The sequence below is a fragment of the Poecile atricapillus genome, chromosome 6 (genome assembly GCF_030490865.1).
Source record: "Poecile atricapillus isolate bPoeAtr1 chromosome 6, bPoeAtr1.hap1, whole genome shotgun sequence".
NCBI classification, from domain to species: domain Eukaryota; kingdom Metazoa; phylum Chordata; class Aves; order Passeriformes; family Paridae; genus Poecile; species Poecile atricapillus.
The window spans coordinates 19,552,974-19,674,869 of record NC_081254.1 but is presented as its reverse complement, the minus strand read 5'-3'; the positions used below and the strand labels follow the sequence as shown (position 1 = coordinate 19,674,869).

Genomic DNA, 121,896 nt, shown 5'->3' with positions numbered 1-121,896 from the left:
GACCTGGCATTTTAATGAGTGCAAATACCATCAGTCTTGCTGTAGTAGGACACAGCTGGGGGCACAGCTAGCCCTGGGATAAATTGCTGCCACCTGTATTTTCTTCTCCTCTAGGTGCCCACAAACTGCCCAGCCATGCTTGGGGTGAAGGGGTGCCCTGGCTGGACAGGCAGCCCTCTGGGCAAAGGTAGTGTTTTGCCAGTAGTGTCCTATGTGCCATACCTGGCCAGGGCTCCCTGACTTAAGCATAGCTGGGCTCAGTGTGAGACGACCAAAATCCATCAGAAAGCAAGTCTCTGCTGGGCAGTGTTCCTTTCCTAAGACTGTGCAACTCAGGAGAGACTTTTGTCCACCTGAAGTGTCCCCAAGCAAAGCTCAACCTCTGGCCAGCCCTGCCTGATGGCTCAGCCACACGATTTCAGTCCTCCTCAAATCCTGCCTCAGTCCAGCATGGTAGCTGTGCCCTGGATGAAATGAGTTTGACTGGTCTCAGCCCATGTTTTGGGTGATCATATCCACAGCACAAAATTCAATTGTATAGTGTGGAAAAGATCTTCCTATGGCTTTGGGACATGGTGATATGACCGGTCATATTGATTTAGGGCCAGTCAGGGTATCTGTGGTGGATGCTGTGACAGTAACTGGGGTGTCTCATGTGGCCAGCTGCCACAGGCTGGATGCTGCAGCTCCAGCAGCTGTTGGCCTGGGATAAGCCCTCAGTGAGAGACTGCTAACCCTTCCAAACCAAAGACACCCTCCCATGGACTTTATAGAAAATGCCAAAAGCAAAAAATTAAGGGGGAATAAGAAAGTTTAGTCAGAGGCTTTTCTCCTGGGGTGAGGATGACCTGATGTAAATAGGAGGTGGGAAAAAAGAGCAGGTCACCATGATGAAAGAGAAGCAGATGGAGGTAGGAACTGGCCTTGATCCCCTTAAACTTCTGGGGGATACTGAGGCAGAGACAATGATCACATATCTCTGTGACCCAAGCAGCAGATGCAGACAGTCTGAACCCAAACCCCTCACCCCAAAGCACCCAGTGCACCCCATCTCAGCAGCGTCTCCAAAGCAGGAGGAGGAGAGGACACTTCAAAAGCAGCCCTTCCAGTTGCCTTTGCCGGGAATGGAGAGCCAGGGTAGTGCTGATGGAGATTGAATCTAGTGATTATTTTAAGGGATTTGCTGTCTCTTTCTTTATCCCTCTCTCTCTTTTTTTCCTCTCTTTTTTTTCTTTCCCCCCCTTTTCCCTCCCTCTTATCCCTTTCGTGGTGCATTTGTCTTCGAGGAACCTGGGGTGTTCTTTTCATCAGTTCAATCTCTCTCTGGCACTTGAGTCCTGATTGGCTGAAGGACTTAGGGGAAAAAAAATCTTTAATTAAGTAGATAATCTCTTCTTAGGAAGTTCTGCGGCTCCATTTCACCAGCCCCCTTTAGCTCTTACTTTAGGATTGGTTATCCTTTGCAGAAGGTGGGATTCAGGAGGCATCCGCCTCTTCATCACACCAGGACTCCCGGGTGGAAAATAACTCCATCCCTTCCCTAAATTAGTTGTGCTTCTTTTTATTTTTCCTTTTCTTTGGTGGTGGTGGTATCCAAGTTTGGGTTTTTTTTTTAGGATCTCCTTTCTCCCTCTTTATTTGGATTTTATATTTCACATGGACCCTTATCTGGGCATCTTCTTCCTCATTCCCTTCTTCCAGTCCTGCTATGCCTGGTGAGTATCAAGAGCATCTCAGTCTGTGTCACAGGCAGGTGTTCTTCCCAGATACCCTAAGGAAATTCCTCTTTACTTTCCTAAACGTCTCCTCTTTCTCACTTATCTCAGTTCTGTCTTTAATGGCAACAGATATTTAACCAAGTCCCTACACACTAATTGGCAGAGAGGTTAGATCTATGAAACTCCCCTTTTTCCCTGCACCTCCCAAAAATAACTAACAGCCAGATTGTAAGCTGGGGTAAAATAGAGGAGAGTGGATGCTGAGACCTAGCCCCTCACTTTCAACTGGGAAGATAACCCAATGGAAGAGTTAGAGACTTCTGTTTTTCCAAAGGCTCCCAGTCAGCTTGTCTCCTGTCTTAATTAAATCAAGTGGGGCTTCTCTCACGCTCCCCAAAGAGGACAGTCTGTGATTAAGAGCTCAGAGCCCGCAGGGGTGAGTTAGATCCACAGAAGTGTCACTCTGGATGAGCAGCCTGAGAGCCAAGCTCCTTGGCACACACAGGGTCAGAAATACATGTCTGAAATTAATGTATTAGGAATTCCCGGAGAGAAGCTTTTGCTACGGTGATTGCTAGAGCTCAGTTTCCAACCACCTGAGTCCCATCAGACCAGTTCTGCTGTGCACAAATCTGTGGCCATCTCCTGTGGACCTCTTGCTTTGTCCTGAGAGCAGTGTTATATTTATTTCCCAAAAAGTTCTTTAAGGGTGAGCAGAAAGAGATTATGCTTGTAACAAATCTCGTATCATTCCTTGTGGGATATATCAGTCCCATTCCCAAAGGGAAATGGTCTCTGCAGGTACTTTTCCTATGTGATTTTTACTGAGTACCCAAACGTTTTTCTCAGTTGCTGTGATGCCCTGGGGAATCTGCTCAGCAGGTTACTTATCTCTAACGGCAAGGAAAGTCTTTTACCGTTCAATTACTAAAATCCCCTGCCTTCCCTATAGCAGATCTCTAGGGTTATTACCACAGATAGAGAATTCAAAATTACAAAAGGACAAACTAAAGAGTAAGTAAATGGGAACTCATTCCTGTTAGTCTGGAAGTGAAATTTATGTTCTTTCAGAGATTTTTTATTCCCTTCATTAAAGGAATATGAAGATATAAACAACTTGTTTATGTCTAAATACTCTAAAGCAGCAAACTCAAGATAAACCTCCCTTCTGGAACAAGAGGAATATGTATGTTCTACAGAAAGGCTAAGCAAGAGCTCATGCTGATTTTATTGTTATTTTTCTGCTCTTCCTGTGTATGTGTCTTGCTTTACTCAATAAAAAGAGTTTTAGAATATGTTAAAAGAAAAAAACCCAACATTTTAAAGAAACAGTTCAATGGAGAGAAATTTCAGTGCACGAAGTAGAGCTAAATGTGGAAATCCAAGACTTTTTCAGTCCAAAGTTGGATGTTTAAATTCCCTGTCTCCCAGCAGTTTTTATCTATGAGAAAAGTTTATAGAGCAAGACAACCCCGCTTCTCTCTGCACATTGCTCACAGGTCATGAGCTCCATAGAGAAAGGAAAATTACAAACTTTATTTGAAATTATCATTTTGCAGACACTGACCCTTAACTCTTAAGCAGAAAAAAGATGAATTTGTGGGAATCATCAAATAATTCTGCTTGAAATTTGTACTGGTTTTCTGTATCTGATCCAACAGTTTAAAACACAACATGTCATTTTTTTCCTGTATAGTACTGGGAATGGGAGCATGGCGGGGAGCAATATAGAACAACAACAACAAGTGTTTATATATACATATATGTATATGTGGCCATTTCCCTTCTTTGAGTGTGGATTAGATATTACCATTTAATGGACCATTCAACCAGTGCATTATTTCTAGATGATCAAAGTGTCAGGTTGCATTTAGGAACAAAATCCTCAAAATAAATATAACAAAATAGAGAAAAATTAAGAAAAAAGAAGTAAAGTTCTAAATGTTATTGAGCTGTTGCCCAGTCTCCTCTCTCATGAGAATAATACAAAGATCTCTAACTCAGTAGTTTGCTTCTAAATGTAGTTTTTACACTTCAGTTGTGGACTGCCTTTGGTTTCCAGCCTCCCTGATTTTCTAATAACCTCATATGGAGAACAAAACTCAGATCCAAAGGGAAATTCTATCCATTTTCTCTATTTACAATAATGACAGTGAAGATGTAAATCCAGCTTTATAATTTTCTAAACAGCAGAACCAGCAGCATAGGAGCCTGAGTGGGTGGTAAGGTATCAGACAAATATTGTAATGAGAGATTAGATAAGGCTCTTAGGACATAATAAACTGAGGAGTGTGGTGCTAAACTGGGGAGTGTGATGTTATTGGTTAAAGTTGTAACTGAGACAGAATTATCAGAGGCTTATTAGTATTTGATATGAGTAAAATATAATGGGACAGCTGCTCGGCAGTGTTCTTTGCTTTCAGATTCAATGAAACTATGATAGAAAACTCCCACTGAAGATATTCACTAGCTTTGAGATATTTTGCTAATATTGGAGCTAATGCAAATCTCTTGCCCTAGATTTACTTTTTACCTGGAGACTCAGAGTTGTACTGAGGGAAGCAGCATGCCCTGGCCAGGGCCCTGCACAGCCTGGGGAGGGGGAGAGGAACTCAGGGGTTTCCTCCCTCTACCTGCTTAGCTATGAGCCTGCTCCACTTCAGTCTGTGTAGTGCTGTCCTGGAGTTTGCAGATGGAGGGAAAGGGGTTTACACAGCTAGAAACCCCCTAAGCTTTCTAAAAGAAGAGAAATTACTTTAAATGTCTCTTTTCATGTGTGTGATACAAAAAATCACCCCAAAAAAAAATAAAAAATTGGGCTGGTTAACATCAGCTATGAATGCTACTGCTTAGTTAGTTTAGTATTACATTCTGCTTTCCTTTCCAATGAAATGAAAATTTAGTATAAATACATAATATCTTTTTAAAAATCACACTACAAAGAAAATAATGAAGAGAGATGTTGGTAGTAATTCCTATTTGCAGCACAGAGATGATTCTAGAGACACTGTCACTATTGTACTACATCTGTGTAAGTAGTGGCTTAATTGGTCTCTGCCTTTACAGGAGACTATATACAGAAGGGAGATAAACTTTTCTTAGCTAAATTATAAGAACAAAGACAAAGCACACAGATTTTGTCTCCATTATTATCTTTCCTTTGCACCCAACACAAGTAAGAAAAATTTCAACCAGCCTCCAGCCATATGACAGCCCCATCTCCCCTTCTCCTGAACCCACCTGAAGTTACAAGAGTTAAATGCTGGGGAGTCAAGTGCACCAAACACTTGAAACTTTGTGAATCCTTTACTTGTCTTAGTCCTACAAACCCAGCCAGCAGCATGCCTGCCGGTTGATCTGAGAGCTCAAGGAAAGTGCCTTCTGTCTCTCTGACTTTACAAACTGTTTAGAATATCCTGCTGGGAAATTGCTACTGTATCATTTGCTCAGCTGCAGAGAGAGAATTGGCATATCCTGAACTTGGCCTTTTTGTGAACCTTGAAGTTTATTCTGGAAGGAAGGGATCCTCTGCTTCAATGCAGTCATGTCAATTGACTCCTGCTAACAGGCTGGTTTGCTGTAAACTCTAATGTTGTGGATCCTCCTCCTAAAGCCATCCTTTCTACTTCTCAGATGTTCCTAATCCAAGGGGTTGGGCAAAATCCCTCCTATACACTGTGAATTTGGGTATTCCTACCCACATGGGAAACAATGCAGATGGGATATATCTCTTGTTTTGGTGACAAAAGCAAAATAAGAGAGGACTTGCAATTTTCTAGCTCTTGCTTATGCAGGAGCATTTTACCAGAGTTTTCTCACAGCTGCTACCAGGGGCTCAGATTCACACTGACACCATCCTGAGTGTGGTCCCCATAGCAAAGCACTTAAGGTCAAGGCAATGGACAGAAGGGAAACCAGATGGAAAAATGACTTGTTCATGCTGCTAGCCGGTTGCGTTAGGATGGGGACCCATGGAGCTTACACAGTCTGATTAGCACCAGGTTCATGGCCCTGTGTGATTCAGGTCACCCGATGCTCTAATCACTCGGCTACAGATGCCGTCTCTCCAAGTCCCAGGAAATATTTAATTAGCTGTACAATGCAGAAGCAGCTCCCAAAGGAAAATTCCTCTGCAAAACAACCATCGACTTGATGCTAAAGTAGCCATGGGGGCTGGAGCACAGCCGGGTCTGAATCCCAAGCCTGGAACAAAGGGAAAGAATCTCCTGTTCTTGCAGTGCCTGGCACAGCCCACTCCTGTTTTGACCCAGGGGAATTTTTCCCAAAACAAGCTTCATCAATATAAACACATTTTCACCAAAAAACCCACAAAAAAACAAACCAAAACAAAAGAAAGCTAGACTTGCCAAAATGAAATGTTGCAAACTCATTCTCCTAACTCTTTCTAAACTCTAACAGCAAAGATTAAGTTTCTTGTGATTTTGACCAAGCTAAAATAATGAGACCTCCTTTTGTGCTGTACTTTAGAAAGGATCTCTTTGGTGCAGTTTTAGTGGAGGTGTAGTGTGCTTGCTAACTGCACAAGTGGTTTTCCAAGGCAGGACAGCATCCTCTCTCAATCTCTCACATGTCTGATGTCTGGGCACCAGCCCTGCCACCCTGTCTGTCCCTGTGTCTATGGCAGGGCTGCACTTTGACCCTCAGCTTTGGACGGCAGTGCCTGCTTCTGTCTGTGCTTGAGCCCACCCTGGGATCCCCCCACAGTGTCTGTGTTGGATTTGTAGCACAAAAAGACAGCATCTTTCTCTCCCTTACAAGGGAATACTTGTGGCTTATTTGAAGCGGAACATAATCTCGAGAAGAAGTGAAGAGCCAAGTTTCTATTAGTGCATGCTCTTGTCATTTTCCCAATCACTCACTCACTGCAAAGTCTCAGTCCACTCATTCCACATCTCTGGCCTCAGTGTCCTCTCTGGGTGATAACAGCACTCATCCATTTCTCTGACATGATGGGTTCCAGAAGGGAAAAGGCTCCACAGACACACCAGAGATAGTGATGAGTGTTATTTTACAAATCTGGAGAGAGTAGAATTAAGTATTTTTAGGAGACTCTCTTTTTTCTTACTTCATTTCTGACTTGGGATATTTGGAGTTGGCTCTTGGGCTCTTTCAAAGTGTCAGTCCTTTCTGCCATGACACAGCTAAGCAGGATTCACCCAGCCATTCTCCAAATCCTGCAGGTGGTCACTGCATCATATGGAATCCTAATGCTGACTGACCATTTGCACAGAAACAGTCTTACTGGGGAAAGACTCAGACCAGACAGCATCAGTCCTGCAAGGCCAAAGAGATAGTACTGGAGACAAGCCACATTGCCTGACCTTTGGAGGTGATCCCTCCACACCTTCAGTGGGAACACCAGAAAGCTTAATTTTGTCTAGGACCTTCCACCCACACCAAATCCCCAGGGTCCCCTACACAGTGTCCAGGAGGATGGGAAGGACATGTATATTTGTGTTCAGTCATCGCCATAACCTGACCAAGAGGAGGGCAATCAGACATAGCACTACAGAAAAACAAGGGACGGTGATGTGGAGAGATGCATCTGGACACATACTGCAAAGGAGCAGTGGTGTGATGCCCTCCTTCCCTCAGCATGGTCCCACTCCTGGGGCTGAGAAAAATACTACCCTGGGTTTAGTCAAGTGAGATAAAAAGCAAGGCATGGGGAACAGGAAAGCTAAATAATGGGTGGATTGGTACAAAGGGAGCTGAGCAGAGGAAAGCAAAAGGAGAGAGCAATGAAGGAATTGCAGCCCAGTACAGCCTGACTGAGGGGAGCAGGGTGGGGAGAAGGGGACAGCACTGTCCTGTCTCTTAGGGAGCAGCAAGAGGACATGAAGGACAGACCAGAGGTGCCTGCAGCCAGGAGACAGGCAGACTGTAGGGGAGTGAGAGGAGAGCCCTGGGATGCCTGGCATTCCCCAGGCCCCTCCGCCATCACCCCCTCCCTGCTGACACTGTCTCTATCTTCCAGGTCAGTGAATAATTTCCTGATGACGGGCCCCAAGGTAAGAGAAATCCCTTTGATCTCTGTTCCTGATTCCACTAAACCCAGGGAGGGAAGGAGGGAAGGAGAGAGGGAGGGAGGGAGGGAGGGAGGGAGGGAGGGAGGGAGGGAGGGAGGGAGGGAGGGAGGGAGGGAGGGAGGGAGGGAGGGAGGGAGGGAGGGAGGGAGGGAGGGAGGGAGGGAGGGAGGGAGGGAGGGAGGGAGGGAGGGAGGGAGGGAGGGAGGGAGGGAGGGAGAGAGAGGGGTCTCCTCCTTCCCAGTCCTCTACACCCAGCCTTGGCCAGAGCTCTCCTCACCCCCAGATTTCCAGCAATAAGGCAGAGAAAGGCCAGGAAAGATTTGCTGTGAACTGTAACTTGTGAGCTCTTTGGGCTGCATGAGCCCTGAGCAATGCTGACCTGGGGTTCTTTTAAGCTAGTTGGGGCCAGATACTGGAGATTTGTCTATTGACATCAGCCAAGGCTCTCACCTAATACATATTGCTTCCTGAGGATCAGGTTGGCATCAGGGCCCACACTGATCCAGCCAGAAAGTATTTTCTGTAGGCCCTGTAAAACACACTTCCTCAAGGAGCACAACTAGAATTGCCAGGACTTTTTTCCATATTGACCCCTCACATCCTTGTGCTCCTCTTTCAGAGGCTTTTTTTCTTAGCCAGGACCAGTTGTAAAATTTATCCAGATTTTGTTCTGGCTATTCCCTAGGAAAAGCTCCAGGCCCATCCAGCTCCCAATACACTGGTAGAGCAGCCTTCTCCCAAAGCACTAGCTCTCCCCCATGGGCTGTGATGAAGAAGGCAGGTTGAGGCATCTGCCAGCCTGGAGCTCCCTAATCTGAGCAGAAAGCTGTTTCCTCTCATGGTGGAGAGATAAGGGGTTACCCATGGCAGAGGCTGGCCGGCACATTTCCTAATGTGGCTAGCAGCCAAGAGCTCAGCTTTCTCCCTCAGGAGGCTCAGGCTCTGACCCAGCACAGCAGAAAATGGGTTTGCTGCTACTAGTGGGGAGCTTCCCAGGCAAGCCAAACTTGTCAGACCTTCTGAGCTCAGTACATCTTGTCTTTGTAAGGTGGCACACAGGTTACTTTCAGTTGAAAACACGCACTGTCCCCGTGCTGACTCTCAGCTCTGCTCCTAGGCCTATCTCATCTACTCCAGCAGTGTGGCAGCTGGGGCACAGAGCGGCATCGAGGAGTGCAAGTTCCAGTTCGCCTGGGACCGCTGGAACTGCCCGGAGAGGGCACTGCAGCTCTCCAGCCACGGTGGGCTGCGCAGTGGTAAGGAAAGCATTGGATACCACTACTGGGACCCCCCTGCCACAGGTTAGAGCCCATGGCCCCCTCCCTTCCCAAGTGCCTCCTTTTCTTCCCCATTCTCACCGGGGAAGTGCCTCTCCCAGGAATTCCCCAGAGGGATCTCACCGGGGGACTCCTTCACCCATCATCTCCCAGATACACTGGGATCTAGCTCCAAGGCCTCCCTGCAATGCCAGCCTTACCCATGGACCTGCTGAACCCCAGCTGGTGCAGGACCAACCCTCACACAACTGCCTCCCCACAAGGATGCACCCCCCTGACCTGCACATGGCCTGCTGGACACACTATGCCTAGATGGTGTCCCAGAGCATCGCAGGGAGGCTGAGAACCAGTGCAGGCTGGCTGGACAGCAAGCCGAGGGATAAGGCTAAAGGGAGCAGAAAAGAGTTCATCAGTGATTGTGCTCTGGCAAAGAGGCAGGAGAAAAGTCTTCCTACATCTTCCAGATGCCAGAATCACCCTAGGCAAAAATCCAGCATCCATGACCTGGGCCACTGTAGGTCATGGGTCAGTGGTCATTGTCACTGTACCCTATTCCTTACCTATTTGCCTATTAATACCAGGAAATACTTTGGTGCATATCTGGCCCTCTAGACTTATGTTTGATGCTGGGCTGGGATCATACCTGTTCTGTAAAAGCAGGACCTGTGTGTGGAGGAGAGCCTCAGGCCTCTAGTGGGACTGGCAGCAGACAAGAGACCAGAGCCCCAGGCAGAGGTGGACAAAGGTTTCAAAGTGGGGCCTTGAGAAGAATTTGCAGCACAAGGCCCGTTCTGAGACCACAAGAAGGTCCTCAAATCATTCCTGTCAATGTTATGTGCTCAGATCCACACCTTGCTGATATTAAATGAAAGCCAAAGGCTCAGTGAAGCCAGCTGATGATTCCCAGACTGATCCTGGTGGATAGGTATGGTCACTGCTCAAAGCCCTTTCAGCAGAAGGTAAGGCTTGAGGGGACTGTGGGGAAGGACCCCTTCCTGTTGGGGGTGTGTTAGTGAGAGGTGGGGAACATTGGCTGTCTGTGCTATTTCACCACTGTTGAGCTCCCACAAAGACAGCCAGGTGCTATCTCATCCATACTCTTTCAAATGGCATGAGTCAGTCTGGGTCATATTTGCAGCTTCTATCTTCATGCGGTTCAGGCCCAAACTAAGCTAATCTGGCATGTAGGGCCTCTTCTTCACTCCAGTCTTCCCCACTGCAGATGTCCTGTGCAGATTCCTGCATGGTAGGAACTATTTCGAACACTGCCCTTGCCATGAAATCTTTTGCACATCTGCTCTCTTTGTATTCCCCCTTGACAGCAAACCGAGAAACAGCCTTTGTCCATGCCATCAGCTCTGCGGGCGTCATGTACACGCTGACCCGGAACTGCAGCCTGGGGGATTTTGACAACTGTGGCTGTGATGACTCCCGCAATGGACAACTGGGTAAGGAGAGATGAGCTACTGCCCCTCACTTGTCCTGGGTGGCAGGAGAAGCTCTTCTCTCCTCCACTGAGGCTTGCAGAAACACTTCCCCTTCCTGGTCCACACAACCAGGAATAATGCTCAGAGCAGAGCCTTCTGTGGTTCAAACCAAAGTAGCTCTGTGGAGGCTAATGGAGCCACCTCCAGTTTACACCAGCCAAGCTCTTTTATGCTTTCCATTAGCTTCTAAATGAGCAGGAAAGTAGAAGGGGTTGCAGTACCCCTGGTTCAAATCAGGAACTCTATTTAAGCTGATGGAGAGAATGACTTTATCATACAGGCAGAGGAGTGGATCTGTTGCCATGCACCTGAATGATCTTGGTATAGCAGCACAGGTCAGGGACTTCAGGGTTCCCAGGGTCTGCAGGACCAGGTTGGCCCCACAGCACAATGACCATGAGGAAAAGCAGGGTGGCATTCATAAACCTCTCTCTCACTTGTCAGCATGGCAGGCACACAAGAGTTCAACCAGGAGAATCACTGTGGCAGCACACAGCCATCACATGACAGAGTATCCAGGCCCTCAGCTACTGGTAGGGAGCTCCAGACTGCACCACTCCAGCTCTCTGCTCAGCTTTCACAGAAAACATTGACATTTAGGGGTTTTGTTTTGAATAGAAAGAGGTCAAATTTCAAATTATCAAAATATTTTAAAAGCCATGCCCTTCCCAGCCACACTAGGTAGTCAGTATGTGTCACTTTATGACAAACTCCTCTGGAGTGTCCAGTATTTAGTAATTTACTTTACTGGCTGATAGTTTTGAAAACAGCCACTACTGCTTAGGTGCCCAAAGTTTGGAAATGCCTGTCTCTAGCAGGGCAAGACTTTTGGGCAACAACTCATCAAATTCTATCTTCTCTGGAAAACCAAGTTAGTCATGCCACATTTCTTTTCCCCCAAATAGATTTGTTTGTAATAAAAACTTTCCATTGTGGACTTAAAACCTTGTAAGGCACAGGAAACTTGTGGGCTTGACCAAAACAGCATGATTCAATTCAGCCATTGGACTGAATCCAAGTTGGTGAAAGGTTTTCCTACTTCAGTCTCAGTTCCTGATTGGGACTGCATCATCCACTGGAATTACCCACCTCCCATGAAACACTAGTGTCTTTCCCTGGGAGGGGGAATCATGATGCCCTGGGAAGGTCCAGGCAAGGGCTTGGCCTTTCCAGAGGGGCACAAGGCCTTTAAACCATGACTCCCAAGATGTACCGATGTGGCATGTCAGGGTCAGAATGTTACAGATTTCAAATCTTCATTAATAATTTGGCATCTTTCTCTAGGAGGAAAAAACTGCATGGTGTTTTTCCAGTCCCACTCAGCTCCCACTCAGTTAGGAAAAGTACCTTCCACATATTTTTGTGTAATTTCACAGTTCTGTACTGACTCTGTTGTTTCTTGACGGTAATTAGAAAATCAGACCCTTCTAAGATGCCAAATATCATTTCAGAATTCTGGGTGTGCCAAAACCAGGGCCTCCTGGATGCACGTGTTCCAGGCCTGGGCTGTTCTAGGCAGAGGGGAATCTGTTGCCTCTGACCAGGATGTCTCCACCAGTTTATTAATCCAAGTTAGCAAGATGCTGTCCCTGCAAGTCACACTGAACCAGCTGAAGTCAGGGTTTGAGAGGTGATTCTTTAATCACCTCCCAAAGGCCAGACCCAAAGGCTTTTCTGCATGTCTGCCTAATGCATGATAACTGACAGCTTCTAAATCCTGCTCTATAGAAAGCCTGGAAAGCCCTGCATTTGTTTTGTACACAACTAACCCCTTTGCTGCCTGCCTGAGCCACTTGATATCCAGGCCTCAGAAGAAATGTCATGAACTCAACAGGAGGGAATCTAGGAGAACTGTGCAGTGAAAAGCTGGATTTTCCCCACAGCCTCCATTCCCTCCCATCACTTCTGAAGGTTTTTTGACAGCACACATCTCATCTCCTTTCTTAGGGGGACAAGGCTGGCTGTGGGGAGGCTGCAGCGATAATGTGGGCTTTGGGGAAGCTATTTCCAAGCAGTTTGTGGATGCCCTGGAGACTGGACAAGATGCCAGAGCTGCTATGAACCTGCATAACAACGAGGCAGGTAGAAAGGTGAGCCCCTTTCTCCCTCCAGAGCTGATAGCGCGTACCAAATTGGCTCTAAATATTCACTGTGGAGAGTCACAATTAAAGGTGGCTAAAAGCATATGTCCAGAAGGAACAGCTTCTTGGGGGTATGGCAGCAGTACAATGATGTCTGCTCTAAGGCAGCAAAGCTTCTGTGTGTTACAGTGTTGACTTTCTGCAGTCCTCTTTCTCCCAGTTCAAGGAGGGGAGTACTGTTGAAAAGCATATCTGTGAAGGGAGAATTGATGCCAAGCTGCTCCACGAGCCTGGAGCCATGTTTCTGCATATATTGCAGTAGAGAAACAGCCTCTCTGGGTTTTCTTTCTTGAACCCCTCTCTCTGCTCACCCTGTAGGCAGTGAAAGGGACCATGAAGCGGACTTGCAAATGCCATGGTGTGTCGGGGAGCTGCACCACCCAGACCTGCTGGCTGCAGTTGCCCGAGTTTCGGGAGGTGGGTACTTACCTCAAGGAGAGATACCACAAAGCCCTGAAGGTGGACTTGCTGCAGGGAGCAGGGAACAGCGCTGCCAGCCGGGGTGCCATTGCTGAGACCTTCAGTTCCATCTCCAAGAAGGAACTGGTCCATTTGGAAGACTCTCCTGACTACTGCCTGGAGAACAAGACACTGGGGCTGCTGGGCACAGAGGGCAGGGAGTGCCTTAAGCGGGGCAAGGCTCTCAGCAAGTGGGAGAAGCGGAGCTGCCGGCGGCTGTGCGGGGACTGCGGGCTGGCTGTGGAGGAGAGGCGAGCTGAGATGGTGTCCAGCTGCAACTGCAAGTTCCACTGGTGCTGTGCTGTGCGCTGTGAGCAGTGCCGCAAACGGGTCACCAAGTACTTCTGTGTCCGCAAGGAGAAGAGGGAGCGGAGTGGAGGTGGTGGAGCCAGCCGCAAGCTCAAGAGAAAGCTCTAACTTGCTTCTGCTCCTCCACAGTCCTGTCTGTCCCTCTCCTCTCCTGCCTTTCCCATCAGCTCCTGGCACCATTTCTGTTTGGCATAGTTTTGTCTCATTCCCGCTGCTCCATCACTGGGGCTTGGGCAAGGCAAAAGAGCCTTGTATGAGTGCTCAAGCCTTGCCCATACAGGGCACTAGTGCAGTGGGTAATGTCTTCTGGGGAGACCTTCAAGTCTTGACAAAACAAGGTGAGACTTGGTTCCTTCACCTCAGTATTACTCTATCCAGTGGCTGTGGCATTATCTCTGAAAACATAGGAGGTCTTGGTGGCTCTCCCGTAGTTTTGAGCTTATCTGTTCCCCAAACAAGCACCTACTCTGGGCTTTTGAGTACGTGAGATAAAAAGTAAACTGAGATGGCACCAATTGGGCAACTCAGACCAGTAATCCATAAATGAGAAGAGGCTTTTAAAATATAGAAGTACTAAAAGAGTTGTTACCCCAGGCCACACTACGAGGAAATAGAAAAGGCATGCAACTCCTTTCTCAGCAAGCCAGCCTCCAGGAACCCCACAGCTTTGCTTCCCACCAGTTGACAGCTTTACTAAGCTCTCCAGTGCTTTACTTTGCATTTGAAATGGCACCAGCAAGATCAAAACTGCTGCTTGACCTGCCCATTACCCGGCTGTCCAAAAAAAGGGTTCCATCATTTGGTTTTTACATCCTTTCTCTGTGTCTTCCAAGCTGCCAGGTCTGGTCTCTCTTTTTAGGCCAGCACTCCTATCAAAACCCCTGACTGATGCTATAAAGACACCCTCACACTTCTCCACTACCTCCTTCCTCCCAGTCTCTCCCAGAGAGGAGTTGCCAAGCTGAGCCTACTCCCCCATGTCCTGGTGTACTTGCCAAACACTCTTATCCTGTCAGCTAACTAACTAACTACTTCTTCCTAGTCTGAGAAAATAATGTCAGTTACTATTTAATGGTGGTGTAAATAGGAAAGTGAAGCACTTTGAAGTTTAATTTATTGCACAGTTACTGTGATGTATACATAACAGTTTTTCCTCTACCACTTATTGTATATATTCTATAGGCTAAGCAAGCAGCTGGAAGATTTAGTTGATGCATCTCTGTTCCCTTACTGAGGCTAGGGGAGGGAAGTAAGAAGCTGTGAGCTGCAGGACTTGAAGAAGTTCACTGCACCACCACAGCAATCTTCCCCTGTGCTGCGATAATATAATCTACTTTGCTGTTTGAAGTGTCCTTTAGCCAGATGAGAAGCCAGCAGAGCTGTTACTAGCAATTAGATCCATCTTGTAGCCACTATTTGTAAACCAATAGCCAATGCAATAAATCAGTAGCCAAGTGCTTGCAAAATGCTGTGTCTAAGTGGCTGGGTGTTCCTTCATCCCATTTTGTATGTGTATGTATAAATTTAAGAGTCCTGGAGATTAAAACACACTGCTTACCCATCTGAGCGCAGGAAGACCTATCCAGCCAGCACAACCTCAGCCCCTACCAAGAGGGGAAAGGATGCTCTCTCTCCTGAGCTTGCTTGAGGATGCATCCACCTGCAATGCAACTGCCAGGAGGAAATGGGGTGGGAGGGGGGCAGGCAGGGTCCAGCTCCCCACAACACAGCTGATATATTAAAGACACTCAGCAGCCTGTATTTGTCTCTTCATTATCATTTAGTCCCTTGATTCTGGGCTGCCTCACAGGGAGCAGGAATTTGGACCTAGGGTCTCACCAGAGCAAGAGCATTCCTGTCAAGCAAGAATCTAGCCTTTCAAAAATTGCAAGAAATTTTGGCCCGTGCTCGGGGAAAAACTGAAACACTTCAGCTTCACACACAAACCACCAATGTTTGCACAGAGATTCTTACTAGCACAGTGACCCTGCCGAGGGTCTGTCTTGCATCCCCATCAGCAGTTCTTCTATGTCCCTGTGGTTGGCCAGGAAAGAGGAAGCAAGAGCCTCTGGACCACCAGGGAAAGCTCCAGCATGGGCCTCCCTTTTCCTTCTGGCTCTCCCCGTTCCACAGTCAGCTGGAAAAGCTGCAGAAGCCGTTTCCCTCGCACTCCGTCGCTGCCCTGCTGCCACCGGTGCCCCGCGAAGGCCGTGGCGCAGGCCGGGCCGGCGCTGAAGGGGACGTGAGCCGCACCGCCACACGCTGCTTCCGCTGGGGAAACGGCGGCACCGCAGCTGCAGAATGTGCTGACCTCAGCAGCGGGGCCCCCCTCCCGGCGCACCGAGCCCTCAGCGGTAAAGGCCCTGCTGCCATTGTGGGCAGGATTGGATGCTTCCATGTATTCATTTCGGTTTAATGAAGGCGCATTCCTCAGAGGAGAAATATTTACATTCAGCTTCCCAGGTGGTCACCTTCGCCCAGATGACACACAAACAGGCAGCCCCCCGCTCCCTTTTCCAATCCAAGCCTCTTCAGAGGGCTCGGGAGGAGGGGAGACAGCGGAGGGGGGGGGGGCTGCTGGGGGAACAGAATAGAGAAGGGAACAAAATGCTAATAAATCAGCCAGCCAGCCCTTTTCCCCTCCCCTCAGTGGAGTCAATGGAAAGTGTCATTTCACATGCTAATCCCCCTCCGATCTCTTTACAACACCTTTTCCGAAAAGTGTTTGGGAAAAGTCCTTGTGGCCCGTTTACAGCTCCCCGCCGCTTCAGATTCCTTCTTGTCTAAGGCCGCGGCCCCGGTGTGGGTCTCTCCCTCCAGCAGGGCTCCTTACAAAAAACATCTCAACAAAGACTTTGGAGTTCATCAGCCTCCCACTGAAATTCACAGCTGCTGAACAAACTAATCCCCTCTCTTGGCCTTTCTTCCTTTCAATGGGCTCTTGGCTTCAAAGACACTTTGGGAAAGGACTTTGTGGGGACTCACACTGCTCCCTCAATAGAAGTTAGTGCAAGCATTATCTTCAGAGCAAGTGGCTTTACAAACAAATACTGCCTAACAATCTCTGCCCCTCCAGCTCCCCCAAACACACACAAGCCTAGCCTGCAGACATGATGTTATCTGCCACAGGATTAGAGCTCTGTTCTCTGTGCCCAGGGATCCTTTCCTGCTGCCCCCTTCCCCCCCAAATTCTTTGTCAACCCAAAGGCCTTCTCACCCAACTGAAAATGCTTTCTCGGGTGCCCGGGTGCTGTGAAGCCCACATGGGAGGGGGCAGTGCTCTCTGCCTGTAGACTGAGACAATGCCAGCCAGCAGAGATGGTGCTATAAATGGAGGAGCACTTTCCAGCAGGGTTTGAAGGATAATATACCATACCAGGGCTGCTGCCTCTCAAGACTTTCAAGCGAGTCACCTCACTTTCCCCCTCTGCCTGCTTTCACTGCTTACAGGGATAAATGTGAAGCAAAACAGAGCAACAGAGGGGCAGGTGGGAAGGATTCACATCAAAGGCAGGATAAACAGCCAGTCTCTGCAACAAGTACCAGGTAGCAGTAGCTATGCCTGCTGGAGGGAACTTATATCATATGCATCTGAGAAATATGTGGAAAATCTGTGCTTATTTCTCAGCGGTAGAAGTGGCCTGAGTTAAAGAGAGCAAAGGGCTGGACTGCAGAGGGTACTATAACTGAATCCCAAAAATCAGCATCTAAGAAATGCCAGGCTTGTTAAGTGATCTCAGAAAGCTGGGACTTCCCTCATTAAGCAAATATATGCCACCTGGGCTACCTGCATTATAATCCCCATTCTGATGCCGCACAAGCATTACTTTTGAAAATCAGCTTTGCTTGTCCCTGCTGAGGGACAGCTGATAGGCCGGGCTATTTGCTAACTGCTCCAGACCAAAAGCTCCTCAAGATTCCTTCACACTGGGTATTTACCTCTGCCAGCAGTAGAACTACAAAAGGCTTGTTTTCCTTGAATGCATGTGGTGCATCCCCAAAACCCTTGCCAGCAACAGCCCTTCAAATCTGCTTTATCGAAACAATCTTTCCAAGCCTTTGCTTCCTCCCAAGTCCTCTAACCTTGGGCTGTGTAATACAGTCCTTCGTATTTCAGTGTTTCATGTATGCTGACTGGCTTACACATACACACTAGCTAGCTGACAATATATATATATATATCAGTATTTCTTTCTTTTGTAAGAAGGAAGTTTGGATTCCCCCACTTTTATCTCAGTACTATGTTTAAATTCAGCCCTTCTTACCCCCCTAAAAGATTAAATTAAATCAGCCAACAGATTCCTAAGTTATTAACTAATGATAAGAACTGACAATTCAAGGGTATAAATTTCCACACAGGTCTAATCATTATCCTAGTTCAAGGTGCATGGCTTCAGTGGTGTAACATTTATTTCCCATGGGAGACAATGTCATCAAGGGCTCTCTGTTTACTTACTGACATGCTTCCAACTCCTGATGTCAAGTACAAAATCCCCAATGCTGCTGAGATTCCCCAAGAGAACCTGAGTCTGGGGGCCTTCTTGTGTCTGATACAGATGAACAGTCACAACTGACGCAGGTGATCTGGAGATCAGTGCTCTGACCCTGCAGCCTTATGGACTGAATAAGACCTGAGGTTTCACCACACCAGGATGGATGCCGCCTATAGCAGCATAGCCCAAAATCTGGTTTGCCCCACAGTCCTCAACTACCCCCTCAGTGGGTGGTCATGCAAACTGAGTAAGTCCCATGCAGCCAGAGGTGATAAGCCTATGAAAAAAAGCATCACAAAACACAGCTTTTATTTCACTGTTCTGTAATTTCTCAGTGCATCAAACCACAGCGATAGAAACAACACAGCAGCAAACAAGGAGGCACTTTGACCTGGAAAGGAGAGAATGAGACGCGTCCTCTTCCTCCCTTCTCTGATTCTTCTTCCTCCTAAGTCTCATGGTAGACTAGGTTGATTTCGTGTACGTCACTGAACCGCAGGCACACGATAACATTATCACTCAAGCAGCAAGCAGAGCAAATAGGGACTGGCTGCATCCAAATCTTGGGAATAAGCCTTGCTCTCAGCTATGGATCAGTGATTATGCTGCCTGGTTAGTAAGTAGGATGTTGAGAGAGAAGGCAAGGAGGGAGGAAGAGAGGGAAATAAACACACACAAAGATGTGCCCTGAAATCCCATCTGCCTTCCCAAATTTCCTCAGAACAGATATGCTTCAGTCATCTACTCCCAGAGGAATTGCCACAGTGATGAGAAGTCTCAGCACAATCCATATCTTCAAGTCCTGACAGCATCATCTCCTGCAGCATATTCCTACCACCATAGTGCCAAAGGGCCTTTGAGAACCACCTTTGCATATCTATCTAATGGTAGGCAGTATGAATGCATCATACCTGTAGCAATGAGCTGTCTCTCCCTGCTCAAGTCTGGGCTGTTCAGGGTAGCTCAAAGGAAATCTTTATGGGACTTAAACAATCTCTGCTGCTCTTAAAGTCCCTAGACCATCTGAAAAACCTGAAGTAGGAAGCCTTTAGATAACACCAGTGGGTAAAAGTCCAGCTGTGCTAAAATAAAAGAAGTGAAAAAGGCCAGGAGGCCGAAAGGGCAGCTTTTAGCCACAAGACAGGATGTGACTGGCTCTGGGGGGAAGCGCAGAGAGCACAACCTGCCAACATTCCTGAATGGGAGAGTCCCAGGAACTGGAAAGGGAAATCATTCCTGGACCTGAAACATTATGGGCTTGAGCCTGCAGCTGATGGGGGAAAAGATATAAAGGAAAGTGGATGGAGGGTAAACAGGAAACTTGACTTTTAAAAACAAGAGAGCTGGGTGAAGAAAGAGAACCAAAGCTGACCCAGAGTAGACTAATAGTGAGCCCCAGCTGTAGCAGGATAGGGGTGCAGAGGGGTGAAAGAATGAGTCAAGGATGAGAATGAAGAGAAAGAAGGAGCCAGGAGAGATCCTTGCTGCAGCCCAACAGAGTGAGGACACACCAGCCTACGTTCCCAAGGCAGCCCAGCTACCACTCAGGAAGTTTACTCTGCAGCAGGGAATAGAGCCTGAGGCTCTTCTGTAGTGGTGCTGCAGGTACCAGCCCTGTTTGTTTCCTGAAAAAGCAGTGTCAGCCTAGAAGGGAAGGAGTTTCTCCTTTGTGCTGTGGATATAGGGAAGAAGAAGGACCTCTGTGCAACCTGGACAGCCTGAAATTGAGATCCCTGGGATGAAAAGTGGCCTCAGACTAGTAAGAAAGAAGAAAGAACAGTCTCCAGGAGCTGCAGGCACCAGTGGGCTTCTGGAAAGTGGATGGGGCTAGGCATACAGGCCTAGCACAGCTCCAGGTACTGGCACAGACCTACTTCTCCAGAGTCAGAAGGAGAGTCCACAACCTGCAGCACATTAACAGGTGGGGTGGTCCACCAGCTCTTGGTGTGTACTGTTCCAGCTGCTCCACACTTTACACATTCAGCTTGCCTGCTATAGTCATGAGGACTTTCAGGATGGGCATGAAACCAGACACCTCACTGAAACTGCTGCTGCTCACAACTTGGGTGTGAACGAGGAGACCTTGTGGGTAGTTCTTAGCCTCAATGCATCGGGCAATTTCATGGAGACCCATGAGGATGGTTGGAGAGAGCTGTGGAGAGGGAGAAACCAGTCAGCATGTTCAGCAATATAACACAAATCTCTCTCCTTCCACACCCTTCCTTACTATTCTCCACTTCATCTTTACCAAACAGCACCTATACAGTCAAGCACCGGCAGGAAGGATAGCTGCTTCTTCCCTTGCTTTCCCAGACTACAACTGCCAGTTGGCATCAGCAACTGGCATCACCAACTTCTGATTTTTCTTGGGAGAAAAAGTGGTTCACACTTAACCACTCCCAAACTGCCCCATCCCATCTAGGATCTATGTTCCAGTATACTTCTCAAAGGGTAAAAGCACCTTGCAGATACCTCCTCAGCTTTTCCTAACACTATGTCTGGGCCAAAGTTAAGAAAGAAGATACAAGGCTGGCTGAATTCATGATCATTACAAGCTTTGGCACTCCCCTTGTCTTCCAAGTGAACATGTGCTGGTTATACTGGTACAGACACCCAAACCCACAACCCAGTGCCAAGGTGGGCTCAGGGACCCAGCTGGACCACAAGGAATGTGGCATCTACTTACCGCCTGCTCACGGAGCTTCTCATACAAACACTCCAGCCGCTGCACCGCATCTTCCAGCTTCCTTCGCGTTTTCTGAAGCAAAACAGGTATTGCTTGTCTGCCAGAGCTTCAAAGCCACCCCTCCAGAGCCAAAGTGCTCTCATTCAGTCCCTCCCTTCCTCTGTCTTTCCAAAGCACCTTACAATTCAGCTGCATCTTAGCCTCTGACAGCCAGGGTCTGTGACACAAGCCAGCCATGCCCTCACTCTGCACGTATATACACACTGTCTCCCCCACATGGAAAGATGGACTGCCCCTTTTCCCATCTCCCAGCACAGGAGCTGCTCCCAACCCTTCCTTCTGCCAGTACTTGCAGACCACAGGATAGAGTGACTACTTCCAAAGTGTGAGAAACATCCACTAGTGGACCCATGGAGTGTTCAGACAGCTGGTCTCCTTAGGGAAAAGAGGGAATATCTTTCCCATTCTAGGTAACCACCGCAGAAGATGACTGAGTACTGAAGCTCTGATGAGACTGACCTCATTAACCCCATCCTGAATAACCCACTCACACAACTTATTCCATGAACACAAATGCCTGGCTCTGGGCACTGCTGGAACAGGCATGGAAGCCACAGGAGTTCAGGTGCCCTGCACTGCTGTACAGGGTGCTATTCAACCACCGTCTGAGTCAAGCGCTTAAGGCTAAACTAGCAGGCCTTTCTGTCCATAGAGGAAGCCTTTAGATTATCTCCCAGAAATTGCTATGCTGCACTCTCAGAAAGCACAGAGGAAACACACTCAAGATACTGCTCTAATTGTCTGACTCTGAGATAGTCTGGGCTCAGTGTTCATCCTAGCACGTATCAAGCAGAGGTATTCTGGAAGGCTTCTTAGTCGCACCAAGCCCTGGGAAGACTTATCAACCTAACACAATATGCAAATACTGCTTTTCTGCTTCCAGACAGTCTGACCTGACACATTCACCCAATGTGACATATGCCAATAGCCTTTCAGGAACCAGGGTAGAGAAATTACAGTTACTTGGATTGTTTGGCTTTCTTTTCCACCTGGAATATCTCAGCCTCTTCCTCTAAGCTCCAAAGATAGTTCATGCAGAGCTGGTAATACCAGCTATCTGCAGATCAAACCAGTGAAACTGAATTAACTGAGTAAATTCTTCTATTTTTCTTAAAAGAAAGAGCCAGGAGGACAGAATCATTGCTCCAAGAAAGCAATGAGAAACAGTGGATAAAAGCTAGAGAATGCATTTCAGTTCCCAAGGATGAGCAAGCCTGCAGCCTAAAGGAAGGAGGTAAACAGAGATTAACTTGGTTATAGGGACAAGACTTTTCCTCTCTTTACCAAACCAAAAGAAGGAAGCACCAGTGAAACATCTATAAGGGAAGAAAGTCAAAGATCAGAGAAGGGAGGACTTACTGGATCAGTGGCAACAGCCGAGCAGCGTTGCACCAACCCTTCAAATGTAGTCTTCAAAGCCTGGTGCTCAGGGGGCAGCTCCTTCCTCTCAATGCTTTCCCGAGGTAGCTGGTGATACTGACAGGAAAAAAAGCAGCTGAATTAATGAAACAGGAGCATGAAAGTCTGGAGCAGGTAGATTCTCCTGTTGAAACTACAGAACAGAAAGAATTTCACCCCTTCAAAAACCCATAGAATATCTGGAAGCGGAGAGTTAGGTTCTCATCTTTAGACTGTGATACAGCCCCAGGCCTCCTTGGATTGACAGGCTGACAGCCTGCCTGGTCTCCTTGGCTCTCTCCCACCCATACCCATGTGTCATTTTTCCAACCTGGCAACTCTTCTAATACTCAGGCAGAGATACCTTGTAGGGGTTAGGGATCAGCATATGCCCTCTGCAGCTGCCAAGTAGCAAGAACCTCAAAAGCTGAGTTGTTTTTCTACTTGACAAGATGCTGGTGGCTGGGGAATGCCCTACTTTCCCTGGTACCTGTAGGCTGCCTTCCTTGGGTGCTCCTGGGGGTGACTGGCCAGATTCTTGCAACCTGGATAGCTGAGGATGGATCCCTTGGGGTTCAGCAGGCAGGCCCATTACTGGAGCTGTGATAGGGGCCAGCGGAGTAAATTTCTCAGGCAGCTGTCAGCAAAGAAAGGAAAGGAAAAAAAAAATCAAGTAAACCAAGTCCAAGGAAGAAGGGTCGGTTGCTTCTCCACAGAAAAATTAAACATCCTTTCTAACTTGAAGAATTTCCAGTTCTCAAGATGATGAAAGAAAACATCCCTGTTCTTTCAGCCCCCTGACTCAGAGAATGGGGCCCTTCCTCTTCCATCCTAGATGAACAGTCAAAGCAACAGCAAGAAAACCCCTCTGGAATTGTTCAATCAAACAGATCTGTTACCCCTGAGAGCACCGGTCCTCAGAAAGCCGCTTGGTCTCTGCAACGGCACGAGTCCTGAATGTAGAGATTAGCAGCAGTAAAGTGTCCAACTGAGCAAGTATTGGGGAAAATCCCACGACATGGGGGGAGATTCCTCTTGCAAACACTTCATCGTGCCCCTGCTAAGCCAGAGAGTCATGACAGATTCTCTCCAACAGGGCTAGATCAAAAGGAGATGGCTTTAACAAGAGGCTAATCCTGTTGTAGTGAGCACAGCCTGAAGCAGGTTCCCAGCTATGCTGCCAGAAAAAAGGGCGAGAAGTCTGTTCCAAACTAAAGAAGAGGAGTGGGGGGTGGGAAGGATGCCAAAGAAGCTTCTCATCACACCTGCCAGCAGGCAGCAGTGATAGAAATGGGGTATTGAGAGCATTTTCTTCAGAAGAGCTCAGCTCACAGGCCCTCCAGTGCAGTCACAACAAGGCAAAGAGCTACAGGACCAACACGGCAGGTAGCTCATAGCTACACCTGTTCCAACTTCTCTCAGCACAAGTGCCTTATCATTTGTATCAGCCTGAGGAAAATCACTGTTGGTCCCACTGTGCTGAGGAAAAATGTTGCCCCTAGCTGTCAGGCATGAAGAGAATGGGATCTCCTCAGCTGCTATCAAAAAAATTATGTTGGCAAGGGCATAAGATTAAATCTGTATTTTTAACAACAAATTACTGTAGGCAGCCTGACAGAAGATGCAACATTAGAGCTGATAACCATGTTACAAAACAGCCACCCTGCAGAGCAGCATGTGACTTTGGATGGCAAAGAGTCAAGATTACTTAGACTCAAGTCCTAGCCATGCATGCAGTGCAGGCCTAGACAGAGCAACAGGGATAGAGACCAGCAGAGTTTGACAGTGACCATTTATAGGAATGTATCTGTTACATGGAACTCCCTGGCTAAAAGACAATCAACACATTGTAGCTGAAAACTTACCTTTTTCTTTTGAAGGCCTCCTCTTCCAGTAGAGGGATCACTCCAAGATTCCTGAGCTGCCAGGACAGAGGACAAGACACAAACTTCAGACTGTGAGAAGCTGGCTGCAGCAACAATTCATGGCTGCTTGCATGGTTTAGAACTTCCTTCAGGAGAAGGCCCTTTGGCTTCAAATCCCTTGTCATTGCACCTTTAGACTGTTTCAGCTGAAGAAGTTCAAACCCAGCTCACAGGTCCATGAGATGCTCTTGCTTCCCCTTCCCTAATTTCATTTTTAGTATCCAAGAGTGTGCACAGCCTTGGTGATGCCTGAGGTGATATCTGATCAGACTGAACTGGCACATATCCACTCCCACACAGGACATTTTTTTTTTAACTACCTGAAGTTTTCTGGATCCTGTATAAACTGCAGAAGTCAGCCTCAGAGTTGGGCCTGAACCTTGGTGGGGACCTGCATAAGTGTGCACCTCACATTTCAGGAAGTTCTTGGGATTCCTCAGCAAATCTGGCACTGAGGTAGCATAGCAAGAGCTACGCTACCAGTGAGAGGGCTCCTCACCATCACTCACAGGAATGCTCATGGTGGCAGTCCAAAGCAATACAGGCTGCTCAGATTAAGGCAGAAAGAATTAGGGGTGGGTTCCCTTCCACGATCATGTTCAGAACCAAAACTTAGCAAAATTTGCTGACTGCCAAAGAGAAGGGAATAGACTTAACCAGTAAATGCTTTGGGAGTAGAGGGGTGTCTCAGCAGATGCTTTGGTGGCACTCTAACCTCACTCCAGGTAATTTAAAATCCATCATGACAACATGACATCAAAACACTTGTGTCCACTCTTCATTCTGCAAAGGTCAAATTGCAAGTACCTTGCCTGCTGCTGTCCTGTAAAGGTACCTGCATCTTTAGACAAAACCCCAGGATTAATAACCTCAAGCCCATGAGACAGGAATAATCTGTGAGAAAACAGAATAATTCTAAGGAGCCAATATCAGAATTGGTGGAGCTCAGAGCCACACTTAATGAGCTACTGATCCTGAACTGAGCTTTAAAAATCACAGGGGAAAGATGCAAAAGGTGCTTCATTACTTTAATTACCTTTATTATTAAAATTCTGGCAGCCTCTTTTTGCCCTCCTTTTTCCCATGATTTCAAGACTAGCTCTCTGATGAGTTTGGATCAGAAGTTTAATTAAGTTGGCACCTATTTCTAGCTTGGGGATTCTGTGCCCTAGAACTCTGCTGGCCCCCACTGAGTCTGTGGCCTAGCAGTCCTTGGCACTATTCCAATCCAGTGGCACTCTGTATCCTCACTGGAAACAGCTATTTAAATTATACTCTTCAAGCCAGGCACTTAATCATCAGACAGGAGAGACAGAACCTGGTGCATTTTGCTGGGGTGAAATGCTATCTTCCCTATGCTACTTGTGAAATAGGATTTCTCACCATCCCTGAAACAAGGCCCCATGACAGCAGTCTCCAGCAATGCCTGTCCTAGAAAAAACAAGACCATCAGAGGCTGGAATCAGGGATTATCCTGGCCAGAAAGGAGATGAGCCAACATGTTGCTGTCCTTCACCCTGTCCCTGACACTCTCAGGAATCTACAAGTGGAGGTGTCTGCTCATTGTGTTGGTAATAATATTCATGAGCTGTAGATACTTTGTTCAGGAATTTCCAAAGCAAGCAAATTTGATTGAGTCAGATTGAGTGATTTTACAGTCCCTTTTCGGATTAAGAAAAATACACATCAAAAACAGAACAATAACAGCAGGCAAGAAAACACGCTCAAGGAAGCCAGTTTGCAGTGCTGAACCAAGCATGCCATATATTGCCATTAAAACTGGGGGAAAATGCTGCCAAGGAGAAGGAAATTTCTCAGTAGTGAATTCCTGAAGGGCATCTTCAGCCTAAGGAACTGCTTGAAATCCTTGCCATGGAATCATCTTCCCTTAACAGGGAGAAACTGAGGGATTTTGTTTTTCTGCTTAAGGGACAATTCCCTCTCTGGAGTCCCACTCCACACAGCCAGATTGCTTAGGGGTATAAGTGCCAATAAGTATTTGGATTTCCAAAATAAAGCTGTGAGATTTGTGCCTGGTAGATGGTCCCACTAAAGAGCAGCAATCACTGCAGTGACAGAGGACAAAGACATTGAGCCTTACCCCACTGACAATGTAGATTAGAAAATTACTACCTCACAACACCAATGAATCCCAAGCAGAGAAATCAGTATAAAGTATCAGCCAGAAAACCCCTCCGGTCTAAACTTTCCCCAACAATGGAACTATGATTCAGAGGCAAACCTCACCCTTTAACTAAAGCCAAAAGGAATTTCCAGTTCCCCTTAGAAGAGAGTCCCCAAAATCTGCTTGGGAAGCTCTACTCCATCACTGCTGGGACTCCACCTCTTCCAAATCACAGGGGGAAAGCACAAACAAAACCATGTACAAGGCTGGAGAGATGCGTTACAACCACTGGCCTGTTCCTTGCCTAGAGAACAAAGACAGGAAAAATGTCTGCTTCCCTGTTCTGCTGGCCCAGCAATTGCCTGAAAAGACATAGACTGAAAATGGTCTAAGACCTCCAGAACGAGAGGAAAATAGAGAAGGAAGAAGCAGGAGACCCTATTTTCTGTACCCAAACTCATGAGTAATATCATAGTACTTTTATTTCACTTTCAATATCCCCAGCTATTACTTATTAGTCCTCCGGACAGGTATGTTCCCTACCCCACCTGTACAGCTCCCCAGGCACGCAAGGAAACCATAAACAGCAGCTAGCATGCATGCATGCACACACATCAAAACATGCATTTCACTGGAGGCAGCAACATTTCCTGCCCCACAGGTCTGGAGGTTTCTCTGGGTACTACCTGCATGATCCGTGTGGGGATCTAGCCAAGGGAAGAAACCTGAAAATCAAGGCAGGGTGGAAAAGGCATGATCACCAACAGCTTTCATCTAGTGAGTAATTTCATTGGACTACTATGCCAAAAAGCTTTTCCAGAAGGAATATGTCCAGTTGTAGCTTAGAACCTTTGGTGTGTAATCCCCATAGACTTCACACAGTGGGATCTGCTATCCTTGGTTAAACCCAGGTCAGCAAAGGATTTCAGGTGAAGGCAAACATCATAGCCTCAGTTCCTTCACTCAGCATATGTGTGGCTTAGAGAAGCACCTGCTCAAAAATCGACAGCTTTGTTGTTAGGGATCTCCACAGCCTGGCTAAGCCTGTCCCTTGAGACAGCAAACAGAATTAAACACCAGATATTCTAGGAAATAGAATAGAAGGAATGCCCATCCATGGGGAACTAGGTCCAACAACAGTCTTTCTATTCATCATGCTAGCAAGGACTTCACATGATAGACTGGATTCAAACTATAGACCCAGAGAAGTCTAAAACACTGCAGAGAGGAACCCAGAAGAGATTCCCAGAGAAGCCCTTTATGACAACAGAAAGAAAATGGGAGCACTAGAGCACAGCAGACAGAGGAATTTAATCCTGAAGCTAAGTAAGGCATATCTCATGGTCAGGGAAGCTCTCCCACCATTTCAAATACACTTCTTGTATCAGTTGCATGACCAAGGGTGAGATGAGCAAGCCTTCTACCAGGAGTTCCATGGGAACCACCACCCTTTTCAATCAGAGCAGATGCCTTTGGAGTAGATGACTATTCAGGGTGCACTGAGGACCTGAAGATACATAATCTTGCAACCACATCCTGGGAGACTGAACAACTGAGCAGGCTGAATGAAACTGTCACCATTGTTGTGTTTCACCACCACAGCAAGACTCAGCACTCTGTGCCTGTAAGGTTTGCCTCAGCACCACATCCAGCTTTTAGAGACCAGACCTCAGAAAATCCATCTCCATTACGTACTGCAAACCCCACCTGGGCTCATCCTGGGCACACAAGTCACACAAGCAGTACTTACCTGTGGGGGGAGGAGGAATGGCTGCTGGCAGTGGTTTAGTAGATGGAGCTCCAGGACCTCCCTGAGGATAACCCATGTTCATGGGACAGTTGAAAGGTGCTGAAGAGAAGTCTAGAGGAGACTGGCTTGCCACAGGGAGAGGGCAAGCTGCAGGAAGCTGCGATGATGGGACTGAGGCTGGAGTGAAGACGGCAGGTCTGGGTGGTGGAACACCAGGAGATGTCATGGGCATGGACTGTCCTGGCAGAGAGGGCTGGCTGGAGAAGGGAGCAGGACCAACAGGTCTGACTCCCACTGGTCCAAATGGCTGAGACTGTGACACAGCTACAGACAACAAAGAGAGTGTATCAGCATCCCTTGTTCCATGTGCCAACTACTCATGACACTATGCTTCTTGGTAATAAGCCTTCCCTTCTTCAAGCCATACCCTTTAATATCCATGTCCCCCCTAGCCCAGGCTACATCAGTCAAACTGCCACCAAGCCAGCTGTGGCTTTTCCACCCCTATATATGCTTAGTGTCAGCACACATGCAGCAACAGTTACTACAGCTAGACATGTCAGAAGCACTGAGAAGCCTCTTAGACAGTTGACTTAGTACTTTGTCAGTACAATAGGCCTGCAAGGAAAAAACTAGAACAGCCACCCACATTGAAGGCTTTAGTCTCAGAAAACCGAGAAATGGACACAACTATCAGACAATGCTTACCTGGCCCTGAGACAGTTGCTGGATTCAAACTCAAGTTGTACTGTGGATATGGGTGCCCTCTGGAATAGACACTTGTTTGTGAACCCGTGCTGGCCTGGGGAGGGGCAATGTGGTGAGGTGTCACAGACATCGCTGGCACTGGCTGAGGTGTGAAGAGGGAAGGCACTGAAGGCTGAGATGGTGCTGAAGGGGAAAACGATGACTGATAGTTGGGCTGCAATTAAAAAACAAAGAACTTGCAAATGGCTGACAGAGTTGTATGTATACACATACTAGTTGATGCAATTTCTATCCCTGTCACTTCTCAGGCAACAGAAGCTGCTGTTGGTGCCCTGGATACACTCGATCAAAGGCCTTTCCCACCACGTTACTTGCTCAACAAGATGAGCACCACACTCTTCTGGGTATTCTCCAGCTCCCGAAAGAATTAGTCTTCAGCAGCAAGTTCCCATATAATGACTTTCTGGAAGCACAACCAGAGGAAATAACAAAGGAACAATAATGGAATAATAGAGGTTGGAAGCAAAAATTTGCAGACAGCCTTCTTGTGCAAAAACTGAGATGAAGCCATACTACACTCATTTTACTAAGGTATCAGGGTAAGATGAGCATGGGAAAATGACCACAGCCCCTTTCACCCCAAGATTTGAGATGTCAATGGATCACTACCCTTGTAACATTCTCCTCCAGGGACTGCATGTCAGGACATGTCAGGACAGGGCTTTGTGAAAAGATGCCAGACAGCTTACTTTTGGACTGTCACAGAGCTTGCATTTGCTCCAGTGAAGGACATCACTGAGGAGTTCCTCAGTGTCTGAAGTTTATGTCATCTCATTTCATATGCCTTCCACAAGCCAGTAGCCTTCCTCCCTCTTCCCAAACCATGAGCACCTGAGTTTAGGGCCTACCTTCTCTGGATGTCTGGGACCTGCTTTGTGGGCTGCTCCTTCAAGGGTGGAACCACCCTTTGCTGCTGCAGGTTTAATGACCCCTACATTGACACGAGTGTAGGGAAAAGGGGGTGGCTGCTGATCACCCACATTCTCTCCTTGAGCATGAAAGAGCCGGTCTCGGAGCTGTTCAATCAGGAGCTGAAACAAACTGTACTTTAGAAGAAAAACTTTGAGAGCCCCAGATGGAAAATGCTGGGGAGGCATTTAAAGTAGATCCTGACCTAAAGCACTACGAATCATCATCAAACTAACCATGTCCCCAAGAGCCACCAAGAATAAAACCTCAAAAAATGGTAAATCTGGGACATCACCTGCCATATTCCCAGGCCAATGAAGTCTCACTGATCCTTCCCTCAATCTTTAGAGTATTCCCTCCCCAACCTCGACCCAGATTTAGGCATTAGATGGATTTATTTCAGACTGCCAGGTGACCTCCCTATTCCCTTCCTCTACCAGCTGGTTTCAAGAAGAGAAGCAGCTTCCCTGGAGAGCTGCTTCCCAATGCTGTTCTCCATCAACCATTTTACAGTTCTACAGCTCCTTTCCTTTTCCTCGAATCAAAGGCACTACAAAGAAAATGCAAATGAAGACAAAACCCATATCCTGGAACACCTTCCCCCCTCTCCCTCTATTCTCAAGTTAGCATAAATAAGGTGAAACTTTAAGTCCTGATGCCTGTCAAAACCCCAGCTCTCTCTCATACAAAGTACCATTTCCCCCCCCTATACTACTGTTTCCCACAACAGCTTGGTTCTCACTCACCTCTTTAGAGCTGCTGGGTAGGTAATTCATGGCAGCTGCCAAGCATCCCTGTGATGCCAGGAGACTGGCATACTGGGTGATGCGTTCTGCCAAGACAGGGCCTGGTGCTGGTCCTGCTGTGCCTCGGAGGATCTCAATGGACCTGCTCAGCACCATCACCTTCTCTATAAGGTCCTGAATAATCCAGGGGGAAGAAATAAGACTATTCAGAATCTGACTAGCTTTACTGGTCCATCTCATGCTGAGACAATTCCAGATGGCTCTCCCCACTTTCAGATGATATCAGGGCCAATGTGGACAGAAGTTACTCCCCTCTGCACCAGATACTGTCACTGAGGACCATTTCCTCAGATGCACTTGGAGAAAAACAGGAACCAGGAAGCAGACCCTGACATTGCTACTTTAACAGTAAGGGAAAAAAAGAAAATCAGAAGCCACAAGATTGTTCCAATCAACTGTGAGAATTTTACTAGGATGCTACTACTGTTACAAGCGATCAGCTTGGAAGAGGACAGGCTTAAAACCATACAAGAGAAATTCACTAGAAAAAACTACTACTGCTGGTGAAAGGACAAGAAGGTTTTTAGTTACTCAAAACTCCTTCAACTCCTAGAAATGAAAGTAGTGTTTAGAGGTGTAGAATGATACATGCTGATATCTGGCAGCCGGGAGGAAGTCAGTTTTAAAAACAGCCAGAGGAGCTGAAGATGCCTTTTTGTTGCTTTTACTCAGTAGTGGGATTACAAAATCAGGGAACTCTGTAGCAGAGAGCATTATCTGCAGATCTCCAAGTGGAAGACTTGTCTAGCTCATTCTAGCAAGTGACAGACACAACAGGGCTTAGTGACTTAAACCAGGACTGGTTTAAGAGTAACAGATTATTGAGATGAACTCAGCTGGTCAGAGCATGGAGCTGGTAATACCGAGGTTGTGGGTTCAATACCCATATGGGCCATTCACTTTAGAGTTGGACCGGATCCTTGTGGGTCCCTTTCAACCCGGATTATTCTGTGATTCTGTCAAATAATCAATAGGAATGAAGAGAGATAGGTAACAACATTGACTTAGAAGTCCTGATTTATCTGCAAGATGTGACTTCCCATATGTGATCATGCCACTTGCAGTGGGAATATCATGATCCAGACTTCATTTTATTTTTCTAAGGGTGTCCTAAAGGTACACCCAGATAACTGCAACATTGAGTTATACATAACAAGCGCAGCAGCAAACATATCCTAGGCTACTACAGTAAAAAAAAAGGTATAGCTCAAGCTTCCCTGACTAAAAGGAAGCTCAGAGATTACATCAGTATGTAAGAGAGGCAGGTAAGCTGTAACTCCTGTCCACAGCTAGATTTACATGCAATGTAAACACATAAACCCTGAATGATTAAGAGTGCAAGCCTCCTTTCAAAGTAGGCCCATAATCCAGGCTGGGAGGAGATACCTGGGTGAGTACAAAAAGGTCTCCACAGCAGATACCCTGATGGGAAAATGCAAACAGTTCACAGCTACCAGACTGGCCTAAAGAGGAGTCAAACCAACATCATTGTGCCTGTACCTGCAGGGCAAGAGGTGACGAAGTCTCATGGTTTTTTACCCAGCATTCCACCAGCTTCTCCACATTGCCTGATGAGATATAGCAGAGGCAGGCGTCACTGGACAGGGCCGCATCTCCCTCTGACTCCAGGCGGGCACCCAGCATGTCTAGAGAAGAAGAGATGCAGCTAATATTTAACACACTCCCCTTTGGAAGAGCTCAATAACCCAAATGCTTTGAATCTGCACCTAATTAGAATCATAGAATCATTTAGATCAGGAAAGAACATTAAGATTGAGTCTAACTAGAAACCTAGCACTGCCAAGTCCCATTAAACCAAGACTCTAAGTGCCACGTGTACTTCTTTTTTAAATAACTCCAGGGATGGTGACTCTACCACTTCCCTGGACAGCCTGTTCCAATGCTTGACAACCTGTTAAGTGTAGGCGGTTTTTCTAATGCCCAATTTAAATTTCCCCTGGTGAACTTGAGGCTGTTTCTTCTTCTCCTATCACTTGCTATTTTGGAGAAGTACAACCTCCCTTTTGGGTAGTTGTAGAGAGAAGTAAGTTCACTCCAAACCTCCTTTTCTCCACGCTAAACAACTCCAGCTCCCTCAGCTGCTCCTCATAAGACTTGGGATCTAGACCCTTCCCCAGCTCCATTGCACGTTGGATAACAGGGAAATGGGAAGGAAACCCAAAGCCAACCTGCTTGAAAAAAAAAACAACCTTTTTCTACATCTGCCAATTTTTATATGTCTGCCCAAACAGATAAAAGAAAGAAATGACAGATGAATTCAGTGAAAAAAATCCAACACTTTTTTTTTAATTTCCAAAAGAGGTGTGGGAATCTCCAGGCAATAGTAGAGTGCTGAAACCTGTTTAAGATGGAATGAAGCCCACTGGACCTTTTACTGTAAATGAAATACCTTTCTCTATGGAATAAAAATCATCCCCTTCATGTCTCAGCCTATATAGCATCTATCCTGGCTTTTTTTTCCATGCTACTTTTAGAGGTCACAGGAAATATCCACATTTACAACTTTACACCATGATTCTCAGCTACAGTGTGCACCTATCATTCTCCTAACTCAACAGTCCACACTTAAGTTCCAGGTAGCTGTAATGAGTAAGAAGTGCTTTATTAACTCTATCCACTTCTTTCTGTAAGCAGTCCAGAGGTAACCTGTGCAAGGGAAATTGTTTCAAAGCATAGTGCACTGCATACCACAGAGCTGAGTGTAGTCTTCATGCTTTGAGTATGTTAACAAGATGGCCAGTGCCTCCTTCCAGCTCTGTAGATCACATGTGCAAACAATATCTTGCCAGTTCTGCTGCACAATGGAGGAAAGCAGCTGTAAGGGAAGCAGAAGGCCTGTCAGTTACTGAAGACAAAGATAAGCTGACAGTCTAAGCAACAGCTCACTTTCAAACATGCTTTCCACCATGCAGTGGCTACCTCACTGTACATTAAGGTCCAAAAAGCTCAGCATCCCTATGTTAACAGTAATTGGAACCTGATGCCTCTAAGGAAAGTAAAAAGGCTCAACAAAGCACTTAAAAGAATTTGGAAAGCCACACTAGACAAGACTAAAGATCTATGTATCTTGTTTCAGAGCAGCTGTGATCAATGACTGAGAACACAGTGTTAGGATATCCCAACCTCCATGATACTTCCCCACTGGAAATTAATAAGCTAGGAACTTCTGAGTTGAGCTGTAAAGGGGTAGTATGCACCACAGGTCACAAGCATGAGAGGCCAAGACTCATGAAACCATTAAAAAAAAATAGAGAATACAGACATACTATGTAGACAACAAAAAATTGTCATAAAACTACCAAGGTATTAGAGTAGATGCTGACATTCTACTTCCTTCATTGAAGAAAAAGCATTTCCACATATATTCAGAGAAACATTTGGCAAGACAGTGCACACCTTCCCCTGCTCAGTTTGTACACAAAACCATCACTTACCACGGAGAGATTTGTTTTCTGCTTGGCAAAGTAGCGCTTCTGGGTTTTCTTTAGGAGGTTATCCCCACCAGCTATAGCTAAGATGATGGCATCAGCAAAGCGCTCTGCTCGCATGCACAGCTCCACTGCACCCTCAAAATTCCCCAACAAAAGGGCTTGGCTGATGAGTCCATCTGTATCTACAGAGGTGAGAAGCAGAGTCAAACCAAAGAGTCATCACTCAGATTCATTGATCATGCTTATTTTAAAGAGCAGGTAGTAAAAAGCAGTAACAGCTCAAAGCCAAGCTAAAAGAAAATTTGGAAACTGAAAAATCCCCACAGACTTGACTCTAAGTCTTGCATCATCTAGAAGATTCTTCTATATTTTTAATGGGTCTCTTATTCGGGAAAGTATTTCTATGCTCAGTGAGACATGCTGCATGACACTTGAAGGGGTCATATGTTTTAAAAGAATCCATCTGCTAGAGTGAACTAGATTCCTCCGGGTCTCTCTTAATTTTCTGTTTTTCCCTCCTCTCCCCTTTTTCTAAGAGGACAGAAACACTCTATATAACATACCTTCTGTAACAGGAATCTCCAAAGTGCTCATATTCTGTGGGATGAGGTTATCAAAAAAGGCTGAAGAGGAAGAAACAGCAGCTACATCATCGCTGGAATTCATCAAAAGCTGTGCAAAAAGTGCAAGAGCTTATTTAATTCACTGTATACACATACCCAAAACAATTTAGTAGATTACAGGGTGGGATGGTATTTCTCTCCATTTGGTTGTGCATGCTCATATAAATCTAATTTCAATCTGGAAACTCCTGTCACTGTGCAATCAATCTGCACAGTTTCATGAGGGAAGCAACAAAAGCAGTGCTGCAATTGACAAAGCTTAGAGATTGATGGTGCAAGACATGCAATGCCAACAGCACTGCTGGGCAGCATTCATCAACTCAACTGTCAGCCCTTGAGCAAGCTGAACTGTTTTGGATGGAACAGAGACAAGACCAACAAGTAAAATCTGTAAACAACAGCTTGGATTACAGCCATGCGTGGTGCTTTATTGAAATGCAGACACAATTGCTACTCCTAGAATATCTCAGCCAGTGTTTGAGGCTTGTGAAGATGGTTACTAATCAGAGGACATAAGTTTTAGATACCTCAGAGGAGAAAAATTTACAGTGAACCAGGCCTTGGAAGGCATCTGAAGATGGACATCCCAAAATTATGTGAAAATACATTTCAGAGGATAGAGATGAAAAAGAAAGAAACACCACAGCAGAAGCTTCACAGAAGAAATCCAGAACAGTAGCATCATATTAAGTTGGAGTGAGGCTAATTCTACCACTGAAGAAATCAACACAGATAAAGCAAGACTTCTTGCAGGAATAACAGCCAGGAGTCCTTCATTGTTCAAATGAAATGTTCACATTGTTTTAAAGACAGAAGGGAAACTTATTATCATTTAGTCTGACCCTGTGAGGGTCTGACAGGCCTGTGAACTGCCCTCTGCAATGCTGGCATTGAGCCCAACAAGTTGTGGTTGGAATTAGACCTTCCAGTTCATTCTGCCCTCTGCTCTCCCAAGCTGGTAAGATGTACAGGACATACCTGATCTGATGCAGCATTTGTATCACCTGCCTCAGAAAGGGGCTGTTTATCTGGGATACCATTACTCAAACATGAGGCAATCTAGAAAAGTAACAGACACAGTAGCACAGATTCTACTTATCAAAGTAAGCATCTGAACAGCAAAACTACCAAGAGACTGGCAAGTCCCAGACACAATTCCCCCAACTCTTTAACTTGTTTGAAAACTTCCACCTCACCCTATTCATGGCTGGCTGCCTATCAGTGGCTATTTATCCTTTTCAGAGCATTATCCATGAGTGCTATGCCAGACTGTCTCCACCTGTCACCTTCTTCCCAGCTGAAGAATCCCTTGAGATGCAGCTGAATGCTAAAAGAAGTTCTCACAACTGCACTGCTGTTAAACACTTCCCAGTGCACCAACAACTGAAAGTAAGATAATTGGGCTCAAGACTCCTTTGGCTTGATTCAGTACAGCTACAGTTACACCCTTACAAGTGCTTGCATTTGTTTCTTAGTGAGGTATACTTCACATGACTCCCATCTGAAATTGCAGTTTTGTCTTTTGTGTGCTATGAGATCACTTGCTCAGTTCCAGTAGGAACCTACAACTCCCCTGCAGCAGCTTTAATCCTGTAAAGGTTTCTATCTATTGGAAATACCCCTTACCTTTCTTTGCAGCTCCTCTTTACTGTAGCCCAGCAACTTGAGAAGTTTAGTCCTGGATTCCTGCTCCAAATTCACCTGAGTCCCAATGGATATTAAAAAGACAAAAAATATGTAAAATCCTAGACATCTACACACTGACAATAGCTAGCTGCCTCTGGCAGCAGCAAAGTTTAGAGCTCAGCTTATAGATAAAGAATTTAACTATGAAAAGTCCACTTAATAAACTGTTGTGTAATGATGTATGGAATTTAAGTTATAATCATGATAAAATGGCAAAACTCAACTTTGCCACAGTTACAACTGAAGTACAAATGTGTATCAAGACCACAACTGTATACATACCTAGTGTACTTAGTAATTAATTCTCTGAATAGTCTAGGAATTGCCAAGCTAATCTCTTCATAGACAGAATTGATTGATTGGAGTCTGGATGAAACTGAGACAAGGTGGTTGCCTGAATTGCTAGCTGGCTTCACAAGAATTAGTTAACTGCTACAGAAACTCCTTGGATGAGGATTTCAGACACTCCCAAAAATTCCCACAGGCCACACACAGCCTAATTGATAGGCACTATTTATATGCTTTAATGCACGATTAACATTCTACAAGGAGAATCTGTCTGTCTCAGTTAAGTCCCATGCTGCTCCTTCTACACAAATGATTAAACTGTACATGGGTAAGATACTTGTAAACAGTCCATTTTAGAAACTGCTCCTGCAGAAGCAGGAATGGTGCTACAGGACACTTTTGTACAGAAGCCTAGTTTGCAGTTTAAGACAATCAATTGTAATAGGTCCTTTATGTGCTGCAGTGGTCTCCCAGGACAACAGACCAGATGGATTATAAAAAGTGACTAAAAATTACAATTTGATGTGTCTCATTTAATTAACTGAAGACATTTTTGCAATGGAGATCATTGTCACCACCCAGATTAACAGCTGACCATCCTATTCAAGATTCTCCAAGCAAATATAATACTATGGCAAAGATCCAAATATTTTGCCCTCCACACAGTCTGCTACAAGTGTCTGTAAAACACTGCCAAGACTAAGTCCTGCCTCTTCAGAAGGATGACCACTTCTTATTAACAAACTTTCATGTTACCAAATTGTCCATGAAGGTTTGTCAGTCCTCATGCCACCACAGCTCTCTCCCTTGTTCTGGGGTATCTCATTGTCCATTTGGACTTCACTTTGAAAAATAACAATGTACAGCTCCACACATAGCAGGCAGATATAGCTTGGCAGTGTGCTGAGATGAAAAACTCCTGTTTCAGGAAGCCCAAACAAGTCCAGTGAAAAGATCATTCCTAATGAAAACTGAGACAGCCTCCAAGACCTCAACTTGCTTTAGGAACGTAATGAATTTATTAATTCAAGTCCATTTTATATTTTAAAGAACAGGAATATAAAGGGCTAGAGAGGACCATATTCCAACCCAGGACCATAGAAGAACCAACCTCTGCATTTCACCACAGCCATCTTACCTTCAAGAAGTTCCAAAGGTTCTCCTCAAACGGCAACTTGGCTGTCTGTATCTTCCCCTGGCAGTAATCAAGGAGGTTCCCTGACTGCAAGGCCATCTGCAGTTCTTTGGATCGGAGTAGGAATTCAGTTTCAGTAGTGACTTGACTGATGAATACCTGATGTGGGTAAATCTGCTGCATTTGCTGTCCAGGAGCTTTGGTAAGACCAAAGGTAATCAGTTTTCCTCCAAACTGTGAATGACAGAGGGAAACACAGTAAGTATTCCTATAAACAAAGGGAAAAGCTACTCACTTAGTTCTTTATTTAGCAAGGCAGACCCAAGCTCCAGCAGTGATCACAAGAAACCCAAGAGTTTATGGATGGTACCAACATTGAGGGAGTTCACATTCAAGCTGAACTGAACACTGATAAACTTGACACTTGTGCATATCCGATCAGGCCTAGCCAACTGCAAGTGCCAGAGAGGCACAGAAGAAAAGGTACCATTTGGAACTGTTAGTTCTTTTGTTACATGGAGAGGCAGACTGCAGAGATAAAAACTATGAGGTAAAGAGCAGGCACTAAACAGAGAACAAGTCAAGCAACAGGCTAAAAGAACAATTCAGACATCCAATTTAGGAGCAAAGATGTGATGAAAATTAAATGCCTGGATAGGAAAGAGACAGAGAGAGAATGTAAGGCCAGCTTTTATGAATTTTTCTTAAATTTCCTTTAACTCCTACTTATAATCCCCCATTCTCTGCGACAGGACTCTTTCTTGTTGGAAATATACTGGAATGTAGAGAGTAAACTTCACTTCATGGGACACCACAATCCATTAAAACAACTAGCAACAGGAAGATACAGGTTTTTCCAGTGAAACAAAAGGATTGTATCACAAGACAACACATCTCTTGCATTTTCAGCTAAGGATGCTCCATTCACTTACTGCAAATGAAACCCCCACAGGTCTGCGAATCCACTTGGGTGGCTTTTTTAATGGTGGAATCAAGGTGGTCTGAGTTACTTGCTCAGGCACCTGCAGAGGAGGAAGGCTCTGTCCTGTGCCAAAGGGATCCAGGTTGTTGAAGGAGGAAGAGATCTAGAATCAGATGGAAATAGGAAGAAAATATAATTCAATTCCTCTCTGTATGGAGTAAGCACAAAAAACTATTGTTTAGGAAATAGTTACTTTCCACACTAATGAAGAATGAGGCTAGTACAGCACCTCTTTCTGGAATACTACTGAGCCCCCATGCAAGAGAAATGGCATTTCAAAATAGTTCCAGCAATCATTTCTCAAGAAAAGTTTTACCCCAAGAGATTTTCAAGTAATTTTTCCTTAGCAAGATGCAAATTTCCTAAAAGACACTGCTAGGCCTAGCACCCAGCTCAGACATAGGGGTTGCAAAATTACTTGTTTTATGCAAGATAACGACAACATATGGTCAAAAGTTGTCCAACTCATTTCTGGGTTTTCTCACAAAGGATTTCTGACTCTCTGTTGCTGTCTTTCAAATGGGTTAGTTTCAAGGACTGTCTCAAGTTTTTTTGGCTTAGATGAGACTGATGAAATAAAGCTTTCTTGTGTAGACAAGAGAGCGTCAGTGGCTCCTGAGCCAGACTTCTGACATTTAGGGAGTCAGGGAACATACATACAATGCTGTTCACAAAGCACTTTTCATTTTTAACATTGTTTGCATAGATTTGTTGTTTTCTAAAGATAATCCTGTTCAAGTTTGACTGGACCATAGGGAATAGCTTTAAAATTCAGCTACCCAGCATACCCAAAAGGAAGCAACATCAGGCTGATCAAGCTAACGCTGCCAAATCTTACAATCACAGGCAATGTTTTGTCTTTCTTTAGAGGAAACCAGTTCCAAAGAAAGAATATTTCTTGAGGAACAGCTTTTATCAAACAGATCAAATGCCCTAAACCTTAAAGAAAAATATACACAATCAGGTCTGCAACAGAGTTTCTGTCCTGAGACTGCTGAATTCATAAGAGAGAGACCTCTTGGTCACAAACTCCCTGTCACCATAACTGCCATTACCTCCTTCTGCTTGTGTTCTTGTTATTCAATTTATTCAATAATTATTCAATACTACTGCTCCCCAATTTTGAGCAGTGGAAGTGTGGCGCATGCACATGAAGAATGCAGAGAAAGAAAATTCTCCATGGGTTAAATAAATCCTTAATCTCCCACAGCTGTTGCTTGATAAAGTATTTTCTGTCTCTTGCAAATCCTATGAAACTGAACTCAGTCAGCTGTAAATGACTATATAAATAACACTTAAGCCAGCTCATATGTATTCTCTTAAAACCTGTATTGTAAAGCATTTGTTGGCTGGGACAGAGGGAGGGAATTAAAAGACTAGACACCAGATTAAAACTAAAATTTTAGACAGTAGTGACATTTAATCTGTTCAGAGTTTGCTCATCTATTCATTGGCTACGTAACGGTTTTCAGTATCAAAAATATTAACAAGCTCAAAGTTGTAGTCAAAAGACTTGAGGAAAATTGCTAATAGTGATTTATAAGCCACTTAATAAACTTACCTTCTAAACTAATGAAGAATAACATATCCTATTAATTAGTATCAATGTATTTTATGTTAACCTAATGACAAGAAAAGTTTGTGTGCTGCTTTATTTTTAGTCTAATAGCAATAACAATAAAATGTATCTTAACATCACAACTGCACTTGCTCTTGGTTCTCTATACACACCTTGTCAGAGGCAATGGGGTTTCCCTTTGGGATCTGGTGGGATTATTAAACCTTCACACAAGTAGCTTCTGGTTCCCACACCATACAGCCATGGGTCTTGGTGCATGGGACAGGCTGCATAGCTTAAAAGTGACTCTGTTACACACATGTGCTTCCACCACTCTGAGCAGACACGAGAGAAACTGCCAGTCTGTCAAGGTCTAAAATGGTCACAGGACTTTACCTTGTCAGCCTGTGTCTTCTGCTGAGCTTCTAAGTTCCCACCCATAACAGAAAAAATGTTGATCCACCCATCAAAAGTGGCAGCAGAGAAGACTGAAGGATTCCTAGGACACCACTGGACATCAAAGCACCACTGACTCCGAATGGGCAACTCATACACCACCTATCACAGAAAGAGAGAAAACAGAAGCACGACACAAATAGCCTCCTGCTTTCCCCAAATTACTTGCCCACAGCAAGTATTTACATGTCACCATTGCATACAAATCTCTTATTTTTGCTTCTTGAAGGGTACATTTGCAACCAAATTGTAGCACCTTGAGTCCAAACAGCTGAAAGTCACAGAAAGCTCATGTTAAACTGCATTCTGACTGTAGAACTAAATCCAAAAGTGAGAAGTCACTTTTGCTCTGCTTTCTAAATATTACTGTATCAGAGTACTACAGCATTGTCACATTTGCTGTTATCCAAGGGAGAGACACCAGAAAACAACACAATAAAACCATAAGTCAAGAGGTGAGAATGTGTCATGAGCAAGAACACATAAGCAGAAAGAATAGTGTGGAGTAACAAATGTGACAAGGAAAATAAAGAGCCTGAAGAAAAAATATAGAACAAGAAGAGAGGAATGTAATAGCTGCACATGAACTATGAAGGACATTGCAGCCAACAAGTTAATGGTTCAGCAGTCAAAAAGCCAAAGTTCAATTCATGGCCCAGTCACAGACTTCCTCCCTGATGTTGGGCAACTCACTAACACAGCCTTGAGTTTAAACCTCCCATTCGTAAAACGAATATATTTCCTTTACGGAACAAAGCATAGACAATCACAGCTTCATTTTCTGTGGAAATGTGATCTGTGTTTTCTCTTCCAGGTAAAAGCAAATTAATATAATTTGCTTATATTAAAATCTAGACTGCCAAATAGAAAAACTAACAAACAAATCCCAAGAAAACAAACGTCCCCCAAACCCAAATAAACCAATAATTCCCTCAAGCTTACGAGATCAGCCATTCTGTATAACTGTATTAATCCTTAATACTGCAAAGCTTCACAACTTTTTCACCTGAAAATTTGCTGTGCATTGGTACCAAGTCAAAAGGAGCCCCTTAACAGTAGTTTATACATGAAAATCTAATTTGAATTTGGACTCTGCAAATCTACAGCAGCATGCACAAAGATAAGTCAGCCATGCTAATTTTTTAAGTTTTCCACTAAAAGGCAGTGAAAATATTTTAATTAAAATTAGACAAGCAGCATTTCATGCATTTCAGGAAAATGGATTCATTTTTTTCCTTGCCTCCAGGCAAAAGTGGGCAGCTGAGTAATATTGTCCCATGAAATTAATCTAGCCTGGGGCTCCCATCTGGACTTTGTTCAGTATTGTTAGAACACTTGCCCCATGCTATCATCAAGATCAACTGCATTGTCCAAAGTTCAGTCTTATCCAGGAACTCAGCACTGAATGAATGGGTGTGCATAAAAAAAATTTAAACAGCCTCACTTTAATTCAGGTGATACCTAAATATACCAAAGTATGGTAATTCTGAGATACATGACTAGATAAGCACATACATGTGAAAGCATTTTAGTATAAATAAAGTTCATACACATTGTTTAAGTTTGTTCCCTTCTCAGTGACCCTCTCTAACAAATGCTCCTTGGTCTCCTTCAAATTTCCTCTTGAAAGAACTTACTACTCTAGGAGAAGGAAAAAGAAGAAATACATGGAAAAGAAAATACTAAAGTGTGAGCATAGCAAGAGTAATAATCATAAATAGTTAAAACTAAATTTTAATTATTCTTCCCTCTCTGATCTCTGGACAAAGATGTATCAGCAAAAACCTATTTCATCTGGACATGGACCACACTCATTCACTTTGGACAGAAAGAGTGCATAAGACACATTTGAGGGAGTCAAATTGGCACTCCACAAGGATACAGGGAAGGACACACACACAGCAAAGCACACAAAATAAAGCAGACCATGTGTTCTGATAGCTGTGGTTACGTACCTCCCCCACACTTGGGTTCCAGCACAAGATACGGTTGTCTTTGGCACTACTTAACAGCAGATCAGGGTCAGCCTGGCACCAAGAAACAGAGAGAACTCCCCTAAAATAGATCAGAAAGAAAGCAATTGTATTTCCTGTACAGTCTGTTCTGCCACCCAGTCACTAAGAAAGCACCATGCACCAGCACCTTGGCTCAGAAATGCTAGTTCTCATCTCTACCTTCCATCAGATTCATCTGGGAAAGAAAGCAGGCCCAGGAGAAAATTGTAATTCCCCAAAATCCACTCTCCCAGATGTCTGCCTTGAAAAGATACAACACAACATGCAAGTCCTCACCTCGTGTGTCCTTCCAGCTGGCTAAGAGGAGAGGTAGCAAAGCGTAAGTCCCATATTTGGATCACTGGCAAACGATCATCCTCAGAGGAAAGGACTAGCTGGGTTGCAACTTCTGGATGCCAGGCCATTCCTGAGCAATGCATCTAGGGACAAAAATAGCACAGGCTGAAAATTCAGCCAAGCAAGCTGGCAACAGCACAAATGGGCCAAAGCCATGTCATTCTGTACTGAACTCACCTAGAATGCTTCACATAAAAGAAGTCTAGTAATGTCTTGCTTCAGGCAGCAAGTATTTCTACATTCTCTTCACAGCAAAAAAAACCAAAAAAACCCACTAACCATACAGAGATCAAAATCCAAAGTCGACCTCAGAAGAAAGCTGGGAGGCTTCTCATAAATGAGTTCTGAGCACAGAAACTGAATGCAAGAGGGCATGAATTTTAAGAACAGGAAGGGGTCTTGTTTTCCCATTTAATTCAGGGAAGAATAAGAAGAGGTGCTTTGATGCTACATCTCCAAGAGAACTAGTTCCAACAGCTTCTAGAATAAAAGCACTTGTCTCAAGAGTCTGTGCCACTGCTTTGTAGTCACATGTGGCATGCTGTAAGCTAGTTAGAAACACAGCCTTTTCTCTACTCACTCTGTTGCTGTGGTCACTGACTTTGATGATGGGCTCATTCTTCCTGAGGTCCCAAACCACAGCCTTGCCGCTGGGGTGAGCAGAGGACAGGATATGTTGTACCTGCCTATTCCAGGACACCACACTGATGTCTTCATGAGGCTGCCAAAACAGGAAAGGCCACACATCCATTATTCCCAAGCTGAGGGAACACCAATCATGGGAGTCTGTCAATAGTTTAACTGAGGGATTAGGGATTTGATGATAAATAGGTTCCTCTCTTCCATTGCTGATCAGCTAATTGGAAATACCAGCAGCACTAACCAGAAAGACTAGGGGAAGTCCTTACTCAGAGTACAGTGAACAGTAAAATTCTATGGGGGGAATGTCACCTGAAAAGTACCTTTGAATTTGAGGAGTAGGTACTGGATTCTGCATTGGCCAAATGTGTCATAAATCACTCCAGAGAGAACTGCAGCTGAGCACACATATATGTTGCTACCCCAACTTCTCAGATGAACTTAAATGGAAAGATGACCTTGTGCAACATTTCAGGAGTGCAGTGAGATGGAAAGCAATGAAGTACTCATGGCTAATTGCTGTTATTGTATCTACTACAATGCAGGAGATAGGCAAGGAAACAAACAGGAGACTTACTGGATGGAAAACCTGGCCTGCTTTTACTGAAGTTTACTATGATTTTTCTACTCTCAGGAGTTGATTGCCCTGAATAATATAATAAGGATCAGAAGATCAGAAACTTCTTCCCCTTCAAACTCAGGAAACATTATCTGGGAGCAATAGCCAAGATGCATTTAATGGCTCACTGGCTCTGCTAGGGATATGACTTTCATGAGATATGAAAAGCCTCAGCTGAAGCCTGAAATAAATTCATTCCTCAGAGAAGGTCCAATAAACCTTCTTAATCCATCACACATGCCCCAGCTGGATCACAAGATAAACTGGTCAGTTACTTGATTCAAATCCACAAAGAGCTTACCCATCCATGCAAAGTGCATCCTTCCAGAGCTTGCCAGTCTACCTCCCCTCCCTTTACAACACTTCCTCCACCCCCAAGGATGAAACCAATCAGTCTCTTCTGATTCATCTCTCTTCTGACAGACTTCAAAATCATTCCCCTTTCATGGACTGACTAGGCTAGGATGTCTCCACACACATCTTTTTGTCTTGCCTACTGAGATACAAAACTGCAGGAGTATTGCCCAGAGGAAAACTCGTTTACCTGTGATTTAGTCCCCGGAGTCATAGGTACACTAAAATTATTCAAGTCCCAGATGAAAATTTCAGAATCATTGGCTCCAGAAGCCAAGAGATTACTCTGTAGAAAAAAAAGGAAAAGCTCAGCTGGGATTCCTGCTCACAGATTTCTTAAAAATAAATGGAAGCAAAAACCCCAAAATCTTCCAAAGTGAGATGGAAGCTGTATTTCACAGCCACTAGCATGCATAAAGATACTGACTGGATTATAAACCAAGCACATCTCTGGCCTCCATGCTGTCCACTGTGGCATAGTACAGACACATTTAAAATTCGTCTGTTTTGTGCAGGTGGCTGCTGTTAATCATGATGAGATTTTGCCACAGGCCTGGAAGCCACCATCTCTGGCCAGCTGAGCCTTTGCCCTGCATCCTGGCAACAAGGAATTTCTTCTGAGAAGATGCAAGTTTCTCACAACCAACTGCAGACAATTTTCCATGTGCCTTTGTGCTACCACAAGAACCACGTTCACTCCTCATTTATGTTGCAGTCCTTTCAACTGTGATCAGAGTTTCACTAAATTACTGAACAAATGAAAAAAACAGAAGTTCTGATCTCAAAAGAACAATGGTTTGACATGTAGCAATATTACAAGACATGTTTATATAGAGATTTAAGTGATTTGAACAATGTCACAGGGGAATTCAGTGGCAAAACTGTGAACAGAAACCAAATATGAGTCTCAAACCAGCCTTGTGTCACAACTATTGTGCCTCTTTAGTTGAAATTTGTCCTTTCACTTTATAACTCTATACACAAAATAACGTATTTTCTAACATGGAGGTTAATTTTCCTTTGGTATCTTAATGTTACACACCTGAAAAGGGTTGAAGTCAAGGGCTCGAACAGGACCTGAATGCTTCTCTGTCTGCCCAATGACAGGGTCACCCTTTGAAGTCAAGATCTGGTGCACACTGTACATTGTCAGGACTCCGTTATCCCCTCCACCAATGATCACTCCGGAGGACTCTGCAGACCCATTTCCAAAGTTCCCCCAGATCAGCTTATGAAACCTAAAAAAGGAAAGAAATAAAGCTGCCATAGGCCATGATGCTTGGTGGAAATCAAGACACCCTCTTCATTATGAAAACTCACATCCATGTTTCAACCTATTAAACATATCCATCAGTCTGCACTTTAAACAATCATCTTTCTTTTAAGAGGACTGTGGCTCTTGCATGCAAAAAAAGAAATAAGCTTCCTTCCAGTGACTTTTCAAGGGAACTTGAAAAGGAAGAGCTTGTCTCTATTGTTGTTTGTTTAAAACAAACCTCAGATGGGTTTAGAAAGTCAGATGGGATTTGGTGGGTGAAATCCTCTAGCCTACACTTTATCGAAAATTAGTTAAGAGATCTATCTGCCTTCATTTCCAGAGCAGTTATCTGAAAAATATGTTTACTCCCTTTAAAGTCTGCTAGTTAGAAACACAGCTGTGTTTTACACTGGGTGCAGATGTCACCCACACTGACGAGCCTAAGAAATCATCTTGTTTTAAAAAGCTGGAAAGTAAGTTTCACTCACTCTCTCTAGTCTCTTGAGTGCAAATTGTTAGCCCCAGAAAATTCACATTATACATAATGTCTCTACTGATTGACTACCATACAAGTAATTTCAGATTTCGCTAGTAGTACAACTGCTCTACTTTAATTCCCAATATGATCTGTATCAACAAAAATGTTCTGCAAATATTTTTGAAGAGAGGTTAATTGATTCAAAAGATCGCTTTATATGCTGTAAACATTATCTCCTCCTCTCCTTTCTTGCACCAGAAAACCCTTTTCAGTTTCATTGATTGATACATCAGTATGAGCCTCTAGTACCTGTTTGAGGCAGGAAGTGTTCCTTTCTGCTTCATGTCCAGGGAGGGATCCCTGAAGTCAACTTCAAATATTTCCAAGGTGGCATTTGTACTGAAGGATGCATCCAGTTGTTGGGCAGATGTTCCTAACAGAAGTACAAAGGTAACACAAGTGGGCATTTTTATCAAAAGCACAAGATACAAAAGAGTAAGGCACTGAAAACCTATTCTTCATAGTCAACATGACCTTGGTGTTGTTCAAAAGAGGACATGTCTGAATGCCTCAGAAAAAGAAATCAACAATTATGAGAAAGACTTTGAAAGAAATTAAAAGTTCTTCAGGAAATTCTGGTCACCAAGGTTACTGTTATACAGGTAACTTTCTTTCTCGGGATAGATGCAACTCATGCACTCTCCTCCAAACAACTATGGTTTTTGACATTAAGTTCTTCTCTAAATTACAAATGCACTGACATAATGAAAGCCAGATACAATTATGATACCAAGTACTTATGTATACTGTTTCTCAATCATGACATGTCTTAATCAGACCCTGCAGACTTACTCCACAGCATAAGTTCTTCAACTGTAACCAACTAAACCTTCCTCAACAACCCACAGACAGATAACAGTCACAAATTAGTAGCTTCCTTCTTTCTCCTTATTCTTATGGAATAAAAGCTGCAAGTTGATTTAACATTGCCTAGTGGGACACTGCCAGGAAAACTGTCACCCAGTTACCACAGGGATGCTTACAGCAAGGAAAGTGCCCAAAGGACTATTAAAAAGCAGCACAAATTATGAAACTACACAGCAAACTGAAGCCAAGACCTTTGGTTCAGCCAAAACTCTGGCCTTGTCCTCTGCAAACTTCCCCAATGCAAATCCTTCCCAGAGGCTGCAGCTCTTCACAAACTGATCCAGTGTGGATCCCCTCTGTGGGGTGGTCTTTCAGAACAGATTGCTCCAAATCAGTCCCCCTTAGGGTCACAAGTCCTGCCAGCAAACCTGTTCCAGCATGGGCTCCTCTTTCCATGGGGCCACAGGCCCTACCAAGAGCTTGCTCCAGCATGGGCTTTCCACAGGGCCACAGCATCCTCTGGCATCCACCTGATCCAGCACAGTGGATTGTAGCTGGGTATCTGTTCTACCACGGACCTCCATGGGCTGTGGGGGTGACAGCCTGCCTTGCTAAGGTCTTCACCAGGGCTGCAGGGGAATCTCTGCTCTGGCACCTGAAGCACCTCCAGCCCATCTTTCTGCATGGACCTTGGTGACTGCAGCACTGTTTCTCTCACATATTCTCACTCCTCTCTTGTGCTTCAGTTACACAGAGCATTTTTTCTCTCTCTTATTAACTATGTTATCCCAGAGGTGCTCCCACGCTGCTGGGCTCAGCCTTGGCCAGTGGTGGGTCCATCTGGAAGCCGGCTGGCACTGGCTCCAACAGACACAGTGGGAGCTTTTAGCAGCTTCTTACAGAAGCTACCCCAGCTACCAAAGCCTTACCCTGCAAGCCCAACAAAACCACCAGAGCTGCCAGCTCCACACAGACAAACTTGCTGCCAACTCAGTGAACAGGCTCACTTCCTGCCTCAAGAAATAAAATTATTATAAGAATAGTGATTAATTAATAACATTAACAAAATAAAATTTAAGGTTTTGCAAAAGTACTGAACTGTACTAACTGTTTTGTTAAACAAAACATGCAAGTTTAGGGAGAAGAGGTTTATAGTATTTGATTGTCAAACTACATGATTATGACTGAAGACAGACAAGTACAAGTGACCTTAAATGAATATAACTTGAATTAACTTTTTTCCCCCATAGGCACAGGAAGTGTGTAATGCAGAATAGCAAGCAGTGTTGGAGTCTATACAGTCTTAATTAAAAATCAAAAAATTGTGCATTCAACCTTTGAAAAATCACTCACATTTAAAATGTCAAAGTTGGGCACAGAAGTAATTCTCTACCAGTTACTTAAAAGAAAACATAAAAGCTGTAATGTTTCTGGTATATTGCTTCTAAGTTTTCCAGAGACCATCAAGGTGGAAATTATTGAAATCTAAAACCCATACAACTCTATATATTTTTTTTCTGTGATTCATACTCTTACATTAACAAATTGTGAAGAACTTCACCTGATGCTAGGTAAATAGGGTGGGTGGTTGCCGGACTCCATGCCTGCACAGCTGTTCGCTCAATTTCTTTTAGCTTCATTTTCTGGACTCTGAAAGAAATTTCACACAGCATTTAGAACAGAAAGATACAGTTGATGTGAAAATATTTATATCAGAAACATGATGAGAACACACTGCTCTCAAAAGAGTGAAGTTAATTGCTATTTCCTAAGGCAGTGAATACAGTATTACTGGAATGAATCAGGATATTTAAGAATTCATTAACCACCCCCCCATCCCACTGTCTGACCCAAGATTTTCTTACAAATATAGCTCTCTTTTTCATATGTCCCACTTACAGGAGAGTTTCAGAAAAAAGAAGGGGATCTAAAGAATCACACTTGTTTTCACTGCAGGCTGGTTTAAATCAGCTGCAGAAATTAATTTAAACAAATGTATTTTGATCTAGCACTAGCTGCTTTCTCCAAACAAGCTAATGTCAGTATATACACAAGCAAAAAGAGAGCAGAAGCAATCTCAGGGCAGGCTAAATTCCAAGCAGAAAAGTGACGTGGCAACAGAAAACAAAGTGCAATGCTATCGTGTGCCAATTCAGTTAATGTACTTTGTTCTTGCTCCTCTGAAAAGTGAAAGGGAAAAAAAATAATTTGACTTTTTTTTTGAGCCAGCAAATGGTACAAGGTGAGAAGAAGTAATCCACAAGTAACTACTGGGTTTCAATCTCAGCACTGACAGCAACTCCTTTTGTTTACTCAGGATGGATGGAGTGACACCTGTAAAATGGGAACAAAATTTCCCCATGTCTCCAGTGACAGATTACTTAGGCAACAATGTAGCAGGTTAATTGAAAATCAAACATCAAGAGCAGGCAGCTGGGAGGCCCCAAAACTGAATATAAAGAAAACTGAATACAATACAAATAATTATTGTTCTAAGTAGGATTCCATTCTTACTATGGAGAAAGTACCCAGCACTCCATTCCTGACCACAAACAGGCCTTCTAAGCATTGTAAATAGTGTGTGGACATTCACAGGCTAGTGGGGTCACTCTCATGAGCAGTGCCTAAACTTTTCGAGCTTGGCTGCACTGCAACCTTTTAACTCTAGCTAAACAGAACTGTAACCTCAGATGATATCATGCTGAATAAAGTAAAACTGTCAGCAGGCAGCATAGCAAAACCCTCTGCATCTTGTCAGATTAACCTCTCCTGGTTACTTGACACTGCTGGTGTAAACCACAGCCATGCATCACATGGCCCTCTGTTCAGATGCAGGGCTTATAAGAAACTGTAGCCTCCTGAGTCTACACAAGGGGAAAGTTTGGTTAGCATTACTTCTTTGACTTGGACCTCCCAGCTAATAATTCTACACCTTTTTTTAGGGTTTCTTCTGCTTCACGAGTCAGAAGTTAAGGACATCCTCTCTCTCTCTCTCTCTCTCTCTCTCTCCCCCATGCACTGTTAGGATATGCTGATTGACTAGAATCTATTTAATGCTTTTTAGCATTAGCCTGCAGCAGTATCACCCACAGATCAAACTGCCAACTGCTATTCTCGCATTAAGCTTATTCCAACTTACTTAAGACCCAACAGAATCTGAACAGAACTCTTGTACAATTCAAAAAAGTGCAACTATTTCTTCATGCCCCCTACGAATAGAGGTGGAAAGGTCATCTCCTCATTACCATAACAAATCTCTAAAGCTTACTTTCCAATCTTCCAGTACACACTTGGTGGGGTATTAATTAGATGTCCCCCACACTCTCTCTGTGGTGTGTCTCTCAAGATGTTCCAGCACCTACTCATGCCTCCCAGACTACTGCAGAAACCCTGTCTTCTCCCTTCATCACCAGAAGTTAGGTGAATCTTCTAGCAACAGTCTACTGCACAAGGCTCTAGCTGACTCCACCACTGTGTGGAGGCAGGACAGCTGGAATGCTCCTTACAAATCCCTTCCTTGCCTCTTCCTGCTCCAGTTACAATCTATCAGGTGAAGGAGCTGGCTGTACACTCAGGCCTCACTGCTTCTTGGCTTTTGAGAGGGCAGCTTCCCTGTGAACATTAATAGACAATGGCCAACAGACCTCTTCCCTACAGGAAATTAATTGGTAAGGAATCACTGAAGAATGCAACTATCACAAACTTATAAGGGTAAATGGTACAAGTTCCCCCTCCTTACCTCTGTGCTGAAATAATTTGCATTTAATGTGCAAATAAAGATAAGTCGCAAAAATTGTGCGGAACAGTATCGATCAATTGTTTGGCTTTTCTGGTCAATAGAATGTTTTACATAAGAAAGTCAATTACTGCATCATTACTGTTCTCTTTTCACAAACTTAAGTCAGGACAGAATGTGAAGGTAAAGTGTCTTGGTCATGGTAACCCACCCAAATAGAGGAAAGCAAACAACACTCCATTTAGAGTGGCTCAATGTCAACAGAACAACTGCAGAAGTGCTGGATCATAGGTATTGAACAGGTTCACTGTGTCCTTGGCCCTAAAGGTAAACCAGCAGTGGTTCCAAGATTTGAGAAGGCCCACAGAGGATGCATAAGAAGCTAAAAGATCACAGTATCACACTATCTCTTAAGAATGTCCGAGCAGTTCAGCTCCACTGCAGCTCAGGATCTGCAAACACAGCAGCACCTCCTCCTCAAGTCAGTGAGCTCTGAGTTTGAAAGGGGAAAAAAAAGAAGCCTGATTTGAGTCTTACTTTTAGAGAAGTGACCCTTCTATACACTGTGCATATCTGTATCCAAGAGAGAACCCATAATACTTAAAGAAGGAAAAAAGCCCTTCTTTAGCAAACTCTTCTGACTGCCTGAGAAAAATCTGCAAATATTGAACTCTTTCATAATAGAATTTTTAAGGAGAGGTTGCCACCTGCTGTCATCTCTCAAAATAGCAGCTAAGACTTCCAAGAAAGCTCATGCTTTTCTCAGGACTTCTAATCAATTAATCACAACAATTCCTCACTCTTCTTCTACAGACATCCATCCAATTACAGATCTAATATATTAATGAATCTCAGCCCCAAATGGAGTGGACAGAAGCAACAATTCCCCACAACTTTCCCTAGACATGGCTTCCTGCACAGACCTTAAAGGGTAACAATGCCTGCAAAGCAAAACCTGACAGGTCAGAGCACACTCCACCACTGGGAAATGGAGAGCATGTAGCTAAACAGTGAAAATTCCCAAATTATATTAGACCATGCAAACAATGCTGTCAGAGGCAAAAATTCCTCACCTCTGCTATCCTGAAATCCATATGGCATTATAGTACATTATAGTAAGACCATGGTTGCTGTATGAGCTAATTTACCCTCAAAGCTGTCATAATAATTATCCCTGATAGCACTCTACTGAGGCCTTCTCTCTCTTGCACCACCCAAACACTGTCAACCAGAAATCCCCTCCCACTGACTTTCCTAGTTCTCCTGCCACTGGACACCCAACCATTCCTTGCTGAACAGTTCCTGCTGATACTGGACTTTCAGCAGTGCACACAGAAGACCTGATAGGCTGACATCCCCACACTTAGCTAAAAGTGAAACTTGGGCAGAACAAAAAAGATTTGTCCAAGGTCATCCGAGTGACAAGCAGACAGCCTAAGACCTGAAAAACATCCCCCAGCTATGACACAATGGTTAAGATACAAACTGTCCCTACAGGTTCCACATCCCAGCATTGATTTAAAATCTCTGTACAGCCCCTGCCATTTGCACTGTTCTGACACCCTCCTTCCGCAACTCCCCAACACCCCATAGCCAGGCTGTTCTCGTAAGTGCTTATTATAAACCCCGATTACAGAAGGCAGAGAGACACTCAGCTAATCTCAGCTAATCACTGGTGTGTGCAAGGTGGGGTTGTTGCGGGGCAGGGCTCAGCACATTCCTCCACGACAGCTCCAGTGGTATATAAAGAAACTTCTTGTGTTCTGCGCAGTTTCAGCTCGTTGCACAGCGCTGCTCAGACGGCAGTGCACACACGTCTTCAAGTGTGCTTGTCTGTACAACAGAATTAGCCCGTGGGATGGTGAAAAAGAGCAAGGGTCCAGGAGGAAAGCATTGACCCCGGACACCGGGTGACAGACACAGGCTCTGGGCTACGCCAGAGGCCTCTCCGCGGCCCAGGTCACACAGCTGAGATCCGCCGGCCTCTCCCCGCCCGCCGCCGGCCGGCCGGCGGAGGAGAGACGGGAGAGGGGAGGCAAGGCTCCCGGGGCAAGGACGGGACCACGGGACCTGGGAGCGGAGTCTCGACAGCGAGACGGGCAGGGCAGCACAGCAGCCCTAGGCTGGGGGGACAGGGGCGCGGCAGGACCAGCCCCGGGCCCCTGGACCAGCTCGGTGTCCGAGGGGCGCGGGGCGGGCCCGGGCCGGGTCGGGGAGCGGGCGGCCCTTACCGGCTGGCTGCCGTGCCTCCCGCGCCGCTCGCTCCCGCAGCTCCGACGGTGGCCGCGGGGAGCCCAGAGCGCCGCCCGCCCCGCCCCGCCCGCCGCGCCTGCGCGGGGCCCGCCCCGGAACCCGGCCCCGCTCCGCCCGGCCCGGGCCGCTGCTGGGCCCGGCGCTCCCGAGCCGCTTCAGCCGCTGTCAGACACCTGAATCGGCTCCGACCGCCGCTCCAGGATGGCTCACGCCGGACGCCCAGGACACCACTGCTGGAGCCGGGCTTTGCTGCGCCTGCCATGATCCCCCTCAGAACTCCACCTTAGCTACAAATGTAATGCATCCTGAGGGCGTGCAGAAGGGAAAGGAATGTATTTTTCTAAAAGTAATTTAATTGCCAGGAAAAAAAATATGCAGAAGGACCGAGGCCTTCTTCCCTAACATCTCTCCTCCTTTAAGAAAAACTTGCCTATGTTACAAACCCCATTTTTTAGGATTTCTGAGCCAACCCGTTATACCACGCCCATGACAAAAACCGTAATTAAGCTACTGTTTAGAACAAACTGGGATTGGAAGTCCCAGTGCCGGGCAGCAGCAAACAGCACTGGAACGCTGCACAATGAGCTGGATGGGCCCAGCCCTGCCCCAGTGCAAGTACTGCACTATATCACACACCAAGGCAGGCTTCCTCTTACTGCTCTCATCACCTTCATTTTACTTGAAGACTCTTATACAGTGCTCTCATGTAAGTGCTGTGGAATGGTAATTCTCAACTCAAGTATCCCTAAGAAGTGTTTTGCCCTGAAAAACAGAATTCAGTTTTAAGTTTAAAAAAAAACCACTTAAAAACCCCTCTAGGATAAAACATCACTGACTATCATTTAAAAGCAAGCATTTCTGTAATGTGAAGGTGACAGCTTACAAAAGCTATGAGGAATGTTGATTGTTCAGCACTTGTAAAGGAGTTACAAATATTTAGGTGTAAATAAAACTATGTCCTAGAATTCAATCCCATAATTCCCTTTAACATATATCCTTATAGAAACCCCCACACAAAAACCAAGCTAACACTCCCTGTAGAATTTGGTGTTTAAAATCTGTATAGATGGAAAAACCATGAATCACTGTCTTTATACACCTACTTCTCTTAAAGCACAAAACTATGAGCTGTGACAGGGTGCTGAGAGCATAGCACAGCATCCAGTTTATAGGAAGCACCTAGAGTGGCCCAAGCCCCCAGCATTCTGTGATCACCCACTCCTGAAACTAAACAGTGGGGTTAAGGCATAGCACGGCAGAGTTGAGAGAAGATCCACTGTAAATCAGTACTAAAGACACTGTCTACTCCAGCCACAATAGGAAGAAACCCTTATGTTAAAGTGGAGCTGGACAAATTCAGGACCTTAATGCCTAACTTTTCCAAGCAAACTGTTGCTGAAGCTATAAAGGTTCAAGACGAGTGGTTTGTAGCAAAATAGGCAGATTTCATGCGTCAGATATAATTCCAGGCCAGGTGGATGAACCCAGGCCATAAAGGAACAATTATGGGCGACTGTGCACTTGGACCAAAGCAGACCTGGCCAGAGCTGAACTTGCTCATTAGCCTTTTCATACCACTGCTGTCCACACAGCTCTGCTGTCAGCTTCAAGCTGCACGCTGCAAGGCTCTGTGCCTCACAAGTGCTTCCTACTGGTTGTACAAACTTCACTTGAGAGGGCATCTAGACCTGGAAGAGATCAAAGTCAGCTCCCAGTAAGGGCAAATACAGTACAAGGCTCCCAAGGACTGGCATTTGCCAATCTGTTTCTGTCATTTTACAGTATACAGTGACACTCCAACTCCCAGCAGCACCTGCATTAAATGCCTTGGCCACAAGCAGTACTGGCACAGGTGAGGAATGTTTGTGCACAAGATACATAAATGACAAGCAGTCCTAGCTCTGCAGTCTTAACTTTGCCCCACAGGTGCTATCTCATTTAGAAAAATGGCAAAGTTCATTTCATCAGCTATAATTCAGCCTTCTCAAACCAACAGAAGACAACTAACACAGTAGGTGTCATTGATATATTTCACTGCAGTTAGCAACTGAACATTAAAGAACAAGTGTTAACATATGCCAGTGAACTAGAGAAGATTCCTTCCCCAGCAGAACTGATGGAAATGCAGCACTTGAACAACTTTCAAATTTCATAGTGTATCACTGTTGGTGGCTTTTTATTGGGGTCTCCTCCTCTCTCCAGATACAGGTCATTGAAGGGATATTGCTTCGGTCCCTACAAGGAGAGACAAAGAGTGGCAAATTCACCACATTCACCAAATAAATTAATGGGTAAGAGGAAAATGTCTCATCCCATCCAACCCCCACCCAAATGAAAGCTTGTAATTTATGACCTAAATTTCTGTTTCGTACGTGCTTCAGCTAGAATATTAGAGTATGAGGAAAGTAAATTCAGAAATAGGGGATTCCTTGCATAAATTATTTTTTTAACAGAAACATCGATGTTTTTAATCTTAATCAACAGTTTATCTCACAGCATGAGGATAATATATTCCAAAAGCTGATTGTGTATTCAGACACAGTTTTCAAGAGCACATTCCCCAACTGATACAGCTCATGGGATATAATTAAAAACACAAGGGCAAGAGAAGAGTTAAAGCATCTCACTTGAGTAGATGCCCACACAAGGAAGGAGAGTGCCTAGAGCAAAGATGGGATACTGTAAGAAGCATAGTTCTAATCAGTTCCCTGTGAACAGGGACTGATCACTATGAAGCAGCATATTTGAGTTGAGCCAGGCCAGTCAAGAGAACAATTCAGACTAGATGAAGCCACAGGACATCTCTTGACCCATCCACTGCCAGCAGCAGTTTTGCATTCACACACATCAGTCATCTTCAGCAAAACCACACTTATGAGCATTGGCAATGAGAAGAAATACAGCTACTCTTCCTCCCTTTACCCTTAGGTCTCACTCACCACAGGCCTGTAGGATGGGTAGATCTCTCCGAGAACAAACATGATCAGCATTGTGCTCAAAAAGATAAAGAAGTGTTTGCTCATGGTGTGCCAGGGAACAACAGTGGGGGATGTATCAACCCGGTTCCGAATGTACATGTCGAAGTCCCAGTGCATCTAAAGAACAAAGGAAAACAACTGCACATTTATAAAGTGGTCAAGCCGCTTTTCTCAAGAGATGAGGCACATTACAGCATTCACAACAGCCAGAAGCTGTTTCATCTCCACCTCAAATGTACAGATAAAGCCACAGAGGAGGTACACTGTTTACCTACAGTCACAACAAACTGTTGCTTACAGTAAAACTCTTTAAAAAAAAGACTCTACATTTCATCCTATGCTTATACCACACAACATGCTTAAATACAGGATAGCAGCAGTTTTTATTTCTATGCATAATCATTCCACCTCAGCTTTGTTCCCCAGGACCATTGGAAAGGCATGGTATAAACTGGAACCCTCCTTAATGGAAGCTCAGTCACATACCCAAAAAGAAGTAGTGCTACTTCAAACAAAGAAGCAACTACCTGACACTTGGAAGCTGGTCCCTCAAAACAGGGAGAAGACCTGCTGTTGTTACTCTAGGACAAGGGCAAGGCTGGTAGCAAATTAATGCCCTGAAGTATAAATAGGAAAGTCTCAAGCATGTTCTACCTATAGTCTCCTTTCACATTAATAAATGCAGAGAACTTATTCATTTGTAGCTCAAGTACCGCTTCCAGATTCCCAGCTCTAGTTCCCCCAGAGCCATCTCCTATCAAACCCAGAGCCAGAATGAGCAGAAATTAAAGCTGCCTAAACAGAGACATCTGCTGACACCTGGAAATACACCAGTATAGTCCTCTTTGTTCCTGACTGCCAACACCACACGCAAGAGCCTGTACACAAGCCTTCCTGCAGGAAGCACTACAACGCAGAATCAACACGGGTTTTTTTCATGTGCCTTTACAGTCATTACAACATGCACTTTGCTGTGGTACACATGCTGAAATGCTCTGACATGGTTTTACTATGATATATTAAGCACATAGATGAAATCTTGCTTTTAGTAAAGAGATTACAAGCCAATTACCAAGCTCAGTAACTGCAGTCAGATTGCAGTCATTAACAAAAAAATATGCACTAAGAGAAGAGCGACCCCTGAAAGGAATTTGAGTAGCTTAGATTTTCAAAGCTAACATAGATAACCTATTCATATTTGTCTTAAGGACATGTTGCAAACTTCTTTAGAGAGAACATCCTTATTATCAAAAAAGCCCTGCAGCAATAAAGCAACAGTAGCTACTTCCATTGCACTAAAATGACTTTATTCAAACAGTGGCTTCTTTGCTAAGCAATTCTGAACCAGGCTCCTGTACTGGGTCTGATGAGGAAAATAAAATTACTCCTGCAGGGAAAGTTAAGTTTGTAAAGTCTCCATTCCCATATTTAATAAGTTAACTGTCCTCAGCACCTTCACAGTATTTACCCAGATGGTCACTTTGCCTTGAAGGGATTGTCCCTGCTTGCACAGGCAACACACACCTGCACTGGTGATGAAATTACACAAAGGATTCAACACAAAGCACTAACAAGAGGCGCATGTTAGAATTCAGTAACAAGAGCACTGCTGAACAACTTGAGAAGTGGGACTGGCGTTCCTACCGGCTCTCCCCAGTTATGCCTCATGTCTGGCTGGTCCCACTGGTACCAGGGGTCTCTCTCGTATTGAGACTTATTAGGTAGCATGGGATAGTCACCATACCTATGAGAAACAAACAAAAGACCAAACATAAAGAAATCTGTACTCATTCAGATAGAATTTGTCAGAGACAGTATAATACAGGTCTAAGGAAATAGAATTAAGTACTAATTTGTTTTTATAGCTTTTATACACACACAATTTCGAAATGCATTAAAACTACCTTGATACCAGTCACCATAACAAATGGCATTCCCCAAACTGGCCTTATTGGGCTCTACTAGAAGACAGAAAATGCAAGTTTAACTAAAATATGGAACCCTAATTATCTTGCCACATGTTGAAGTATTCTCCAACATTCACACATCTCCTGAAACCTTTATTCTAGACATGCCTTTCAGTTCATCCCACTTAGTCTTGCAATACAACAGCACACGAAGCCTTTCAAGATTCTCTCATGAAGTCTCTTGCGTTTTATTCACACAGGCCTCTAACTCATCCATTCGTTTCTATTTTAAAACACTGAAGTGTCTTCAAAGCTCACAGTACAGCAAAGCCAGGCATTCACCAGGGACTACCGGCCTACAGCACATCCACACAAAGCCAAGAGCTGCTGGCCCCGGCCGGCTCCCGGCTGTGGAACAACGGCACCACCCAGCTCACCCTAAGCCGTCGTCGGGGTAGGGCTGATAGTCCTCCACCCGCATGTTGTACTTCTTCGCAGCGGCTGCCCGCTCCTCCGGAGTCCGCGGGTACGGCCCGGGCATCATGTCCTTGGACATCTCCGAGGCTGCGGGAGAGCGACGCGGCAGAGTGGGCGCGGGCCCCGCCGGCAGCCGCAGCCAGGCCGGGGAGGTCGCGCCACCCTCCCGCCCCGACCCCGCAACCAGCGGCCCGCCGCCCCAGACACCCCGGCCCCGCCGCCGGTCCCTCGCTCCCGCCTCCGCCTTCCCGCTCACCCGCCCGCGCCCCCGAAGGCGCCGCCAAGGCGGCCCGGGCCGCCCTGAGCCCAGCGGCCGCCCGGGGCCAGAGGACACCGCGGAGAGCGCCCGCCGCCATCACCCCCAGCGCGCAGGCGCAGTCGCGGCCGCCGGGGGAACGGAGCAGGGGGCGGGGCCAGCGGAAAGGGGCGGGACCGGGGCGGGGCCGGAGAGGGGGCGGGCCCGGAGAGGGGCGGGGCCGGGCCGGGGCTGCCTCTGGTGCCGGTACCGGCCCCGGCGTTAATCGGCCCCTGGTGCCGTAGCACTGACACGAGGTTAATGGACGGAAAAGGCATCACTGCGGTGTTTTGGTCTGTCTGTCATCGTCTGAGGCGGGCCAATGGGAGTTTATGGCAGGAACTGGCTTCCAGACGCGGAGAGCCTCTTGCAGGGCAGCCGGATCGATGCTCAATCGGATCGATGCCGTGCCCGGCGGCGTTATGCAAATCGTCTTTTTTTTTGTATCAGTATCAATATTATTAAAGTCAATACCCAAATATAATCCTCTTATCTCCATGGAGCCAGGGGAAGGTGGACAGCAGAAATGGCATGTTAATTTAGGAATGTGATTCTTCAAATGTGAGCAATGTGTTATTGTAAATAAAATCAATATGAACATTAAAGGATTTTGCAGTTTACTTCATTATGTAAACTCTGTGGTAGTTGAACTCATTTTCCTTCAGTTATTCACATCAGCCATAATGGGTAATGTCTCTGTAACGATTTACATTATAAACCTTTGCTGCTGAAAAACTATCACAGACAATTTGTCATTAAAGCCATTCCTTCTAATAACAACATTAATATTAAATCTAATAACTGAATGAAGATAGTGATGAACCACAAAAACATATCTGAGATACAGCATGCCTGAGACAGGGGCTTTGTCGCTGATGAAGAACAGGATCCTTTCACTTATCCCAAAGAAAGGCCTATTGATGTCATTTTAGGGATGGTATCTTAATTCAGCCAACTCCCTTACAAACGAGTATGCAGTGAAGATACTCAGTAATCTAATAAAGTTATTAAGTCAGAGCCCAACCTTCCAGTGTGGATGCTGCTGCTGTTTTCCATGGAGCATTATTTGGTACCTGTCCCACTTCTGGAGTTCACAGCCAGACAGTGGTGTGGGGACAGCACTGGAAGTGGGGACCGTGGCTCCCATTGACTTGGGCTCAGGCCTCACTGCAGCCTTGGATTGTGGTCAGCACCTCTTCCATCAGCTCTTCACTGCTGGATATTTATTTCCTGAATTATGTTTGACTTTTCCACAGCTATGTTTCAAATATACCAAATACACTGTAAAAAATGTTGTTAACCTGTACAGCAAAAATGCTGTGGATTTAAAAAGTGAGAGTGCATTAATTTTCCTAGAAACTAAGTATATTAATAAATTTTGGAAGGACAAAGATAAATTGTATTATTCTCACGAAAAAGGCAAAGTTCTGTGCAGGCAGAACAAATCCCAGCTACTGTAAGATGAAAACCACTGAATGCCAGGGACCAAAATTTTCTCCAGAGCTGATGCCTAATGTGGCGCGCATTCTTGGGAAATAGTGATCATCATTCTTGCTGTTTGCAGATTAAAAGCCAAATGTAGAGTTTGTCTCACATAATAAACATATAATAAGAAAATAATTCAACAGCTCCAGCTGCAGTCACACAGCTCATGAAATCCTGCTAAAATTATGTACTCGCCCTCACAGGCTGGGTGTTAGTTGCACCAGGCAGTGCTAATTTATTTATTTATTTATTTATTTATTTATTTATTTATTTATATTTTTTGGTAGCAAGTGTTAATTAACCTTCTCGTTTTCAGGTGCATATCCCCGCGGTACATTTCTCGGCACATCGAGGCAGCGGGCAGTGCTGTTTCCATCAGGGCAGTGGAAATGCTCAAGGGGCAGCTCTTGTGCCCTCTCCGGCTCTGAGGGGAAGGGGCAGCCGGCTGAAGGCACGCGGGGCGGCCCGGGGCTCGGCAGGGAGGCTGCAGAGGCGATCCTTTCTCTCTGCTTCCTGCGGCAGCGGGTCTTCTCCTGCCGCTGCTCCCAGCTCCCGGTGGTGTCCGCGGGCCCTGGAACGGGACAGCGGGAAGGAGCCCCCCTGCAGCCTCCGCCCGCGCGGGGGCGCTGCCGCCGCCGCCGCCGCCGCCGCTCCCGCTCGCCCCCCCTCTATGGTCCTCTGCCCTCCGCCCTCGCCCTCCGCTTCCGGCGTTGCCATGGGTGCGCAGCTTCCGCTTCCGCCTTCCTTGGTACGGGTTCTCCGGTGGAGGCGGCGATGGCGGCGGCCTCGTCCTCCTCCTCCTCCTCCTCATCTTCCTCTTCTTCCTCTTCTTCCTCCTGCTCCTCCTCGGCGGCGGCGGGCTGCCGGGAGGGCCCGGCGGTGGCGGCAGGGCCCGGTTGGAGCGACTCCCAGTTCCGCCGCTACTCTTTCGAGACGCGGCCCATCCCGCGGCTCAGCCACAGCGACCCCCGCGCCGAGGAGCTCATCGAGAACGAGGTGAGGGAGGTCCCGGGCGCAGTCACCTCCTCATCCCGGCCCTGTCCGTCCGGGGCACCGCGCGGGCTCCGCTGTAGCTGCTGTCCCGTTCCTCTCTGCCGTAGTGGACATTTTTCTTCGGTGCTACAGTGTTGAACTGTGAAATTCGCGGGAAACGTTTGTTCTAATCCCTGTGTTGTCGGGATGGAAGTTGTGCGAACGTTGTGTAAAAACCCTGGGGACGTATTGGTTGTTTTCTAAGTGTGAGCGACCACAGATGTAAAGGTTCCTTTGCAGTGGTGGCTCTTGCATTGGTTCTGTACCGGCTCAGCCTCATTTTGGTAGGTTTGGTAGTTTGGTTTTTTAAGGAAAGTCTGCAAGAAGGGAAGTGTGTATGCTCGGCTTGGGAGCACAGCGCTGCCTTGGTTAGGTTGCTTACTACTGGTAGATGAGGAGATAGGCGCTGTCCTTTGTCTTCCTTTTGTAATGGTTCTTTTTTTGCTGTAGAAGAGATGGTCAGTTTTTTGATGGCTGGTTATTTGCAGTCCTCTGAGAAAAGAGATGAGTTCTGTTTCTGGATTCAGAGGGATCTTTTTGCTGACATTTACCCCTTAACAGCTGAGGCTGGAAGTGACCAGCTGGAATTTACTGTGTCTCCTGGCTACGTGGCAGGACCAAGCAGGCCCAGAAGTGTTGCCAGCTAGTGTTTGTCTAACCTCGCTAATAGAGATTGGCTAAGTAGGTAGTGCAATCTGTCCCATTGCTACCAGGAGCTTACTGTAACCCCAGGCCACCACTTTCTTAAAACCTATCGTGTCTTGCTTGGTTTTCTTCCCAGAACAAGGTATGTGATTACTTCAAATGCCCTTTCCAATTCCTCAACTGAAAGGGAGTTTTTGTGGGTGCAGTAATGAATGTGCTTGGTCTTAAGTTCAAGAGGTCTTTGAATCAATAAACTTCCTATTTCTCTCCAGGAGCCAGTGGTGCTGACAGATACGAATCTGGTTTATCCAGCTCTGAAATGGGACCTGGACTACCTCCAGGAAAACATTGGCAATGGGGACTTCTCAGTGTATAGTGCCAGCACACACAAGTTTTTGTACTATGATGAGAAGAAAATGGCCAATTTTAAGAACTTCAAGCCCAAGTCAAGTAGGGAAGAAATGAAGTTTGCCGAGTTTGTGGACAGACTCAAAGAAATACAACAAAAAGGGAGTGCTGAGAGGTAAGTGATATGTGGAGTGTGGAAGTTTCTCTGTTTCTTTGGACCTAAGCGGGAGCTAAATTTCTCTTCAGTGGGTGTTGATGAATAAAATGTCTTGAACTTTTTGATCTTTTTTTTTGTTTCTTTTTAATAATCCTACTTTTCCTTTAGGGCTTCTAGTTGACAGCAGCCTTGTTACCTTATTAGAAAAGTCATACCAAACAAACTGTTCACACTGGCTATGGAAATTTATTTACTTTTTTCCTGCTCTGTGTGAGGCAGGGTTTGTATAGAGAAAGAATTAAGCTTCACTTTTTTTTGGCAGACTGTGGTATTGGTAGAGAAGCTTGTTGTCTAATGAAAAGGTACAGGCTATGACATTTAAGTTTTCCCACAGAATCCCAAGGCAGCTGGAGTTAACCCTTTTTGGGATATATGAGGCCAGGCTGTGCATGTGCTGTGTACTGGTGGTGATGGCCTGTGCCACTAACAGAGCTGTGAGTTACTGAGAGGAGCTTCAAGTGGACATAGAATACACCTATCAGCAGCTGTACTTAAACCCTTAGTATTTTCAGCCACAGCCCTCACAATTAAGATGCTTAATTGTGTCTTAATTGGAAGCAACACTGTACCCATGCCCACTTGTCATCTGTGCCTTTCTCTTCTTTCTCAGCTTTGGTTGTACTTTTTCCAAGAGAGAAGGCAGTCCTCAAAAATGTGTTTTCTTCCAGCATTGCAGACAGCAGTCTTTAATACTGTGATTGTTGGTACAGATGCTTGATTCCTCTGATCCTCTATGTTTAAATGTAAACGTGGCATTAAGTAACTTGATAACTGAAATGTGCAGGCTTGCCTGAGCCCTCTCTTTCCCTCATGTAGTTCTGCTAGAAGAAGTAACTTATATTGCAGGTGTATTAGAGGGATGGCATTCATCTAGGGATTAGACATGAACAGATTTGATATTTGATAATGGCAGGTCTGTTTAGAGTTTCCTTCTCCTGCCCTGCGAGAGGGTTGCCCTTCCTTAAAATTATGTTTTTCCTTTGTAATTGTTCAAGTTGAACTGAGATCTCTTCTCTTCTATATTGGGAAACCTCACAGAAAAGTTGGGGGACTTTTTGAAACTGTTTCCTTCCACAGGTGTTGAAACTGTGTAGTGATAGAACAATCTCAAGGAACTGCTTCTCTGTTTTGAAATCTTTCTGAAAAGACAGAGTATGTCTTGTTCAGGACAAAGCTTAATTCTTGATTTCTGCCTTCTCTCTTGGACAATCCAGGCTATATCTACAGCAAACACTGAATGATACAGTTGGAAGGAAGATTGTGGTGGATTTTCTTGGCTTCAACTGGAACTGGATTAACAAGCAGCAAGGGAAACGTGGCTGGGGTCAACTGACTTCTAACTTGCTTCTTATTGGCATGGAAGGTAAATAGCTTCCTCAGATTGGAGGAGAAGGAGAGGAGATTACATCAGCAGTTCTGTATTTCAGTTCCAGAAGGTCTGTCAAATGGATTTCCCCCTAGTTTCTGTGTGTTCCTTCAGAGGAGGTACTTTAAGGCTCTGCATTGGGAGGAGACTGTTGTCACACCTCAACTTGGGTTATGAAGAGGAAGCAAGGAAAGGAACAGTCTGTATTTTGTCAGGGATGTAATGTGAATGCCTGAATGTCGTGCTTATGGAAAGGCTCTGGGTGATGATGGTGGGACTGTGTTTCCAGTAACTGCTAATCATATCCTGGGATCTGTTTACTGTTTTCATGCTTCAGGCACTGTAGATTTAAAAAGCTTGAAGCCTGCAAATTCAGAATGCAGGAAGGTTTGCAAGTTGAACAGTTTAGACTTCTGGGCTTTTCTGAGTATGTCCAATATCTGCCCAGGAGGAGATCTGATTATTTTGTGAAGCCTTTTTTCTTATTTGAGCTAGCACACTGTGAGGAGGAATTAACTTTTGAATTAAGACCTGATTTTTTTTTTTTTTTTTTTTTTTTTCTTGAAAGACTAGAGGACAGTGGGAAACTTAAAGATGGGTAAATTCTAAAACTATCTGGATAGAACAGAATTCCAAATTCATGTGGAGCCTGACTTAGAGGCAGGTGCCTTGGAAGACACAAGTATCACTAGGTTGTTGACAAGGAGAACACTCTTTTAGAAAGCAATCTCATAACTGGGCAAGAAATGTACATTATTCTGTGAAGTGTGAGGGCCTATAATCAATGTGGCAAACATGGCCAATTATAATTGTTTATTTACACACCTTGGATGTTTTTTTTCCATTTGTACCAAGTCATACTCAACCTACAGTAGTTTGTGTTTGCCACTTGTTTTACTAGCTGAGATAATGTAATATAAAATCAGTGGACCAACACTTTCTTACAGGCCATATAACCACTACAATCCTATTAACAGGTTATGCACAAGAACCAAGGAATTATCTTGAACCAGCATGTGCTAGAAAAAGGAATGTCTTTAGAGCAGCATGTGACCATATGATCTATTTAATGAAGTTACAGGGTTAACTGTTACCTTAATTCTTGCAGGCCAATAGAGTAATATCTGAATCGGCAAACAGCCTGAAAAACAGTTATGAGGGGTACAACACACCCTACTGTATTTGAAGATTTGATTAAATTTAAGATCTAGTGGCAACTGTCAAGCACTGTTAATCAGACTTGAGTGGGTGCTATTGGGCGCTCCAGTGATGGAGATTGTTAACTTGTTTTCTTGAAAAACTTTGAGGACTTTTTTTCAAATCCCACCATTGAACTCCTTTTCACTAGACTCATAATCTTTGACAGTCTGTTCAATAACCTGTCATTTAAACAAACTGTTTCATGAAAACTCTTCCCATCAACATTCAGCATCTGCTGTTCATTGAAACAAGCTGGAAATCCTAATCCTGTAGAGCCAAAGTTGCTGAGTATGGATTTAGAATGGAAATGGAGTAGCAATTGCTCAATAAGGCTGACTGATGAAGTGATCAGTTTGTAACATTCCTGTTGTCGTTTAGTTTCTGAATATGTGTGAGTACATTTTCTGTCTTTAGCAAGGAATACAACTTGTTTCTCTTTCATACCTGTACATGAGAGTGTCTTGATTATCTTTTCTCTCTGTGTAGGGAATGTGACACCAGCTCATTACGACGAGCAACAGAACTTTTTTGCTCAGATTAAGGGTTACAAGAGGTGTATCCTGTTTCCTCCTGATCAGTTTGAATGCCTCTACCCTTATCCTGTGCACCATCCATGCGACAGACAGAGCCAGGTGAGAGTAGCAGATCTGTTGTCTGCTCCATGCCAAAAATGGGCATTTGTAAAGATCCTAGGTGGGAGGAAGCTGCACTGGAGTTAAAGCTGCAAAACACTTGCTGAGCTTTTGCAAAACCTCTTCAGACTTGTCAAATGGGGAATGCATTGGTGGAAGGACCGGTGGTTTTCTGTTTGTGTCTGGTCCTGACTTGCATGTACTAGGGCCATAAAAACCCTCTTACTGATAGCACAACGGGGCTGCAGGTGCTACCTTCTCTGTTCTGTTTCATTGATCACTTGGTCAAACAAATTTGCTGACAGACAAATTGCAAGATTCCTACATATATGATACTTGGAGGGTACTGCAGGACCTCACAATGAAGTTAAGATACAAAAGGAAATGTAAAAACCGTGTAAGGAAGACCAGGATGATTTGACAGTGAGAGCCAATAATGAGGACTGTCATTGCAGGAAGTTTTTCTGAGTTTCTTAATGTTCTCTTCTATTAGGTGGACTTTGACAATCCTGACTATGAGAAGTTTCCAAACTTCCGGAATGTGGTTGGCTATGAGACGGTGGTGGGTCCTGGGGATGTGCTGTACATACCTATGTACTGGTAAGAAGGATGGCAGGACTGGACTCTGATAAAAAACAGAGGTTTAAAACGTTTTCTGCTTAGTGTTGGGCTGGCTCTTAAAAGTATTTTGTTTTTATTTCTCCAGCAACTGTGATATTTTCTTTGGTATCTTGGGCCAGTATGCTTATAATTCTTGTCCGTTGTTAGGGAATAGTAATTCTCCCTGACACCACATTAATTGTACATGTACTCATTAACATGTGTGAGAAAAGGATCTATATTTAAATAAGGAGAACTTTCCAGAAGTTTTGAGGTCTTGATGCAGGAGGTATAGAGCAAGGCTTGTCTGGTGCTGTCTGAACTCATCATCCAAGGTATTTTACTGTAAGCTACAGCAATAGTTTCTTTTCTTTTTTTTATGTGATTTCCATACAGGTGGCACCACATTGAGTCTCTCCTGAATGGGGGGATTACCATCACTGTGAACTTCTGGTACAAGGTGAGTACAAGCACAGCTTGGATAGCTCCATCCCAGAGGATTTTTTTCAGAGAGAGATGTATTGGCACACATTGTCAATATGAGAACTTCATGGCGCCAAGTCATTTGCTTCTGGAAGCTACTTTTTCCTCTTCAGAGTTGTGTATGTGAAGATCTGGGTGACTGGGGGAAGGTGGAATAAGCTACCAATACAGGATGCATACAAATGAGCTCTTTTTGATATTTCAGGGTGCCCCAACCCCAAAGAGAATTGAGTATCCATTAAAGGCTCATCAGAAAGTGGCAATAATGAGGAACATTGAGAAGATGCTGGGAGAAGCCTTAGGAAATCCACAAGAGGTATGGAAAAGAACCATGTGGTCACTGCTGTTGAAATTGTTAAGGCATAGTGCAAAACTTGAGATGACAGCTACTTGGCTCTCTAGGTGCCGCAGTTAGGGTGGGAGAAAGCAAGATTGCTCTTTTGCTGGCTCTTCCTGCAGTCTTCAGAAGGTCATTTGCTTACAAAAAGGGAAGCTCTTAAAACCATAATTCTGGAAAGGACCATAACAAACAATGAAGTAGTTGTTCTTGTATGTGGGAAAAAGTGTGCTTTGACTTTGGGCATTTCCAGGAAAGTGTTTTTCCCAGACACTCCTTAGCCTTCTGTGCAGCAGTGACACCCATTACTTGCAAAAAAAAAAAAAAAAAAAAAAAAGAGAAACTGTTTCATGTGCTTCATCTTTAACGTATGTCTTCCTCATCTCTGAATTCTTTGCAATCTTAACTATTTTGTAAATAAAAAAAAACCAAACCCTGAGATACTAAATATACTAAAGACTGAGATACTCAGTCTAAAAAGACTGAGGTACTGAGAGAAGATCTGATCATCTGAAAATGGAAATGCGGGTCAAGGATAGAAATATTTTCATGGTCTGTAATCCTTATCACTGTGCAGAAACTCCTCTTTAGCCTCTCCCCTGAGATTGTTTTACTGCCATAGCATTCTGAACCTCCCTCCTTGATTAGGCAGTGCTAAGATGTGGGAGTGGTCTTGACTGGAAAAAAAACCTTAACAAAATCATCAGTCATACCCCCCCTTCTTACTTACCCCAGAGACCAGAGAGGATTCAATGAATGCGAATGTTCCTTCTCTGCCCTGAAAAAAGCAACCTGTGATGACTACTGACTCCCTTTAATAGCATCTACTTAGAAATCACAAATGTTGGGTGGGAAGTGAAAATGTTTCAAGCATGTTTCCACTCTGGATTGAATGTTTTGGTGTCACCTGAAGTCTGGTGTTGACAGAGAACCCTGCAGTTTTGGTAGGGTATTTTAAGAATGTGTTTGTGGGTGCCCCAGTGTCTTTCTAGAAAATCTTTTGGAAGTGATTAGGTGTATCTTGGGCTCTGTGATGCAGAGGGAGCAGGCTCTGCACTGCCATTTCTGTGTAGCTGTCCTGGCTAATGACCTATTTTTGCTTTGAACAGGTGGGTCCCTTGTTGAATATGATGATTAAGGGCCGGTATGACTAATGCCTGGTGCCCCGGTGGATGTTGGAGCTGCTTTGTTCACAAGCAATGGAAGATACTGAGCGCTAGTATTGCACGCAGCACTTAACAGACTGTTGGGTTTCCTGGCCTATCCTGGCCCCACTACAATAAAGGGGCTACTGGAACTGCAAAACCATTAGTACCCTATTCATCCTCCACTCTCATCTAACTGAACCTCCCGAGAAACAGTCTGCACTTATTGGAAGCTGGATTCATGCTCACTAACTTGTTTATTTTCTTCCCTCTGCCCTGTTTGCCACAACAAGGAGCATGGCTTCTGGCACTCGGATGTGGTACTTCAGGATTTTCAGGCATATGAAGAAGAGCTTGGAGGATAACCAGGAGCAATATTATTTCCTCAGCCTCATGGGGTTTGGACCTCCTGGCTGGGTTTGTGTTGGTGCCAGCAGTGGGTATAAGTTGGAAAATGTTAGGTTTCACAGTTCTCTGTTGTTAGAGGACCTGTCCCTGCTCAACTGTGGCACCTTTGTATATTAATGGAAACTAACATGTGAGATGGCCTGTGTGTGTTGAACAACTGGAAAAATGATTCAGTTACTTCAACCTAAGACATCTACACTTTGGATGTAGTACAGGGTAGAGATCAGAATGAATTTATCTAGTGTGTGAGCACCAAATCCTATGCTTTCCAAATAACATCTGTCTTGTATGAGTCTAGAAAAATCTCCTTTCTGACAGCTTTTTCTGGGGAGTGAAGGCTTCTTTCCTGCTCTTCTGAAGCTGCAGTATGGTTAAAAGGGGATGTAGCATTATGAAAGGAGATGCATAAATGCCAAGGCACTCTCCAAGTCTTGAATGATTAAGCCACATTTTAAAATGAGATTTCCAAGGGATGCTGAGCTCAACTGTCAAAACACAGTGTCAGATAGGTACAGAGCATCAACTCTCCCCACCAGGGGTGCTGGCTCCTCAGACTAACAAAGGAAAGTGCCATTTTTACCGAAACTGCAAGAACTCAAGTGTGTGTGGCTGCGCACAGGTGCGCATGTTTGTGTGATTTTGTGTGGCTCCTGTCCATCAGTTAAATCCATGCCAGTGTGTGGTTCTCTTCCTTGTACAGTCATGTGAAAGAGTTCAGGGCTTTTTGTTTAAATGTGATTAAGTTTATCTTGATCCTTTTTGTGTTGCGAGACTTGCCATGGCAGACTGGGAAGTGACAAGACCAGAGCACGGGAACCAGATAAGCCTCTGTTTGAGTCCTCAGTAATCACTCTGAAAAATAACTTCGCTTTCCTCCTTCTCCTCTTCCATGCAGGAGCCTTAGGCTCATGTGGAAGCTGGCTTTCTATTCCCTGAGGTATGCTGCACTGCTGTCCCTGGTTTGGGGGGTGGTGCAAAGGTCTTGTATTTTTGATGCGGTTGTAATGGGTCCCAAGAGCTAGAGGTGGGAGAAGCTGTTTCATAGCCCACGTAGCTCATCCCAGAAAGTGTAGAATTTGTTTTGTTGAGACTTCCCAGTGTTTTCTCTGTTGTGCTGGGCTTGCTCAGATGTGGGTTCTGATCAGGGTTCAGAACCCTGACTTTTATCAGGGTTCTGATAAAAGTTTAACATGCAACCTGAGAAGTGCTCCATCTTTGGTCTCAGGTCCCATCTTGTGCTGGGACAGCTCATGCACCACTTGCAGTGGGTTTGTCTTTCACAAAAGTGAAAGGCTTCTCAAACAGGGGGTCCTGAGGCAAGTTTTCTGGCTGCTTTACTGGTCAGAATAAATGAAGTTTAATTGGCAGCTACAAGGTCCTTGTTTAAGAAATATGTGTCACTGAGTAGTCTGACTGCCATGTTGCAGATGCTCCAGAGCTGTGGTTAGATCCAGATGAAGGTCACTCAGCTGGATGCTTATCAGTGCTCAGCCTTTGGACAACTGGGGAAGAAGCTTCTGATTGGCCAAAAGTAAGGCCTTCCCAGGAATCTTGAGCACATGCCCTTCTTTGAAAGATGTTCAAATTAAATCCCATTTCTGTGCTATTTATTCAGCACATGGTAGTCTTCAGTACTGCTTGTTAGACACCATCAACTCTTGAAGCTCAGGGTGGGAATTCATATCCCATGTGGAGAGAGAATGGTACTTAGAGAACTTTTAGGATCCTCTTTTTTTTTTTTTTTTTTTTCTTTTATTTGCCAAAGGTCTAACTTTTAAAGTGTCTGAACAGGTTTTGCTGCACTTGACTTTGTGAAAGCTCATTTACAATGCACTGATGGACTGACTCCCCCCCCTTCCCTTTTGACCTTGTGCTTTCAATGCCCCTTGCCATGGTATTGGGAAGCTGTGTGTTCTCTGCTAGGGGTGTGTGTGCAGGGGGTGGGGTGTGACAAACACATGGTACCTTCTGAAGTGTAGTTCTTAAATACAACCAATGTTGAACAACAGAATGGTGTGGCTTTTGTTTTGTGAGTGGCTGGGTAGAAGAACTCTATAAGGACATACATGTATAAGCAACCTTTCAGGCTGACAATTGCACTTGTGTTCATTGCTGGTGAAGGCTGTTGGTCTCCAGAGTGGTCTTCAAAACAGCAATACCAATTGCATTATTACGTGTCTTCACAATTTTCTCCGTACTACTTCCATAAGCCTGAAAGAAAAGCTGGGAATAAGATGGTATCCTTGTACCCTGTCAACAGGTGTTGATAGGAAGGGAAAAATTCTCCTCCCTGCTGACTTGAATGGTGTCACCATAATCTGGTCACTGACTGGCTGGAGCAAACTACACAACCAGGTCTAATGAACTTAATTATCACAGAGATTTGGGGGGAAGCTTCCTGTGTGTACCTGTGCTGTATTTTAGCAGCCTTGGCAGATTGAGTCTTCTTTACCTAGTAAACACAAGTTATGTTATGAAATCTAGCCATTGGTGAAATGTTAACTAATTCTGAGCAAATGGCTAAGATGTAAAATAGGGAAGATTTGAGTAGTAGGTAAGGGATGTTGGCATGGTGGGAGAGAGAGAGTGATGCCTCAGCCTGGGCTACCCTGACTGGCATTCTCTCCTCACACCCTTGGAGGAACAGGGTGAATGTGAAGAAGGGAGCAGGAAAGCCAAGTGCAGGAAGTCTGACTCTGGGTGCTCACCCTTCCCTGCTGTGCCTGCTGATATCATCATCTCTGAACACCCTTGCGTCTGTTCCATTGAACTTTGTGATCTGCTATGTCTGAGCCTTTCTGCTCTGCTCTTGTCTCTTGGATAATGTACAGGTGGCATCACAAAGCTCAGAAATGTTTAGTTGTGCAAAGAGCAGGGGAAACGGAGGGATGAGAACCGTGTAATTTGAAAACTAGGTCAGAGGCCAAGATTTTTCACTTGTACTTTTAATCCTTTTCTTGTTTTCTTTTATTAACTTAGGTCCCTTAATACCTTCTCTCTCTCTCTCTTTTTTTTTTTCCTCATTTCCCTGTTGCTTAAAAAGTGGGATTCTTCTGAGGAGAATTCTTAATCCTTGTAAATCATAGCTGCAGGATCTTTCCTGTGTAAAGAGAAGTGCATGGGTTTATGAACTGATCCACTTGTTCACCCCCTTGTTGATCAGGGTCGTGCTCAGCTTAGGGAAATTTGGAGTGATAAATCAGGTCCAAGTTGAAGCCAAGAGGTGAGGATCAGGCCTGGGTTGAGGAGGTATCAGACACAGCTGCAGTGCAGGGGCAGTTTAATTCAGCTGGGGGGTAAGGGGTCACCCTTGGCATCAAAGCAGCTCTTGAGAGAAAGAGAGACAGGCCTGTGCCAAGACTTTTGTTTGCAATGGCTCTTATCAATGACCAAGCTGACCTTGAACACAGCCAACTGTGCTTAAAGCCCTAGAATTGGGGTAATGCTCTCACGGTCTCAGCAATCTCCTGGCAGCCTTTGTTAATGCATGGTCTCAGCCCTGGAAGCAGAGCAGCAACTGGGGCAGAGATACTGCCTTTGCTCATGTGCTTTTACACTTAGGGAAATTAATTTCTGCCTCATGTGTGTGAGAAGCTTCCTTGCACTCTTGCTTCTGGTCTTCATCTTCTGTTCCTGTTTTGGAAAGTGCCTCTCCCACCAATGTCCGTGGAAGCCCTGAAGCCACCATCTTCCCTGGGCACTTCCCTGCATTGGTGCTGCCTAGAAGGAAAGGGAAAGATGCTGTTACTGTGACAAACACATGCAAAGTAAGTTCTAATTACTGCCTCGAAAAGTCAAATATTTGTTGCAAGCAGAGGACTAATTGTGGGGGGAGGGAGCGGAAGTCGAGGCTCTTGGAGTGTAAGTGGAACAGATGCCCGGACGCCTTGGGGAAACGCAGCTTTCCTCTACAAATCAGAGCTTTAAATTACAAGGCTTTTACCAACGAGAACAGTTGTGGGAAGTCTTCTGCTCTCATTTGCGTAATGGCTTCTGTCACTGGTGATTAGACACAGGATGAAGGAAAAGAAATTTGACAATTAGGAATGAGCGATCATTAATCAGAATCTTTGTTAGAAGGAGGGAAGGGGGGGAGAATATCCCACAAACAATGGAGGCAGCCACTAGAGCCACAGTGAAGTCCACAAGATGCATAACTAAGTGCTCCTGTTGCTCCACAGAGCCATCTCTGCCTAGGTACAGAGCAGCAAAGAGGGTTATGTCTGGCTTGGAAAGCTTGGGGAAGAAAGCAGTGTGGCAAAATCCTTCCAGTCCTGTTCAGTGATTCTCAGATGCCTACTTAGTAAGGGAGAGAGCATATCTGGGAGACCAGTCCTTCCCCCACTGACACCTTGCGCTTCTATCTCGGTGCCTGGCCACAAACTGACAGCAAAAAACACAGAAACAACATCTTAAATTTTCTGTCTCCTTTCTCCACATCTTGCATGCAGTTTGTGGTGTGGAGGAGAGCAGGCAGGGGCCTTGATTGGCATGCAGAAGGCTTAGGATAGGCAACATGAAAGCAGTTTCAGGCTCTTTTCCTGATAATGTCATTTTCTACAAGAGCATGGAGGAACCTGATGGACTGCATGACAGGTAAAGAAAAGAAGGCAGTGGTGACTTCTCTATGTCTGTCATTTGCTGTCTTAACCTCATCATCCAGTCCTGCACAATCCACTATATGCATTTGTTTGGGATTTGTGAGCTTTGATCAAATTATCATACATATGAAATCTGTGTTACCTGTTTTTCCTACAGGTGTCATTCATGGTCTTGACAGGTTGCATTTTGGTATAGTTTGCATGAAGAGGCATTGCCTCTGATTAAATTAACAGCTCTAGCCTGGGAGGGGGCATGACAGACCATTTGCAGGGCATACAATGTTGGTTGGTTCATCTGAAGACTTAAGCTTACTGGATCCATTGATTTCAGTGGCAGTTCCTGTCTTTGCAAGGCTGGGTCATTTACTTGAGGTGAAGGTCTCCATCAGGGTGATTATTCTTTCTGTGACTGGAAATCAAAGCAGATACAAAGGGGAGAGCTGACACCAAGTTGTCTCGTTCCCAGCTGGCTCTGAGCTTAGACAAATGACACCAGCTTGGATTTTCAGCCTCTTCCCGTGGCTAGTGTTCACCACAGGAACTCAAATGAAAGAGAAAGCAGTAGATCTCAGGACAGGATCTAACAGGGCTTTTCATCCAGAACTCATCATGACAGAAGTTAGGAGAATCACTAGTCACATTGCTTAGGATGGGGAGATAGGTCAGGTAATGACTTTTATTCCCTCTTGAACACAAGAGGAAGGCTGCTTCTCATTCACGCCAACATTTTAAATGTGTGTTTACATCTGAAGGAGTGTACCTCATGCTCTTTGTAGGGGGGGAAGATAGGTTGTGGTTTAATAGGTAGTGGGGTCAGAATTCACAGCAAAACCTGCAACAAACCCTGAGCAGCAAACCCTGAGCAATCCCAGACTTTGACGTGGCAGGGCATTGCCCTTGCTGTAGGAAATGTCACTGTACTGGATGGCGGGAGCACAAGTGTGACTTTTGTCTCAGTGTCAGCTGAGACAGGTTTGTTTTTTTTCCTGAATAGTCAGGATTTGCTGTTGAATGCCTTGATGGGGAGGACCTTTGGATGTGACTTAACCTCTGGGGAAGCCAGGAAGGGAGGCTCTCCTCTGTGTAGGTAATCTATGTTACAAGATCTGCTGCATGCTCTGTGCCCCTTGAGCTGCTTAAGCACCGCTGGCCTCATGCAGTGAGCTGTGTGAGGGCTCGAGCTGAGCTGAAAGCAGCTAAAGAGGTGAGGTCAAATCATTTGCTTCTATAAAAGGACAGTCCCCGTGCCCACAGAGAGGGCACTTGGGGTTATAATAGCATCCAAGGGGGCAGTTTCTGTGAAAGAGATTAGTACCACAGGCAACGGGCTGATTCTGCTGCAAGTTCCCCTGCCAGGACCTCTGACATTCAGAAGCTGCTCCCAACCATCCGTGTTTCGTTGGGTTAAAATCCTTCTGGCAGCAAAGAATTACTGGTGCTGGTGGGTATTTGGGTCAAATGCCAGCCACTACAGGCTGTGGAGCTGGAGGCAAGGCCTTGCTTGGCATTTGAGGTAATAAGCTTCTGGTCTGTCAGCTGTGGGAACTGCTGAGATTTGTGGAACTGAGGCATCATAAGGCCATGTTACTTGGGCTGACACTGCTCTGGTAGAGCAGGCCTTAGTGCTCTTTGAGCCTGTGTTTGGAAGTGGTGCACACCTGAGGAAATTGGGGGCTGTGAAGGACCCATTCATCTGCCACCAGTTCACCCTAAGCACAGCCTGGGGCCTCTTGCTTCCAATTCCTCCCCAGCACAGAGGCAATTCTGTGTCTCCTGCTTTTGCTATTTGTTTATAGCTCTCCCCATCCCATCTGTCTTTCTCTTCTCCTTTCTCCTGTTCCTTTTCCCTCCCTCTCCCTCCTCCCCCCCATTCCCTGTAAGCGATTAATCATTTTGACAGGCTCAGCGATGGCCTTTATTTCCTTGAGGCAGCCAAGAAATGTCTGTGAGCACCTTCTCTGACACCCCTCGTGTTCTCTCGCCAATCAGATCAGCCACTTTGCTTGGAGTGACACCATCAGAAACATGGGGAGGGGAACGTGGGGGAAGCTCCAGCAGAGTCAGCTGGGAAATGGGCAGTGGGGCAGCAATCCAGTTGGGGTGCCATGTGGGCCCCCATTAGCTGTGATGAATATGTCATTTCACTATAGCTTGAATATGCCATACTTTGCTCCCTCCCCCTCCTTCAAATCTTGGTTTCAGTGCAAAGGCAGTTGAGAAGAAATTTGGCTTCTCAGGAAAATATCAGCTTCCAACAGAGTGGCTGGAGAGAAAAGCTGTCAGAGGAGAAAGAAGAGCAAGCTGAGGTCATCAAGGGAAAAAGAATGGGGATGATTTTGCAGATGGATGTGGAAGTCTTCCTGGGAAACGCCCTTTTGTCAAGTGCAGGAAGGAAGTTGCTTCTCTGTCATGGTTCACCTGGACTTGTCATGTTGTCACAAGGATGCCTTCCATTCACCTGCAGCCTGAGAAGCTCTTGGGCCACAGTACCTGTTCTTGCAAATGCCCTGTTACCACACTAGGATGAAAATGGGGTACATCAGGTGCGTGATGTTCCCAAAAGGATTTCATCATCTGCTGTTACCAAGCTTTACAGTACCCACAGTCCCATCAGCATGGAACCGAGGAATGCTGTAAATATAGAATTATTCTTTTCCCTCTTATGCATGAAAGCTGATATCTTCCACAGTGGGAATGAGAGGTAGTAACAGCCATTCTGCTTAGGTGCTCTGGGGATGTCTAGGGACCCTTTGTGTAGAGTGATGGATTGTAACTAACATTGACAGAAGTAGAAGAGATTGTGAAGGAGAGAAAGAAGTTATAGGTTATGTGCTAGAAGTCAGATGGAATGTGATGTAAAGATCTGGGACAAGGTGGTCAAGTATCATAAGGCAGGAGACTTGAATACAGTGACTCAAGGGATCCTCTCTAGTCTCATGTGTTAAACAAGTAAATAAGCCCTGAGTTGAGCCTAGAAGAAAGTTAATAGGCTCATCCCAGATAAAAGGCCCTAGCATGAGACTGTTCCAACTCTTTATTAGACCAAAGAACGTGGTGGATACAATGAGCTGTGCTTTGAAGTTGCCACATCTTGCAATGGGATGGAGGCGGCAACACAGGGCCAAACCCCAAAGCTCAATGCAACTTCTCTGTGAGGAGCAGTCAGGGAGGTGATAGCTCCTAGCTGAGTCTAGGAAGCTCACACACTCTTACTATTTGCCACATGAGCTTGAGTTTTTGCCCTACATGAAAGGCATAGGAATTTTAGCAGCAGGCTGAATGGATTCAGTGAAGCAGCCAAGGAAAATAACACCGTCTCACTCCTACACCTCTTGTTTGTTTTCTCCTCAAAAAGGTTGCCTTTTAGGTAAAGACCTAAAAACTGATAGAGCCTGAGTCCCAGGGGAGGGCAATGAACTCATCTGGAATAAACACCTTTGCCCCTTGAGGGCTGACTGCATCAGATGTTTGGAAGGTAGGAAGTCTCAAACAAAAGAGGAGTTAACAGGCACTTTCCAGCAGGCAGTGTGTGCTCCCTCTGACAGACATGCTGCCCCATGTCTTGGGAGTGGCCTCTGCCAAGGTCACTGTTGGGTTTCTCTCAACCAGCATTTCTCTAAAGTAAATATTGATTTTGTGCTGGTGGTGCTAATCAGTATTGTCAAAAGAGAGGCTCTAAATGCTTGGCAGAACAGTGGTGGCCCTTCTTGGCAGCTAGGCTCAGTCATTTGCCTTGTTTTCTGCAGATTTGTGCTCATGGGTCCAGGGTGAAGAACACTGGCTTTGGGCTGCCTGACTAGTGACCACTAACAGCTTTAGTGCCTCTTCTCCAGGGTAGGGTGGTTATGTTTGCTCCCATGAGTTCAGTCAAGGATGGAAGATGTTCATTAGCAGTAGAAAATGGCCTGTCCCTGGACATTTTGCATTCAGTGAGAGGTAAAGAGGTAGTAACATTTCTCTCTTGGACATAACAGAAGAAACAGTCTGCATATAGATTTGAAAGCAGAGGTTATCCCATATAGCTCAGGATGTAAGGGAAGTACCAGGTTATTCTATTTCTCTATGTAAAATCGGTTGTGGATGTTGTAGGCTACTTTCTTTGCTCTCCAGAGTTATGAAGAGCTTCCTCACCAAACTAGCCTTATGTCTGTCAGCAGAGTCAGTCAGCAATGCAGGCTTGGGTGGATGGTAGTGGATTGAGAGCTGTTGACCATTACATGGCAGATGTTTGCCACTTCTCCACAGTGAGTGTCCACACCAGGCAGTGGAGAGGGTGGGACATGGCAGGGTAAGGACTGTAGAAGCGAAAGCAGCATTGCCACATCAGCACAGTATTGAGGCTTGGCTCACTGCTGCAGCTGAGCCAGCATTCTCTGCTCTGTGCTGTGCTGAACTGGTGAAAAGAACAAGCTCATGTGGGGATGCCAATGTTGCTCTGTAGATCATGTTGCCTCTCCTCTCCTGAAAAATTGTGACGTGATTGCACCAGCACTGCTGTGGCCCTGAGCCCAGGTGGAGTTAAGGGGATCCCTGTCCCCAAGTTGGGGCTGACCTTCTGGCCAGGATGCTTTGTACTATTTGAGGTGACAAGGCGACTTGCCTAGTTGCAAAAGGGAAGGTGTAGTCATGAGGAACTGAAATTCCCCACAGTGAACAAGCTGGACTATGTCCAGTTAGTTGAAGGCTGAATAAGAACTTGCCTCCACTTTTCGGGGTTCAGGATCTAATTTCAGAAATTCTCTGTGCTGCATACTGTGCCATTGCTGTCCCAACGGGTTTTCTTCAGGTTCAGGTGCTAATCAACCTTGTGGCAGTCTGAGTCATCCCCTGTCTCCCGGAAAATCTGAGATATTCTTGGTTATTGGCAAGCAGGTCCATGTTGTGTAGCTGTTCCAGACTTACAAGCAGCACCTGGTGCTTAATGGGAAAGCTGGAGCATGAAGTTAACTTTGCACATTGTGTTAGGTGACTGAGCTGTTTGTGCCCTTGGAGACTTCAGAACTGGAGACTGGGTCAGTTGGTTTTAAGAATCTTACATTTTGCAGTGCCCATCCGGTGGAGACATTTGTGTCTGAGCTCTGTCTGTCTGGGCTGCTCTGAACATTATGGATGTGTTGCTGCTGTCTTTGCGGAGTGGATGAAAGTGTTTGTGGTAAAATGTAATCAAGTGGAAAATTGCAGTGCATATAAACACATATGGCACTCAATGACTGGGCATTAGGCACAGTGACTGCAGGCAAAAAAAAATTATCTGTAAACGTTTCGCAGCAAGTTTCAAAATCTTAAAGAACAATAAGATATTAGCAATTTAATGGGGTGATTCAGCGAGGCAGCGATCCTTAGGTTGGGAGAACAAGGATGCATGCAGCTGCAGTGACAGGAGTGGCTGGGATTACTCAGCCAAGCTCAACAAGCCCTGTATCCCAGCACAAGACAGCTGCCAAAGGTTTCCTCCACATGGCAATGTGTCTCTGCTTGGAGAGGAGAGAGCCAGGAGGTGGCCCATGAACCTTACCAATGCCACCTTCCAGCCCCCTCCAAGAGCCTGCTGTTTACAGCAGCATTTGGAAGAGGTTGTGTGTAGTCAATGAGGCAGAACTGATGGGCGAGGTGGATCAGGCCTGGCTCAGGTTGGGAGCTGTGAAGGCACTGCAGGTCAGTGGCTGCCTTGGCCTCCCAGAAAGGGAGAGCTGGGTCTTGTTCATCTCCTGTGCCTTCAGGCTCCATCTGCTTATGCTGCCCAGGATAGCACCTTTCCAGCTACTGCAGAAAGCACAGCAGTCCAAATCCTTCCTCAGGGCAACTATTTTGCACCTTGCCAAGGAACTCTGTCATCTACTGGAACTGCACTTGGATCTTGCACATCTAAAACCATGGGACTCACTGCCTGAGCAAGGTGTCTGTCTCCAAACCTCTTGCTTTGATCCCACCACTTACAAGGAACATGCCAGTATGTGAAAATGTGTTTTTCCTGAGTGACAGGAGTACCAGAAAGGTCTTTTTATTCTCTTTCCATATGCTGACTCCCCTTTTTCTGACAGGAAAAAAAGTTACCTATGAGTAGTGGGAGGAAAGCACCTTGCCAGTGTCACCTGTTTGTACCTTTCCCAAAGGACACAGAAGGAATACTAGGAGAAATATAGCTTTGGTGACTCTACTGACTGCCCTAAGGTCCTGGATCTGGGAGACAAAATTGCACAGCAGTTAATGGGAGAACAGCTTTGGAAGGAGTAAAGAGGGCACCAACTAGGAAAACCAAGGATATTGGCAGTTTGGGCCCAGCAAAGCCTGGCTGATTCGAATCCTCTCTGGGGAGAAATCTTCTCGAACTAACCTGTGGGTAAGATCTGCCCAAGTGAAATACAAATAAACAAAATCAGTGTTTCTTGGCCATAAGTGACTGCTTTCCAGGAATTCAAAGAACACAGTGGGGCCCAAAGCTGATGCAAGTAGAGAAGTAGGCTCTCTTTAGCTCTCTGCATGGGACCTTTAATTTTGAGACTGGTTCATATACAACCATATAAACATGCCTTTTCTTGTATTTGATCTTGGAAATGGAGACCCAAGTACCTGGATCATTAACAAATTGTAACTTTGGTGAGAATACCGGCATGTGGGGGTGTCCTTGGCTTCATCTAGCAGACTGCCTAGGGCTGGATTTTGGTAAGGCAACATGCCTGCCTCATTTGCATATTCTACTCCTAATAAAATTGGTGAAAATAATGGTGGGATAAGCTTTTAGTTTTTATTTTCAGTATATGTTTTAATCCATCTAAGAAATTCTTGCTTTTAATCTTATCTCTTTAAATGTGGTTTATTAGAAAGCTTGTATTTCTTGCCTTGTGTCACCTACTGGTTTAGGCAGTTGTGGTGTTTACATCTATAAGCATTCTTGCTCTTTCTGATACAGAAGTACCATACGGAAGATGTACATCTAGGAAATCAAGCTGATGAGGCATATCTAACACTACTGAGTACAGATACATTTACCCACAGAATCCCCTTTATAACAGTCAGATGAAGCCAGCCCTCCAAGGATTGTCCAGAAAACTCACAAAACTCTGCTGTGGTCAGTTTTGAATGTGAAGTTCTCAAGATTTCTCTCTTTTCAAAGCCTCTGCATTTGCTTGAACTAGTTCCCAGCCTGTTCTACTCTGCTTTACTACCTATGGACTGTGGCTTGTTGCCAGCTTCCTATTTTCTCTGGGAATTACCATGCTTCTGCAGCACTAAAGCTAAACTAAACTGAGGATTTGAGTCTCTCTCCCTCAGATGAAAGACGGGGTTACTAATCCCTGTCCTTTGCTGGCTTGATGTCATTAGTCTGCACAGAGATCTGGAGGCAGAGGTCTCCTGGACCATGTACCTGTGGTGTCCAGAGCAACAAAGTCTTTACCTACCCTACCTGAGCTTTCTGCAGAGAACAGCAACTCCTACCTCCTGCCAGCTGAGAGAGAGGATCATGTCTGCTGGGTTTTGGGTGGAGATATAATGCCCAATTTCCACAGCCAAGGGCAGGACTAAAGAAGAGTAAGGCTTTCCCTTTCTAGCTACACTGGTATAATCTGTCCCTGCTACTCTCTGCCCTCTTCTCTGTCCATCCATAAATCCTCTCGTGAACCTTGTATGTAGGGTGCCAGATGAAAACTCATCCTCAGGACCTGTGGACTACTCAAAGCTTCCCCCTTTGGTTTGTGTTTTCTTCAAGTTCCCTGGATTTCAGATGCATTAGAGGTAATTTCATTCATCCTGCCTTAGAGCTGGGGTCAGATCAGGCATGAAGCCTCTGGATGAAGGGAACAGAGCTGTGGCCTAGGGTTGAGGGATTCAAGTGCAGATGGAAGTAAATGTGTGATGGCTGGACTTTCTTGGAAGTATTATGGTGTGTTTGCCTGAGGCATGTCTTGGCCTAGATAGAGGTCTCTGGTGTCAGAGGGGGTTTCTAGGTGAGCTCTCAGTCATGGAACTGCCCTTCAGCATGAGCAAATGAACTACAGGCTGAGGCAGGACCCTGCACTTGTGAGCTAATATGTACCTGTTTTCCCAGGGAATTGCTGAGAAAATGTGGGTTTAGCTGGGAGAGAGCCTTTGCTGAGGTAGTTACAAGCAGGAGGTGCTTCTGAGGAATACTAAGAGAGCGAGGGCTTTATGGTTCTTGGTGGACAACTGGTATCTGCCCTGGCCCTGAAGGTCCTACCTATATTGGCAGCTGCTTCTGTGCCCAGGGATTACAGTATAGTTGCTGTCACCCTCCTGAAGGTCCTTTGAAGAATGACACATGGATCTGCCCTCTGTCTTATGACCCCAAGAGGGGAGAAAGTCCATGAGCAAGTGTATGAGAGACTTTGTAATTAGCTGCTGAACTGGAAGACTGCTCTGAGTAGGTACAGTCATCTCCACTGCTGCTGTGACTCAAACACTTCTCTGAGACAGGCAACTGATGGTGGTGCTCTTTATGCAGGTCAGGAACAGAAAAATGCTCCTCAGCAAACTTTATTTGCTTGCTGTAGCAGGTGGTTTGATGCTCAACAGGCAAACTAGAGATAGTGGGGTTGATAGAGTGCATGTGCTGGCTATTGCTATGACAGATTATGAAACCACCTGAGTCACTTGTCCCATTGTCCCCACCCACATGGAGGCTATTGTACTTGAGGCAGGTCTGCCTGTCACACCTGGAAGAGCTGTGCAGCTCAAGCACAGCCAGGGAGAGATTTTAAGTCAAAAAGCAGCTGTTCAGTCACTTGGTGTAAGCTGGCGGGTAACTGAGGGAATTCTCCTTTTTTCTTTTGTCTAAACCCCTCCTTCCCAAAGGGCCTCCTGTCAGGGTTTGAAGGCACTGGGACAGAAAATCTACTGCTGCTCTGAAGAATTTGCTCCAGAGGTGAAAGGCTCCCATCACTTCGTATAAAACCCATCACTGAATCCCATTCTTGACTGAAATTTGTCTGCATTTACCGTAGGTTTTTTTCTTTCTCTGTCAGCATCTGAAACTTGTATCAGGTCACACTCCCCTGGCCCCCATTACTCAAGCTGCCTTTGACCTCTGGGTGCTGCTCCAGCTGCTGTGCTGATTTTTGGTTTATTTGGGCTGCAGCTGCCCTTGCTGAACAACAGCCAGACCTTGCTGGTTGCCCTGGCCTGTCCTGCAGGCAAATTTGCCATCAGGCTGGCTGCTGGCTTTTCCATACCTGCAGTCTCTGATGGTATGATGACAACCTGCCTTTCCCAAAGTGACTCTCCAGGTCTGCAAGCGAGGACTCCACTCCTCAGGAGCAGCTGTGATGAGCTCTCTCTCGGTGCGGTGGCCAAGGCATTGCTGTCACCTCTGGCAGTTGCTGTACAGCTCTCACACTCTGCCGCTCCTTCCCCAGCAGGACAGAGCTGATGCTGATGCCTGCTGATGCTGGGATTGCCTCCCACATCCAAGAGACTGGATTGTTGCCACTGGTTTTTGAGAGGTTGCCCTGGAAAGCCTCTGTCAAATACTGGTCTTGCACCCAAGGCACAACCAGACAAACCCTGCCCAGCCGTTTCCAGGCGCAGTGTAAACACAGTGTGCTTACCTGATGCTGGATATGTCTGCAAATGCCCATTCACACTAGGATGACAAAAAAGCGGGGATGAGTGGGAAAATTCCCATGTTATGGCCCCACACGAGGATTACAGTGAAAAGAGGGTGGCTGTGGTGGAAAATGAAAGCCCTGGGATCTGACAGTGGCAGTGTTTTCGAAGTGCTTTAAGGCACACAAATAATAGATTAATGAACAAATACAGAGCCATCCTGTGCATCTGAAAGAGGAGAGCTCAGACCCAAAGGGGATGGGTTTTGAAGTGTCTGGTCTGTGATCAAATTTGGGGACAATGGTGTTGATGAAAGTGTCTGAGCTAAGTGAAGGGGGAGAGCAAATGGAAGGCCCGGCTGAAAGGAAGGCAGACAGACCAAACCAGCAGACCCTTGCAGGAAAGACGGCGAGGGCAGGGATCGGAAGGGGCAGCTCTAGGGGTGTGTGGCAGTGACACGCGGAGGGGTGAGCGTGGGCACAGCCGCCGGGGAGCGCGGGGAGGGCGGCCGGAGCTGCCGGAGCTGCCGTGTGCTGCCGTGTTCTGCCCTGTTCTGCCGTGTGCTGCCGTGTGCTGCCGTGTTCTGCCCTGTTCTGCCGTGTGCTGCCGTGTTCTGCCCTGTTCTGCCCTGTTCTGCCGTGTGCTGCCGTGTGCTGCCGTGTTCTGCCATGTGCTGCCGTGTTCTGCCGTGTTCTGCCGTGTGCTGCCGTGTGCTGCCGTGTTCTGCCCTGTTCTGCCGTGTTCTGCCGTGTGCTGCCCTGTTCTGCCGTGTTCTGCCGTGTTCTGCCCTGTGCTGCCCTGTTCTGCCGTGTTCTGCCGTGTTCTGCCGTGTTCTGCCGTGTGCTGCCGTGTTCTGCCCTGTTCTGCCGTGTTCTGCCGTGTTCTGCCGTGTTCTGCCCTGTTCTGCCGTGTTCTGCCGTGTTCTGCCGTGTTCTGCCCTGTTCTGCCGTGTTCTGCCCTGTTCTGCCCTGTTCTGCCGTGTTCTGCCGTGTGCTGCCCTGTTCTGCCGTGTTCTGCCGTGTTCTGCCCTGTGCTGCCTCGGCACGGCCACGGCGTGGAGCCCGCGCTCCGTGCGGCGCCCCGGGGCTGCCGCGGGGACCGCGCCGTGCGAGCCGGCCAGCCGGGATGCTCTCGGCCTGCGGAGGGGCGCCAGCAGGGGCATCAGGCCGAGCTATCAGGAGGGTCAAAAACCTAATTCTGAACTGAGATACCTCAAGAGCATTGTTCCAGTTAAAATCTTCTCCCCTGGCACAGAGCCCTAGAGTCAGATACACCAGGCGTGAATCTGAATCCAGTTTCAGCCTCAGTTTGGAACCTATCTGCTAGACCTGGGCTGGACTTGCCCCTTCTCGACCATACCTAGACTTTCTGGGGATGTACGTGAGACCAGGTGCCCACACCTGCACACTGGCATTAGGAAGGATGCTGTCTGCTGTGCTAGATGCTGTACAAGTACAAGCATATGGTGCAAGTCATATTTTCATTGTGCCACATATGTTGTCATATACCAACACAAACCAAACCTACCGAGGACTGTGTGTACTCTAGTCACACTGCCAAGAGGTCTTGTATATATGAACTGTAATTTTGGTATATATGAACTCTAATTTTGGTTACTCACATTTTCCTTACTCACCCTATCATAAAGCAAAAGAAAAATTCTGCCCTGTTTGATCTGATTCTCTAGCAGATAAATCAAATCCAGACTTGTTTTCCATGGTTTGCATTGCTTTGTTTCTTTGCCTCATTGGCTACTTTTCTATCTTTCTCTGCACTGGAAATAACACTGGGAAGCTTGGAAGAAAATTCCAGTACCTCTCTGCACCCATAGCTACGGAACAGCCCCAGCAGCCCGTGGACACACTGGCCTCAGCAGTGATGTCTGCCTGTCCACAGGAAAGGTGGAGGGACAGATTGCACGTGATGTCCCTCCCGAAGAGATGACTCCTGTGATCACTGGAGCAAGGGGTTTCTGGTGCAGGGGGTTCTTGTTCTGCACCCTTTTTACACCACCAACAGGGTTGGCACTGGGTCCTGGGGCCCCTCTCAGTGCTCCCCGCCCCACTCCCCTCGGTTCAGACCCAAAACGGAGAGCTGCGTGTCTTCTTCGCCTTGCTCTTCCTCCCGGCAGGGAAAGGAACAACCTGTGCATTGGCTCTCTGCAGGGAAGGCGCGGCGAGGGAGCCGCGGGGCCGGTGCGGGTGCGCGGCTGCAATGAGCGCTCTGGACCCACGAGGGCAGCAGAACACTGCGGGAGAAGCGAGCTCAGCCCGAGGTGGCCGCGGGCTGGTGACAAAAGGGACCCCGACTCGGGGCTCTTCACAGGCAGAGGAGTCCGGGACTGCTGCCTGGGACGCTCGGAAGATGCCGCGGAAGAAGTCAGGCACACTGCCTGCCTAGGGAAGGAAGGACCCATCTCCGTCCCCTCTTGGGACCAGGGCTCGCCCCAGGCTTGCCCAGGGTCTGAGACTTCGGGTCATGGGAATGGGGCTGTGCCCCAGGTAGATGCCAAGGGGATGGATCTAGAAATGCACAGCATTACACGTCCTTGCACTGGTGTCAGCTGGAGCACTTCTGGGTCTGCCCTATGCTTGGCCACCACCCCCTTTGCAGAGGAGGTCTGTCCCGGGAAACACACTGGAAAGGAATCTGTTTTGGTGGTTTTCTCTGCATCTGCATGCCAGGGCTCTGTACATGGCTCTCGCAATGCTCACCAAGCACCACCTGTATTTCTCATGGCTCAGAGAAGCCTGAACACTGTTTTTAGTGCACCTAAGGTGGAGAGCATCCTGACTCAGGCCAGGTGGTGTGGTCAGTGGCTGAGCTTATGCCTTCCTCCTCTCCCAGCAGAAGAAAAGCCCCTCAGGTGGAAAGAAGGGAATTAAGGATCTGTTGAATTCCCCAGTAGAGTTACACAGCTCTGGTTTCCCAGTGCTGCTGAGACTTAGGGTTGCCAGTGGCTAAGGTGAGCTCTGACCTAGGCTGCAAATGCAAAACCCTGAATAAGCAAAGCAGTGCTGTGAAGAGGTCATACTTTTTCCCCAGCTACTTATATATATATATATATATATATATATACATTTTTTAATTATTTTTTTTTAATATATATATAGTGCTAATCCTACCACAGCAGACAAGCCTGACAGTGGCTGCAGCAAGTGACTCAGAGACCCAGAGAGCACAGCCAGACACTGCCATTCCAGACCTCTGCTCACCAGGTCTGTGCTCCTAGCCCTTCTCTGCAGCCCCCTCCCTTTCCCTTCTTTCCAATCCTCTTGTACTGTATTCTTGGCAAGGGTGCTGGCTCTCAGCCCCTGCACCTCATGTGCCCTATTGATAGCTGGTAATTTATGTAAATCTCCTAATATATGGATTCTGGGATCAGGACGGAGGGTTTGTGTGTGAGATGAGATTAATATGTTTGCAGATTCTCTCTGCAAAGAGAATGAGAGAGGCAGGCAGGGCTGGGACGCTCACCCTAGGTCTCTATTAGTACCTCTGTGTGCACTCACCCTGCCCAGTCTCTGCCTCCACGTGGCCAGCAATGCAGGGGACGCTCCCTGCTTTGGCCACCCCGGTCACCCACAGCCAGCCTTATGGGCCAGCTGCCTGGGACTGCCCATTTCTGGGAGCCCACAATGTGCCTGGTAGTGATTTCTGTCTCTGTTTGCTCCACCAAAGTTTCAGCATCTCCAGAAGGTGGCCAGGCTGAGCTGTGACAGGGACTGCTGCTGCTGCAAGATCGTGTGGCCCCCTGAAAGTGCTGGAAAACTGTGGCTCAGCTTTATTCTCGCTGTGACAGTTCAGGACAAGGGAGGCTGCTTGTAGCCACTGGCCTCATGGAGTAGCTGGGGCTCAGCCTCTCCTGGTCCAGGTCAAACTCAGGGATAAGGTGGTGCAAGCAGCAGGGCATGGGCTGGGGGGGACCAGCGTGACAAAGGGGTGGCAGGGTGCAGTGCCCTGGGCAGCAGGAAGATAGTGATGCCAGTTTAGATGGCCACACACTGGGCTGACATGCTGTGCCCTGGCTGAAGAGTTTGGCAGTGAGCTGCCATGTGCTCCTGTCCTGTCTCTCCTGAGGACTGCAGTCCCTGGGGTGAGAAGAGCTACATGTACAGCCAGCCCAGTTCAGGGTGTGTGCCTCACCTGTACACATCTCCCGGCCTGGCAGCAGCGCCTGGCTGCCTGGGCTTGGCCTGGGTGGGAAGGCAGAGCCCACCAAAGCGTGGTGGAGGCCAAGGGAAGTTGGGGAGCTGGGAAGTAGATGGCAGGGAATTAATCCACCCTCTGATTCAGATGTTCCTGAGGAGTTCCCGTTCTATACCTGACATTTACAAACCAGGAATCCTGCTGATGGATAGGATTTGATGTGGTGGAGTATATTTCACACTGTGTCATTTATCCTGGTGCTGCCTCATGTGAAATGTCAGGCGTCCAGGAGGCTTTTCTGATCGCTCTTTGAAGTACTGGTTTCTGATAAACTCAGGAGAAAGATGCTTTTACCAACCCAGGTCAGGAAGCAAGAGTGGCAACAACTTTTCTCCTCTCTGTGCAGGGTCCCTTGGTAGGACCTGCCAGCTCAACCTGACTTACTGAGGGTCACAGTGGGGGTCCTGCTGCCCCTCCTGTCCCTGGTGTATCCCTCCTCCTTTTTGGGCCATACAAACCCCTTTCTTCCACCCCATATCTGTCTGCCAGCACCCTGTCTCATGCTTCCTCTGACTGCTTGTGTCTGGATTTGCTCCCAATACTCTTCTTAGCCTTTGGAGGAATATTTTCAAGCCTCCTGGGGTTGCTGCTGTTGACAATGGAAATCTATTGTGTTTTATGTGCCTGGAAAATGAATTTCCATGTCAGAAGAGGAGAGCAATTACCACAAGCAAGAGAGATCAAATTGGGTCTTTAAAAAGAAAATAAAGTTCAGATCTTATCTGATTAATGAGATTTCTTCCAAACCTTAACAAATCTTAATTACAGTGACTCTGCTGGAAGGGATGAGGTAAAGCTAGGATTGGGGGCTATCTAAACAGAACCGCTCTCTTCCGAGCTAGAGTACATCCCTGCATGAAAGCAGCAGGGACGGCCATTGAGTGTGGAAAGCTGCTCAGCTGGAAATCAGCAAGGCAGGATTCTCCATGGAGCCTGAGCAGCTCCTTCCCCAAAGGCTCGCGGTGCTGGGGGAGAGCCCCACCAGCCCCGACCAGCAGTGAGCCCTCTGCTTTGCTCTGCCCTGGATCCTGGCATCCTTTTAGCTCCAGATCCCTCTGCCTCTACAAAATGTTCACCTTTTTTTTTTTTTTTCCTTTTTTTCCTTTCCTGTAATAATAATAAAAAAAAATATATTCAATTGCTAAGGGTTTTTATTCTCCCTTTCCATTTTTTTTTTTTTAAAAGAAGCCTTCTGCTTAAAAATTAGCTGAGGGGTACTAAGTTGTTTATTCAGTTTAATCTCACAAAACATTTTCCGATGATTTGGCTGGATTGCCTGTATAACAGACCAGAGATTGTCCCCCTGCTACCCCTTTATTGAGCACAATAACTTTCTTCCTGAAGGAATATGAGTCTTGAGCCGAAGATGTTGAGAAAGAGAAACTCCAGTGCTTCCCGTAACAGCTGCTCTGATGGTTAATCACCCTGACTTCCTTGGACAAAGTGAAACAAAATTTAAAAAGGTCCAGTACTTTATTTTTAATTGGACTTGTCTGGCTTCAGCATTTACTCATTGGCTCTTGCTACAGATTTCTCTGGCAGGTTAAACAGATTTTTAGTACCAGGTATTTCTTCCCCAGAATGAAATTTATATACAGGAAGCAAGTCACCTCTTGATCCTTTTAATATACTAAATAAACGGTTCCCTTCAGATCCTTGGTGTAACGCATTTCCCTCCCACTTTTGGGTAATATTTGGGGTTCTTCTATCCTGTTACCAGAATACAAGCTGAGATGGAAAGAGGATGACACAGGAATGAGTCCAAACCACTAGAAAATCAGACAGCCAAACATTCCCTTCTCTTTGTCTCAATGTGTATGAACACATTGTTTCCCTTCACATTATCTTTGGAACAAATTTGGCAAAATATCACTCACCTAAAAGATATTTTCTCAATCTCTATAATTACAGGGTAATTATTGATAGCTATGACCAGAGAAAGAACTGGCTGTCAGTATCTGAATGAGGGGTAAAATAACAACAAATCAGTGTAGTTAGGCACACGTAGATTTTCAGGGTGTTGGAGGGATTTTCAGGAGAGGTTGTGGAGCATCCCCTCTGTGCAGCACACGGCAGAGCCTGGCTGAGCTGGGGAGCGAACGGGCCCCAGCGGGAATTTGTTCTCCAGTCGGCTCTGGGAAGGGGCAGCCCGAGAAGCTGAAGTCGTGCAAGAGAGCCAGACACAGCAGGATCTGAGAAGGAGGAAAATCAGGCAGCTACCAATGATGCACATACATCCTCTAAAAACTTTCTGGTGTTGGAATTCTAGGATCTGTACCTATTGTGTTTCCAGCTTAAGCTGCTAGGCACAGATTTTGCTTGTGTTCCTGATCTATTCACCAAGATTTCACCCTCTCTTTTCAGTCCGGCAAAGTTGCAAAATGTGTGAATAATTTGCATTATTTTTGCCTCATTTCCACTGCCTGATAAGATTCTCATCTGCCTGTCTTGTTTGCCTGATTTATGAAGGTTTGGGATTTTTAGGCATTGCTTCTGTTTTTACTGAGGGAGAGAATTTTTTTCTTATAATAAATTTTGGGTTTACTGTCAACTTTCTCCTCAAGGCCCTGATTTGGTGGACTCCCTCTGCAGTTATTCCACTTCAGGCATGTGCTTAAATCTTCTCAAAAAGAATGATCTTGGGCACAGAATTAAAAATAAATATTTTCATAAATCAAGAGTCAAATCTTCTGCACATATCCGGTTTTGCCTTGCTCCTAGCTGTGATTACATTTGCAACTTTTAATTTCTTTCAGGACAGTGAATGGGAGAGGAACAGCCACAAACACATTTAGAGAAAACTGTTGTTTTCCTTCTGTTTCTTTACATTTTACCATAAAAGCCAGTTTTTACATTTAAAGAAAAGACACTTCTCCCATAGTATTAACAACTTTAACTCTTCAAAAATCACAGAGCAAGCCCTCAAACCAGCAAGCTTATAAAAATAACATAGTTGGGATTCTTGTACTGGCTTTCTGTGTTAAGGGGATGCATGCATCACATTTTCAAGCCATTCTCTGCATTGTCCAAGGCTAGAAAGTTACTTTTTAATTGAAGGCCTGAATTCCTGATCCTAAACCATACTCCTTTTCTTCCTGTGCCTCCTTCTTTCCCAAACTCTGCACATTATTTTTAGCTCAAGGATCTGATTTCTGCCTGTGATACTGCTCTCCCAAGGCAGTGCCACTGGCTTAGGAGCAGGAAAGCGGACACTGAAGCTTTCCAAGCCAGTGTGAATCTACAGGCAGAGCCTGGCTTGACCGTGCCGACTCTTCAAAAATCATGGGCTTGATCCCCATTCACCTTTCACAGTTGCAAAACTGGCTTAAAAATCACCATGTTAAAAAAAAAAAAAAAAAAAAAAAGGAATTAGCAAGTGGCTTCTTTTCTGATGCCATTGTGTTGTGGAACAGCAGGCCAGCTTTCAAGCTTTTTGCTGCATCCACAACAAATAGTTATTTCTTAAGAAAAAGGATTAAAAAAGTCTGCTCAGAGCTTTGCATATAATCCTATGACTCCAGGACCCAAGGCTTTGAGTAATATCAAAATCGAAATAAATTCTCCCTGTGAGAATCATAAGAATCTGCCAAATTAGTTCACAGGGGTAAACAAACAGCCAAATATTAGTATTCTACACTAAGAGCTAAATCCTATAAGTGGGGCCAGGGTTGCACATGGATTATCCTTTTATAGTTCAGGCATGGATTTACCAAGGGGATTATAGGCCTTTCCCTCCCCACCCTCCCTTCCTTCCCTCCATCCCTGGTGTTGCCCAGTGCTGCACACTCCCACTGCACCATAGAGTTCCTCCCACTGCCCCAACACCCTTCCCTGGGCACAGGATGCATCTGCCCCCTTGCTCTTCCACGCCGAGCACCCAGGGAACAGTCACCCTCCTTCTCAAGCAGACAAAGGCAGGACAGGGTGTGATGCAAAAGTCAGTTAGTTCCAGGTCCTGAACGGGTGCAGAATTCCTGGGGGATGGGGGATTAGTCCCCAGATGTCCCAACCTCCTTTCTTCCTGCCACTACTTTGCCCTTCTCGACGCTGTTTCCTGAACAGGGATAATGACAATTCAAACTGACACCCTGCTTCAGTTTTCCTTCCCTACTGGTCTGATAGTGCAGTCCTGATGGCTTGTCACTCTTAATATCCTGAACACTTCCAGTGAGTCCCTCGGAGCGTCAGAAGGCTTTGATTGCACCCAGGGTAGCTTGCATGCTGCTGAGGTGCCACATACTTACAGATTTGATGAACTTATTCCTTCCTTGACTCTTTTTCCCTACTGTATGCACCTATATATGTTCATGTGCATGCACAATCACACACATACATTTTATTATCAAAGCAGACACGGGTATTTTTAACTGGAATTTTGCTGCTTGTTTTAGGCAGAAACAATTCTGCAACATCATTTGTTTGCTCCGATGTTTTTATTTGCGCATTTTATAGATTATTACTATTATATAAAAGTGCCCAGTGCTTTACGAGACACAAAATACAGATAATCTCTGTCAGGAAGACTGCACAATCTAAACAAAACAGACAACACAGACAGGGCTCCCTGAGAGGCACAGAGGAGTGAAGATTAGTCTTGTTTCAGTTTTATAAATATACTGCTAACATTATTGGACAAGAAATAGACATGTTTTCTTCTTCTTCCCCTTCCATCCTCCCATTTATTAATGCTTCCCTCTTATTCACACAATAGAATTATGATGCAACATGAAATAAAGCCTGGTTTAGGCTGCTGGCCCCAATTCAACAACCCTGAATCCCATCCTTGCTCCCTGGCGCTCACGTGCTTAAGATTTCTCTGGATTGGTGCCTTAGATCATGCAGTCTATTGACAGCTGCCCTTTTGCTTACAAATGAAACCAACCCTAGATCAATAAGAAAAAAACATTATTCTCTTCACCTGTTTAATGCCACGGCTGTGGGTTGCTGTAAGATTTGTAAACAAGCTGATGTCTACAGGGAAAGCTGTAAGACAAAGAACACCTTCCCTACCAAAGGGAGCGGGTGTTCTGTGTTTACATACAAATCACCTTCTGGGGCTTTTTTCAGGGGGCTCCAGAAATTTGCTGTGTGGACTGACAAGCAGGGGCTGTTTACTGTCTGGTGTGTTTTTGCCTGATGCACAGATCCAGCACTTTAAAAGGGCACTTGCAGTTTTCATCAAGGAACATTTTTGGAAAGAATCTGCATTTGGGTAAGGGGCATTTCTGAAATCACTTTTATGATTCTCTCTTTTTCTTTTTTTTTTTTTTTTTTTTAATTTTTTTTTTCTCCTTCCTCCACACCCACACTTACCTCTCCTCCTAATAATTTAAAGGATCTGAGACTTGTAAGAGCAATAGAATTCTGTGACTCAGAGGAAATCATGTGTGCAGTCCTGGACAAAGGCAGTGGAAGAGGGGTTAAAGTTGGTGCCCAACCACATCAGGTACAGTTCCCTGGGGAAGAAGAACTGTCTGACTGCAGGGGGCTCACCTGGCACATGGCTGACAGATTTAATTGCATTGTGACCCAGGTCCAAGTCACGATGTCTTCTATGGCTCAGATTCCTATATGGAAGACAGAGATGCGTTGCGAAGTTAGGGAAGTTTACATGCACAAAAGAGAATCGAACATCAGTTGAGATGCTCTGCACGTGCTTCTCATCTCAGCATCCTTACTCAGACTTCATATTTCCCAGATAGTGTCTGGAGGGACCCCCCCCAGATGTCAGTTACAGAGGTTTGGAGAACTGGGCAAGGTGCTAGGAGAGCCCCCGTGGGTATCCCTAAGTGGGAGGGGGGCACTTCAGGAAGGTATACTGGAAAATGCAGAGATGAAGGCCCAGGATGTTCCTGCCTGAACTGACTGACTGAGACACAGCGAGGCAGAAGGGCTGACTGGGGAGATGTGAATGCTGGCCACAGCTGTGGTTCTGCACTGACCTTGAACCAGTCACTTACCCCTCTGTGCCCTCCTTCCTTTTCATTGCCTGCACTGTTGGTCATCATTCTGGGGCAGGCAAGTCCTCTCCCTTGGCCATCCACAGTGCTGGATTGCTACAGAAACAACCGTGCATATCTGTGCCCCAAGGTCCCCTCCCTCCTCCTCCAAGCAGAGCACAGTGGGTCACATTGCTGGCATGCCATGGTCATGATTCAAGCCCTACAGATGACCCACATTTGCTTCTGCACCTAAGTTGTGTCCTGCATCAGACCAGCCCCTTCAGCAGGGGGCTTTGGCTACTGTCCCAGCGAGTTAGATCTCAGACCCTGCTGGTGTGATGCTGAAATAGGGGCCTTCTCCCTGGGGGTATCTACACTGTCTTGGCTAACCTGGCTGACAGTTGTTTTTGCCCATGCACAGTTTCATTCCCAGCACATTCTTTTTCTGAAACTGATACATCAGTTTTAATTAGTAAGGTTTTCTTTTTCTGTCTAGAGGAGCCTCCTGCCTTCAAAGACCAACTTTCAAACATTAACTCTTCTAAATGTTTCCCCCCACATGTGAACCCCTCCCTATCCTGCCTTGTAAATTATGTCCAGTCCTGTCCTTTTAGCAGGCAGGTACTTAACGTGATAAATTCAGCTTAGTATCTCCTTAAGTGTATATACGTGTGTGTATATCAGTGTGTGTGTGTGTGCATGTGTGTAAAGAAGGAACAAAATAAAGTTGTATCAAGCCATAAATTACTCCCCTAGCCTCATAAATTGCCAAGGGAAACCTCAATTTTTGGACTTTTATTTCAACTAAATGAGATAATTAATGTAAGAGGGGAAAAAAAAATGCGGGAGACCTTCCTCCTCCCTGAAGCCCTTAGCCTTGATGTTTGGCTCTGAAGCGCCAAGGTTGCAGTGGGGTGGAGATCTCAGTTCTGGAGTGGGGGGAAACAGTGAAGGAGACGGAGATCTGGGGGGGTGGGGGTCATGGGGATGGGCGAGTGTTTTCATTTTGGCAGGGCCGTGGGAGGGACTGTAATGCGGGCTGTGACCCTATTTAATAAAATGCCTAGGAAAGCAAGGGGCCAGAAGGGGGGGCGAGAGGGAGACGCAGTGGCTGGGGCTGGCAGGAGACTGTCATGAGATGAAAGTGTCCCTTCGTCCATTCCTTTCCTCCCTCTCTGCTGTCAGCACTTTTTAATGTCAAACAGTGTGAGTGGTTGATGGGGCTAGCTTCTGTCTCCTCATATGTACTATTTTTTCACTTTCCCCAGAACTTCAGCCAGATGAATTCACTGCTTGGGAGCAACTAGAGAGCGGTGCGGGTGGCCCTGCAGGCGTCCTTTTCACTAGGACCTTGAGCTGAACTTTTTTCAGGTCTTTCTCTGAGGCAAAAGCTTGTCAGGGAATGTCTCCTTTCTGCCCTGCCACCCTCAAGTCCTAGACCACCCTGGGTGTAAAGCTGGTCTTACAAAGCTTCCCCTGAGACCAGCGTGGGCATCGCACAGTGAATACGTGTGAATACATAGTGAATATCACCACGTGATAATCCAGTCCCCGCGCACTGCGCTGAAATTTAGGGAACTTGGTGTCACTTTGGTGCCTGCCACCAGTCTGTTGGGAGACCCTGGGTCATGCATCATGCAGTACCTCAGTTTCCCTGTCTTTAAAATGTTGGTAATCATCACTACTTCATTTGTGATGAACTTTGGAGATGTATGAAAAATGCACGGTGAGAAACTGTTGCTTTTATCAGGTGTGGTAATCTGTAGGTGAGCTGGTACCACACAGCCCAAAAACACCCTGTAACAAGGTGACTGGTCTTGCTGGGACTATGGCCACAAGGCTAGGTCAGTAGCAGTGCCACAGTCACTACACATGTGACATCAAGATCTGCACATTTCTGCTGTGCCTGTGGACCTCGCTTGGCAAGCTGGGCAACTGTTGGAGTAGGTTCAATTTTGATTGCCTCAGGGTGTTTCAGAGGGCCCAGAGGTGGCAGCCCTTGTGGGTGAAGAAAATTCATCTTTGCAGTGAAGCTGAGCCACAAGACCTCTAAGAAAAGTGATTTCTGCAGTTTTTCTGATGAGAACTACTTGATTAAAGTGTGACAAACTGATTGCTTATGTTCATGAGCCTGAGCTGTGCTTTGTTCTGCAGCTGCAGGTGAGGCTGACACCGATGAAATGAAACTATCACCTTTTTTAAGTTTAAGCTCAGGTAACCAGCAGAGGCAATTGCACTGTCTGTTATTTGTCCCCATCCTCTCCATAATGTTTAACCTACCTGTCAATGTCACCCATACGTGACACACGGACAGAGACCACTAAACTATTCTATGCCCACAAAATGGGTTTGAATTAATGATGGAGTAAAGAAGCGAGGTTCACTTTGGTGCCAGCACCAAGACTACTCCATCTTCTCTGCTGACCAACCACCCCTCCATGCCCAGTGACCAAACAGCACATGGCTTGGAGCCAGTGACAGCACACAAGGTGAAGGCCCTTCTGGGGCAATGGGATGCACTGGAGGAGAATTTGTCCTCTGTGGTTATTGTAGTGGTGATGGAGGGAGGACGAAGGAATCAGGACACAAAGCTATCAGAAAACAGGTTTCTCTAGTCCTATCAATCCCAAGACTTGCTTTGAAATATCTTTTTTATGTGTATGGAAAATCTTGTACCTCCTCTCTGGCCTAGCCATTGGGTTGCTTCACTGGGACAATCTAAAGCTGCAAGTCATTTTCTAGGGTGCAGATGGGAGGGAGGGGAAGGGTTTGAGGTGGGCACTTCTGGGGTAGTCAGAAGTCCAAGCGAGCATGGGTGGAAGCTTTGGTGCCTTGGCCATGCTGTGGTGGTGTGGGTTGGGGCAGAGGGGATGGTGCCCATTTCTCGGGTGTGCTGTGCGAGGGGCGGGGGAGCTGGGCTGCCTCTCTGCAGCCCGTGGGCACTGCTGTGCTGCTCACAGCAGTGTATGTTTGGTGAGGAGCTTTGGCTGTCTTAAGCACCTTTCGAATACATTGGGCACAGCTCATTGAATCCTCTAACAGTCCAGCTCCTGTCTCTTCTCCCTGCTCTTCCCAAGAGCCAGTGTCTTTTTTCAAGAAACAGCAACAATGCCTGTGCCCCACACTCCTGTGGGCTCCGTTCCCTCCCATCCACAGACTGTCTCCCCTTGCTGCCCCATGACACACAACCCCCGCTGAAAAAGAGGATTTTGTTGCTGGCAAATGGTTCCTTGCTGGTGAGGATTTTCCAGAATTCAGCACTTCCCAGGCCCTACTCCTGCATGGAGAGAGCTAGTTAATGAACCATTAACCAGAGGAAGGGAACTCTCTGGTGGCTGCAAGCAACAATAGCAACAAAATAACCCAAAAACAACAAAGCATATCCAAGAAAAATGCACCAAACATCAGGAGGAGTTTCAGGGAAAGGAAAAGGAAAAAACAAAGGCAAATCCAGAGAGATGTGATTGTAATACCTTGGCTAAAAACCGAATCCTTGGTAAAGTAGTTGCCCTCTCTGGTGGGGAGAAGGGTTTAGACTTGACTCACGCAGCCCCACCAGCTATTCTTCCCCCTGTCCTCTACAGCCTTGTCCCAAAATCCTCACTTTGGACTGGGCATACAGCAGGAGGACTGTGAGGAGTGGTGCCTTGGGACCCAGCATGTCTGCCCAGTGTAGTGGCCCTGCTCTAGGAGAGGTAGGAGGCTGTGTAGGAAGATGAGGGAAGGAGCGGATACAGGCTCCGGAATGTGGGTAGTCAGGGAGAGTCCTCTTTGGAGAATGCATGGGTGTGTTAGAGCTTGGGGACTGAGAAGCTGGGGAGCAGGGGTGCTGAGGGTGTGCAGCTGGTGGCTGTGCAGGGGCTGCAAAATGAAGCAATGCAGGAGCAGACTTGGTATATGGAATAGCCACAATGTCCCTGAGATAGCTCATGTCAACGGCTTGTAAACCTTTAATGGCCTACCCGGAGAGCTGAGCTGCTCACCCAATAAAGATCTCTGGGCAGGGAATGAGCACCCACTTGGGAATTAGACCAGTGAGGCACTTGTCTCAGTAGCACATGCTGGGGAGAAGCTCTTTTGCAGTAGGATTGCAGAGTGCTCTGCCCAGGAGACCCTCAGGATGCCTGCAACCTCCAGCACTGCTGCAACACAAACAGTACAAGTCATTGTTTCCAGAACTGCATCCATATTCTCACTGTTCTCATTGCAAACTTGCTTGGTTTGCTCTCCAGCTAAGTACTTTGCACCTGGAAACATGCACTTGAATGCCATTTTGGTGGTGCTTGCTGGTTGGAAATCAATATTAATTTACTTGTGCGTGTAAATACAGAAATGTATTTATAAGTTTCAGATCAGTTGCAAACACATGCAAATTCTGTACATAAATTCTCACTCATTTATGTAATCTGTTCAGTAATATCATTAAAGAGAGCACATCTACTGCCTGACTAGAGTTACATTTGCAATGTGCTGAGATCAGCTGTGCCTATTCATGTACCACACTCCCTTGCCCATGCGGCTCCCAGCAGTGGGTGATGCTCTGGCTCCAGGTATCTTCTGCTGATTTCCTGTGATGTGTTATTACTTTTTTCAAGGGCTTTGGGTTTTGGTTTTGGGTTTTTGTTGTGTGTGTGTCTTTTTAGCACAAGCAGGTTTGAATTATTCTGAGGTTTGTGGCATAGGGAGGGAATTGTGGTTTCTTTCGGACTAAACAGCTGCTGCAAAGTGATTGCAAATGCACTGGACCTGATTGCATAGCTGTTCTCCTCCAGTCTTGTGTCTCTCCAACCACAGATCACAAGAAGAGTAGGAATTATTTACAATTCTACAAAAAAGAAACATGGTCAAGCAAGACATCATTAAAATACACTTTTAACAAGACATGGTGTGTGTATTTCTCAGAGTTGTCATTTGAGAACTGCCCACTAAATTACTGCTCAGAGAAGTAACTCTGAGTGAAAGGAAAAATCGTCTGGTTAAACATATTGTATGTCAGTGCTGAGAAAATCATTAACATATATATGCTGTAGAAAAGAGAATGCACCAGCTAAAGTCTATCAATAAAGATGTACCACATTTTTATGATACTGGAATTAAAGAGACCTGATAGGAAAATATCACACTTGTTTTATTAAAAAATATGATCTTGTCAAAGTGGTTTCCTTTCCAGGATAAATGAAACTCAGCCATATCAACATCACTGATTTTCAATGGTCATTTTTCAGCTCAATGCTTTATTATTTGTAATTATTTAATAATTCCAGAATATGTGAATTGGTCAAACCCTTGATTTCTTATTAAGCCATTTTGACTATTAAAAATATTACAAAAGCAATCCTAAAAAAAGGCATTGCATTTTAAAGGCACAGCATATATTCCATAATACTGCCACTTTTCACATCAAAATGTTTCTGAAGAAGGCTTTCAGTTCAATGAATAGCCCTGCATTTAAAATTGTAAAATAAAGAACACAGGAACTAAGACTCTTCCTCATATGTACCTAAGGTGGAGGAAAGTGTGTGCTGTGTTGAATTATTTGATAGGTAATATACGGTTATAGCAGCTGACAGAGTTTTACCCCAGGGCAGAATTAAGGCTAAATATTCGCTTTTGGAATTTTTATTTCCTGTTGCATAGAAGTCTGCATTGTATGAACATAATCTTTGCATTTATTTCCTACATTATTTTTAAAAAGGAAAAGTGAAACAAAGATGAAAATAAAACTCAAGAGAAAGCACATGTTGATGGTAGCTGATTGCAACAAACCACTTCAGTCAGTCTACATTAGATCTAGATACTCAAGCATGTACCTGTGGTAAAAACTTCAGGGTGATTACTTAGCCCAAGGAGAGGTACCAACACTCCCTGCTTACAGAAAGCTGGAGTTCTCCCTGCTTGCCGTGGTAGGTCCAAGATTGAGTTCATGATAATGTATCTCTATATAGGGCATATTGGTATTAAAATAACTGTCTTGCAGGTATGTTTTATTGTGCAGTGGATACACAAGATCTTTGTTGCATACATGCTGGCTCAGTTTTTCTGAGCTGAGGACATGAATCATCCTCCAAACTGCCATCAGAGTTGATGAGAACTGGGTGGCTATTTGACTTAGATGTCTCAGTCGATGGAAGTAGATCACACTGGCAAATGTTGCGGAAGCACACACACATCGCAGGTGGGGTTTTGTGCTGGACTGCGTCTTTGCTCCGGAGCCAGAGGGAGGGCAGCCCTGGGCAGGATGGTGGAGAGATGTGGGCAGCGTTTCTTTGCCCACACGTGGCGCTGAGGCTGCAGGGCTGCTGCAGGCACAAGGGATGTGTGTCGGATGCACTCCGTACGCACGTGCTTGTTAGTGGGTAATCTGATGGCACACAGTCGCTGTGGCTGGTGCAACTCAATGACTCCGCACCGGGGGCTGGGTATTAATTACACGCTTGAGAGCCGTGTGTCTGTGTGTGTAGCCGTGGGCCCAGGGAAGACCCTGAGCTTGTCACGCACTCCCTGTGCTCGTGCAGCTGCGGCACGAGGTGCAGAGCTGTGACCCTCTACCTGCACCCTTGAGGTTTCACTGACCTGGCCGGGCAGCCCCTGCGCGCGCTGGTGCCACGGCGTGTGCAGCAGGGTAGGATTGCTGCCCACTGGGTGGGTTTTATAGACTCTGCGTGTACCATCCTGAGCACAGCAGTGAGACCACAGCCAGCTGCTGAACTCTGGTGGTAACAAACAGCCCCATTAATGCAGTGTCACAGATTTCATTAGGGCGTCAGTCCCGACCAACATGGCCATAAATCAGGAAGATGGTACAAGGGCTTGCAGGCCCTGGTTTCAAGGGCCACATAGCCAGAGACTCATAACACTCAAGAGGAAATGATCATGAATATTATTTAAAAAAATCAGAAATGTATATTAGAAAATCTCTGAGCTTATCAGATGGAGTGAGGTTGGGTAATAGCTGTTATTTATACTGCTTGTGCAGAGTGATAAAGTGGTGCTTTATGACCTGTGGTTTATCACTTAGAATAAGAGTCATGTGACTCCATTAAGGATCCTTCTGTAGAAATGAAAAAGGGTAAATTAATGTGGTTTTTTTATTGTTAAATATTTGCACTCTCCTAAACCCAGTTTTTATTTTCTCTACTTAAGAAGTAGCGTATAAGCACAAATAAGTTCAAGTTTTGATTGATGAAGAGGTGGGGTGAAAACTCCCTTTATGTCAAAGGCTCTCTGGAGTGAGCCAGCCTCCCACCCACTAAAGTCTATCAGCAGGGCTGGGTTCAGAGAGGAGGGAAAGGCAACACAATCAGCACTGTTGCACCCTAAAAGTCGCTCCCCTTGGCCTTTCCAACCCATCATTTTCTGCAGAAACACACTGTAGTCCTGCTGCTGCCTCACTGCTGCTCTGGGAAGGGAAAAGTTGATCTGTGGAGACCAAGGGTGGGAGCAGCCCTGGGCAACTTGAGCAAAGAGACGAGATGAGACACTCCCAGGAGAAGACAGGCTCTGCCTGAGCAAAGAAAAATTGAACTCCTCAGTGATGTTTAAACACTAGGAGCTGTCCTTACAGACCTCCATATGAGCCCTGCCATGGCAATGAGCTCCATGGAAGTAATGGGTAATCTGCAGGACAATGCTGTCACTGGAACCTGAATGGGGGAGCAAAATCACAGCAGTGCTGTTGAAGAGGTCATACAATTGCTGTTGGGGATATTCCTCACAAGATCTGTGAGCTGAAGCTGCTGGGGAGGCAGCGAGCACACAGTGCTGGTTGGCAATGGCCACGCGCACCAGGGCATAGGAAAGGGAGACAGAGGAGACTAGCAAACTCCAAGGAGGTGCTGGAATGCCACAGGAGTCTCTCCCAAGCCTTCCTGGTTTAGTCTGAGATGCTCAGAGATGGGGTTACAAGAGAAAAGCAAGACTGAGCTGCTCAGGAAGAAAGCATGAGAGCAGGCAGATGCAGACAAGGGCTTTGCTGAGGGACAGTGATGGACACACTCCTCTGCCACCTCTGGTGACTCCTGTGTTCACAACTGCACCACCTACATGGTGCCTCAAGGCACTTGAAAGGTCTGTCAGCTACCTACGGGACTCCTTTTAGTGAGGTGATGAGTGTGGGTCAGCTGAGCAGTGGAAGTGTTTGGTTATTAATAACACCTTTACAGCCCCAGCTATACAAATTGAACAGAGCACATTGTGGAGCTAATTATGGGACTGTAGTAAAAAAGAAGATTCCCTAAGAAGGCAGAAGCACCATATTTGGTTTTATCTGCATCTGACTCACTTTTCCTGCTTGTAAAGTGCAGTTTACCATATTCATCATCAAAACATATGTGGAAAGGATTACTTTAAAATTACCTGTGGAGATAAAAAGGACTGCAAGTTTGCAGAATTTTCTCAAATATTCACTCTCAGAATCTGGATCTTTTTCTGTTTTGAGGAATAAAAGTATTGTTGACTTATCAGAACCGGAGGAAAGAAGTTTCAGTAAACTAAAAAAATAACGTGAGAAAACTGTCAGCATATTTTTGCCATCTTTTCCCCTTTGATTTTGAAAGAATGAATTTGGATTCTTGGTTCTTGTTTTAAAATCCAAATCTGCAAGAGTGTTTGAAGGGAGGGAGCCTTCCTTGCCTGGAAGTGAGACAGTGATGGCTTAGGAAAGAAAGCAACAGACAAACCTGAAAGGAAAAAGGAAGATTATTAACATTATTTTGTTGGTTTTTTTTTTTTTTTTAATCTGTTGCTTATGTTTCCTCTAATAGTAAAACATTCTGAAGCTGGAAGTCAAGTCTGTAGCCTTAAGGGCAGTTGTCATAACTCCTTCCCAGGCTGAGTTACAACTCGGAGTCCTATTGTGTTAAGAACAGAGTGTCAGAGTCACAAAATAGCTCAGATTGGAAGAGACTCTTGGAGGTGTCTGGACTCACCTACACCTACAGCGGGATCTACTCCAAAAAGGCAGGCAGAAGAGGCTTCGAGGGCACACACAAAGTCAGTTGGCATAACATGCAGGGAGCTGTGGTCTCTGCCTCTGCCTGGCCAGCTTTCCAGAGGACTCTGCATTCAAACTGCACCCTGTGACCAGATGTGACCCAGAGGTGGTTCAGTCCATATTTTTGTGTGTTGTTCTCAGTGATGGGGGTGGGTTTTCTCTCCAGATGAGGAAAGCATGGTTAGTGGCTTTCAAGTGACCTTGTGTGTAAGCAGAATTCAGCCTAATGTCTAGCTCTCACAGCATATTGCCTGTGTGTTCCTCACAGTCATTTCCCATCATGGCTATGTGCTAATTGTCTCTAGGGGAAGTGAGAAGAAGACTTATTAATCTGTGCACTCAGGAAAGGCTGTAAATCACTGTGTGTTTCCAGCGATAAAATTGGCGAAATAAATTAAAACAAGCACTAATGACCCAAAGAGAGCTCTGATGTAGTGGGAGTGGGCTGGGGCATATAGCTGTGTTTGGGTACAGGGTACACCTCTGTCATATACTTTGTTCTGACAGTACTCTTGCATATCTCCAGCCACAGTCCCTTGACCCCAGCCAGTGCATAATCAATATTGCATATTGTTCTCCCCTCTCTGCTGCAGTGATGGCCTTAGATTTCTAGCTCAGTTGTTCTATCCCCTTAGCTTTTCAGTCCAGCAGAGCTTAGAGTTAATATATTCTGGTTCTCTGACACTTCTCAACAAACACAGTGAACTTTTCTTTAATGCAGATATGTTGAGCAGCTTCAAAGCCAACAGAGGCGTAGATCCATTAACAACTGTATGACTTTCCTTTTAGATTTTAGTGTAAAAAGTCCATTCAGAAAGATTTCATGCAGTAAATAATAAGGCAGGTTTCCAAAAAGCCTTTCTGGTGATAAACAACCAGGGTGGAAAAGCCATCCCACAGTCCTGTTTTCCAACAGCCTCTTTCATCTGGGAGGCCTGCAAAATCCTTCAGTGACTATTCATCAAATGCCACTGAAATGTTGATCTCTCTCTCTAGAGGAGATGTTAGTACCAGACAGTTCTATGTTTTCTATGCAGCAACTGTCCCTACAAGAAATCTTCTGAGAATATCCTCCAACATTTTCTGGGATGATTAAATACTACCTGTTTTGCCTCACCATCCAGCTTCAGCCTTTGGATATTAACCAGAAATAATTCATTTTATACCCACCAATATAAGAGCTACTTCTCAAACCAGAAACAGTCTGCTACTGCTCAGGATAGCTCACCTGCTTGTGGATGTACCTTGCTACCTTCCTTGGAGACAATAAGAGATCATAAGGAAGAAGAATTTCCTTGGTATGATCTTCACAGTGGATGCACTGAATCAGTGTATCCCTCAGCCCCTGTAAGCTCACCAACCTTCTGCCTTTTCCCCAGATGCAGGTCTCTGGACTTTCCATAACCAGAAAAGACTGAAGGAGTGCTCCTGCTGCAGTTGGCCACCTCTGCTGGGATGTGCACAAATGTCAACAGCAGAACTGTGCTAAAGTGAGGAATGCGAGGCTCTGCCATGTGAAATCATGGTCGTGAGCAGAGGCTCCCGCTCCACAGTGCACTCTTTATGTTCCAGAGTCTTCTGTTCTCAGGACCAGTTCACACGAATCCTTCCACATTTCCTGCTGAATTTGGTGTTTTTAGACATCACAGACAGAGAGGCAAGACACTGGAACCAAGGATGGCAGTGCCTGGGCTCCCTTGTCTGCCTCGACAGAACCACAAATTTCTCCAGGAGCTGAGTCCAGCAGCATAACTAAGCATCAATAAAAACTGCTTGCAAGGAGCTCCCTAAACCAATTTCTGTCACACAGGAGGTAAGAGTACCAGCCTGAAGCTGTACTTGGGCAGCACCTCCCAGTATTAACATTAATGTGTTAACATACATATATAATATAATGTAATTAACATTACTTATCTTGTATCAGTTTCCTGAGTCCTGTGGCCCAAGCTCTGGTTTGTATTTGTATCTTAGAAACATAAGAACTGCTAGGAAAAGTGTTTTTGAAGTGGTCAAAACAATAAATTATGTCTTTCAGTTATGCTTTCTGTGACAAGCATATAAATGGATGGCACCAACCCAACCAAGTTCAGAAGCCTGAAAGGCTTTTATTCCATGTGGTATCACCACTGCACCAGTCCATGTTAAACACCAGCTCAGTCTCTTGGGCCTTACTAGAACTCTTCTCTGTGTTTCTACATAGCAGGTTGGCTCACAATTTGCTCTTGAAAACACAATACTTTTTGTCAACAATTTTCCTCTTTGAGGTTTTTCTATATCCTTAACTCAAAATATTTTCTCTTTTCATTAAATTCATTTATTTTTCTAATTTTTGTCTACTTAACATTCTTGCCCCTTTTCCTAATTCCAGTCAAAACCAGTAGTGCTGAAGGATGGTAAAGAGAAACAGAAGAGGTAATCTCCTAAAGGGGAAAAAAAAAAAAGGATCCATTCAGAAAGCCGGGAAACAAAATCAACAAGGAGAGCTTTGAGTGTTCTGTTTTGCTCAAAAAATTGTCGATTCCTTTTGCCTCAAGTGCTGGACCTGATTCTTCTCCGACAGAGTGCAGCCAAGAATTACAAAGCGAGTCAACAGACAGTGGAACTGAGTTCATCTGAAAAGTGGCCAGAAAAAACCCTCGGTCTGTGTTTGAGGTGTCCATTTTTAGAAGGAAATTTGCTTAGGCAGAGGAATACCAGCATATTCAGGGTGAGTGGCTCTGTGTATGTGTTTTGGGTCTTAGCACAAGGAAGGGATGTCTTGCCACCCCCAGGGGTCGGGAACAGTGCATGCATGGGGAGGACCTATTATATTATTTTTCTTCTACCTTAATGAACTCCTCTCATGTCCACCTCTGATCAGTGGAGTATGACAGAGGGTGATTGAAGGCCAGTCTCCCAGGAAATGAAGTTTGTTCACACAGCCCAAGTATGCTGGCCCTACTCCTGCCTGCCTCTGATTTATAGGACCAAAAATTCCTTCCTCCGGTAACAATAACGCTCTTAAACTCCAGACCCCTCTCCCTCACAGAACCTCCAGACAGGGCAGCCTGAGCCCAGGAGAGACGGGAGGCACCCAGCAAATATATCCATCAACACAACTCAGGTTTCAAAGGAATATGAGACCCCACAGGGTTAGGCTCACAAAGGTGGAGAGCAGAGGAGTGTGGCCACCACCCTACAGCACCTCCTCCTGGGAAGGCGCAGCAACAGGAATAACCGTGCCATGGACAGGGGCAGGAGCCACAGCAAGTCCAATAAGCCAGATGGCACAAGCCCAGGGCAGTATTTCCAGGGGAAATTTAGGCCCTCTGGTTGATGCTTGATTCTTGGGCTGGGAACAAGTCTGTTTTCAGGTCTCCTAATATCAGAAGTTTCTTCCTGCAATGTCTCCTCTGGGATGAAGCTGGTGGCTTGTGTGCACACCAAATGCTTCATCTCTCATGCTGTACTTGGTTTTGAGAGGTTTCCTATGAGTTCTGTGTGTTTTGTAACACTTAAAGACAGCAGCAATGGCTGGGACTGCTCTTTCTGCAGCACCATGGCTCCTGTGTGGCACTGTAAGGCTCATGCTGAGAGACGGCATCACAGGGAAGTGCCACACTGCATCTCAGGAGCATTAGAGCATGATGGAGCCCTGGGGTGCAGCAAGTAACGGTGTCCAGGGGTGCAAGGCACGCTGGATGGTGCTGGAGGTTTGTCTGTATTGTCTAGTGGGGCTGGTTGGTGTCACAGGCTGTCGCCATGCACTGTCTGAGAGACAGAACCATCTCCCAGCCAGGGAGCCTGTAGTTAAACAGTAGGAATGATCTGAGGGCACATTGTTCCCTGCTTTGTTTTGTTTAGTAACATAGACAGGGAGATACAGTGGGGCCATCGCAGCAACCTCTAAACTGGCAAGACCCATGCATACACATGCTCTTTTTGGAGCTGTGGGTCACATGTTTGTGCTTAACGTTACTGTCAGAGTTTTGGGTCAAGGAGAGAAAAAAAGAGCCCTTTTGCAGCAGGACAGTTGTGGTTGCCAAACTGCGAGGCAAGTCCTGGAAAGAAACAAGTTCGTTCTGTAACTTTTTTTTTTTTTTTTTTTTTTATCATTTACTTATTAACAGCTCTCTCTGGCTCTCACCTGAAGCTGCTGACCTGTTCCTCCTAGACAGAGCAATTAACAGGGAGACAATGATCTGCAGAGGGCAAGGAGCAGCCTGTGCTGGGGAGGGGGCAGAGGTGGGGAAGGGCTGCGGGAGGCCGAGGGTCACAGAGGATAGAGCTATTTATGGCCTTAAGAGGGAGGATCAGTAAAGAGCCATCTAGCTTGACTTGACTTCCTCTTGACCTATCACTTCTGGGAGATACTGATGCAACTCCCTGCCCCCATGGGCTTCCAGTGTCCCCACTGCTTAGGTACAGGGATAGACTGGTGAAGGTGGTAGTGGGCAGAAGAAAACGTGGTGGACCATGTATCAGCTCCATTAAACTTGTGCGGTGGTATTTTAAGCGTGAAGGAAGAGATCTTGCTGATGTCTTATAGTCTTCTCCGACACTAGGCCCTGTAACTGCCTGGAAGGAGAGGCAGGAAAGTTTTTTGCGCTGTCTGTTGGCCAAGAGCAGTCTCCCCTCCCAGTTTTTACTGTGGTTATTTGGACAGAAGGCCTGTGAGACAGTAACTCTGCGTTCATGCTGGTAGGTAGCACAGCAAGCTCTGATCTCTATCTCACAGTCTGTGTTCAACACAGTGCAAGTAATTGCTTGACAAAGAGAGAGCAAGTCTGGCTCATACACTTGTATCTGACCTCCACATCTGGGCCAGCCCCTTGATGTCCTGCTACGAATGCTGTTTTGGAACATAACCCTTGTAAATGACAAGTCTTTGCATATTTGTGTCCTTCAGACCACCTATCCTTCTTTGCTGGAATGTGCCGAGACTCCTCACAACTGCAGGGGGATTCCCAGGCAACACCTTGGCAAGAAATTAGCTTTGTGTTGTAGCTGAGTGACATGATATAAGAAGAACCCTTCCTCTAAATAACTGTCTCCAGAGAAAAAGGTTAAAGGCATGATATTATGTTAGATAACCATGTTAAATTGCATCTAAAAAGGAAGTTGGTAATTCCTAATATATATTTTTGATGAAACATGAGCTTTTTTAAAATGAGGAACATTTTTATGGAGCAATCCTACGAGATGCCAAATGTTTTGGCCCTGATCTAGCTAGATATTTAACCACGCACTTAATTTCTTAAGCTGGTCGTATGCTTAAATATTTTGCTGGATCGAGTCCAAAGCTCTCAGCATTCTGTGGTGTGTCAAAGGACCAGGTTTGCAGCAGCATTGCTGAACTCAGCCTATAATGAAGTAAATCTTCACACAGAATGCATTTTCAGTTAGTGTACTATCCAACAAAAAACTTAAATTTCCTTAGGATTTCTTTCTTAGTTGTGTGTTTTCTGATGGTGTTCTAGTAGACAGGTTTGCTAGCCAGAGTATTTGAGGAACAAGTCACTTTTAAGTAAAATTTAGTGGGATCTAATGGAGAATTGTTTTGTTCTAAAAATTCCAGGATTCTCACCCAAGACCTGACTTTAAAAGGGACTGAAGACTCATGGGGAAAGAAATGGAGTGTGTAACCACTCCATCCAGTCAGAGCTGACCAAGATAGTTGGAATCATTCACAGAAATGATTTAGAAAATAATTTCAAACAACAGATGGGGAGGAATTATCACCTGATGGCAGTCAACCGGTGAGCAGAGACCAAGTTCTTGAGTAAAGTAGTTCTCTGCAGATGGCTGGGTTCAATAAGAAAGAATAAAAAATGAACCTGACCAGTAACAAAATAAGTGAACAAGTGGGTTTCATTGGTCCTACTGAAGGGAATACAAAGAAGAAGAAGAAAACAGCCCTAGGTGAGAAAAGGTGAGTCTGATTTCTAATCTTGTGTGTTGTAATTACGGTGTTAAATGTGCAAGTGCAAAGTGAATAGATGAGATGGCATAACTAGAAAGAATTTGTGGAAGAGAGCTGAGCAGAAAAAGGCTCTGTCAAAGCCAAAAAGGATACATGCCAATGTTGTTTCTCTTGGCATAGGTCAAAAAGCAGACTGTGTGACAAGAGAGAAATTTGAGAAGACTGAGATAATGCCCAATTAGATCATGCAGTTCACCTCCCTGGGGCCTGTGACAGACTGGTAAGGAATTTTTTTTTTGCTGAGGAGGGAAAAAAGTTGTCAGAAATTTGAATATTTTTTTCATTCTTTCTCCCAAAAACTGAACTCAAACCAAAACCTCACTGAAAAATGTCCTTTCAGCTTAATATGTTCACTTCCTTCTACTGTCTTGTAAGAAAAAAAACAATCAGATACCTATTGTGAAAAAATGCTTAGTAGGTCCACGCTGCAATTTCCTGCAACAACAAAATTTTAGGAAGACCTAATCATGGCCTTTTGTTATCACTGAAATCTTTCTTAGTCACCTGTAATCCTGAGCCCCATGGCATCAGACCACTGCAGACATGTTGTTCCTTAGAGTACATAGCCAGAGCAGAGCCCAGCTCTCCAGTTCCTGGGTTAGCCCAAGCTAGGATGAGCCATTTGCCCCACAAGACTTAGTTGCTTCCTTCTTGTGGCTCCTTTTCATACATGTTATGACTGCCAGTAACTCTTGCAGCTCTGGAGGGAGGCTGACCACATCCATAGCAGCTTTCACATGAATTGTGAGACTGCCTCAATTTTCAGAAGACTTGTGGAATTAACATTCTCCTGAGCCCAGAAATCATCATGCTTAGGTTACCTCTAACTGAAAGCCTGACTGGCTTGTGCTAAATTTGGCAAGTTACTTCTGTATTTTGGCAGTTGGAGGGATGGGAGCATTATCTGAACATGTGCCGAATTTAATGTGGTCAGGCTGTATTACAAACTGGTATCGGGACCAAGAATAAAACTGGGATTCCCCAAGCTCTGTGGTACTGCGATATCTGCTCAGGCTCTTCTGGCACCCCTATAACCCTTTTCCTCAGTGCAATTTTCTGAGGGCTTTAAATAGTGAAGATTCCTAGTGAATTTCATTGCCAGGGAGTTTCTCCCTTAATTTTATTCTGCTTCATTTTTATTTCCTTATCTTTAGAGAGAAGTCCTTGCTGTTATCCTATCATACTACCTAACTCTGGCTTTGTTATTATCTTCCACCCAAACTTACCACGTTTGTCTCCATCTTTAGCAATGTTTTTAACACTCCTGGGATCTGGGACTGAAATTCTGCGCTGTGGTGTGCTGGTGGGGATGTAAGTTCAGTTTACCAGACAGGAACAACTGAAATGATAATTTATTTTGGAAACATGACTGTGAAGTATTTTCTCAGCATTACCGTATTTCCTTTCTGCCACGTGTAATAGGTTAAGTTGAAGACATCTTCTGCAGGGAGTGCCTGGCTTATACATACATGGATCTTCCCTCAGGAGTGATCCTACTCTTCATTATACTCTATTGCTGGGCTAACGAGCACTGGTACCAGTAGCAGTATCTACAGTACAGCTGGTGGATTTGAACCTGAGCTGGTCAAATAGCTTGTGCAGATGGAGAGAAAACGCTGGGGTTTGTGACTGCAGCTTCCAACAGAAGGAAGCAGGAGAGGTGCAAAATCACAGCAGAATTACACAGTTACACATTACAGTTTGTTAGGAGGTGGTTGCAGCTGACTGACCCCTGACTCATCCCTCCAGCTAAGTGCTGAGGAGAACTCCCAGGTGTGGGAATGGCCACCCTCTGGGACAGAGATCTTGGTCCCTCCTGCATGTGTGGTACCAGACGGGTGGGTAGAGAGGGAGCTGCTCTGACATTTCCTCTCCCATTGAGGAGGGAACCTTGTCCTTGCGAGGCCGTCGACAGCCAGCTCAGCCCTGTGTGACCAAGCACTGTCGCTCCCATGTCCTTTCCCCTCAGGTGCCGCGTTCATTAGCTGAGGCCTTGGTTTTATGGGAACCCTCCCACCCAGTTTCCTCCTGCCTTAATGACAGGCCCATTAAAGAGAAACCAATAAAGCCACAGTGTAAGAACAGTGTGAGGGACGGCTGCCTGCCCATCCTCTTCATGGGTGAGCCAGGTCTGAGGGCAGCAGGAGGCAGAGATACTCCTACGTTGCGCAGAGGTGACCCCTGGGAGCGGGCAGAGGCCGCAGCTTCCAGGCCAGCTTTCATGCTCCACTTTGGGGCTCTCTTGCGTAAACTTTTCCCAGTGTGGGGTTGAGGGGTTTTTTGTGGGGTTTTTTTTTTTCATCTCTGAGGAGGGAGGAACAAGGTCTTTTAATGAGGGAAGGATTAACAGGCCATAAGACTCTGCCCTGAAAGAGCCAGTCTGTCTGTGGGGCCGCTCAGCAGGACGCAGGGTAATTGGATTGGATCCCGAAGAGCACCTTGAATCGGTTCTGAGGCGGCCACAGCGGGTTGCTCCAAAGGGGGCCGGGGGGCCAGGGAGGAGGGGAGCGTGTGGCTCTTTAGAGTAGCCAGAGCCAAGATGGGGGATCAGCCGGCTCATTAAGGGATTAGAGTGTTTGTTCTTCTCAAGACTTTTGTTGCTAAAACACTTTGCACAGCATTTTCTGGAGCCTGGGGAGCTTAAAGAGCTTGTCAGAGCCCTGCTCCTGTCCCCACACAGGAGCAGAGACGCTCTTTTCTCTGGCCTTCCTGCCAATGCTTACAGCAGCTATGGCTGGCGACAGCTCCTCTCTCCCAGCCCTTCACATCTCTGGTCATAGGGCCTCTGTCTGTCGTGGGGTTTGAGGTAAAAGAGGAGGATGACAAAGATGATGAAGCAAAAGATGCACCTCAGGAGTGAGTCCTCTGACAGCGAGGGACACTTTAATTTACACTTTTTCCTTGGTATTTGTAGCATGGACAATGAAAGACTTTGTGTGTTCTGTGGTTCTTTACAACCTTTTACCTCCCCATGGGCTATGTTCTCCAGCACTTGTGGTAGCAAATCTGGGACACAAACTACTTTAATTTGCGTATCTGGCCTTCATATGAATGCTATGGCTAGAAGTTATTGCATAGACTAATTTCCCTAACAGCATCATCTGAAATGAGCTGGCTGTTGAAATGCAGTGCCAGAAGAGGCTGGGCAGGGAAGGAATAGTGCAGTGAGATCTTGCCTGAGAGCACAGCTGGCCAGGAAGCTTGGTTCTCCTCTGGACCAAGGACAGAAATGAAATCTCTAAAAGTACAAATCAAGAAGCACTCAGATAGCAGTGCAGGCTATTAGAAAATGTCAATGGGGTTATGTGGATAAAACACAGTTGTCATCAGTTCATCCATCCTCATGGCCCACACAGAGACTTCTCATCCAACTGTCCCTTACCTGAGCTGCCCTGAGGCACATGGCCCTGAGCATGAACAAACCCTGTCCTGGCTGGCCAGAGGTGGAAATCCCAAGTCACTGGCAGAGCAAATTCCAGAGGTGTTAGAGGGACTATGTATCAGTGGGGATCATTCAGGTTTTTAGATTTGGAGTTAATTTGGCATCCACCTTCAGAGAAATATGGGGGCTGGGCAAAGTGGGGCTTAATTTGTTGTGTGGAGCAGCAAATGGAAGGGACTTCAGCAGGACCTCTTCAGCTCCCAGTCTGAACTGCACTCCCACCTCCTGTCTCTGCTGAGCATGAATTTCAGCTGGGGAAGGAGGGAGGTGGGAAGAAGGAGACAGGCAGGCAGGGGAGGGATGGGGGGAAGAGAGTTACAGGGAAAATAAATGAGACTCCCCTATAATTAATTGTTTGAAGGGAGTGCCCCACTCGGCTGTGAATTCTGAAATGATTATTGGATTTGCAGGCAGACAGGGAACAGAACGGGTCGGGTGCACGATTAATATCTTATTGATAGCGGATTAAGAGAGCGAGATCAAATCTTTAACTGAGTGGAGATGCAGTTTATCAATTTGTCACAAAAAATGTAGCAATCAGAAGTGGAGAACATCGGGGTGACTTACGGATCGATTCATGTCAGTGCCTCACAGTGTGGCTCCACAAGGAGACCCGCTTCCCCCCAGGTTCCCAGAGAGCTGGGCAAGACTGGCTTGGTGCTGGCCATGCTGCAAAGGGTGGGCCCAGAGACAGACGGGCCTCCAGATGCAGAGGCACCACCAGGAGAGCTGCAGGCAGGTGGTGTCATGCTCCATGGATGCTGCACAGCAGCAGTGGGGTGCAAGCACAGTGCCTGAGGAGCAGTGCCTTCCTGAGATGGTTTCTGTGGGACATGTGAAGGCTCAGCCCTTAGTATGGCAGTCGATGGGCAACCAGACAGAGCTCACTATGCTTCAGGGCAACGTGAGGAACCTGCTAAATAAACTTTTCAAACTACCTGAGGTGCAGCTGAATGGTACTAGCATCAGTGTTAGTTCCCATGCTGTTGGGCCATGCAGTGCAGACTGCTGGGTGCTGCCTGGCTTTCTGGCTATGAGCTTGGCACTCCTGCTAGAGGCCTCATGTGTTGCCAGCATTGGGATGTGGGCGCTTCTGAATTCTGTTCACAGCTCTGTTGTCTGGATTCTGCTGATGAGAGCTTTCCTCTGAGCAGCGTGGCACTGATGAGAATTCTGTTTTAGTAGTCCAGCAGCTGTTGACCAGCTCCTCAGCTTTGATCTGCCAGTATTCATGGCTCATGCATCGAAGTTAGTTGCAGCTACTGAAAGCATCTCCATAGCTGGGAAAAAAGGTAGGAACTTCAGCAAAAATACCCACCTTGGAAAAATAATTTCTGCATTGTGAGGTATTTCTGTGATATGAAACCCCTTTTGCCAGCTCTGAAGACTGTATGGGTTACTTGGGGCCTTCTCTAAAGCCTGATCTGTTAGTGGAAAATCTAGAGTTCTCAATTAGAAAATAAAAATCACTTCTAGTTCCTGTGGCCTTAAGCTTTTCAAAGTAACTCCTAAGGCTAAGAGCAGAAGCCAAAGGAAGAAGAGCCTAGAGTCAGATGGTTGGTAGTATTTGTTTTTATTAAATCAAACTTTTGATTTGCAGCCCTCTGTCACAGATCTTTGTTGTGAACGTTTGCTTTTAGCAAACAGGGAAAACAAACCTAAGGCAAACGTTTAATGAGCACCTCTTTCCAAGCAGGCACTGTAAGCAGCTGTGATGTCTCTGCAGCAGAGTCTGGCACCAGACTTCAGTCACCAGTTGGACTCCAGCATTTTTTATTTTTTATTGCTAACGTTAAACTTCCTGCTATTCCAACAGATGGGGGATGGCCTGTAGAAGCCAGCAGCCTCCTTGGTGGGCTATGGAGTCAACAGGAATCTCTGATAGCAATTTCCCTTCTCTTAGGGCCTTACAGAGCTGTTGAGTCCCTTGGGCCTTTGCAAAAGATGTTGTGCACCTGGGTGACGCGTGTGATTGTGGAAGGGCTGTACTGAAGACAGCTTCTCCTGCCAGCACTGCTAGCTTTGGAGGCAATTACTTTCTCGCTAGGGTTGTTGGGTTTCTGTATGAGGCCTCCTGGCTGTTTGCAGTTGTTCTCAGGGTCCTGTGCAATGCAGGCCTCTGGGGCTTGGTGGTGTGGGGGGGTGCGTGCAGGTGAGAAAGCAGACCCAGCTGGAAGCCCTTACCCTTGGAAGCTGGATAGAGAAAGAAGGGGAGGGGAGAGGAAGGAGGAAAATCAAAGATGAGTTGGTTAATCCATGGCCTTGGTTTACTGCCTACTCCTCTATACTATACTGCTTTTTCGTTACCAGCATGTCAGAGCCTCTGAAAGGCTTTGACTACTGTCAGGTTTTTGGGGTGCTTGAAGATCCAGGGAGGAGCACCATGAAGGAAGGTCTTGAAGCTGATGAATCCTTGAACTTGATAGCACACCCAGCTAAATCAGGTAATTTGGCTTGTTCTGTGTTGCCACCAGGACAAAAGGCTGTATCTCAGTCTGGTTTAACTGGTATGTATTGGCTGAGTGAGAACAGTGCACATTCACTGCAAGGATGTGAGAGATCTTGGGGTCTGTTAGGGTGCAGATCCCAAAAGTGAAATGAAAGAGAAAGTATCATGCAGAAGTGCAGGTGTTCACTGAGATGCCCTCTGTCCCAGCTGGTTCATGATGGAGACCACGGGAGGACAAAGCTGCTGGCCACCACCTTTGGACTTGCGTGGGGAGTCAAGAGGGTCAGAGATGAGGAAGAATTCATGACATAGCCACCTGCCTTGGTCTTCATGTTGTGACCTCCCTCTCCCCTTTTCTGTGATCCTAGCACTGTCACTAAGGTCTCATATAGCTGGTGGCCTTCTTCCCTCTTTTCATAGAAACTGCTTTTGTACATGTGATAGAGTGGCCTCTGCTGAGTCTTGAGTTGGATGTTGTTCAAGTCCAGGGGAAAGAGGGCTGACCTAGGGTGGACTCTTCCCTTTGCCAGCAGCAGCTTCCTAATGTGTGGCTGCTATACTAAGCTTCCCATAGCCATGAGCTTCCCTGTGCTGCGTATCCCCAAGTGGGAGCATGCGGGGTCTCACAGATACGGATGCCTCACAGTGGAGCCTTGGGAAGTTTGTAGAAAGCAAACCACATGTAGCATGGTAATAATGCATGGGTGATGTGGTAAAAATAAATCAAAAAGCAAACTTGTAGCAAGAAAGCATCTGAAGAGAAGGAGACATTGCTGAAGATGTGCTTAATGCGTGGGCAGGGAAGGCAAAGAGGCAACAGATAGGGAGGAGGCCCTTGCGATGACATTCACTGCTCTTTCTGTCCACTATTGTGCAAACATGTTGAAATCCATAGAAAGCCTTTGTTTTGGAAAGAGCCCTGAATTGATTGTGATGTACTGCTGCCCTTAGACAAGTTCTGGGCCTCTTGTTCATTTCTCCCATAGCCTTTCAGAGCATCACCTTGACAGCCCCTCTACGTCTAGGGTCGGCACCTTCTCTGAGCGCCGCTCCAGGGGTGCCCTCACACAGGGGTGTCATGGGGCACCTGCACCCAGCCCCGGCCTCCCTCCGCCGCGTCCCCCTGCGGGGAGCACCGGGGCACGGTGACGCTCCCCGAGGCCCCTCGTGGCGGTCATATGAGCGGCGTGGCCTTTCCCAGCACCGGGCTCGGGGGGCTAATTAGCGCATTCAGGGGCACTGCTGGAGTGGAAAGGCGCTCGTCTGGCGGCGGGGGCCTGCTAGGTGACCTGGGGGGCTGGCGCTCCCCGCTCTCCTCCTCCAGGCCACCGGCCGGGCCTCCCCTCGGCCGTGCGGGGCACGGGTGCTGCGGGTCCGGCGGCGCTCCGGCCGGGGCGCTGCGCCGGCGGGCAAGGGGCGCCGCTGGGCCCTCCCGCGCTCCTTTCAGTGCCGGCCGGTTCTGCTCCACAGACCCTCCCTTTGTCCGCCCTCTGAATGGAGCCCTGCCTGCCCGCGGCCCCGCTTCTAATTAGGGCTTCCGCTGCCCCGCCGCCGCCGCCGCCGCCCGGCCCCGGCTGCTGCTCCCCCCGCCGCTTCTAAACCCGTGGGCACAACTCGGCGCTCGCTCGGCCTGGCCGCCGGCCGGGGCGGGAGGAAGGCGAGGGGAAGCCAGCCGGAGCGCCGGCGGCCCGGCACGTCCGGATCCCCGCTGCAGGAGCGGGCACGGGGCCGTCCCGCCGCGGCCACAGCCCCAGCGACCGCGGGTCGGGCTGCCTCCGGGAAAACCCCGGGCAGCCCTCGGCCGCACGGGCTCTGGGACGGAGAGATCTGGGGTTAGCCGATGAAACGTGGCCGAGACGTGATTTTGTTTTTTGTGAAATCTGATTCATGTTTCTCGTGCCAGAAGTTCTTGGGAAGACCTTGCTGGAAAACAGTTTCACATATGTGGGGCAAGTGCAAGGTAGCCCTGTGTTGTTACGGTTTCTGTTTTTGCTTTGGACTGCATGGTGTTACAAGATGGCAGTTCCGGAGTTGATGGGCAGCCAGGATTTTCACAGTTACAGCCTCTAGACTTTTCCAGACTGCAGGCATGTTTGTACCCAAAGCAAAGATTTGCATCTTTATCTATACAGAACACGTTTTTATGTCCCACAAAGATGCATCTTCAAAAGACTTGAATGTGTATGAATAGTCTCTTATGGGGAACAGTGATTCGCTTTATGCAGAATAAAATTAGGGAAGGAAAACTGCTCCAGGCAAGATTTACAGATCCTTCCCTGACTGGATCACAACTTGTTGGCTCTTCCTTGGGATGCTTGATCCAGAACCTTCCTTTTGGCTTTTGCTTTTCTCACTTTTGCCATTACAGTTCTTCCTTCAGGGGTGACCTTTCGTTTGATCGAAATGCAGTTGTCCCCTCACAAGCAACAGCTCATGCCTCAGTAACAGGCCCTGTTGGTCCTTGTCCCTATGCTGTCCCTGTGCAAGGGGCCACCGAGCCTGAGGGCTCTGGAGTGTGATGCCCCACATGGACCCTTTGTCTGCATCCCCTGCCATGGGTGGACAGAGAGGAGCTTGGATGTGATAGAGTCCTCACAGCAATTGCTGCCCCATTTGCTGCTGGATGGATTTCTGGGTGGCCATGGAGAGCCTGCAGGATAGAAACTGTTCCAGATTGGGAGAGGGTTAGGGGATGGAGAGAAGTTCCTCTTCGTGTCACAATTCCCCCTCTCCTCTATCAGCAGCTGTGGATAGGTGTGAGTCACAGCTCAGCCATGCACCATGAGTGCTGTCTGTGGCTCCAGCTGCAGAAGCTCCCCAGCCACCTCCCCCCCAGCATGAGGCGGCCCAAGACCAGCACGGTGCCAGCAGCACTTGGTGAGAACATCACGGCTGCTCCCTGGGCTGCCCATACCTGCACAGCCGAGCCCGGCTGCGGCCAGCCCTGCGCCAGCTGGGTTTGCGCCATGGTGGCAGGACCCGGCAGGCAGGAGCTGAGCAGATGCTGAGGTGCGAGCCAGGGTGGGTGGTACAGTTTGGATATTTCTACCTCATCTGATACAATCAGCATTGCTGTGCACATGTGAGGAAAGTTGTTCGATAGGAATGACCCATGATGCTGGGTTAATTCTGTTTACAAAAGAATAAATATTATAGCGGTGTCTTATAAAAGAGAATCAATAGCTTCCCTTTGCTGGGTGATCCCTTCATGTCTTCGAAAATCGATTCCCCCCCTGTTCCCCTCCTTCTTGCTGCACAGCTATCTGTTTTTCGGGGTGACGGGGGGGTCAGGCGATTATTGAAGTATATGTGAATTTACAATATTAACGACTCACGACGGTGTGTCCGCAGGTTCACGGTGAATTAATTATCTGTTTAAGAAGCCATGAAGAAATCAATCAATGAAAATTTCTCACTCTTTTGAGAGTGAGGGAGCTTGTCAATTTTTTTTTTTAACATGGACCACATTTAAAGGAGCAGTACATTTTTTTTTTCCATCAGAGGAGGGTCAGGAGGAAGCTGGTTTGGGGCTGAGGGAGGCCTGTTCAGTTTTGTGTAACATTGGCAGGAGCAGCAGACTCCTTTTCTGGTCTCCTCAAAAGGCAGAAGACACTAAGGATACGTCCTGAGGTGGTTTTGTCCTAGAGTTAAGCCAGTGGTGGCCTTCTCTGGAGGGGAAGGCATAGTGTTATGTAGTGTGTGCTAGCAGAGACACTGTTATGGTGGGTCTGTCACACACATGACCTTTTCCCAGCTCACCAGGTCAGCTGCCCCTCTCCTGGAGACCCATTTGCCATTGCTGAGCTGTCAGAGGGCAACACATGGCTGGGCCTCAGCTGCTCCAGCCTGTGGACAGTGGGATGTGCTCCCATGAGTCAGGGAATAGCAAACGAAGAAGAACAGCTGAAAGCACTGTTCTCTCAAATCACCTCAAGACGTGCTGGAAGAAGTCTGGCAGAGTGCTTTGTGTCTCAACTTTCATCATTGACTGCCATGTCTAAACTTGGGACAGGCACTGGTGAGCATGCAGCTTTGAGGCATAGGCTTGGCACTCCTGGACACAGCCCCTCTGGGCCTGTCTGCAGAGGCAAGGTCAGGCAGCTCTGGGCAGCAAATGGCCCAGGACTGCTTGTCTGTCCACCTGGTGCTGAAGCTACAGCGAAGGAAAAGACCCTTTTGTTCATACAGACCTGATAGTTACACCACATCCCCAGGGGTCTTGGAATCATCCAAGGCATTCAGGAGAACATGGGGATGGCAGTGTGTATCATTTACAGTGTCTGGCTGAGGTGTTTATGTCACCTTGATGACATTTTCCTGTTTGGATGGAGTTTGATGACATTTGAATACTGGATGTGAGTGTTTTCGCTGCATTTCAGCCGTTGGCAGGCAAAAACACATAGACTTTGATGCTGGTTGAAAAGCTGGCAGGAGAAGATGGCTCTCAGAACTGCTCAGAGGGTGAAGGGGTTTGTCTGTAATTCCTTATGCCTATCCTGACCGTCCTAAAACCTGCCCCATCTCACGTCCCGTGTCTGTGAAGGATGTAATTTACTGGCACTTGTGCAATGACTGCTATCCCAGTTACAAGGGGAACAATTGAGGCAGGGTGAATCAAGAGGAAACTGAAAGGAGGAGGGTGCATGAGGGATGTAGAGCCTTTGACAGAAAAGAACTGGGCAGTGCCCTTTTCTCTCATCCCTAATCTCCAAACAGGCAGCAAGGGAGGGATGTTGCAGGGTGAAAGATACAGTATGTGGGTAGCAGAGGACAGAGGGAAGAGTGTGGGGATAGCAGGCAGCTGAAGATCCTGATAAAAAGACTGGAAGAGGGGAGGGAGCAGGGACAACCTCTGAGTCTGCTTCTGCTCTCGCAAGCCCAGGCAGTCATGGCCCCTTCCCAGCGCCATAATCCTACTGGCCTGTGCCGAGAGGAGTCCCCGCCAGGCACACCCATTGCTGTAACCAGAACGGAGAGAAGAGCCCATATTGACACAGGAGCATCTGTGTCAGTAATTGTCATGCAGCCTGGCAAATTGCTTCAATGTGCCATCCCCTTCAGCCGCACAGCTCAGCGGTGGCAACAGGCCTGGGGGTCTGTGCTGCTGCCAGAGAGACAGGGAGAGGCATGGATGTGGTGGAAGGGGTCAGGACCCACAGGGACCTCCTGGGTCCTAGCCCGGGTCCCTGTGTCTTGAAATAGTCTTGCCTGATGGCTGCTTGGCAGCTGCTCTGGCTGAAGTGCTCTTACACAGCTTCATCGGCCTCCATGGAATATTCTCAATTCCAACCACAATGAGAGAGGGGGGGAAATTCCTATCAGCCTTTAGGCTGCCATTTATACCAACCAAAAGAAGTGTGAGAGAGGGTCATGCTCTCCTTCCCTCTGAGCTCTTACTTGGCTGCTGGGAGCAGGGGATCCTCACCTGTTTACTCCAGATAAGCACTCAGCTTTTCTTCTGTCTATATATGCAACTGCTTTCTGAGTCTAGACAAAGGCAAAACAGAAACGAAAGGTGAGGTTTCCTTAAAAAATTTGGTACTAAATTTGAGGCTGCATAAACCACAGCTTTCAGGATGATGTCTCAAATTGGAGCTATCCAGTGCTCTCTCTGGGTTGACCAGAGGTGCCTGTTTTCATTCCTGTCTGTTCTTTTTCAGTAATCTCTAGTTGTGTATTCCTGTGCTTTTTAATGTCAGTGTAGTTCCAGAGAATATTGAGTTTGCCTACACAGATCCAGGCATATAATTTTGACAGAAGACTGCTCGCCTAATAATTAAATTATGAGATAAGCAAGGTCTAGAATTTGGTTTTTTTGTAGGATATAATTTAAAAAATGCAGTTATTTGTAAAATGCTGTGATTAAAGCCCACCTCCTCCTCGGTTGCCACTGGGTACATGCTTCTTCACCTAACAGATGTCCTGCCCCTCTTACACTCTTAAGTTCTTCAGTGATTAGATAAGCAGCCAACAATGTAAGAAACAAACCGAACAATAAACACCCCCAAGGCCAAGCATATTTTATACTAATGATTTTACCAGCACTCTTTTAAAGGCTATGGATTTTGCCTATTGGAAAATGTCTCTGAGATCAAGAGTCAATAGTTTGTCTTCCAGAGGAGAAGGTACTACTGCTTGGAGTTGTTCCCAAGGCATGATATGATGTAGAACTGGAAGGTCTCCTGGGCTTTCCCTATACAGTCTAGTTTGGGCTGCAATTAATGTTGTGATAGGGGAAGTGGGTACAGACATCCATTGTGAAGCCTGTGGGGAGTTAAGAAGCAGAGGGTTAATGCCTTGCTTTCTACTTTGGGTCAGCATTGGTCAAGTGCTTTGATTTCCTACAGGTGTGTCTCTAGCCCTGGAACAATCAGCATGGGGATTTTGAGTGTCTGGGTCTCTCCACTGCTCACAGTTAGATATAATGTCCCAGATGCCAAATGATGGAAGTGAAGGGATCCATGTATTTTAACTCAGTTGGCTACTGAGACCAATGTATTTCATTTCTCTGCATATCTCCCAAGGAACAATATAATAGCTTGCTAATGGGACAGTTGTGTCCCATGTTAGAGTGTCTGTATTAGAGAAGCAGATGAAATGACTTCATAAATACAGGAATTTCCATGTGTTTTCCTTTTATCTACATAAGCAAATCAACTTTGTAAGAAAGTCCTGTTATACTCTTGGAGAATTACTGATTCTCATGGTACTGTGCTATGAAAAGCAAATGGATATCACGTGCACAAAGAGTGTCATCCCTGTGAGAGGTGTGTCAGATGAACCACACTTTGCCCTAGGATTACTAGGAAGGAAAGCTCCAGTTGCCCTTTTGCCACATTCCTAGCAAGTCAGAAATGCCATGGGAGCAATCAATGGAAAAGCCAAGCATCACAGTTAGAGCATTGATTGAGAAGACCTGAATCAAAGGCAGAACACAATGGTTCAAAGCCGGGTTTCTGTGTTTCATATTACTGGACAATATTATGCAAAAGGGGAGGAGAAGGGTTAGATCCTAATGCACTGCTAGAAAATCAAAACAACTGTTCTAATGGAATATATCTATGGTCCTCACATTGCAGCTACTGACAGAGTGAGTACCTAACAGGATAGCTGGGGAATTCATAAACTTGTCCAGTGTGTGAGTATCTGATACAGGGCAAATGTTCATTTTGAGGCCTACAATGGGCTTGTGTTACAAGAGAAAAGTTTTTCTGCAAATGCTTCAGAGCCTAAAGACTTTCTAAATGGAATGTCTCTTTCTGAGATTTGATTTCTGCCACTTCCTTTCCTTCTAGAGATAAACTTCCATGTGTTTGACTCCTAGAGTCTAGGTAATAGCTAGGAGGTTCCAATCAAAGTTACATCTCTTGTTAATCCATTCAGACACAAGCCTGTATTGGGGCATGTCTGCCCTGCAGAAGAGCCCAACCAGAGGTCTGCAAGGAGAGAGGTTCAGCCTGTGCCAGCTTTCTGTGTCTGGGCACATTTTTCCTGGGCTACGCATGAACAAATAAGCCATGCCTCTTGAATCCAGCCAATTCCGACCTCTCCTGCGTACTGCCATGCTTCAGAGCTCAGTTCTGAGTGTGCCTGCCAGGACAGGCACACCCAGAGAGAGACAATGCCTTCTGTCAGCTGCTGATGCTCAGTGGAGAGAGTTGGCCAAGGACACAGAGGAAAGGAGTAGAAGAGTGAGGGCTTGAACCTGGATCCCAACCAAGCACATTCTGTTTATGACTGAAAGCTTGAACAATGACAACAAAAATGTTGGTTTTTTTTACTAGAGAAAACTCTGTCACTGCAGACTTGCTGTGGCCTTTCTGGCCTGTTGGAAGAAGATGTTCTGCCAGGCAGTCAGCCTGACTCCTTCAGTTCTGCGTGAGGCAAGGAGGGAAAGCCCACTTCAGCCTCTGAGCTGGTACTCTGCAGCAAATGCAGTCTCAGCTATACTGGCTGATTCTTTCCTGGGAAATTTTCCAGACCCACACCTAAAGGAGGAGTTTCCAGAACAGAATTTTCAACTGGTCATCTGGTGGTAAGAACTTGGCCTCTGCCATGAACCAAAGCATCAGGGAGGGGGCTACATA

General features: G+C 46.0%; 4 protein-coding genes across 5 annotated transcripts; 2 read left to right on the top strand and 2 right to left on the bottom strand.

Moving 5' to 3' along the window:
- The first annotated feature begins 1,656 nt into the window (after positions 1 to 1,656).
- Positions 1,657 to 13,549, top strand: WNT8B (Wnt family member 8B). Its single transcript, XM_058841446.1, has 6 exons — positions 1,657 to 1,715; positions 7,717 to 7,750; positions 8,886 to 9,024; positions 10,368 to 10,493; positions 12,480 to 12,622; positions 12,992 to 13,549. Exons 1-6 carry the CDS (start codon positions 1,657 to 1,659, stop codon positions 13,547 to 13,549), a joined length of 1,059 nt encoding a protein of 352 aa, XP_058697429.1.
- A 4,677-nt stretch (positions 13,550 to 18,226) lies between these two features.
- On the bottom strand, positions 18,227 to 53,158 carry SEC31B (SEC31 homolog B, COPII coat complex component). 2 transcript variants are annotated; one of them, XM_058841035.1, is made up of 27 exons: positions 53,075 to 53,158; positions 48,669 to 48,757; positions 46,550 to 46,673; positions 45,547 to 45,742; positions 44,695 to 44,790; positions 43,473 to 43,613; positions 42,833 to 42,975; positions 42,497 to 42,596; positions 40,482 to 40,643; positions 38,478 to 38,630; positions 37,549 to 37,779; positions 36,063 to 36,137; positions 35,415 to 35,495; positions 34,377 to 34,485; positions 33,817 to 33,995; positions 33,071 to 33,197; positions 31,862 to 32,007; positions 30,302 to 30,475; positions 29,495 to 29,677; positions 28,587 to 28,800; positions 27,879 to 28,202; positions 26,815 to 26,853; positions 23,944 to 23,999; positions 22,569 to 22,715; positions 22,040 to 22,156; positions 20,621 to 20,692; positions 18,227 to 20,086 (listed from the first exon to the last, which is right to left on the bottom strand). In XM_058841035.1, the coding sequence occupies exons 2-27, from the start codon at positions 48,745 to 48,747 to the stop codon at positions 19,907 to 19,909; spliced, it is 3,648 nt and encodes a 1,215-aa protein (XP_058697018.1). In that variant the 5' UTR covers positions 48,748 to 48,757; positions 53,075 to 53,158; the 3' UTR covers positions 18,227 to 19,906. The 2 variants fall into 2 exon arrangements, with proteins under 2 accessions (XP_058697018.1, XP_058697017.1); XM_058841034.1 differs by lacking the exons at positions 26,815 to 26,853; positions 53,075 to 53,158.
- Positions 53,159 to 55,107: 1,949 nt separating this feature from the next.
- Positions 55,108 to 58,869, bottom strand: NDUFB8 (NADH:ubiquinone oxidoreductase subunit B8). The gene is made up of 5 exons (XM_058841934.1): positions 58,715 to 58,869; positions 58,419 to 58,545; positions 57,719 to 57,818; positions 56,036 to 56,191; positions 55,108 to 55,331 (listed from the first exon to the last, which is right to left on the bottom strand). Exons 1-5 carry the CDS (start codon positions 58,812 to 58,814, stop codon positions 55,239 to 55,241), a joined length of 576 nt encoding a protein of 191 aa, XP_058697917.1. The 5' UTR covers positions 58,815 to 58,869; the 3' UTR covers positions 55,108 to 55,238.
- A 2,086-nt stretch (positions 58,870 to 60,955) lies between these two features.
- On the top strand, positions 60,956 to 68,403 carry HIF1AN (hypoxia inducible factor 1 subunit alpha inhibitor). The gene is made up of 8 exons (XM_058841586.1): positions 60,956 to 61,234; positions 62,188 to 62,438; positions 63,695 to 63,843; positions 65,533 to 65,678; positions 66,172 to 66,278; positions 66,675 to 66,738; positions 66,967 to 67,077; positions 68,208 to 68,403. Exons 1-8 carry the CDS (start codon positions 61,013 to 61,015, stop codon positions 68,250 to 68,252), a joined length of 1,095 nt encoding a protein of 364 aa, XP_058697569.1. The 5' UTR covers positions 60,956 to 61,012; the 3' UTR covers positions 68,253 to 68,403.
- Positions 68,404 to 121,896: the final 53,493 nt, after the last annotated feature.

Excerpts from the sequence above, each read along its gene's own strand:
- NDUFB8 (XM_058841934.1), bottom strand. The coding sequence starts at position 58,814 with ATGGCGGCGGGCGCTCTCCGCGGTGTCCTCTGGCCCCGGGCGGCCGCT. Across the intron at positions 58,546-58,714 it reads GCCTTCGGGGGCGCGGGCGG|CCTCGGAGATGTCCAAGGAC; the intron begins GTGAGCGGGAAG and ends GCTCTCCCGCAG. Across the intron at positions 55,332-56,035 it reads ACCCATCCTACAGGCCTGTG|GGACCGAAGCAATATCCCTT; the intron begins GTGAGTGAGACC and ends CTCTCCTTGTAG.
- HIF1AN (XM_058841586.1), top strand. The coding sequence starts at position 61,013 with ATGGCGGCGGCCTCGTCCTCCTCCTCCTCCTCCTCATCTTCCTCTTCT. Across the intron at positions 63,844-65,532 it reads GCTTCTTATTGGCATGGAAG|GGAATGTGACACCAGCTCAT; the intron begins GTAAATAGCTTC and ends CTCTCTGTGTAG. Across the intron at positions 65,679-66,171 it reads CATGCGACAGACAGAGCCAG|GTGGACTTTGACAATCCTGA; the intron begins GTGAGAGTAGCA and ends CTCTTCTATTAG.
- WNT8B (XM_058841446.1), top strand. The coding sequence starts at position 1,657 with ATGGACCCTTATCTGGGCATCTTCTTCCTCATTCCCTTCTTCCAGTCC. Across the intron at positions 9,025-10,367 it reads CCACGGTGGGCTGCGCAGTG|CAAACCGAGAAACAGCCTTT; the intron begins GTAAGGAAAGCA and ends CCCCCTTGACAG. Across the intron at positions 12,623-12,991 it reads ACAACGAGGCAGGTAGAAAG|GCAGTGAAAGGGACCATGAA; the intron begins GTGAGCCCCTTT and ends CTCACCCTGTAG.
- SEC31B (XM_058841035.1), bottom strand. The coding sequence starts at position 48,747 with ATGAAGCTAAAAGAAATTGAGCGAACAGCTGTGCAGGCATGGAGTCCG. Across the intron at positions 30,476-31,861 it reads CGTCACCTCTTGCCCTGCAG|GACCTTATAGAGAAGGTGAT; the intron begins GTACAGGCACAA and ends TGGATTATTCAG. Across the intron at positions 22,716-23,943 it reads GAGGCCTTCAAAAGAAAAAG|CTGCCTGAGAAATTTACTCC; the intron begins GTAAGTTTTCAG and ends CTTTGCTGACAG.